Source organism: Choloepus didactylus, chromosome 1 (assembly GCF_015220235.1).
Source record: "Choloepus didactylus isolate mChoDid1 chromosome 1, mChoDid1.pri, whole genome shotgun sequence".
NCBI lineage: Eukaryota > Metazoa > Chordata > Mammalia > Pilosa > Megalonychidae > Choloepus > Choloepus didactylus.
Window position 1 is genome coordinate 146,054,518 of NC_051307.1, and position 144,179 is coordinate 146,198,696.

The 144,179-nt window shown below is 38.9% G+C and overlaps 2 protein-coding genes and 1 pseudogene across 2 annotated transcripts; all 3 read left to right on the forward strand.

Moving 5' to 3' along the window:
* Positions 1-8,050: 8,050 nt before the first annotated feature.
* On the forward strand, positions 8,051-10,285 carry LOC119527473 (annotated as a pseudogene).
* A 26,830-nt stretch (positions 10,286-37,115) lies between these two features.
* Positions 37,116-53,176, forward strand: TM4SF18 (transmembrane 4 L six family member 18). The gene is made up of 6 exons (XM_037827540.1): positions 37,116-37,363; positions 37,496-37,689; positions 40,434-40,523; positions 43,401-43,543; positions 51,923-52,103; positions 52,871-53,176. The coding sequence occupies exons 2-6, from the start codon at positions 37,513-37,515 to the stop codon at positions 52,883-52,885; spliced, it is 606 nt and encodes a 201-aa protein (XP_037683468.1). The 5' UTR covers positions 37,116-37,363; positions 37,496-37,512; the 3' UTR covers positions 52,886-53,176.
* A 34,053-nt stretch (positions 53,177-87,229) lies between these two features.
* LOC119527483 (ceruloplasmin-like) lies at positions 87,230-143,302 on the forward strand. The gene is made up of 19 exons (XM_037827552.1): positions 87,230-87,387; positions 88,248-88,477; positions 91,935-92,147; positions 110,540-110,710; positions 111,368-111,610; positions 114,008-114,173; positions 116,120-116,250; positions 116,622-116,762; positions 117,039-117,250; positions 119,804-119,954; positions 120,616-120,828; positions 122,967-123,174; positions 128,705-128,844; positions 130,443-130,571; positions 132,386-132,492; positions 133,446-133,647; positions 136,203-136,342; positions 141,214-141,376; positions 143,230-143,302. The coding sequence occupies exons 1-19, from the start codon at positions 87,230-87,232 to the stop codon at positions 143,247-143,249; spliced, it is 3,138 nt and encodes a 1,045-aa protein (XP_037683480.1). The 3' UTR covers positions 143,250-143,302.
* The last annotated feature ends 877 nt before the right edge of the window (positions 143,303-144,179 follow it).

Consider the following 144,179-nt stretch of genomic DNA (forward strand, 5'->3'; position numbering starts at 1 on the left):
ACAGGAGCCACCAATCCTAGACCGCCACGAGCCCTTGCTAGCCACTTCCCCTTCTCCTAGAGTATATATGCTCTGCCTCTTCAATAAAGTTTTGCAGCTTGATCAGAAACCTGTCTTGCTGTCATTCCTCGTGTCTCTTGTCCCATACCATTCCTCCCTCACAGGACTTGGAGCCTCCGTTGAACGTCCTGCGGGCCGGGACAACTGTGTAATTGCAAAAATCTTGCAACTGACACTCCCTTTACCCAGTGTATGAACAAATGAGTAAGAAAACAAGGACAAAAAATAAATAAATAGTAGTGGGGGATAAAGGGTATGGGATGTTTTGAGTGTTCTTTATAATTTTTATTCTTATTTTTATTTTTTTGGAGTAATGAAAATGTTCAAAAATTGATTGTGGTGATGAATGCACAACTACATGATGATACTGTGAACCACTGATTGCACTCTTTGGATTATTTATCTGGTATATGACTATATCTCAATAAAATTGCATTTGAAAAAAATAAGCCTGAGGTCCCCAAAGGCAAGAGGCCAAAGGAGATGGTTCTTTCTCAGGGAAGCATTTTTCTGAAATATAAAAGAACTTGATTCATTCTGTGAAACCAAAATGCAATAGGGGCAAAAGTAATAGAGAACTGAATTGTAATGCTAGCTTTTTAAAAAATCATTTCTGTTTTTCTTGACTTTTTGTTATGAAAATATGAGCATTTGGGAAAATTTTAAATGGAATTGATGTGTAGTGGTAGATGCTCCTGTCTTACACACACACACGCACACACACACAAATCATGCAGTATCTTTTAAAATTCCCAGTACCAATGCCACACCCTAAATCAATGAAATCAGACCCATACATCAATGAGCTTTTTAAACATCTCATGTATTCCCTAATTCCAACATGTAGCCCAGGCTAAGAACTATTGCCTTAGAAGGTGATCCTCTCATAGTGGTAGATCTCAGAACTGGATGCCAATTAGAATTACTTGGAGCATTTAAAAATATTACAGATGACCAAAGTTCTAATCCAATTTATCTGGAATGAGGTCTTAGCACTAGTATTTTTAAAAGGCCCTTCAGATGATTCTAATTTGCAACCAGAGTTCAGGATCACTGCTACATAACAAGAGTGGCAAATTCCTAGAACATACTCCAAATTCTCCACTCCTCCACCCATTCCCAGACCTCTTTTCCAATAAGCCCAACATGGCTTCTGAATCCTTCTCTAGTCATCCTGCCAGCAGACACCAGTAATTGATCACAGCTGCCAGCAGAATTCCATTTGCTACCTCTGCTTTACAGAGTTACTCCATCTCCAAATCAGAGGTGGTTTTGTTGGACCCACCCCCTCATCCCTGCTTCCACCCCCATGGCATGTTCATAGGAGAGTTCTCCAAGGCTGGGAGTCTGTGACAGCTGTTCAGGCTTTAGGACAATGCTGTACATTCATGCATGCCTATAATCTTCAGCTCCCAAGGACTTTGTGCAAACATTAACTCACTTGTTTGAAAATATATGGTGCTATGAGGATGAATGAGATAATGTTTATGAAACACTTTGTGTTTCCAAGATGAAAGATAGTATGTTATTTCTGTAAAAGGCATTTTCAGAGGCCACTGAAAATTCTCACTGGAGTCAACTGCCTTTTGGCTTTGCTGTGACTATTATTTAAAGTCAGGAGACAGGCCACACCACCGTCATTCAGAGAAGACACAGGGATGGGGGACAGATGGTCCCTAAGAACACAGCCTGGTAGAACCCCAGCCTTAAGGTTTTGTTACTTTAAGCAAGTTTCTTAATATCTATCAGCCTCTGCTTCTTCATATGTCCAGTGGGAATGATAATGCCTGGCAGAGATAATGTATGTGAGAATGCTGGCTTAGAGAAGATGCTCAATGTCAGCTATTCTTAGGAGGTGGGAATTGCCTTGGACTGATTTTAAAGGACATATGTAGTCCATTTGCCCTTCAGAAAGGGGAGATGTGGAGGTCAGTGTTGGATTTAGAATCCAGAAAATAGGCTTCCTTTGACTAACATGAGAATTGGGAGCACATATGCCTTTAAAATTTTTCCATAATGATCTATAATTAAGAACAAGATCCATGCTGAGTACAGGTTTGCCTTGGAAGTCATATTATATTGATCCACTCATTAAACCTCTCTATTCGAAACAAAACCTCTCTATGGACATACACTGAGTGGCTACTCCGTGCCAAGATGAATAATATGGGTGAAAAAGAAAGTTTTCTTTTCCCCAATGTGTAAGAAGCAATCCCTGCTATGCCATGCAGATCAGATACCATGTTTCTTCATTGTTAAGATGTATATGTTTTCACACTTTAACATCCCTGAAATTGGAATTCATCTTACAACTGAAAACATGTTATAGTTTAATTAGCAACATTTTTTTTTCTTAATGATTCATAGAATAAATGGGGTGTCCTGAAATTGCTGGCATCTTAGATTCCCTGAAATATGGAAATAACTACCCCTTAGGATTGTTTGAGGCTTAAATGGGGGTAACAATGGAAAATCACCTGTGTGTGTTATTTGCATAACAAATTACCCCAAACCTTAACAACTTAAAACAACAAACGTTTATTTTCTCCAAGTTTCTGCGAGTCAGGATTCTGAAAGCAGCTGAGCTCAGGGCCTGGCTGAGGGTCTCTCACGAGGCTGCAGTCAAGTTGTTAACTTGGGTTCCTGTCATCTGAGGCCAGACTCGGGGTAGGGGGAATCCACTTCCAAGATCACTCCCGTCAGCAGGAGTCAGTTCCTTGCCACGTGGACCTCTCCATAGAGCTGTTCACAAGGGGACAGCTGGCTTTCCCTAGTCTCTGGTGAGAGAGAGAGAGAGAGACAGAGTGAGCAAGCACACCAAGATGGGCACCGCAATCTTTTATACCTAATTTGGAATACCATCACTTCTATCTTATTCTATTGGCCTCACAGACCAACCATTGTACAAGATGGGATGAACTACACAGGAAACAAGGATCATTGGGGTTTACCTTGAGGACTAGCTACCATACCACCCAACACATCGAGTAATGAAAAGAAAGAAATTAATTTCTTTACCCTGTACTACTGCTTTCCTTTTTACCTCATATGAAAGTTATTGGAAGAAATCAAGTCTACCCTGAAACTCATCTGCCTCAGACTATGCAGCAGAATAGCTGGAATGAAAGCTAGAAAGAAGGGGGAAGGATATTGAAGGGAATATTTTGAATTTGACTGTTGGTATGGCTGACCCTGGATGAAGAGATTTCCATCTGGCTTGTGTGCAAGATGGAGAATCGCATGATTTTGCTGATCTTACTTTTGAAATAAATGATCCAAACATTGGAAGCCAGGTACTCTCAAGAACTCAGCCACCTTAGTGCTTCTGACCTTTGTAAAGAAGCAACTTAGCAAATGGGAGGTTTAAATCTAGCAGGAGTTCACAGGATCTCAGACCTAGTTTCTTTTGTTTGGGAACAAAAGGACTGGCTGAACAAACCATCATATTCCAGTATAGTAGGGGGAAAAAGCAGATGAATTTTTAAATTCTGAGGCCATCTAATCCTGCTTTCCAAAGCATTATTTGAAACAAGAAGCCTGATTATTCTGAAGATGAATTTAGGGCAGCCCTGGACCTAAGTCAGTGATTCTCAAAGTGTGCTCCTGGTCCAATAGTATCAGCTCCACTTGGGAACTTGTTTAAAATGCAAATTCTCAGTCCTCACCCCAGACCTACTGAATCAGGAACTCTGGGGGTGAGTCCAACCAACAATCTGTGTTTAAATGAACCCTCCCGGGGGTTCTGATGCACACTGAAGTCTGAGAACCACCAGCCCACTGTAAAATTCACTCCTTTGGAGTAAAGCATATACAAAAACAAACAAACAAAAAGCAACCCTATATTATAGTATAAGGACACAACTACGATAAAAGTCAGGATAGTAGTTACTCTTAGGGAAGAGGGAAGGGGATATGGGTTGTGTAGGAAAGCCCAAATTGCCATGGCCCCAGAGTTGGGATATTTTGACTCTTTAGGCACAGGCCATTGCCCATCCCAGTGAGTCACTGGTGGGGACCAGAGCAAGTCACCATGATTGGCAGATCCACCAAGGTCACATGGAATGTTAGAAGGTAGTTCTACAAAGGAAAGAAGACAGGGATTCCAGGTGGCCAAAAATAATATGCGATTGCTGTAAGCAGATGTTGTGGGAACCCCACATGAGGTTGTTTTGTCCCTTGGGTGAAAGAGGGACATTGCAAGTTGAGAGCAGAGAGAGAGCAGAATGAGCACTGCAGTTTGAACTCAGTGGCCCCTTGTTGTAAGGCATATATGTGCAGTGGCAGAAGGCAGAAAACTGGAAGAGATGCTGCCTTCACCACCCACCTTGATTCATTACCACCTCCCATCGAGTCTCTAGGTAACTCCTTGGCCCTCCCAGCCTGGAACTGTCTCCAGAGAGGGAGATACTGTATTCAGTTGCAGAAGAGCACTGGATTAGGAGTCAGGGCCCTCAGTCCCAGCTTTTCCCCTGATTTGGTCAAGTTCTCTCTTCTCCGTAAACATGGTGTTAGACCAGACAATATTTAAGCAGAATGTGGTGCAGATATGGGCAGGGCTGGGAGAGGAGAGAAATGGAAGGATAAAATACCCCCCCTGGGGTAGGAGGGATTTATTTACTATCACAATAATATTGTATTATAGATCTATAACCTTATTGCAAAATAAAAATGATAGCATTAAAATATATTTGGTATTATTTTATCTTAGCCATACAAGAGAAGTTTAACTTCTCTTGCATCTTTTCACTTCTTTAGTGAGAGAAGTGCAAGGTATTTTTCCTTATAGTTCAGGTTGAAACATAGCTTTGTGAAAAATAATTTAAATAAATAAATAACTTTGTGGACTCAGGCAGTCTGGGGGGGAGGGCAGAGGGGGGTGAGTTTTCCCCTAATAGGGCACATATCATTCAAACTGCAGAAGAGAGGTGGGTAAAGGGTAAGCAGCCCATATTGTTTAGGGAAAGGCGATATATAGAGACCTTTTATATTTTGGGATGGAGAGGAGTTGGACATAGTGCTGCTACTCCACCCTTTGGTGATCACTGGAAAGGATGGGGGTGTGTCCACAAAGATCCCAGCTCCAAGTGCGTCTAAACTGAAAGGCTGGGTTGAAGGGGCTGTACGTTGGAGCATCTGGCAAAGCGGAATGCTGAGGGGGGACACTGCCCTGCTTGAAGGACCCCTGAAGTCTCTGCAGCTACTAGCACTGGAGGGATCCTCATAGCACTGAAAGTGTTTTAGGGTGGACCAGTTGGTCTTCAACAGTGACACCGTGTGGCCGAGAGAAACAAAGACGGCACTGGATCAGGACTATCCTTGCCTACCTCTCCTTGGGCGGGAACAATTCCGGAGGGAGACGCTGGCCTTCTTGTCTAAAGTGGGTGGAGCGTTGACAATTTTGTGCAGGATTGGTGCTTGAGTTGTTGGAGCAGTTCATAGTGGTTAGACACATTCTAAAATAAATGTAAATTTACTTTATTTACATTTCTGAAAATTTCTGACTAAACTTTGGCAGGACAGTTAAATGAGGGTGCCTCATAGCTGACTTTGGAGGTTCACTGGAGCCTGAATACAAGCATTCTTTCATTTCCTTTTTCACGGCAGGGTGTGCTAATTTGTTTTCTGTAAAGGAGGAAGAGGGAAATGCGTGAAGATCCAATTTTTGAATTGCAAATAGGACTATGTTGGGTTCATTACATCCTTCTTTAAGGTATCTTTCAGCTCAAGTGCCCTTAATAACTTTAACTTATTAAAAATCTCCTGGACTGTGGGCTTCTGGTTGATGAAATGTTTCATTTTATTTCCAGCTGAACACCACAGTGTTGGTTTCTCAAAGCATTTATACACACATAGGAATATGACTGTAAATTAGGCCATGGGGCTCCAAGTGTCATTCATTCTAACAATAAGCAGCGTGTGAACCCCACTAAGTGTCAGCCCCTGTTCTGGGCATTGCAGATTTAGCAGTGAAAAGAACACAGCCTCTCCCCTTAAGGAGTCTGCTGAGCTGGAGAGAATGACAGGTCATTAAAAGAGCAAAAGAGGAGGAAGATCTGACCACCACTGATTTGGGGAAGTATAAAGGCATAGACAAATGTCAACAATCAAACAGTGAACCAGCCCATGAAATCAATAACTCCCATGGGAGGCAGTGCAGCTCAGAAGTTAAGTGTGTTGGGGTTTGGAGTCAAGACTACTTGGATTTGAATCCCAGTCCCACTGCTTAGCATCTGTGTGATCCTGATCAGTCACCTAGCCCAAACGCCTCAGCTCTGGCACATCTGAACTGGAGACAGTAACTACCCTAAAGGAGGTTTAAATTAAATAAAACTGGCAGAGTTCAATGCTGAGCAGGATTGCTTTATAAATTGAGCTTTACTGTAATAATGGAATGATTCAGTGATTTGTAGACCAATCATAGCATCAATGCATTTTCATTCTGTTCAAATCAAGAGTTGATTCATTTAATGAAGTGCTGCACATTTAGACCAGAAGAGATTTAGCATATTTCTCTACTTTCATGGGTCTTGACCTCAGCTGCACATAGAATCACCTGCGGAGTGTTTAAAACACTGATGCCCCCAAAGAGTCTGTGGCATTTGGCCTGGAGGGTGGTCTAGGCTTCAGGATTTTTATTTGTGAATTAATGTGCAGCCAGGTTGGGGACCCATTGGTCTAACTGAATAGGGAGACCGAGCAGCTCCATCCATGGACCACAGGCAACCAAGGGCAGATTTGATGACGACGTTGAGCTACATCTGAATGCCGAGCTACATGTTGTCCTAGAAACAACCAGTGGGAGAGAGAGTCACCTCTACCAATGGTGCTAAAAGTTGAATGAGGCTCCCCTAATTCTAACACACTGAGGCCATTTGTGTGACTTAGTCGGCAGCTGTGGGATGCCTGGGGCAGCTTGAGCTGGAATTAGAAAGGTGGATTCCAGGGGCAGCTCCACCACAGCCCAGCCAAGAAGCTAGGGTCAAGCCACTCCACCTCTTTGATCCTGTGTTTATGGAGATGAGCCTGTCTTTCCTGCAGAGTTGCTGTTAGGTCAATAATTTTATGGTCAGAAAACACTTTGCAAACCATAAGATACTATATGAATGGAATGAAGTACCTAGTGGAGGTTAGACATTGTGTTTTTGTAAACTGTAAAAACTGCTGCTGTTTTGTAAATTACAGTCTCTGCTGTACAGAGCTAACTTTTTTGACCGTAGCACTTTTTGTGATGATTGAGTCATAAATCCTATCACAGTTTATATAATAAATCTGTATACAAGTTTTCATGAACAATACTGCAATGCCTTCCATTTAAACACTGGTCTAGGGTATGGGTCTGCCAGGTAAAATGACTCCTTTGTTGTGAAAAATCATTACTGTAATGATTCTTTGATACACAAATGGGAAGCACAAAGCCCATCCAATTTTCTTGACAAAGACAGAAAACTAAATGTTCTAATTAGTAATCTAAAACTCAGTCTCTCCATTTTTTTGGTTTGCTTTGTTTTTTGGTTTCAGTGGAATTACACTCTTCCTGATTATGGTGACTTTTATAGAGCCATTTCTTTTCTAAGTGTGTTTTCGACTGTTTAGCATGTGTGCATCATTGGGTGCTCTTTCGGAGAGGTGTTTGTTAGAGCACTCGGACACAAATCTGAAGCTTACAGGTGGGCTGAACTTTTCATCTCATACTGCAGAAAAGGTTATATGAAGAAGGCAACCATCTAACAAAAGGGTGAAAGTATAGTGAGACACAACCTACGGCAGACTCCATTCAGGGTCACATTACCCAGTTTGAATCCCAGCCCCTATTTTACTTACTTTGTGGAAGTAATTTAACCTCTCAGTGCCTCAGTTTCCTCTTCCATCAAATGGAGTAATAATAGTACCTACTTCATTGGGTTGTTATGAGTATTAAATGTTAACATTTGAGGCTTTATAGCGAAGACCTTCGGCTGCGGCCCAGCAGCCTGTGCTGCCGGGGGGGTGGTGGTACCTAAGACCCTCGGTGTCGCCGCAGGGAGAAGCCCGCCCACAAAATGGCTTGGTTCCGGACTTCGTCACAGCGTCTAGAGAAATGTGGGTCCTCGGAGCCTCTTTAATGCTGGAGCTCGGGCCGCAGGCAGCCCCGTGGCGGTGGAGGAACAGATTCTCTGGATGGAGTCTTCCTGGGAAGCTTTGCTAACTTGCGGCAGCTGGACAATGTTCCTCATTAATATATGTCTGTCAGCATAATCATCACATCATTTCAGCGTGCTCTTGAGCCTAGTGGGCCTCTAGGCAAGATGTCCCTGCCCATCGGGATGTACCACCGGGCATTCAGCTATGATGATGCCCTTGAGGACCCCACGCCCATGACTCCTCCTCCATCAGACATGGGCAGCATCCCTTGGAAGCCAGTGATTCCAGAGCGCAAGTATCAGCATCTCGCCAAGAACAGAACCAGGAGAGCATTCAGCGTTTTGAGCAACAGGCAGGGCTGAGAGATGCTGGCTACACACCCCACAAGGGCCTTACCACCGAGGACACCAAGTACCTTCGAATGGCAGAAGCACTCCATAAACTAAAGCTACAGAGTGGAGAGATAATAAAAGAAGAGAAGCAGCCTGCATCAGCCCAGTCTACTCCAAGCAGCACCCCCCACTCTTCCCCTAAGCAGAAACCCAGAGGCTGGTTCACTTCTGGTTCTTCCACAGCTTTACCTGGCCCAAACCCTAGCATCATGGATTCTGGAAGTGGGGACAAGGACAGAAACTCATTAGAAAAATGGAGCCTCTTTGGACCCAGATCCCTCCAGAAGTCTGATTCAGGAGGCTTTGCCACCCAGGCCTACAGAGGAGCTCAGAAGCCCTCTCCAATGGAACTGATCGAAGTCCAGGCCACCCGCATGGCTGAGGACCAAGCAGTCTTCAGACCGCCCAAGATGGATGTGCCAGTGATGGAAGGGAAGAAACCATTGGCACGGCCCCATAATCTCAAACACCGTGACTTGAATGTGCTCACACCCACTGGGTTCTAGAGTGCTTTGAATTCCCGAGACTCCGGATAGAGGGTGTCTTGTCTCTTCCACCACCCTACCCCCCTTGCACCTTGGCTCTGACATAGGAAAAGTATATTTTAAAAAAATCTTTTAAACTGAGGCTAGAGACGTAATTGGCTTTTGAGAAACATTAGTGCAAAGCTTGTCTTTATTGTGTGGAAGAAGCCATTTTGTACTGCTTTAGTTTGAAGTTAGACTAATCTCAGCACTGATGTATTGGGGCCCTCATTACCTATTTTTGTATCATTTACCCTGAACAAGAACTTTAATTATTGCTTACTAGGTAAATAAGGTCTATAATATTCCAAAACCCAGGCTTCTTCATTCCTTTTCCACTAGCAACTTGAGCACTGACAAATCATGGAGTAGTGGTGTTCACTGACTAGTTTAAACAACCCTGGCCCTCTTGATGCTGTGCCGTACTGTGCTCTGGCTTTGGTGGTGAGAGGGACCTAAGATCTGTTAAAAAGCCAGACTCGGCAGGGACCCCTCTTCCTGTTGTTGAAACTGGACTCTCCTGGCTTTTTGGGAGACCTAATGGACCACTGCGTATTGCAGCCAGTGTTCTTCCTCTTGGGCCAGTACTGTTGGAGGATTTTTCTTTGATGTGTCATACAGCAAACACTAGGTCTTACATATCCTTTCTTGCACTTTAAAGTGAGATTAATTTAACCCCAATTTGGTTGAAAACTTCCTAAAGGAAAAAATTCATGTACTAAATGGATGTTTAAGCTTTTTTAAAGTCAAGAAGATGGTAACCACAGTTAGATTATAGTCTTGAGGTTTGTTTGAAACTATTGTCATCCTATTTTGATTTCTTCATTCAGCCCAGGACCTGAAACCATTTTTTCTGGGGCATGGAGGAAATTAAAATTTTCTGTACAAAAGCATTTTCCCCCAAAATGAGCCTCATACATTTATATACATACATACCTTATTGAGGAGAGGAAAGAGGGAAACTGCCTTTTTATTTCTTCCCACTGTTAAATGTTTAGTCATTGTCTTGAGCCCTGTCTCAAATACCTGCTGTTTTATGTGTTGGATATTACTTTGTCTACATAAGGCACTGACCTTTCCATAGAGAGATCCTGGAGTCTAGGATGATCAGATAAATTAATTTATTTGTGTCTTCTGTTAAGCTTGTTTCTTTTACTGGTTTTGACAATAAAAGTCCTTACTACTTTCGCAAAAAAAAAAAAAAAAGAAAAGTTAACATTTGTAAAATATTGAAAACAGTAGCTGGAACATGGTAAGCACCATATGTGTTAAATAAACTATACTTTTAAACACAGTGTTGATATAATCCATAATTTACTTTAAGATGTGAACATACAGACAGTGAGTATTAGTCGGAGTTCTCCAGAAAACAGAACCAAGATTTATTGTAGGATTTGGCTCCTACGACCATCAGGATTGGCAACTCCAAATTCCGTAGGACAGGCTGCAAATCGGAAACTCCAACAAAGGTGAAGCTGAATTCCCTAGGAGAAGCTGGTTGGCTGAAGCAGAGACAGAAATTCTTCTCTCTAACTTCTGAAATCCTTAGTTCTGGCTTTAAGACCACCAACTGATTGGATGAGGAGACTCTCCTCATTGCTGAGGGCACTCACCTTTGTTTATTGTAGATGTAATCAACTGGCTATAGATGCAAAGCCACCTGTACTAGTTAGGGTTCTCTAGGGAAACAGAATCAATGAGAGATACTATGAATATAAGATTTATAAAAGTGAATCGCGCAACTGTGGGTATGCACGAGTCCAAATTCTGTAGGGCAGCCAGCAAACTGGCAACTCCAGTGAAGATGTTTGATGAACTCAGGATTGAACTGGAAACTTTGACAAATTCCTCAGGAAATGAACTGGGATCTTTGACAAACATGTTTGATGAACCTCTCAGGAAATGAACTGGCAACTTCAACGAACTCCTCAGGAAACACTTTACTGGGCAGCCGAAGAAGAAGTGAAGGTCCTCTATCTGTCTTGCTTAAAAGTCTTCAGCTGATTGATTGGATTAAATCCAGCCAACTGCATTCTCTCATTGTGGAAGGCACGCCCTTTGCTGAGTCATCAGTCACAGCTGCAGCCAATTGACTGATGATTTAATAAACCAGCCTGTTGGTTTATTAACCAGTCATAAACGTCCTCACAGCAATGGTTAGGCCAGTGCTTGCTTGACCAGACAGCTGTGTACCATCACCTGGCCAAGTTGACACATGAACCTAACCATCACACCACCTATGAAATACCCTCACAGGAACAATCAGGCCAGAGCTTGCTTGACCAAACTGGACACATTAACCTAGTCAAGCTGACACAGGAAATTAACCATCACACTTTGGGAGTACAAATTAACTTTAATTTATACTTGGTGGTGAAAATCAACAGTGAAATACCCAATTTGAGTTCAAACTCTAGGGGTAGTTAGAGCAGAGCTTCAAATACCACTGTCTAAATCTGCAATGGAAGGGTTATCGATTATATAGCATGAGAGATATTAGAAACAATATTTCACTGGCAAATGGTTTGATCTGTGGCTAAATAGAAAAATTGCTGGGGCACCCTTTCCTGGGATGCAGTGAGCTTAGCAGCCTCACTGGGGCCCTTGCCTTACCACTTAACTATGGATCCTTTTCCTGATCCTATAAGAAGGTAACTGACCCTTCTGGCAGATTATTATTGCATTTACCTTGGAAGTGAAACTTTCGTCAAGTTGATTGAATTTTCAGGGCCTAAACGGATAGAGACCGGAGACTTCTTGAGTTTAAGGTAACAGGTTGTTTTTCCTGCTTTGTGCCTATCAGCTCTAGATCCCGGAGCTGCTTTCCCTATAACAGACTACTTCACACAATACAAGGTGGAGGGGTGCGATGAGAAGCTCTCACCCTAGAGGCTGCTGATACTTACCAAAAGCACCTGAAAGCTCTTCAGCTAGCTTCAGTCTGTTCACAGTAGCCAGCAGTTATATTTCTAGGTATTTAACAAACACTTCACAGGCACTGTTTCAAACCACTTCATGAAATGAACTTGTTTAATCTTCAGAATAATTCCCTGATGTGTGTACAATTATTATTTCTTTTTTTACAGATGAGGAAACTGAAGCATAGTAAAGTAACTTAAAGTGTAGGATGAGAATTTGAACTCAGAAGCTTGGTCCCAGATCCTTGGCATTTAGGCTCTTTTGCCCCTCTAAGCTACAGAAATAAGAACCCAGATGCACAAGAATGTTTACTGCAGCAGTGTTTTAATAACAAGACATTGGAAAGAATAAATAAATAAATAAATAGATGTCCATGCTATTAAATGTCCTTCAGTGATTAAAATGAATGAAAGAAGTATGTCATGTTCTGAAATGGGGTGTGCAAATGTTTGATTTATTGTTGAGAGGAAGCAGAAAAAAATCAAATCATGACAACAAAGGAAGCAACTTATAGAATAGGATTCTCTATACAGAATCATTTGCTTAAACATAAAAATACATTCATTCATTCAACAAACATTTATTAAGAATCTACTATGGTGCCAAGCACAGTTAGAATCAGACACTGGATATATATTTGTGAATACAACTGATGGGAAGCCTTCCCTAACAGGGCTGTAGGATGAGACCTGAAGGACAGACGAGATGGCATCTGCCAAACCAAGGGGGTGCTGGGAGGGTGTAGCGAGAGCTCCCGGCAGCAAGGACAGGGACTGGAGAAAGGTGTTAGAGTGATTGTCTGCAGAGACAAGGGAATTAGGGAGGGCTGCATGGACGCTTGCTCTTTTTTAAGAACAAGTAATCTTTTAAAGCTTGTATCGTAAATCTTTTCAAGCTTATATATTGCTTTTGCATTTTAAAATATCTGTAAATCATTTATAGCTCTTGAGGCTATCGTTTTATTAACTTGGCACTGCTTTCAGTTAGTGTGATGGGGAGCAGAGACTCCTGTCACATCCAAATATGATGTAAAAGGAATTCTCAGGAGCCCTATTTCATCCTCTGATACTTGCAGAATAGGAAAATTTTGAGGATTATATCATAGGAGCATTTAACTTATACAATCCTACTACATGCATCTATCAGAGAGGTGGGTAATAAAAGTTTAAACTCTATTCTAGTTATATATTTAGTATGAGATACATGTGAATCTGCTTACCTCTGCAGACTCCTTGGCTACCATAAACTCCTCCTGGTGTGAACTTCTTGCCTCACTGAGTATGATTCCAGAGACAAAAATACACATTGTGTATTCAGTATGAACCAACCACTCCCTCCCTCATGATGCTCCCCAAGTCCTGCTGGAATAGATTTGCTGATAGAGCTCTGCCTGCCAACAGTTCTTTACGGATGAGTTAGAAAATGTTCAGGAGTAATTCTGACTGTGCACAAATCTTTCCTTATGCCCTGACTTCAAAGCCTAGTCCCTAAGTAAGGTTTGACTTCACTGCATGTTAGAACTTGCCAAGAAATGGGCTCCTGAATGCGTTTCCTCAGCTCTGAGGACTACATTCTCTCAGGCTCTTGCTGTCACCTTTTCAGTGAAACTGTTATTCTCATGAAAGTTTGCCAGTTGCCTCCAAATTACCACAAACAGGGGATGATTTTCTGTGCATTTTCCACTTGACCTCCCAGAAGCACTGGACCTTGCTGAACCTTGACATTTTCTCCTTAGTTTTTTCTCATCTCTTTAAGTTTTCTGTCTTTTTCTTGGTTTCCTCCTCCTCTGCATACTACTTAGTGTTTCCCAGGATCTCCATCCTTTGCCGACTCTTTCCTTACACTCTTTTCCTGGGCAGAACACGCCTCTCCATTGATTCAGCTGCTCTCCATTTTCAAATGACTCTAAGACACAATCATTTCTACAGTCTCCAAACTCATTTTCCACTTCTGGTAACAGACAATTGAGTGTGCTACAGAACTCCAAATCAAACTCACCAACTTCTCCCAGATTTGCTTCCCCCTATATTCCCTTCTCCACCTATTGGCAAACAGCCTTCTATCCATCCAAGGCATCAAGAAAAGAACCCTAGACATTTTCCTCTATTTCAGTCTTCACATGCAACTAGTCGCCAATTCCCATTGACCCTGCATTCTTTATTTTAATTATAGTTTGAGAGGGAGGAGTAATACATGCACATGATTTACATTATATAACATGAATAGAAAGATAGATTAATGAACAAACTAGACATTCAGAAATAGATGCATGTATATATGGACATTTTGTAAATGATAAAGATGGTTGCTAGTGAAAGTATTTTATTTTAAAATATTTTAGATGTTCAAAAATGTCATGAGGACAACTGAATTACCATTTCCCAAAAGATAAAATTAGATCCCTATCTCAACCATATACCAGAATAAATTCTAAGTGATCAGCAATCTAAATGTAAGAAAGTAAGACACACAAGTATTATAAGAAACATGGTGAACACTTTGTAATTGGGTTTGGGGAAAATCTTTCAAAACTATAAATCAAGATCCCAAAGCAATAACAGAAATGTGATAAAAAATGACTACATAAAAATAAAGGATTTATATGCATGGCATGAAACATCACAAGCAAAGTCAAAAGACAAATGACAAACCAGTGGAAAATATTTGCAACATATATTGCAACATATATAGGACTAATTTCTTTAATTTGTAAAAAAGAATAAAACCTAAAAAACTTGATAATAAAATGGGCAAAATCATAAGCAGACAGTTCACAGAAAAAGACAAATAATAGGTCCTCAAACAAGTAAAAAGATGTTCTACTCTACCCATAAAAGAAAATAAAATTAAAGCTACACAGATTCTCCATGATTTTTCTATAGACCTACAACTTCTCAATTAAAAAAGAAGAAAAAGAAAAAACCACAATAAGATACCACTTCATACCCACCAGAACGGCTATTATTAAAAAAAAACAAGCAAACAGAAAGTAGTACTTACTTGAAGAAGTAAGTAACTTGAAGTAAGTTACTTGAAGAAGATGCAGAGAAATTGGAAACTTTATATATTGTTGATGGGACTGAAAAATGATGTAGCCATTGTGAAAATCAGTTCAGTGGTTCCTCAGAGAGTTGAAAATAGAATTACCATATGAGTAACTCTTAGTATGTACCCGTGATGTTTGAAGCTGTTATGTGCCCCAGGAAGGATCCCGTTCTTAAACCTAATCCATCCCTGTGGGTGTAAACCTATTGTGGGTGAAACATTTTGATTAGGTAATTTCAGCTGAGGCCTGTCCCAGGTGGGTCTTAATCCATTTACTGGAGCCCTTTTTTTTTTTTTTTTTTTTTTTTAATCATCATTTTATTGAGATATATTCACATACCACGCAGTCATACAAAACAAATTGTACTTTCGATTGTTTACAGTACCATTACATAGTTGTACATTCATCACCTAAATCAATCCCTGACACCTTCATTAGCACACACACAAAAATAACAAGAATAATAATTAGAGTGAAAAAGAGCAATTGAAGTAAAAAAGAACACTGGGTACCTTTGTCTGTTTGTTTGCTTCCCCTACTTTTCTACACATCCATCCATAAACTAGACAAAGTGGAGTTTGGTCCTTATGGCATTCCCAATCCCACTGTCACCCCTCATAAGCTACATTTTTATACAACTGTCTTCGAGATTCATGGGTTCTGGGTTGTAGTTTAATAGTTTCAGGTATCCACCACCAGCTACCCCAATTCTTTAGAACCTAAAAAAGGTTGTCTAAAGTGTGTGTAAGAGTGCCCACCAGAGTGATCTCTCGGCTCGTTTTGGAATCTCTCTGCCACTGAAGCTTATTTCATTTCCTTTCACATCCCCCTTTTGGTCAAGAAGATGTTCTCCATCCCACGATGCCGGGTCTACATTCCTCCCCGGGAGTCATATTCCACGTTGCCAGGGAGATTCACTTCCCTGGGTGTCTGATCCCACGTAGGGGGGAGGGCAGTGATTTCACCTTTCAAGTTGGCTTAGCCAGAGAGAGAGGGCCACATCTGAGCAACAAAGAGGCATTCAGGAGGAGACTCTTAGGCACAAATACAGGGAGGCCTAGCCTCTCCTTTGCAGCAACCGTCTTCCCAAGGGTAAAACTTATGGTAGAGGGCTCAACCCATCAAACCACCAGTCCCCTATGTCTGTGGTCATGTTAGCAACCATGGAGGTGGGGTAGGCGAATACCCCTGCATTCTCCACAGGCTCCTCAAGGGGGCACTACATCTTTTTTTTTTTTTTTTTTTCCTTGTTTGTCTTTTTTTTTTTTTTTTAACTTTCCCTTCTTTTTTAAATCAACTGTATGAAAAAAAAGTTAAAAAGCAAACAAACATACAATAAAAGAACATTTCAAAGAGACCATAACAAGGGAGTAAGAAAAAGACAACTAACCTAAGATAACTGCTTAACTTCCAACATGTTCCTACTTTACCCCAAGAAAGTTACATAATATAGCAACATTTCAGTGAACTTGTTCCTACTACATCCATCAGAAATTAACAGACCATAGTCATTTCTGGGCATCCCCAGAACGTTAAATAGCTTATCTGTTCTTCTTGGATTATTGTTCCCCCTTCCTTAATTGCTCTCTACTGCTAGTTCCCCTACATTCTACATTATAAACCATTTGTTTTACATTTTTCAAAGTTCACATTAGTGGTAGCATATAATATTTCTCTTTTTGTGCCTGGCTTATTTCGCTCAGCATTATGTCTTCAAGGTTCATCCATGTTGTCATATGTTTCACCAGATCGTTCCTTCTTACTGCCGCGTAGTATTCCATCGTGTGTATATACCACATTTTATTTATCCACTCATCTGTTGAAGGACATTTGGGTTGTTTCCATCTCTTGGCAATTGTGAATAATGCTGCTATGAACATTGCCGTGCAGATATCTGTTCGTGTCACTGCTTTCCGATCTTCCGGGTATATACCGAGAAGTGCAATCGCTGGATCGAATGGTAGCTCTATATCTAGTTTTCTAAGGAACTGCCAGACTGACTTCCAGAGTGGCTGAACCATTATACAGTCCCACCAACAATGAATAAGAGTTCCAATTTCTCCACATCCCCTCCAGCATTTGTAGTTTCCTGTTTGTTTAATGGCAGCCATTCTAACCGGTGTTAGATGGTATCTCATTGTGGTCTTAATTTGCATCTCTCTAATAGCTAGTGAAGCTGAACATTTTTTCATGTGTTTCTTGGCCATTTGTATTTCCTCTTCAGAGAACTGTCTTTTCATATCTTTTGCCCATTTTATAATTGGGCTGTCTGTACTATTGTCATTGAGTTGTAGGATTTCTTTGTATATGCAAGATATCAGTCTTTTGTCAGATACATGGTTTCCAAAAATTTTTTCCCATTGAGTTGGCTGCCTCTTTACCTTTTTGAGAAATTCCTTTGAGGTGCAGAAACTTCTAAGCTTGAGGAGTTCCCATTTATCTATTTTCTCTTTTGTTGCTTGTGCTTTGGGTGTAAAGTCTAGGAAGTGGCCTCCTAATACAAGGTATTGAAGATGTTTTCCTACATTATCTTCTAGGAGTTTTATGGTACTTTCTTTTATATTGAGATCTTTGGTCCATTTTGAGTTAATTTTTGTGTAGGGGGTGAGGTAGGGGTCCTCTTTCATTCTTTTGGATATGGATATCCAACTCTCCCAGCCCCATTTGTTGAAAAGACCATTATGGCTCAGTTCGGTGACTTTGAGGGCCTTATCAAAGATCAGTCGGCCATAGATCTGAGGGTCTATCTCTGAATTCTCAATTCGATTCCATTGATCTATATGTCTATCTTTGTGCCAGTACCATGCTGTTTTGGCAACTGTGGCTTTATAATAAGCTTCAAAGTCAGGGAGTGTAAGTCCTCCCACTTCGTTTTTCTTTTTTAGAGTGTCTTTAGCAATTCGAGGCATCTTCCCTTTCCAAATAAATTTGATAACTAGCTTTTCCAAGTCTGCAAAGTAGGTTGTTGGAATTTTGATTGGGATTGCATTGAATCTGTAGATGAGTTTGGGTAGAATTGACATCTTAATGACATTTAGCCTTCCTATCCATGAACATGGAATATTTTTCCATCTTTTAAGATCCCCTTCTATTTCTTTTAGTAGAGTTATGTAGTTTTCTTTGTATAGGTCTTTTACATCTTTGGTTAAGTTGATTCCTAGGTACTTGATTTTTTTAGTTGCTATTGAAAATGGTATCTTTTTCTTGAGTGTCTCTTCAGTTTGTTCATTTCTAGCATATAGAAACATTACTGACTTACGTGCATTAATCTTGTATCCCGCTACTTTGCTAAATTTGTTTATTAGCTCTAGTAGGTGTATCGTTGATTTCTCAGGGTTTTCTAGATATAAGATCATATCATCTGCAAACAATGACAGTTTTACTTCTTCTTTTCCAATTTGGATGCCTTTTATTTCTTTGTCTTGCCGGATTGCCCTGGCTAGCACTTCCAGCACAATGTTGAATAACAGTGGTGACAGCGGGCATCCTTGTCTTGTTCCTGATCTTAGAGGGAAGGCTTTCAGTCTCTCACCATTGAGTACTATGCTGGCTGTGGGTTTTTCATATATGCTCTGTATCATGTTGAGGAAGTTTCCTTCAATTCCTACCTTTTGAAGTGTTTTTATCAAAAAGGGATGTTGGATTTTGTCAAATGCTTTTTCAGCATCTATTGAGATGATCAATTGATTTTTCCCTTTCGAGTTTTTAATGTGTTGTAATACATTGATTGTTTTTCTGATGTTGAACCATCCTTGCATGCCTGGAATGAACCCCACTTGGTCATGGTGTATGATTTTTTTAATGTGTCTTTGGATTCGATTTGCAAGTATTTTGTTGAGGATTTTTGCATCTATATTCATTAGGGAGATTGGCCGGTAGTTTTCCTTTTTTGTAGCATCTTTGCCTGGTTTTGGTATTAGATTGATGTTAGCTTCATAAAATGAGTTAGGTAGTGTTCCATTTTTTTCAATGTTTTGAAAGAGTTTGAGTAAGATTGATGTCAGTTCTTTCTGGAAAGTTTGGTAGAATTCCCCTGTGAAGCCATCTGGCCCTGGGCATTTATTTGTGGGAAGATTTTTGATGACTGATTGGATCTCTTTGCTTGTGATGGGTTGGTTGAGGTCTTCTATTTCTTCTCTGGTCAGTCTAGGTTGTTCATATGTTTCCAGGAAATTGTCCATTTCTTCTACATTATCCAGTTTGTTGCCATACAGTTGTTCAGAATATCCTCTTATAATTTTTTTAATTTCTTCAGGATCTGCAGTTATGTCACCTTTTTCATTCATTATTTTGTTTATATGGGTCTTCTCTCTTTTTGATTTTGTCAGTCTAGCTAGGGGCTTGTCAATCTTGTTGATCTTCTCAAAGAACCAACTTTTGGTGATATTTATCCTCTCTATTGTTTTTTTGTTCTCTATGTCATTTATTTCTGCTTTAATCCTTGTTATTTCTTCTCTTGTACTTGGTTTAGGATTGGTTTGCTGTTCATTTTCTAGCTTCTTCAGTTGATCCATTAGTTCTTTGATTTTGGCTCTTTCTTCCTTTTTAATATATGCGTTTAGTGCTATAAATTTCCCCCTTAGCACTGCTTTTGCTGAATCCCATAGGTTTTGGTATGTTGTGTTCTCATTTTCATTCGTCTCTATATATTTAGCAATTTCTCTTGCTATTTCTTCTTTAACCCACTGATTGTTTAGGAGTGCGTTGTTTAACCTCCAGGTATTTGTGAATTTTCTAAGTCTCTGATGGTTATTGACTTCTAATTGTATTCCATTGTGGTCAGAGAATGTGCTTTGAATAATTTCAATCTTTTTAAATTTATTGAAGCTTGTTTTATGTCCCAGCATATGATCTATTCTGGAGAAAGTTCCGTGAGCACTAGAAAAGTATGTGTATCCTGGTGATTTGGGATGTAATGTCCTGTAGATGTCTGTTAAATCTAATTCATTTATCAGATTGTTTAGGTTTTCAATTTCCTTATTGGTCTTCCGTCTGGTTGATCTATCTATAGGAGAGAGTGATGTGTTGAAGTCTCCCACAATTATTGTGGAAACATCAATTGCTTCCTTTAGTTTTGCCAATGTTTCTCTCATGTATTTTGTGGCACCTTGATTGGGTGCATAGACATTTACGATTGTTATTTCTTCTTGCTGAATTGCCCCTTTTATTAGTATGTAGTGGCCTTCTTTGTCTCTCAAAACATCCCTGCATTTGAAGTCTATTTTATCTGAGATTAATATTGCTACACCTGCTTTCTTTTGGCTGTAGCTTGCATGAAATATTTTTTTCCATCCTTTCACTTTCAGTTTCTTTGTGTCCCTGTGTCTAAGATGAGTCACTTGTATGCAACATATTGATGGTTCATTTTTTTTGATCCATTCTGCGAATCTATATCTTTTAATTGGGGAGTTTAATCCATTTACATTCAACGTTAAAACCGTGAAGGCATTTCTTGAATCGGCCATCTTATCCTTTGGATTATGTTTGCCATATTTTTCCCTCTCTCTATTAATATCCTTTATTGTACCCATACCGAATCTCTTTAGTACTGAACCTTTCTCCAAGTCTCTCTGTCCTGTCTTTGTTTCTCTGTCTGTAAGGCTCCCTTTAGTATCTCCAGTAGGGCAGGTCTCTTGTTAGCAAATTCTCTCAGCATTTCTTTGTCTGTGAAAAATTTAAGCTCTCCCTCAAATTTGAAGGAGAGCTTTGCTGGATAAAGTATTCTTGGCTGGAAATTCCTCTCACTCAGAATTTTAAATATATCGTGCCACTGCCTTCTCGCCTCCATGGTGGCTGCTGAGTAGTCACTACTTAGTCTTATGCTGTTTCCTTTGTATGTGGTGAATTGCTTTTCTCTTGCTGCTTTCAGAACTTGCTCCTTCTCTTCTATGTTTGACAGTGTGATCAGTATATGTCTCGGAGTGGGTTTTTTTGGATTTATTCTATTTGGAGTTCGCTGAGCATTTATGATTTGTGTATTTATGTTGTTTAGAAGATTTGGGAAGTTTTCCCCAACAATTTCTTTGAATACTCTTCCTAGACCTTTACCCTTTTCTTCCCCTTCTGGGACACCAATGAGTCTTATATTCGGACGTTTCATATTATCTATCATATCCCTGAGGTCCATTTCGAGTTTTTCAATTTTTTTCCCCATTCTTTCTTTTATGCTTTCATTTTCCATTCTGTCATCTTCCAGGTCACTGATTCGTTGTTCAACTTCCTCTAGTCTTGTACTATGAGTGTCCAGAATCTTTTTAATTTGGTCAACAGTTTCTTTAATTTCCATAAGATCATCCATTTTTTTATTTAGTCTTGCAATGTCTTCTTTATGCTCTTCTAGGGTCTTCTTGATTTCCTTCATATCCCGTACTATGGTCTCATTGTTCATCTTTAGTTCTTTGAGTAGCTGCTCTAGGTGCTGTGTCTCTTCTGGTCTTTTGATTTGGGTGCTTGGGCTTGGGTTATCCATATCGTCTGGTTTTTTCATATGCTTTATAATTTTCTGTTGTTTTTGGCCTCGTGGCATTTGCTGAACTTGATAGGGTTCTTTTAGGGTTTGTAGACCAGTTGAAGTCCTTATCTCTAATTTATCAGATCTACAGCTTCGTGGAGTACACTTTCTCTAACTAACCAGCAGGTGGCGTCCACGAGCCACCTGTTCTCCACAAGCCAGATCTCCCCTGCTCAGCCTTTTTGGTGAGTGGGGGAGTGAGTCTTGTGGGGCCCAATTGGTGTACCAAGCTTGCGTGTGTAGTTGGTGTTGCCTGCCCTGTATGTGGGGCGTGTTTCTGGGCAGTCGGGGAGGGGGGGTGGCCCTAACAATCAAATCTCCCTGATGATCCTAGAGTTTTAAAGCTGCTGCAATAGTCTAATCCTTCAGTTCAGTCCTGCCACAGTTTGTCTCTGCCACTGACCCATAAGTCTTTGGTATTGGCGTATGGCTCCTGAGACTTGCAAGTGGGCCCCTCTTCCAGGCTGTGCACCCCGGGTCCTCTGCTGAGAGATGACTGTGCTATGTCACAGGTGAGTGCCGTCCCCCCAGGGCAGTTCTGGGCTGCTGGGCTGTGTTGGGAGGCTCCCAGTCTGCTCAAATGATGGCTGAATGGGGCTCTGTTAATTCACACTGCTCCCCCTTCCCAGCTCTGGGACATTCAGCTGAGGTTGCAGGGAAGGCTAATGTCCACGCCCAGTTTTGTGGTGTGTGCCTGTTATTTGAAGCACTTCCGTCACACTGGGTTGTCTGGGGCAGCTCTGGGCTATGGGGCTGGCGATGGGCAGGAGTGTTTCCTGTCCACCAGGATGGTGGCTGTGAGCGGACACCCCCCTTTTCTTGGGAAGTTGTGTTGTTTAGTGAATTTTCTCAGCCACTGGATTATTGCCTTTTGTCTCAGAGCTCTCTTAGTTCTGCTCTTGACTTGACGTGCCCAAATTTCAATTCTTTGAAGCTTTTTGTATTGAGCTTCTTAGAGTAATTGTTTTAGAAAAAGCAAAAAGGATTAAAAAAAAAAAAAACGGCCCTCCTCAGAGATCTAATGGGTTATTGAAATGCTAATAGACAAAGCAACCAGGGCCATTAAGGAAAGGTGCACAGGGCAGAGAGATCAGCTTTGCTTCGAGATTTGCATATGCGCCTCTAGGCCTGATCTCCGCCCTTCCCCTTTCTGTGTTCACCAGAACTCCAAAAATCCTCTGCTTTTATTTTGGAGTTTTTCGTGTTGTTTTTTTTCTATGCCTGTCTCCTCTCTGCTGGGCTGGCTGCTCTCAGAGTCTCTGGTGTCTGGTCTCAGTCTATCTATGGTTGGAGTTTGAATCAGTAGAATGAGTTTCCGATAAGAGCAGCCACTGCAATTCTCCCTTCTCCTTCCCGGAGCTGACAGCCCCTCCTCCCCTGGGACTGAGCCTGGCAGGGAGGGGCGCGGGTCCCCTGGCTTCAAAAACTTACAGATTTCGCTGATCTCAGCAGTTCCACGTTTTCATGAGTGTTGTATGAAGTATGCCCAAAGACAGATTGCTCTGTGGTGTCCAGTCCACGCAGTTCCTGGCTTTTTACCTACTTTCCTGGAGGAGTAACTAAAACATACAGCTCACCAGTCTGCCATCTTGCCCCGCCTCTTCTATCAACTTTTAACAGTCTGGAGCCCTTTATAAGAGAAGGAAAAGTAGAGAGAAAGAACCAAAGCTGAGAGAGAAGGACACACACAGAAGTTGAGAAAGGAAGCCATAGACAGAGAAGCCAGAAGCTGAAAGCAATGAAACCCAGGAGAGAAGGGAGAGACGAGCAGACCCACCATTTGCTTTGCCATGTGGAAGAGGTGCTGAGGATCATTGCAGACTGTCCATATAATCCAGGTATCGTCTTGATGATGCCTTGATTTGGACATTTTCACAGCATCAGAACTGTAAGCTTATGAATTAATAAATCACCATTGTAAAGGCTAATCCGTTTTTGGTATATAGCATTTCAGCAACTTTAGCAAACTAAAACAACAACCAAAATAATTGAAAGCAGGGACTCAAACAGATATTTGTTCGCCAATGTGTGCAGCAACACTATTCATGATAGCCAAAAGGTGGAAGGAACCCAAGTGTCCACCAACCAATGAACAGATAAACAAAATGTCTATGCATACAGTGGAATATTATTCAGCCATAAAAAAAAGAATGAAGTTCTGATAAATGTGACAACATGGATATTTTGGTCTGCTAAAGCTGCCAGAAGGCAATTTCCAGAAATGGACTGGCTTTTAACAATGGGGAGTCAGTAGCTTACAAGTTACAGTTGTAAGACAGTAAAAATGTCCAAATTAAGGATTCAAAAGCACGATACTTTCTCTGAAGAACGGCTGCTGGCAATCCGGACTCCTCCATCACATGCCGGCACATCATGATGTCTGCTGGTCCTTCTTCCCGGGTTTTGTTGCTTCAGCTTCTGGCTTCTCCATCTGGCTTTTTCTCTAAACTTGTCTGGGGATTTTTCCATGAGCTTCTCTGGATTTCATCTCTTAGCTTCTCTGTGGCTTTCATCCTCTTACAAAGGACTTTGGTAGGAGGATTAAGACCCATCCTGAATGAGGTGAGTCACATCTCAACTGAAATAATGTAACCAAAAATTCCCAGCCACAAGTAAGTTTGCACCCACAGGAATGGATTAAAAGAGCAAGGCCTTTTCTGGGTTACATAATAGCTTCAAGCTACCACAGTGGATGAATCCTGAAGATACCATTTTGAGTGAAATAAGCCAGGCACAAAAAGACAAATATTTTATGAGCATGCTTATAAGCAACACCTAGAATAAGCAAATTTCATAGAAACAGAGAGTAGATTGTAGGTTACCAGGGGCAGGAGAGGGGAGAGAAGGGGAAGAGGGAGTTACTGCTTAATTGGTGGAGTTTCTATATGTGGTGATGAAAAACTTGGGGTAATAGATATTGGTGATGGTATTATAAAAATGTGAATATAATTAATGCCACTTGTACACTTGCAAGTGGTTAAAATGGAAAATTTTGGGTTGTATATGCTACTACAATGAAAAGTTTTTAAAAAATAACACAGCATAACATTTCTTACCTCTCAGATGGGCAATAATTCAAATTCTTGACAGCACACTTTATTGACAAGGCTGTGGGGAAACAAGACCTGTGTTCTAATAAGGATAGGAATGCAAAATGACACAACCCCTGATGAAGAGAATTTGGCAATATCTAACAAAATTAAGTTTGTAATTACCTTTGATCCAGAGAAGCAATTTCTAGGAAAATACTTTGAAGCTAATCTCCACAAACAATATTGTCAGACCCCAGAAAAAAAGAGTCTAACATATAGAAGGAATGTCTGATCCAGGGGCCCTGCTGCTTATCTCATAAATACCAGGTGTGCCATAAACTAAGGGTTGAAGGCTGTTTTAGAAATCCCAGTCACAGTGGCACCTAGACTCCAGGGGGCAGCAAAGGGAAGATCAGATACGCCCATAAGATGAAGGACCACAACAAGCCAAAAGGCCTACTTCCTCCACACAGATAATGTAGTGCACATCAAAGAGTAGTGTGTTAGAACCCTAGTAACCAGTCAGCAGAAACTGATAAGCACTCACCCAGTCGAGGCACAGAACACATTCAGCAGGACCGTTCCCCTTCAACACCCAACGTGGGTTTTTCCTTTAAAAAATGCTGCTCTCAGAAAGAGGGCCGGAGGCATTTTTTCTTTCTTTTTTTTTCTGATGGCTCCCACCTGCTTTCTTCTGCTTTCTTTCTCTAATAAATCTTAAACTCTCTACTTAAACCATGACTCGCTGCGTTGCGTGAATTCCTGAACGACCTAACAAATATTATTTGTAATAGCATATTATTGGAAACAACGCAATCAGCCACTAATAAATCAAAATTCAATAAAGCTATATGACGGAGAACGAAGCAGCCATTAACACCTCCACCACAACCCCGCCAGCCAAAAGAAAAGAAAGAAAGGCCTTTATAAACTGTTATGGAAGTATTTCCAGGATATATTACTAAAGGAAAAAAAAAAAATGAAGTGCATATGCTATGCTACCTTTTTTGTAAAAAATAAAGGGAAATAAGAACATATATATACACACATATACATATATATTCTTATTTGCATATTTACATATTTTTGCAAAAAAAAAAACGCAAGAAACACAGGAAGAACGAAACAGAAACTAATGAAATACCTACTTATGCAGGTGAGTGGGAATAGAGTAGAAGTGGAGAGATGAAAGATGGGAGTAGCTGTTCTTTGAGTTTACCTTTTTATATTGTTCTGACTTTTGAACCAAATAAAAGTGATTCATATTTTTAAAAAAGTAAGCATAGTAAATTTTTTAAAAACAAACCCTAGAATTAATATAAAGAAAACAAGTGAATCTCTGTATCAAATTATTTTCAAGATTTCTTCACCGTCCCTTTTGACCTTAGAATATATCTCACTGAGGACATAAAGTCAGAGTAACATGTCCAAAAGTTACTTGAATAGCTCTGTTCTGTATTAAACGCAGTACCCAGATTGTATATCCTTAGTGTTCTTATATTCCAGAGACAAAAGGGGCTGCAAAACAATCTAAAAACTTTACTTCATAGGTTTATGATTAGTAGTAATATTGGTAATATAATTCTAAAGCTATTTTTTGTATATTATAGAATAAAGCAAAAAAGTAAAAAAATTAATGCTATCAGGAACCAAGGTGTTTTGGTGTAAAAGAAAAATCAGACATTTATGCAAAACAAATTTGAGGAAAAGCTAATAATGTTAAATTTAATTTGAAAAATCAATATTAATTCATTATATATACATCCTAGCTCTGTTCACTGCAAGAAACAATGTTATCACGTCAGTAATATGCACACTTATTCCTAGCACCAAATGCTGTTTTGTAAATATCATTTCCTACTAAATGGTAGCAGGGCTCAGTGGTTTGGGGTAGGGAAAACATGTGCACTTGAAACAGGTCATAAGTCCAGAAAGCATGAACGTGCTCAAAGAATAATGAGGGGCATGTCCAAAAGATACAGGAACCAGCCTGAAGGGTTCCCACTGGTCAAATTTGGAACACTTTGTGTTCCAAAACAAAAAACAATGTTCCAAAACAAGAAACAATGATGGCAATAGATCATCATACACTGAATTTGTAAGTCATAAGTCCACAGTAATATTCAAAATAAAAGGGAGATATAAAGAGGAAAGTTTTTCTTCACAGAAGAATGCCATAATAAATGTAAAAACCTAGAAAATTAGAATATCACAACTTTCAAATCCCTACTATGTCAATTGTTTCAGTAAATAATCATCAATTTATTATAAAATCATTGGGTAAAAGGGGTCAAGGAACAAGATATCCACAGGGATCCATATATTACTTATTAGTAACAGAGGAAAAAAACAGGTCTTTTCAACTGAGAGATCTTAGTGATCAAACTTAGCATCATCAATGATGGGACAACCTTACATTATGTGTCTGCTGAGGAGATGCAAAATAAAGTTGACAGCATTCTTGCCAAAAATGTTGAAACCGAATATAACCAAGTTTCTAGACCTAACTTCCTATTTATCAGAATTATAGAAACTGAAAGAACAAGTTAAATGACACCATAAGGAAGCAATCAGACAATTCCAGAATGTAAGACATTCTAAAACACAACTTGGATTCTTTAAAAAAAAAAAAAAAAAAGTCAATTTGTGAAAAAATAAAAGTTTAAGGAGACAGGTCTAGATCAAGGTAGACTAAAGAGATACAGCAACCAAATGCAATGATTAAAAAGGAAATCCTATACTTCACTTACTAGGGAAAAAATCATAAGGAAATATGAAAATGGACTGTATTTTCTATGTCATGAAACATGTTATTGTTTATTGTGCTTATTGTGATCACGTGATTATGTAAGAGTATGTCCTTGCTCTCTGAAGATGCCTACAACATTTTATCTGGTGACATCGAGGTTAAACTTTCAGATCGTTCAGAAAAAATAAGTGCATGAGAAATATAAAACAAAGGGGATAAAACATGAGCTACTGGTGAATCTGGTTGAAAGATAAATAGTGACTATTGTATTATTCCTTTAATTTTTCTGTATGTTTTACATTTTTCTAGAATGAGTAACATATTTTTTGGCATTAAAAAACAAACAAACAAACAAACAAACAAAAACAATGCTTTTTCTACTTAACTCCAGTCTGAAATGCATCAGTTATATCAGGAAGGATAAGCTAGGTCATGATTCAGTAAGAAGCTATGTCAAAATATTTAGGGCCTAGAAAAACAAAGATTTACTTTTTGCGCTGGCTGCATATCCAATACAATTCTCATACTACAATTATAGTGCTGTCTCCAGTGTTGCTGTTCTTTGTGCAAAAGGGGAAAGAAAGCTAAGGAAGATCACTCACAAATGTTGAAAGCATTTAGAACAATGGTTGGCATATTACTATCAGCCTTATCATTATTATTCTATAGTACGAAACATAATATAATGCATTAAAAAAATTCCTCAACGCCCCTCCCCCAAATCAAACAGTAAAAAGATTTACAGTGAAAAGTTTCTCTTTCACATCTGAGTCTCAACAATCAGTTTTTCTCCCCAGATACAATTATTACCAGCTGTGGTATTTATGAATATATTGCCTTTCAGCTCCAAATCTACCCATTTCCATGCCGGTGATACTAAAACATCTTTCTTTGCCGGATGACATGATGTTTAACTTTGAAGTAGAGGGCGCTGGAGGGACTCTGGAGGATAAAGGGAATCCCAGTCTGTCCTGGTTCTGGGAGGTTTTCTACTCTTCTTGGTCCTGTGCTGTTGGGCTGGTGTGTGGGAGACCCAATGCTGGAGCACACCCAAGCAAGTCCTGTGAGGTCCCCAGCTGACTTTCACCGTGGCCAGCTCAGAACTCCTGCAGGCAGCTTTTTGCCCAGCCAGCTTCCCATCAAGTGCAACAGCACTCCCTACAGGCAGCTTCCTGGTGAATTTTGACAGCATTTCCCAGCAAGTGGCTTCTTGCCCTCCGGCCTCAGCCGGCTAACACACCAGTGGGGGAATTTCCAGCTTGCCAGCCCCAGCCTGTGACTCCCAGCCTGTCAAGTGTAGACCAACTCTGACCTAGAGCAAACCTACAAAATTCTTCACCATTCAGAGGGCTGTACCCTCTCCAAGGAGGTTTGAATCCAGCCTTGAGAAGCACCCCCTTTCCGAGTCCATTCATTCTTGGATACTCTTTCTTAGCCCCACTCACTCTTTAGATTTCCTTACTCCCTCTTAGCAGTAAACTCTCTGTAAATAGTTAACCATTCTTTGTATTAAACCTTCCCTGTTTAAATTTCAGTGGAATTTCTATTCCCTGAATGGACCCTGACTGCTTGATACATCAGCTTCTTGTTATAGTGTTTCAGAGACACTCTGTGTCTATGCAAGCAAGGGTGCATGTGTATGTGTGTATGTATAACTCTTTTGTTATACAAATAGTAATATACTATGCACAGTGTCTTTTTTTTAGCTTGGCCATCATTCTATATCAAAACATATAGATTTATCTTGTTTTTAATAGTATTCTATTAAATAGATAAGCTATGATCCATCTAGCCAATTCTCTATAAATGAGGAGGTAGATTATTTCTAGTCTTTTCTCCCCACATATCCTACAGTAGAATCCTAATTTGATAGGTCCTTGTGCCCATGTGCAAGCATATCTAAAAATCCATTTCTATAAAAAATTCCACCTTTTAAAATTCCTTCCAAACCATGTAAAGGTCCACTGTCACCACCACAGTTAAGGTGTTCTTTATTTCATAATGAACATTTGGTATTGTCTATTAATTAGAATTATGAAACCATTTTGCACACATTTTAATAGTTTGAAGAACATGTAAAATCAGTGAAAAATGTTCCCCAAGGAAAACTGTCCTCAGGTGCTTTGAGAGAGGCATGCTCATGCATACATTTACACACAGACATTTTCTCAGTGTGTTCCCAGAGTATAAATTTCTTCTTGAGTATCTGTTCTGTGTTAAAGTTAATAACATTTTCTTGAGAATCCTACCAAATTGGCTTCTAAAATAACACAAAAATGACAAAAATATTAATATGTCTGTTCTATTGATCATCGAAACATCTTTTACTTCTTCCCCTATCTTCTATTCAATCAGTTCTCAAGTACTATTTATTCCTATTCCCCTTTTGTAAAGGCAGGTATATTGAGATATAATTTCTATTCAGTCAAATTCTTGCTTTTTAAGTATACAATTCTGATAAACATATACAGTTCTCTAACCACCACAACAATAAAAATACTCTATGAATTATTTCAGTCACCCCCCAAAGTTCTCTGTGCTACTTTGTTGTCAATACCATCCCCCATCCCAGCCCTTGGTAACACTTGATCTGATTTTTGTCCCAATAACTTGGTCTTTTTCAGAATGTCATACGTATGGAATCATACAAGGTGTTGTCTGGCTTTTTGCACTTAGCATAAGGCTTTTGAGATTTATCCATTTGTTGTTATGTATCAGTAGTTCATTTATTTTTATTGTTAATTTGTATTCCATTTATTAATGTGCAATTTATCTATTCGCCAGTCAATAGACATTTGAGTTGTTTCCACTTTGGGGTGATTATGAATCAAGCTGCTCTAAACATTCTCCTGCAGGTCTTTGTGTGGATATATGTTTTAATTTTTCTCAAGTAAATACCTAGCAGTGGGATTGCTGGATTGAATGTATGTGTATGTTTAACTTTGTAAGAAAACGCCAAGCTATTTTCCAGAGTGGTTGCACTATTTTGCATCCCCACCAGAAACAAATAAGAATTGCTGTTGTTCTGCATATTTGCCTGCATTTGGCCCTTTTTTATTTTTGATGGAATTAGTGCACTCTCCCAAACTCTAATCCATCATTTAAACTGCAGCCAGAATGAAGGTGGCTTTGTCTCCTTCAGGATGAAATCCAAACTCCTCAGCCTGACATCTACAAGACCCTTCAAGTTCTGAACTCTGCCTTCATCCAGGCTCCCAGCCACATCCTTTGCAACCCACACATGCAGGCAGACTCACCAACTCCAAGTTGCAGAATGGGCCACACTCTTTCCTAACTCAGTGCCTCTGTGTAGGCTAATGCAGTTGTTTAGGGGAGAGCATTTATTTACTACTTGGAATTCCCCAAGATAAAAAAAAACATCTTTTGAATTTTGGATAGTGTGGCCATTCAAGCAACTGAGAGTCTCAAGTTTTTCCAACTATTTTTTGTGAAAAGTTTAAAAAAATTCAGGAAAGTTGAAAATTGAGTACAATGAACATTCAATTCAAATGAGCAATTGTTAACATTTTGTCAGTTACTTCATTTATCTAACACCATATATCCATTCTTTTTTTCTTGTTTTTAAACCATTTCAAAATAAGGTGTATGCATTTCCTAAAATTAAAACAACCTCCCTTGTAACTATGCCATCATTGCACCTGAAACAAATTAACAACCGCCCCCAATATCATCTAATACTCTATATTCATACTTTTCAATTGTCTCCAAAATGTGATTCACAGTGGGTTTTTTTTTTTTTCAAATCGAGATCTAAACAAGCTTCATGCATTGCATTTATCTACCAATGAACACTGACTTTGAGTGAGTCTCAATTTGCCCAGCTGCTTCTTGACCTTGAAGACTCAGTTCTGTTCCCCACCCTTCCAGGAAATATCCCTTGAACCTCAAGCTCTAGTCAAGGTTTCTGTGCCTTTCTTTGCTCTTGATAAGCCTATGTTTAAATATATTTGAGACTGAACATTTCATATTGCAAACTTTGTTTAATGTTTCCTCAACTATACCCTGAGTATTTTGAGGGCAGGGAATGGATCTCCTTTGCCTCAGTAGTCTCCTTGCTAAGTAGGAGGTGCTAAATACATATATTTAAAGAACAAACAACTGAATACAATTCCTTGGTCCCTCAATGTGAAGAGCCTGAATAGATAAATGTGCTCTGGAGGGCTGGGAGCCAGGTGGGTGGGTCAAGTATAGGTGAAGGGTCTGAAGGACATTCCAAAGATAGAATACTGCTTAAGGAGCTTTGAATGGAAATTGTACACTCCTTCCCCTCTCTCAGTAGGCAAAATGCTAGGAGATGTTTACCATTCATTGGAGATAAACCTAGAGCCTAGCAGGATTTTCAACCTCAGCACTATAGACATTTTGGGCCAGATGAATCAAGAGAAATTTATAAGCACAAAATGAAGGACACTGCATCCAAATGACCCCCTCCATTTATACAGCTGTTCTACCGCTTATTTTCTAAAGTGTTTTTAAATTGGACTAAAACCAGCACTTTATGCCCACAGTGAATGGCGAAAATCACAATTCATCTACTTTGAACTCTCAGGATTAAATTTCTCCCTGAATATTAGCCTTTTCTGCTGTTAAACTTTTATCTTGATTGCAAACTTTTTGTTTTGATACACATCATTCAGATACCTCTGTATTTCACACCTCCCATCGCCTATAGTGTTAATTCCAGGATCAGACATTAACTCTGATTCCAGAGTGACTCAGACTGCAACCAACACTATTTTAGGTGGAGTGTTTCCTCTTGAGTCACCATGTCCCCCGGTTGCAGGCATCCTGCGGATTTCCTCAGCTCTGCTCTTGAGAACGGGAAGCCAAGGCCAGATGCAGCCAATAAACACAGCAGCCCAGTGACTCTTCCCGGAGAGCGGAGGACAGGCAAGAAAATCCTGATTTAGTAAGAATTCCTTGGCAAGAAAATTGGGAGTTTACTGGAGTCAAATGGCTTCAAGAATTTTATTTTTGAGCGCATATAAGTTTTCTTAGAAATGGAATTGAGTAAATTTTTTAGTTACTGGGAAAACTTCATTAGAGGCTTTCACTAATGGGATAAACAAAGACCAAGGAAATTGCTCAACTCCCCTTTTCTTAATTGTATCGAGTGTTCCAGCCAGTCATATCCTCACCATTTGCTTCTGTCACTCTTGCTGATCAGTATCCCAAATGACATTTGTGTTCTCAATCCCCCCTCCCACACCAAAGTCTCCCTAACTACTACTGTGACATGAAGCCATCATTAGAGACACCTCTTGGGGCTTGACGAAGACTGGGGAATACTAGCCGTGCATGTTTCCTTTCCCCGATCCATCTCCTTGGCAGACATCACTAATCTATCTAATTAATCTACCTAGCCTATATCCCTTTCTCACTGAAACCATTGTCTTCAAATTAGCACTGCAGGCAGCCACTACCCGGGAATCAGAATCTCCAAATTTGAAACGTATTTGCAATGAAGAAGAGGGGGGTAAAGCATAGAAATCTATTGAGCAAGGGTGACCATCATGGAATAGTCCAAAGAATATGAAAAGTTGGAGTGAAAAAGACTTGGGCTTAACTTCTTGCACCTGAGCAAGTTTTTAAAATTTTTCTTACAACTGTTTTTTTTCTTTTAAAACGTGAAAAATGGAATTAATAGTTCCTTCACCTTAGGGTTGTTGTGATAATTCATTTTTTGTTTGCTTTTAATGTATATGAAAGCTCTGGCACAGTGTCTAGCACATGGAAGATAATAAATGTCAATTTATCATGGTTATTCAGAGGGAGCAACAGACTGATTGGGAGTGACAGCACACCTCATTGACACTGAAAATTCCTGGAAGCCACAGCATTTTTACAAGGTGGAAAATGGTCAATGATTCCACTTTCCATATCAACAAAATGGCTTCTTAGTCTGTCCTCTCCAAAGTACAAAATACTGGCAATAAAAACTTTTATGAAATCTCATCTAGGTTAAACCCTCTTGAAACCTTGCAAATACGTCTGATAGAACAGAGCTGCCTCTAGGTTTCTTGGTAGCCAGTTACCCCCTTCATTGATTATCCCATTCTTCCCCTTTCTCATTTCTCACTCCTCACCTGATAGAACCTCCATGAGAAGGGGTTTCAAGATAAGGACTATTGAAAGACAAATGTTTTCATTTTTTTAAACGGCTATAGGGTAGAGAGTGAAAAGTTGACTATTGGCTAAGAGAATGTAAATTTGGGGGCTGAATAATGGAGCAGTTATCTCCCATCCTCAGTACACTCTCCTTCAGGGTTACTTTTCTCATCCTTTATCCCTCTCATAATTGTTGTTGGTTTTAATATTTATTGTAAATTATCATCCCAAGCCCCTGCCGTCTTGGTTATTTTTTTCCTCTAATCTTCTTGTCCTCCTTTACCTCCACCACTCATTCACATGGTCACTACCAATTCTTGAAACATCTCCATAATAACAAATTCCAACATCCCACAGCTTCCTCCCTGTGCTACCCAAAATCAATAATTCTTCAACCATAATGGGACATGCAATCCACAAATCTAATTCCATCTTACTGTTCCTAACACTCCCTCATGTCCTCACTTTCCTCCTTACTTGGCTTAAATTCCACAGTCCATCTTTATAATCACTCTCTTTCATGTATCCCTGATTCCTTTGCTCCTCTCTGTTTGCATGGTACTTGCCTGGCAAAGCCCACGATCCTGGTTGATTCCAGATTTCTTACTACTCTGTGCCCACACTAAAATGGCTGAACTTCACTAGGGAAAAACACATGACCATGCTGCCTAGTCTCACTGTAAATTCCTGCTCATAGATGCAAAGGGGCCCTCAGCATCTGCCAGCAAGCCTGTCACATTCCCCGGTCCATTCACCATCCCACTCTCTCAGGCAAGTGTTTCATATCATCTCCCCTCTCTCTAAACCTACAACAACCCCTCCCCGTCCTCATTTTCAGCTGATAACTTTCTTCCTGTTTTACTGAGAAAACAGAAACAATCCGAAGCTCCCAGTAACTACCTCCAGGCCCACATGCTCTGTCTTCCTTTCTGTTACTAGGACTGAATTGCCCATGTTCCATCTAAGTCTAACTCTTCCATCTGTGCACATGCTCCCATCCCTTCTCACTTACTACAGGATACTGCTCCAGCAATTCTCCCATTTCTCTTCTGCATTGTCAATCCCCACCTTCTCCTCAACAGAAAATTCCCATCAGTTTACAAGCATGATATAAATTTTCCCATTAATCTTTTTTCTCTTGACTCCCACTCTCCTTCTATCTACTGCTCCATTTCATTGCTCTCCTTTACAGTAAAACTCTCTAAAAGAGTTCTCTTTTCTCTATTTCCAATTCTTCTCTTCCCACTCTCTCATGAACCCATTCCAGTTGGACCCTCATCCCAATTCCACCACTAAAGCTCCTCTTAGTAAGGTCATCAGTGACTTTGACATTGCCAAATTCAATAACCAATTCTCTGTCTTCATATTACTTGCCCCATCTGCAGCAATCGACTAAGTTGAGCATCTCCATCCTATATCTCTTTCCTCAACTTCAAATTTGTACATACAATTGCCTAGTTAGCATGCCCCAAACTGACCACCTCACTACCCCTCCCAAACCTGCTCCCCCGCTGTCTTGCCCATTTCAGTTAATGACAACTCCAACCAAAACCATGTAGTCATTCTCAAGTCTTCTTTTTCTCACACACCTTCATCTGATCTGTCACCGAATCCTGTTGGTTCTTCCTCCAAGATATATCCAGAATCCAACCTCCTTTCACCACCTCTGTTGCTGCTCTCGTGGTCTGAGCCACCATCTCTTACCTGGATTATTTAAATGGATTCAGAGCTCATCTCCTTCCTCCGGCCCTTACCTTACAACCTAGTAACAATACAGCAGGCAGAGTGAGACATTTTTCTGCTCAAAACTAATCTCGGATGTCACTACTCTTCCCCTCCCTCCCTTGGCTCCTGCCATCGAGGCCCCATTGCTGCAGTTCTCTTCCTCAGGGCTTTCATACACATGCTGCCTTCCCTGCCTGGAATGCTTTTCTCCAAATTCCCTGCCTGGCTCGCACCCTCCACCTCCTTCAGGTCTTTGCTCAAATGTCACCTTCCCAGTAATGTCTTCCCTGATCAATCTGTTTGAGATTACACCCTCTCCCCTATTCTTTGGTACCCTCAGTTGCCCTGCCATGATTTTTTTAACCACACGTATCACCACCTCATATGCTATATGTTTTACTTATATATTTGTTCTTTTTCTCTCCTCATGTAGAATGTAAGCTCCACAAGGGCAGGGATTTTGAACTATCTTGTTCACTGAATCTCTCCATCTTTTAGAACAGTGCCTGGCATGTGGGAGGTACTCAATAAATCTTTGAACAAAAATTTTATTTATCCTCCCAATCATCCCAAGAGCTCTGGTAAATATGACTGAGGCTGCTTCTGCATCACTGGAAAAAATACCCAGTGCCCAGAATTTGTTGGTGCACTTTGACCAAAACACTGCAGGCATCCACCAGGGGGCACCATGAAACCTCTTTGGAGCCTATAATAATGTTAGACTGCTGGTTTCTAGGTTTGTTTTCTTTTAAAACAAAAGGACTCCAAATAGCTCTCTCTCTCATTTCTAAAGTATAATTGTAACATAATTTTAAAATTATTTAAATAAAAATAAATTTTATTCTTTTGAATTAAATGTATTTATGTTAAGCAGTGTTAACACTTTCTGCAGGACAATAATATCTTAAATATAAATACTTTGGGGGTCAAGATTTTAAGAATTCATGATGCAGAATTGGGCTTTGGGTGCAGAGGGGAGTAAATAAGCAGACTTGACTATTTCTGATCCCTGTATTATTTTGACAGTTATGTTCCTATAACTGCCCTTTTTATTATCAATGATGGTACCCATATGTTGCCAGCTCTCTCTATTTGCCCCTGACACTGTGCTTTGCACCACAATTTCATTTAATCCTCACACTACCCTTCCAAGGAAGGTACTATTTTTAATCCCCATTTCACAGTTTAAGAATTTGAGGCTTAAGCAAGTTAAGTCACTGTCCAGGGTCAAGCAGGGTTACATGGCTGCCAGTGGAGAGGGGTGGGAATGGAATTCAAACCAGGCTGGCCAACCTGGAGCTCTTAACCACTGAGTCTACATTGTCGTCCATGTGTTAGTTCCAAGACTCCTTCCAATTCCCCTTGCTCATGTCATCATAATTAGAGGCAATAATAATAATCAGGGCAATAATTTGGAAGGGAGAATTTTAAAATCCTTGTTTCCAACTCATTCCTCATAAAGTCTTAACCAATTATCCAGCTTCTCTTATCTTCTTTTCTTTAACAGTAAGATAGATATAAACTTACATTTGATATTTTGCAGGAAGGTAGTGAGGTTTCAGAAGATAGTAGAAGTGAATTCTTGGAAGGAAGATTCTTAAGGTCTTGTAACAATGAACTCACCAATTGTGAGGTCTTGTTTTTTCTCACCCAGCAGTCCCTTTCTTAGTCCTGTTGGTGCCCTCTGCAGTTTAAACAATGGTTGGTGAATCATAAGCACACAATAAACAATATTGAATGAAAGACGGATATGTAAAGAGGGTATAAAGTCAGGATATTTTAATAAACACACCATGTCCTGTGTATGCTCCCTTGATAGCTATCTCTTTAACTGTTCTGTCTGCTGTTGTTAGATGACATTTGCCAGACTCAATTTCACTTCGCCACTCCAACTTCCTTTTTAAAACAAACTCAGGGTTAAGTCTTTACAGCTCTAATCCAGAGAAAAATGACTTCTTTTAAAAAGTAGTGAAAAACACCGCATTCCTTTGGCACAGGATGAAGACCAGCTCAGCTCTTCAGCAGCTGATCATGGTCTATTGTTCTCCAAACAGTAAACCACTATTTTACACTGGAGATTGTCCGGCTGCAGATGTATGGGAGCCCCCGGCACCTCAGAACAGGAAGTGAAGGGCTCGGACCCAGAAAGTGGCAGGTAATCACAAAAAAAAAAAAAAAGAAAAGAAAAGAAAAAAGAAAGAAAGAAAGAAAAAAGAAAAGAAAAAAGGCAGTAGAAGGGAAAAAGGAAGAGGCTTTATGTAATTCTACGTTTTGAAATCTCCTGCAGGTTCTAAGCTGGGCAAAATGGGGTCTCGCAAGTGTGGAGGCTGCCTAAGTTGTCTGCTGATTCCACTTGCACTTTGGAGTATAATTGTTAATATATTACTGTATTTCCCAAATGGGCAAACATCCTATGCATCCAGCAATAAACTCACCAACTACGTATGGTATTTTGAAGGATTCTGTTTCTCAGGTGTCATGGTAAGTGTGACTTTGGAGACGGGATTGTTTAAGGGGGGATATTACTAGGAATTGTCTTGTTCTTAGCTAAAAGGGAGAGAGGGAGAGAAAGAGAGAGAGAGAAATAATGGAAAAAATCACTCCACTAATCCTGGGTTGGGATTTGGAGAATGGGTGAAGGGGTGCAGTGTCTGCTCGACCTTGCGGAGTAGTTTTGTCTTCGGTAAGCTGCACATTTGTGTTGCTTCAGCGATGCAGGAAATTAGCCCTAATGAAAGTTTGTCTACCATGAACACTGTGTATCAGTTTAAGCTATTTAATCTTCAGTGGCGTTGCTCTTTTCCAGAAGAGATTTTCCTATCCTTACTCAATTTCTCTAGGCTGGGGGAGAATTAGGATAGTGTGAGAAAGCAGACTTGGGTATTCAGACAAACTTGCATTCAGATCTAAGCTCTGTCATTTGTGCTGTGAGAACTTTAACCAGTTACTTGATATCTTTGAGCCTCAGTTTCTTCATTTGAAATATGTGAATATTGATATTCACTTTAGGGTAGGGTAATTGTGGGGATTAAATATGGTCAAAGCCTTACAAGCAATCCATAGCCAGGGGCAATTGAGATAATACATTCTCTTTGAAAGATGGCCCATATCATCAGTAAATGGTCCTACATTACATCCCTATTAATGGAGGGTGTTTTTGAAAACTAAATTGAATTATCCATGGTAAGAATCCCTGAATGTTTTCCTGAAGGCTTTGTGCTATTGAAAGATAGACAAGCTAATAGCAAATCATGTTGACAACGAAGAGGAAGACACTTTTCCTCATCATATTATTTCTAAAAACAATGTATTGTGCACTGTATGCTTACTAGATCACCAAGAATGTAGAAGAAAATTCAGTATAATCCGTCCCTACATCTTTGTGGGGGGTTGAGGGTGATGGAGTATTATTATACTATTTGAATGGCTATGTTGAAAAGTAGTTTTCATTTAGTTATTGTTTTTACAAATTAAATTAGCCAACCTTAAAATGCTAAAACCCAATGCTATTGAATTTGCTACATGGTGCTGTGTAAAGAAATGCAAAACTTTTGAAGAACAGTTTACTGAAGTATATCAAGATCCATGAAAATGCTTATTTCTTTTGACTAAGTAAGCCTAAATCTGAGAATTCATCCCAAGGAAATAATCCAAAACAAGGAGAAAGCTATACACTTGGATGATTGGGGCAGCATTATTTATAATAGGAATTAACTAGTAGAAGTATTTCCAGCAGAGAAGTGGCCAGCTCATTTACAGTATATTCACTTCATGCAGTGAAGAGAATTGTGATTATGAGTCTCTAACAACATAGAAAATGCATATCATTTAGTATTCAATGAAAAAAAGATGGAAATACAAAATCATGGGCAAATTATGTTGCAGCTATGTAAAAATATATGTCTGTGAAAAAATACTGGAAATAAATATGCAAAAACACAGGAGACTGCTGGGATTGCAAGTAATTTTCCTCCATTATTCTTGAGTCCTCTATATTGCAGTTATTTTTTAAAACAAGAAAGACAGTTTCTCTCTCAATACAGGTAATGCCAGGACAGCAGGACTCCAGGGTCTGGGCCTAATTATTTTACCAATATTGTAATGAAGCTGGTCACTGAACATCAGCCATATCTCCTCATTGTTTCACACAATATGTAATTGTAATAAATGAAAGAGTTGCAAGTCATAAATAAACTTAACCAGAATCTATTAAAATCTGTGATAATTAATCATATTGAAGGCAGGGGAATAGAGTACTCTTTTACTTGTATTCTGTGTAAAATTTAAAACCAGGAAAAGAATCTGTTCCCTTTTTTTATTATTAGCTAGGAATTCTTGAAAAAAAATTATTGTAATTGCATCAAATCATTTTAGGAGATGGAGAGGAATATGGATAGATAAATAAATGAAGGCTGGAGGAATTTAGAAATTGGAAAGATTGACTGCAAACAGTAAAATAACAGTGAACTCAGCTAAAGGATTCGGTACTGAACAGTGAGAGTAAAGAATAGACAGAATTTGCCATGAAGAATTCATGGTCCATACCTGTCCAAACTGAGACTTAAAATAGCAAACAAATCCATGTTCTTTCCAGAACTTGGACCTTTTGCCTAAGACACCAAGAAAGAGAAGTATTATGCACTGAATTCTCCAAGTTTCTTGCTTGCTACAGACAAAATGCACTGGAAAATCTGAACCTGAGATGTTTGAATGCATGGGGAATTTGAATTTGCTTTATTTGAAGTAAGAGATGTAGTTTCAAATAACTGCACCTCTCGCCTCCATTTCCAGAGGGCAGTAAATGGAGAGAGGCTGGCAAACTCTGGTCAGTGATTTCCCATTGTTTTCAATCGAATTAGTGAGAAATGCAGATTTTGCTGCCCAGGTTGGTTTTGCCATGTTCATACCATTTATTCCTCCTTAATCATTAGCTTTTGATGATTGATAAGCATGATAATACTTAAGATTGATCAATCACTTACTAGAAACCAAGTACTGTGCTCAAATTTTACATGCATGATCTCATAACAATCCAATGAGGTGAGTACTCAACACCATTTTAAAGGGGAGAACTCTCAGGCTCACACAGCTAAAAAGTGATAGATCTGGGATTCGAACCCAGGCCATGACTCTAGAGTCTATGTTTGGAAACACCATGCACTTGCTTTGAATGTGAATGTAAATTAGTGGTCCTTTTCTGTCATTTTATCTCTTCCCTCTTATAGATGCTTATAGTAGCAACAGTTCTTCTGGTACTGGAGAATGACAACAACTATAAATGTTGCCAGAGTGAAAACTGCAGCAAAAAATACATGGTAAGAACAATGTTTTTTTTAAGGATAGTTGTGTGGGCTCCAGCTTTCTGCCTTCTCCCTCATAAAAACACTAAAGTATCAACAATATCTTCCCCTCAGTGATTCCATCAGTTCAGAACTCAAAGGTAGTCTTCCATTTTGCTTACTGTCTTTCCTTCACCTTTGTTCTGCTAATGCTCTTTCAAATTTTAGTACTTCAAAACACAGGAAATTAGGAAATAATGCTACCTTTTCCTAACTGGATTTTTGTGAGTAGGTTTTTTCCCTTATTGACTTTATTGAGGACTTATATGCATATAATAAATGGCATCCTTTAAAAGTGTACAATTTCATGATTTCTGATGGTTAAATACACCCATGAAACTACAGTCCCTATCACCCCCAAAAATTAACCTGTGATCCACTTTTTGTCAATATAGATTAGTTTGTATTTTATATAAATAGAATTATATAGTATTTATCTTTTGTATCTGGCTTCTTTCACTCAGCCTAATGATTTCTAGATTCATCCATGTTGGTGCGTTTATGTAATGTACATTTTAAAAATTGGAACTTAAAAAAATTAAAATAGAATTGGGGAGAATAATATACCCAAACTACCTAAGCCTGTGCTCCACGGGCAGGCGGTGGGCTCCTGTATTTCTACCATCAACCTTCTCCCCCTCCTCCTTCTCCTCAGCGTCATGGGTTTTCACATTTGCATAAAACTTTATAGTTCTCTCACATTTACCCTGAGAATTAGGCCATCATTTCCCCGATTTTACAGATGAGGCACTTTGTGGCTCAGTGAAATTAATTAATTACAGATGAGGAGCTTTTGCCGAGGTCTGGTAGGCATTCTTTACTCCAGAGTTTCCACGCCTCAGCTGCACACTGCAGTCACTTGGGGAGCTTAAAAAAGTACTGATGCCTGGATCCCACCCCTAGAATCTCTGATTTAGTTAGTCTGAGGTGAAACCTGGCAAGTTCAAAGTGAGCCTGGAACAGCTTGTTCCAGAAAACAAGGAAATTGTTAAAAGAATGATGGGTGCCTTTGAAAGGGCTTAGGAGCTGACTTAAATGGATGTTCCCACAGGCCAAGTTTGGGACTGAATGGACATCTAAAAGAATAGTAATGATGTGAATGAGGTATTAGAAAACACATGCATCCACAATGATATAGAAAGAAAAAGGCAAAGGACAGAGAAATAGGAAATGTAAGTTCTTCTGTGTAGAAAAATGATAACTTAGAAATGCAGAAGGAATGACAGAATTAAAACAGCAGCATCTTGCAACCCCCAATGTCATATAATTGATAATCAGTGGATATGAGAATCATCAATGGATGCTAAATCCATCAGTTGAAATGTTATTAGGGAATAGAATATGACAGTCTTACGGTATCACTTAACAGAACATTTACTAATTGCAAAGTGGAAAAAGTGGCTTTACAGTGGAGAAATCTGGCAGACCACACCACAACCAAGAGATCTAACTTAGCACTACCAATAGCAGGACAACCTGATGTTATATATAGTGTTCTTGCCAAAATGTTTATCCTGAACCCAATGTGAAGGAACAATCAGAGAAACCCAGAATATGGGGCATTCTCCAAGATACCTGGCAAAGATTTTCCTGAAAAATTCAGTATCATGAAAAACAAAAAAGGCAAGGGAGCTATTCTAGATTAAAGAAGATAAAAGAGATAAAACCTTGTGCATAAACCTTGAAGAATCCTGTATAAAAAAAAAATTTAAATAAAACCAGCTGTAAAATACATTTGAGGGCCAATTAAGGAAACTTAAATATAGACTAAATAATAGACAATAATAAAATATGGAATTATTGTTAAATTTATATGGTATGAAAATGGAATTGTGGTTTTATAGAATACCTTCATTCTTAGGAGATGTGTGCTGATATATTTAGAGATGAGGTTTCATAATGCCTGCAACTTACTTTCAAATATGTGTGCGCATGTATGTCTGGAGAGAGAAAAAAAGCGTGGCAAAATATTAACAGTAGGTGAGTCTAGGTAAAGGATACATAGGATTCATTGTAGTATACTGTCAACCATTGTATAGACTTGAAATTTTTTGTAATAAAAGACTGTAGGGGTAAGAGCCCCTTGCCCTGAAAGTTGAAGTCTAGCCATCTGCAGCTGACGACCAGAGCCTTCTCCAACCTCAATCTAAGTTGCTGCACTCCCCTCCCCTTATAAGCTCCCCACGGGCTAGAATATATCCTATCAACTCTGTATCCTAACACTGTGTCAGTCTTGTCTTCGTAAGCTTCTCTCCTCTGTTCTTCTGTATAAACCCCCTATTAGATCAGATCAACTCTGCTTACATCATCTGCCTCTGAACATTGATCATTCTCTTTACTTAAATGGAAACATCCTCCTCTCCATCAATCTCATGCTCATTTGAATACGAATATAAATATGTAGGCTAACATCTCACTTTTTCCTTACGTGACTGTATGTTAAGAAATCTAAATATTACCTTTCCAAGAGAAAAGCAAGGTTCATGGGTCATAATTCTTAGAAAACCCACCCTACCTAGAAAATCACAAGTCTTCAATAAAGAGTTAAAGATTGACCAATTATATCCCTTCTTTGTTTGTATGTAATGATGATATCAAAATTCCAGAAAAAGGGAAGAAATTTAGTAAATTACCTTGTTTTCGCTACATGATGACAAACAAAGAGTCATTTCAAAACTTATTTTTGAATTCAGATGTGTTTGGATTAAACTTTTCCATTTTTATCTGGACATTTGGTATTATATAGACCATAGCAAGCTTGTGGGAGTAGAAGAATATACCAATCTGATAATTTATCCACCATAGCCCCTAGTCTTATTGGATGGCACTAACCTTCTTCTGTGTTTAATTTAGACTTTGCTGTCGATTATCTTTTCTGCCCTTGGAATTGCTTTCTCTGGATACTGCCTGGTCATAACTGCTTTGGGACTTGTCCAAGGCCCGTACTGCCGCACCCTCAATGGCTGGGAGTATGCCTTTGAAGGCACTGAAGGACGGTAAGGAATAATTCCCCAAACCAAAGAGGTCAGAAAGTCAGAAACGACTGGCCTAACTCTTATACCCATTTCCCTGATCAATTTGGGATTCAATGTGACTACTTTAGTGCAGAATTTTCCATTAATTTACTAATATCCAGACAGTCTTGTTCCTGAACAGATCTTTCTTTAGTTGTTTTTTTTTTTTTTTTTCCAGGATTTAATGCCATGTCCTATATTTTGAGCGTATAATGGAGATCTCCAAATGAAAGGAGTGTTTCTCCCATACTTCTGAACAGGGCTTGTTGGTTCCTGTGATCTGGCAATTGCTGAAGCCTGGGACCTGAGAGGTTCTAGCAACTCAGTGTTGTTTTGTGGCCAGGCTGGACATCTGGCCTATTACAGATGTGAGGGACTCGGCTGGGAAACAATCACAGTGCCCGTGGATGGTGACACTGCGGACTGGACCTGTAGAGGCGAGACGGACAGAACAAGTCAGGCAAGCAGCGAAGTGCAGCCTGCCATCCAGGGGCATGACTAGGTGTGGGAGTTTGTGAAAGAAGCCAGGAGAGTTTATCTAGCATGTTAGCTGGTAGTTTGGCAGGTGTCAAGAGAGCCAATCCTGGACCACAGAATACCTCATGCTAGTCTTGTGCTGGCAGCCCTGTAGAAGGTCCAGACAGATGCTCAGGAAGAGCCTGTTGATTCTCTCTCTGTCTTGTCCTGTGCTCAGTATTCTAATGGAATGAAAGGAGTGTCTCTTTGTACCATTCACTAGGAAAGTTATTACATTTTCTTCTTGAATCCCCGGGGGTGGCTCTATCATTTGGTGCCCATGCCCGTTTGAGGTCTGACATACTCTCCTAGACCTGCAGAGCTGCTTCTGTGATTGTACAGATCAATAATCTCAGGCCTTCTTGAGCACAAGGAGGAGATGCCACCCTCCTGTGGGATTCTCTGGGGCACAGGAAAGAAGACTATGATGTTGTAAGTTCCACTGGATGCAAAACGCATGAAGCTTTTGTACAATCAGTCCCTGAAGTTTCTCACACCACCAAACCAATGAAGCCTCTGCTTTCAGTGGATGAATCTCAGGCTGCCCACAGGCCTCTCCATTAGTCCTTCAGTTACCCTTGATGTTTGATTCCACATTTATAAAAATATTTGGAGGTGAAACATTGTTTTGAGATCATGAGTGTAGGGAAGCTAAGTCTCTGGTCTCCTGGAGAAGTTTCCAAGGCTTGGCAAATTCAGAGTGGAGCAGGTGTTTAATGTTGAAGTTGAGCATGTCAGTTATTCTTTTGTGCATTTATTCAGCAAAGATTTGTTTAGCACCTATTTGTCCAGGTCTTGGACTGGGTGCTAGAGACTCAAAGATAAATTACATAGGTGCCTGCTTCTAGGAACTCACACAGACCTTGCAGAACATTTGCTCTGATGGAAACCTTAGGGTGGGCTTTGCCCTTGGAGGGCCGGTCTTAGAAGCTTATAGATGTGAGTCCAATCTCCCATCTCCTACTTATAAGCTATGTGATTGTAGACAAGTATCTGGATATCTCTGAATCTCGTAACTTGGGGATAATAATCATGTCTACCTCATGGAATTGAGAATTAAATGTGAGTGATGCATAAATGAGATTAAACTCTCAAAACATGTCAGATGTTATTATTAACATCGTTACCCTGCACTCATCTTTCTGCCACATGATGTTCTCCATCTGGCAGGTGGCCAGCAGATCCAGACCCTCATGTTGTGATTGGTGTGGACACTGAATCAGTTATTCACTCAACACTTGATGATCTTTGTAATATGATAGAACACTACCTGAGGTCTTAGACCTTGCCATTCAGAGACCATTGTAATACACCCATGCTCTCAGAACAGAGTCCAGTGAGGAAACATATAGATAGATAGATAGATAGATAAGATAAATAGCTATATAGCTATAACTAAGGTGAAGACATAGACATAGACAGAATTACAAAATAATAATGCAATAAATGTTGCAATGGAGCTGTGTGTGGAGGCAGGGAGGAAGTGCACAACAAGGCAAGCTCCCCTATTCCTACCAGGCCCTGCTAGTGCAATTATGACTCTCCATGGTTTACAAGATGAATAAATGGTATCATGGGGAGAAAAATAGAAACCCTGCAAGTCATCTTGTTTTAAGGTACTGAATGATCTGTCTAGACCAAGTACTAAGAACAGTCTAGAGTAGGGGTCTGGGGGAATTAGCTTCCCTGGTGGCTGAGACTGAGTTAGGGACATGAGGGGGGACAAGATGGACCTAGGGAAATGGTAACAGGAAATCACATCTGTATGGTGCTTTACAGGTTCCAAAGCATTTTTACATTCCTCTTGCTGAATATTTACAATAAGGGTTAGATATTTTAACCCCAGTGTCCAGAGAGGCGAAGTCCCTTGCCCAAGATCTTCCAGACCCAAGAGTTCTGACTCCATATTCAGTGCTTGTAACCACTTGGGGCCTGAGTGCCACTGGGAGCATTAAGAAATTCTCAGAGTGCCTCAGAGAGTCCTGGTGCATGGGGAGAAGGAAAGAAAGAAAGAAAGGGAAAGAGAGCTAAAGGAAGGGTGTAAGAAAGAAATGAAGGAGGGAGAAAGAAAAAGAAAGATGAGAGGGAGGTCACGGTGGTGACCAACGCCATAATGCAAAGTTCACCCCTTTTCCACACAGGCACGAATGCCCAGAGCCACTTGGAGTTACTCAGTTGGCCTGTTGCTGATTTGAGGAAAACTACCTGGCTCTTGACTTGAGACACTTAGATAAAACTCTGTTCTGTAAATAGGTTTGATTGCTTTCGCTTGGGGGATTTTTTTGTTTTGAGACCAGTTCTCCATTTCAATTTAGTTTAACAAAGAGAGCTTTGCCTTTAGGAAAAGTACTTATGGTCACCTTAGAGCTGGAAGTGAGCAAAAGTCAGTCGGGTTGATTCAGCATGGTTTAAAGGCAGTCCTGGGATTTTTTTTTAAATTTAATTTTATTGAGATTGTTTACATGCCATACAATTATCCAAAGATCCAAAGTACACAATCAATTGCCCACAGTGCCATCATACAGCTGTGCATCCATCACCACAATTTTTCTTTTGAATTTTTAGAACACTTTCATTACTCCAGAAAAGAAATAAAGACAAAAAAGAAAACTCAATTCCTCCCCTACCCCTAACCACCCCTCTCCATTATTGGCTCATAGTATTGGTATAGTACATTAGTTACTGTTGATGAAAGAACGTTAAAATACTATTAACTGTAGGACATAGTTTGCAATAGGTATATTTTTTCCCTATATACCCTGCTATTATTAACTTATAATTATAGTGTCATACATTTGTTCTGGTTCATGAAAGAGATTTCTAATATTTGTACAGTTAATCACAGACATTGTCCACCACAAGATGCACTGTTTTATACATTGCCATCTTTTAGCCTCCAACTTTCCTTCTGGTGTCCTACGTGACTCTGAGCGTCCCCTTTCCACCATATTCACACACCATTCTGCACTGTTAGTTATTCTCACAATAATGTGCTACCGTCACCTCTGTCCACTTCCAAACCCTTAGGTTCAACCTAGTTGAACATTCTGCTCATGATAAGCAACTGCTCCCCATTCTTTAGCCGTGTTCTACATCCTAGTAACTTATATTTCATGTCATATTATAATTAGTTCATATCAGTGAGACCATACAATATTTGTCCTTATGTGCCTGACTTATTTCACTCAATATAGTGCCCTCAAGGTTTCTTCATCGACTCTTTTTTTTTTTAAGATGGTTTTGTTCACCCACCATACTTTCCATCCTAAGTAAACAATCGATGGTTCCTTATATAGTTACATATTGATGTATTCACCACCATCGCCACTATCTATATAAGGACATCTCTATTTCCCCCACAAAGAAGGAGGAACAGTCAAAGAAGGTAGAGAGACAAAAGAAAAAGAAAGAAAGAAAGAAAGAAAGAAAGAAAGAAAGAAAGAAAGAAAGAAAGAAAGAAAAGCATGACAGCTAAAAAGCAACGAAAGGAAAGAGAATTAAACTAAAGTAGAATAAGAGTCAGACAACATCACCAATGTCAAGAGTCCCACACCCCTCCCTTATGTCCCCCTCTTATAGGCATTTAGCTTTGGTATGTTGCCTTTGTTACACTAAAGGAAGTATAATACAAAGTTTCTGTTAATTATAGTCTCTAGTTTGCATTGATCGTATTTTTCCCCAATATCACCCTATTTTTAACACCTTGCAAGGTTGACATCCATTTGTTTTCCCTCATGAAAAAATATATTTTTACATTTTATCACAATTGTTGAGCACTCTAGGTTTCATTGAGTTATAAAGACCCAGTCTTTATCTTTCTTCTTTCCTTCATGTGTCCCACATGCTCCTAACCTTCCTCTTTCAACCACAGTCATCTTTGTTCAATGTACTTACATTGCTGTGCTACCATGACCCAATTTGTGTTCCAAACCTCTCACTCCTGTCTTTTCCTATCAGTCAGTAGTGCTCCTTTTAGTATTTCCTGTAGAGCAGGTATCTTGTTCACAAACTCTGTCATTGTCTGTTTGTCAGACACTATTTTAAACTTGCACTCATATAGGAAGGACAGTTTTTCAGGATATAGGATTCTTTATTGGCAGTTTTTCTCTTTCAGTATCTTAAATATATCACACCACTTACTTCTTGCCTCCATGGTTTCTACTGAGAAATCCGCACCTAGTCTTATCAAGCTTCCTTTGTGATGGATCGCTTTCCTCTTGCTGCTTTCAGGATTCTCTCTTTGTCTTTGATGTTTGATCATCTGATTATTAAGTGTCTTGGCACAGATCTATTCAGATCTATTCTGTTTGGGGTATGCTGTGCTTCTTGGATCTGTAATTTTATGTCTTTCATAAGAGATGGGAAATTTTCATTGATTATTTCCTCTATTATTGCTTCTGCCTCTTTTCCCTTCTCTTCTCCTTCTGGGACACACCCATGACACGTACATTCCTGCATTTCATTTTGTCTTTAAGTTCCCGGAGATGTTGCTCATATTTTTCCATTCTTTTCCCTATCTGTTCTTTTGTGTGTAGGCTTTCAGGTGCCTTGTTCTCCAGTTCCTGAGTGTTTTCTTCTGCCTCTTGAGATCTGCTGTTGTATGTCTCCATTGTGTTTTTCATCTCTTGTGTTGTGCCTTTCATTTCCATAGATTCTGCCAGTTGTTTTTTCAAACTTTCAATTTCTACATTATGTTCACCCAGTGTTTTCTTTATAGCCTTTGTCTCTTTTGTTATATCTTCCCTGAACTCTTGATTTGGTTTTTATCTCATTTAGCATATTTCTTTGAAAATCTTTAATAGATTGTTTCATTAAAGTGAAACATTATTGCAACTGTATCTTGATTGAGGTGTAAGTTTGTTCCTTTGACTGGGCCACATCTTCGTTTTCCCTAGTATAGATTGTAGTTTTCTGTTGTCTAGGCATCTGGTTTCCTTGGCTACCCCAGTCAAATTTTCCCCGACCAGAACGGGTTCAGGTCTCAGAATGGGGTTATATTCAGGGTGTATACTAGAGGAATGACAGACTTTCCTGTGAGGTTTCCAGTCGCTGTGCTTTTCCTAACCTGCCCAGCAAGTGGCATCTGTCAGCCTATCACTCCTGACTGGTGTATGGAGGTGTGGCCCATGGCTGTTTTCCCCCAGGCTCTGGGATCTGGGTCTGAAGGGAAAGCTGGGCCCCACCTCCTTAATCTTAGAGAAGATACACCCCCTTGGGAGTTTTCATCTGCATTTGAATTGTTGTCTCTCTGGCTCTGTTATCTCCTCCCCTGTCTGAGTCAGAGTGCTGGGAACTGAAAATGGCTGTCTCTTCTGAGCCCCTCAGGTTGAGTGAGAGAAAAAGGGACAGAAAGCCCCCTTTTGGAGCCAGTACATGGCCCCCCAGATTCCCTTGTCAGCCAGAGGTAACATCTGGTCTTCTGGGCTCCCCCTCCCAGGTCAGATGAGTCTTCTGGTTTTTTAGGGTCAGTCATCACTAAAAGCCTCTGTCTGCTTGTCAGGGGTTTGTAGCTTGTATTCAGCAGTCCACATTTGTTAATTAAAACCCCAAATGGAACTCAGCTGAGCTGTATTTGCTACTCTGCTCAGAGAGTGCTGCTAGTTTCTAGCACAGCGATGTTCTGCAGCTCAGACTGCCATGGGAGAGGGGCTCTCAGTGCGGTTCTGCAGCTTTTACTTACAGATTTTATGCTGCGGTCTCAGGCATTCCTCCCAATCCAGGTTGGTGTGTGATGTGTGGACAGTCACAGTTGTCTCCCAGCAGTTATTCCAAATTATTTACTAGTTGTTCCTGTTTGTTTATTAGTTGATCCAGGGGACTAACTAAGTTCCTCTCCTCTCTATACTGCCATCTTGCCCCTCCTCAGTCCTGGGATGTTTTAATGCTGGCTCCCCACCCCTCACTATCTTGTGCTAAACTAAGTTGATCAAGCCTTGTGGTCTGCTGGGTTCCCACCTCCTTGTTTAAGTCTTAACAAATCTGCAGAACAGCAACGTTCTAAAGCAGAGGTTCTCAAAATGTGGATCCCAGACCAGTAGCATTGGCATCATCTGAGGGCTTATTAGAAAATTCTCAAGCATCATGCAGACCTTCTGAATCAAACCTCTGGGAGGGGTCCAGCAATCCACAAGCCCTCCAGGTGATGCCAAGGCATATTCAATCAACTGATGAATGGACAAATAAAATGTGGTCTACTTTTAATGTGGAATATTACTCAGACTTAAAAACGAATGAGGTTCTGATACAGGCAACAACATGGATGCACCTTGAAGCAGCATGTTGTGTAAAATAAGCCAGACATTAAAGGACAAATATTGTATGGTCTTACTGATATAAAATCATTAGAATAAGTGAATTCATAGAGTCAGAAATACAACTTACCGGGGGTTGGGGAGGGGTTAGGGAATGGGGAGTTAATGCTTAAATTGTGCAAAGTTTCTTTTGGGGTTTGCTCTAGTTTGCTAATGCTGTCAGAAAGCAAAACACCAGAAATGGACTGGCTTTTATAAAAGGGGGTTTATTTGGTTACAAAGTTACAGTCTTAAGGTCATAAAGTGTCCATCAAAAAAGGGTACCTTCACTGGAGGATGACCAATGGTGTTTGGAAAACTTCTGTTAGCTGGGAAGGCACCTGGCAGGCATCTACTCCAACGTTCTGGTTTCAAAATGGCTTTCTCCGAGGATGTTCCTCTCTAGGCTGCAGTTCCTCAAAAATGTTACTCTTAGTTGCTCTTGGGGTGTTTGTCTTCTCTTAGCTTCTCTGGAGCAAGAGTCTGCTTTCAATGGCCATCTTCAAACTGTGTCTCATCTGCAGCTACTCTCTCAGCTTCTGTGCATTCTTCAAAGTGTCCCTCTTGGCTGTAGCAAGCTCGCTCCTTCTGTCTGATCTTATATAGTTCTCCAGTAAACCAATCAAGGCCCATGCTGAATGGGCGGGGCCATGCCTCCATGGAAATTATCCTATTAGAGTTATCACCCACAGTTGGGTAGGCGCATTTCCATGGAAACAACCTAATCCAAACGTTCCAACTTAATCCCCACAAATATGTCTGCCTCCACAAGATTGTGTCAAAGAACATGGCTTTTTCTAGGGGACATAATATACACAAACTGATACAGGGTCGATTGTAAAGTTTTGGTAATGGATAGTGGTAATGTTGGCCCAATATTTTAAACATAACAAACACCACTGAACAGTATATTTTGATGTAGTTAAAAGGAAGGGGGGAATGCTCAACTATATGATGATAATGTGAACAATTGATTGTACACTTTGGATGATTTTATGGTATGTGAATATATCTCAGTAAAATTGCATTAAAGAGGGGGAATTTCAGGCTGTATATATGTTCCTAGAATAAAAATAATAATACTAAAAAGGTTGAGAACCACTGTTCTAAAAGGATTTGTGGCAGAGTCTAGGAATTTCAAACCAAATTTCTCTTTATTTTGCGGCATATTTGACTTTAAGTCCAGTGAAAACTCATCCCTGTCTCTGACAGTATAGGCCAACTTCTGGACCCCTAGGGAATGGGGTATTTTTACCTCTCTTGGAATTGATTTATGCTGCCTTATCTTGCGGTTGAACTCTTCAATTTGTGTTTTGACTCCTAATCAAATTGGAATTGCCTCTAGAACAGGCTCCATATTTATAATAAACTATCTAGCTCAGTGTTATGTATACAATTGGTTCAGTATATTTACCTGAATGATTAATATATTAATTCACATTTAATGTTACTATAAATGTTTCTTTCACAAACACAAAAATACTCATTATCTTCCTTGGATAAGTATGTGGACTTGGCCATGAGTCTTACTGACCTTTTCACTCCTCTCTGACAGTTTCCTTACAGATTCCAGCACATGGATTCAGTGCCTTGAACCTGAACATGTAGTAGAATGGAACATCATTTTATTTTCTATCCTCATAACTCTCAGTGGGCTTCAAGTGATCGTCTGCCTCATCAGAGTAGTCATGCAATTATCCAGAATCCTTTGTGGAACCTATTCAGTAATCATCCAGGTAACAGATCCTCACTGGCACCTCTACCTCCTCCCTTTTACCCCTACTTCCCAGGATTCAATGAATCTTCTTGAGTGTTTTCTTGGAAGTCTAGAATTCCATCATTTTTTCCCCATCCCTACTGCCCTCATCTTTACTCAAGTTCTAATATCTCAATTTTTTTTTCTGATTTCCCAATGTGTCTATTGACTTGGGTGTATGGACTGAATCAACTGAATAATTTTAAAATCTACAATAGCTGTTGTATTGTGAAAATAGCACAAATGCTTCAAATGAGCAACATTTCAATGTTGGGTAGAAATAACTCAAGGGACAAATATGCCTTACCATTTCTTGAAAATTACCCTGTTCATAAGATGATCAAAGGCTCAGAAGTTTATCCCATTGAAATGATTTCTCTTTTGAATACTGCTACATTCAAGTCACAATCCTTCTTTATACTGAATGCATTAGCAAGTGGTATTGAAGAAGAGGAGAAATGTGTCTTTATTCTGCTGAAACTACATCTACTTCATCTGCTAAAATACTAATGTTAATTTAGTTATGGTTGAAACTGCTAAGTCTACTGAGCAAGTCCAGCCTACAGAGAAATCATGAGTTAGATCTTGTTTAACATTATAATCATTCCTAGAAGTTTCAAATAGATATTTTTCCTTTTTATCGTGTTTTGAATATGAATTCTAAATTTAAGCTGCTACCTGGATTATGGATCATTAATCAAGCCAAATTTACAACTTTACTCACTTTGTTTTTCTTTTCTTCTATAGCCTGGAATCATTTGAATATAAGGATAAGAACATTTTCTGTTATCAAGACTTGGCCATTTGTCTAAGCCCCAATATATAGACTTTTGGGCAATATTCAAATATTATTTCCCCATTTGGTGTTTATCATCAAATGTACAATCCTCACCAGAGTCATTTATGCCACTCTTCCATTTAGAAATCTTTTTTTCTAAGCAATATATGTCAGGATCTTCAGAAATGTTTACGTCTTTTTATCAAACAAATCCATTTCCAACTATGTATACTATGGAAATAACTGTAAATGCTAAATAAAACTTTATGCTAATACATTTTTGAAATATTGTTCAATATTCCAGAAAACTAGAAATACCCTAAAGGTCTAACTTTAGGGGAGGAATTAAATAAAGGATGGTATGTTAGATGAAACATTATACAGTCATTAAAATGGTGTTTATAAAGAGTATGAGTAACGCTATATGAAAAAGCAGGTTACAAATTTATGTATACAGTATAAGCATAACTATCTAAAATTTAAAAAAATCAAATATTCAAAATTTAGTATAAAAAATACTGAAGGAAATACACCAAAATATCAACTGTGGTTGATTTGGATCTTAGATGACCCTTCTTCCTACTTCTTCTTATTTTCCAAGCTTTTCTTTCTTGAGTATGACCTATTAGTAAAATACTTTTTAAAAACTCATATTTTTACTATTAAAAATTATACCATTTTTCAAACTTTAAAAAGCACATGCCTTTTCCACATGTTTCCCAACCTTGAGTATCTGTTAACATCATGGGGGTGATACGTCCATCACTCTCAGTGAGAGAAGTAGTGATTTGGTAAGCTGAAAGAATTTTGTTTAACTTTATAAAATATCTAATTAAACTCTTGGCCTCACTTTCTCCCTCCTGGTGGTGAGTGTGGTGGGCTAGAAAAGGTAGCCTTGAAATAAATGAGCAACCAGGGCACATGTTCAATGGGCTAGAGAAGGTGACCATTGACCAGCTGATATCTGTGTCATGAAAAGTGATATCTACTCATATTTATTTTTTTCAAACACATACACAGAGCATTTACAAACTTTCTACCTACACACTATGGCCTCTTTGAAGAAAGGGGCCATGTCTTACAGTTTCCCATTATCCACAGAGCCCAGCACACGGTGGGCTCACTAGGTACTCGATGATGAATGTTTGTGGCAGCCCTTCTGCCTTCCTGGAGGCTCTGCCAAGCACCTGTCTCCGTTACAGTTCGTCCAGGCCTCAACACCTCTGCCACTTCCCCGTTGCACTCCTCTGTGGACACTGGCAACGATGTTCTGCCAACACCTACTCTGTGGCAGAGCTGAACAGTGGTATGTGGGGATTGGGGGCGGTGGGAGATGCCTCTCTGCCGGGTGCCCGTTGTGCCACGACCCCTCTAAGGGAAGCCGCCTGTCTACAGCCTTTGCTGAAGCAAATGTTGAAAGTGAGCCGTGGTGTGTACCACATGACACCCCCACCTGGACCCAGCTGCCTGGACTGGGATGGGACCCAGAGCCAGGAGAAGCCTCTGTTCATGCTAATGGCCTCTGACTTGGCCTGAAGTGAAATACTATCCAAACAAGAGTGGCAGTTATTCTTGATTGGGAATTTGAACCGGGAAGCAAAGAAGGAAGCAAGCTGGGCATTACTGGCAGAAAAATAATCAAAGGACCAGGAAGGAAGTCAACACATGGAGAATACTTGATCACATTAATGGTGAAGACACATGAACTAAAACTGATCAGTTTTAGTCCACCATGAAAATAGGGCCTAGACTGCCAGTGACTTCTGTTCGTAGATTCCTGGGTAGTTTCTCTTCTTTATTACTGGTATATTGTTTCAATAACCCCCACTACTAAATCAGTGCAGCTCTGTTCATTACAACCAAAATAACCCAAAGCAGAAATACTTTGTTCCCAGAGTTTTATGGAACTTAGTTTAATTTTTTTTTTTTTAAACTCTCACTTAAAACTACTTCATTTTCCAATGGACTTAAATATCAGTTCTATGGATTAGGGGCCAGGAGACAAACCCAAGCTACAAATGCCATGTCATATTCAGAGTGGCCCCTCTCCTCCAGCAACCCAAGGATTTCTTACTGTGTCAAGCTCATAAGTTCATCACATCCAGTACTGTCTTTTCTTAGTTCTCCAATAGACTCCTCAGTTCTCTTGCAAAATGATTTCTGGCAGGGCAACACCACAGATTGTCAGACACATTCAGAACATCTAAAACTTGTTTTTAAGTTCAATATGGTTCCATACATTGAGTGGACCATGAATAAATGAGTCCACCAAAGAACTGGAAAACATTGTCTAACAACAAAGGAGCAGCCAAATGCAGTGTGATACATCTATTAGTAAAATTTAAATATTAGTAACAGCCAACAAAAATTCCATTTTTGAAAAGTATATGCTAATGATGTAATTTTAAGTAAAATAGTTGGATACAAATCCACATGTGCAGTTTGAGTGCAACTTTTGTAAATAAACATATAATTATATGTGTCTAAGCATAAGCTTTCGGATACATAGAAAAAAGACTGGAAAAATAACTAAATATTAATAGTTAATAATTATCACCTAATGATGGAATTATGAGTTCTATTTCTTTTCTTTACCTTTAGTATATTTTCAAAATTGCCTTTTAAAATCTATTACTTTATTAACTAGAAAAAATGTCATTAAAAATACAGATGCCCTCTAATTCTTTCTGCAAAATCCATTCAAGGAGTTTAAAATAGGAAAGAATTAGTCTAGAGACTGAGTATTGGCAGCTAATACTAATTGAGAATGATCGCTACCTTAGCTTTTCTGTTCCTAGCTTTTTTATATCCCTTGCTTCTATTTTATTATTCTTCACCTAATGTCTTAAATTGAATGCCTAGTCCATTAATTTTCAACTTTTCTTCCTTTCTTAAAATAAACATTTTAAGACTATGCATTTTTCTTTAAATATCACTTCAACTCCATGTCACAAGCTTTGAAATGTTGCATTTTCCTTAGTTCAGTTGTAAGATTTCTAGTTTTCTTTATGATTTATGTTCTTTTCCATGAGTACTGTTTTTAAGTTCCCAAATATATGAGTTATTTCTTGTTTTTGTTTTGATACTGATTTCTAACTTCATTGTACTGTGGTCATAGAATGCGGTCTATATGATTTTTATTCTTTGAAAGTGGTCAAAGATTGTTCTATGGTAAATTTGGTAAATTTTCTTATGTTTAAAAGAATATTTTTCTCCAACTATTGGGGTGCAGCATTCTATATGTTTCTACCAGATCAAGTTGTTAATTTCATTGTTCAGATTTTCCATAACTTTGTTTGTTTGCTTGAACTAGGGTTGTTGTGAGGATTAAATGAGTGTGTACATGTGTGTGACTATAAATATATATATATACTAATTTGTACATTTTAATTGACATATATCTCAGAAAACAGTACTTGTCACATAGGATATGATTTATAAGTGGCCCATAGCACAGGCCACTTTACAGATGCTCTCTGGAGTCAGATTGCCTTAGTTAAAATCTGGGCTCTCCCTTATTAGCTGTGTCACTTTGGTCCAAGTTTACTTAGCCTCTCTGTGCCTCAGTTTTCAAACGTGGAGATCAAGTGAGTTAACAAGTATAAAGCTTTTAGATCTGAGGTTATTAAATCAGAACCCAGGTGCAATTGAAGCACATCTGAGATAGCTGAGATCTGGAAATACCACAGGCGTAACAGAAGGTGTAAGGTATGGGAGAAGGTTGGTAGCCACCAATAGGAGGACAACTTGATTCACAGCTTAGGGTCAGATGTTTGGGGAGAGAAAAAAACGTGAGGTAGGAGGTAGGCATTGCTGGGCTAGTCGAAGTACATGGGGGGCCAGCACTTCTTTTTGCCACGTTTGGAGTTTGTAACATACTAGCCGACATGCACAGTTCCCTAAAGCCCCAGACCCTGGCCTGTACACTCCCACCATTGCCACACTGAAAAGCTATAAGGAATATAGGTAATTCAAGGTCACCATTATGAAAACCACAACTACTCCTATTCAGAAAGATTCCTGCCAGTCCTGCCTCTTGCTTTGTTAGATGAACCCAGGAATTAGGGAGAAGTTTATAGTCCTGGAAGAATTGGGATATCTGGCAAAAAATAAAAAATAAAACTAATGCAAGGAGTAAAGCTCAAGTATGTGTACTTGGTCAGTGTATTTGCTTCCTGGGGCTTCCATTAACAAAGTTCCACAAACTGATGCTCTTAAAACAGCAGGAATCTATTCTATTACAGTCCTGGAGTCTAGAAGTCTGAAATCAACGTACCAGCCATTCCTCCCTCTGAAGGTTCTAGGAAAGATTCCTTCCTTACCTCTTCTAACATCTGGTGTTTGCTGACAATCCTTGTGTTCCTTTTATTGTTTATGCATCACTCGAATTCTGCCTCTGTCCTCACATGGCCAGCTTCCCTGTGTGCTTGTGTGCTTATGTCTCTATGCCCAAATTTCCCTTTTCTTATAAGGATAACAATCATATTGGATTTACAGCCCATCCCAATCCAGTATGAACTCATCTTAACTTGATAATATCTGCTAAGATTCTATTTCCAAATAAAGTCACCTTCACAAGTTCCAGGTGGACATGAATATGCAGGGACATGATTCATCCCAGTGCAGGCATAGAGGGCATAATACACAAATCTGGAATCTTTGTGCTTGAAAAGATTACTGGGGATAAGGGACCTGGTTACCAAACACACACACACACACACACACACACACCCCTAATTTCACCCCTGCCTGACATCACACAATTTATAGTAAAAGGGTTTTTTCAAGACATAAACCCACAAGTACTGGGGGAGATTAGGAGAGGAAGCCACAACAATAAAAAATTGGAAGCTGCAAAACAGATGGATAAGAGGTAACTGATGAAACCAACTCAAGAAACATGAAAAAGTGATGTTTCAACATGGTGATATAAGCAGCTACTGAAAACTTCTCCCCAGAGATTCAACAAAAAAAGAGACAATTCTGAATTGTTTAAAACTCTGGAGGAGGATATAGCCTGGAAAAGGATCCTGCAAATGCCAAATAGAAGAAAGAGAAGAATATCAGGTAGGAATCTTCCGTCCCAGACCAGCCAGTCCTCTCCCCTCCCTCTCACTAGGGCTCAGTGTGAGAAAGGCACAGAATCAGCACCCCTCCCCCAGGGACACAGACAATAAAATCTCTCACAGTAGTGAGACATATCCCCACAATTTGAAGACCCAGGGGACAGGGGAGGAATATTTCAAGGCCCGGATGAGTGAGGGACAAAGAGACTGAGAAAATATGGACAGAAACTGTTTATAGCCCTGGGTCTGTAAACACTTCCCCCACCCTTGAGGGAAGCAGCAGCCAGTAGCCATTTCCTCACCTGGTGGACAGCTGGAATACTGGGTCAGCTGAGGGAGTACTTTGCCACAGGTGGAGATTTGGGCCAGCAAAGTGAAGGCATAGGATCCACAGTTTCCACTCACCTGTGTAGACATGGCCTGTGCTCAGAGGCAAAGCAGCTTCTGAGTGCAATTAAGTTACCAAACAGCACCATCTTCTGGATAGTCTGGAAGATGCAAGGGAACTGAAAAACTTTTTTTAAAAGACACCCCAGACCCTTTCTTAGGACCACAGGAGCTGGTCTACATGCTCTGTATGGAAACCTGGCCCAGTTTTAGCTGAGAAATACAGAAGACCCAACTGCTAAAGCAGGGCTCTAAAACAAACCCAGGTCTTGCTGGCCATCAGAAAGCAGAGCACCACTGGAAGCCTATAGATTTTTATTACCACACACTGAACTTGCTGGGGTTCCCAGTGCCTACCTCTCATCCCTGTGTCACAGTGGGCACCTGATTTTGGGGGGAAGACTGGGGATCAGAGCCAATCTGACAACTGGCCAGCAAGAGAAACAAAGAAAAGATAAAGATCAAAGACAACCTACAAGAAAACCGTAGGCAAATGGAAGAGAACAACCTCCAGAATAAACTAATCAAGAAAATCATATACCTAGACAGCAAAAAAAATTGTGAGCCACACCAGAAACATAAAGATATGGCCCAGTCAAAGGAACAAACTAACACCTCAAATGAGATTCAGGAGTTTAAACAACTAATTAAAGATGTTCAAACAAATCTTCTAAATCAAAGCAATGAGTTGAAAGAAATGTGACTAAAGAGATGAAGGATATAAGGAAGACACTGGGTTGACCATAAGGAAGAATTCCTAAACTTGAAAAAACAAATGGCAGAACTTATGGGAATGAAAGGCACAATAGAGAGATGAAAAACACAATGGAGACATACAATAGCAGACTTGGAGAGGCAGAAGAAAGGATCAGTGAACTAGATGACAGGACATCTGAAATCCTACACACAAAAGAACATATAGGGAAAAGAATGGAAACATACAAACAGGGGCTCAGGGAACTGAATGACAACACGAAGTGCATGAATATATGTGTTATAAGTGTCCCAGAGAAGAAGAGAAGGGAAAAGGGACAGAAAGAATAATGGAGGAAATAATCACAGAAAATTTCCCAACTCTTATGAAAAACATAAAATTACAGGTCCAAGAAGTGCAGTGTATCCTAAGCAGAATTGATCCAAATAGACCGGCTCCAAGACACTTACTAATCAGATTTTCAAATGTCAAAGACAAAGAATTCTGAAAACAGCAAGAGAAAAGTGGTCCATCACATACAAGGGAAGCTCAGTAAGACCAAGTGCAGCTCTCTCAGCAGAAACAATGGAGGCGAGAAGGCAGTGGTATGATATATTCAAGATACTGAAAGAGAAAAACTGCCAACCAAAAATCCTGTATCTGGCAAAACTGTCCTTCAAAAATGAGGGAGAGTATAAAATATTTACAGAAAACCTGACACTGAGAGAGTTTGTGAACAGGAGACCTCCTCTACAATAAATACTAAAGGGAGTGCTACAGACAGAGAAACAAAGAAAGGACAGAGAGACTTGGAGAAAGGTTCAGTACTAAAGAGATTCGGTATGGGTACAATAAAGGATATTAATAGACAGAGGGGAAAAATATGACAAACATAAACCAAAGGATAAGATGGCTGATTCAAGAAATGCCTTCACGGTTATAACGTTGAATGTAAATGGATTAAACTCCCCAATTAAAAGATATAGATTCGCAGAATGGATCAAAACAAATGAACCATCAATATGTTGCATACAAGAGACTCATCTTAGACACAGGGACACAAAGAAACTGAAAGTGAAAGGATGGAAAAAAAATATTTCATGCAAGCTACAGCCAAAAGAAAGCAGGTGTAGCAATATTAATCTCAGATAAAATAGACTTCAAATGCAGGGATGTTTTGAGAGACAAAGAAGGCCACTACATACTAATAAAAGGGGCAATTCAGCAAGAAGAAATAACAATCGTAAATGTCTATGCACCCAATCAAGGTGCCACAAAATACATGAGAGAAACACTGGCAAAACTAAAGGAAGCAATTGATGCTTCCACAATAATTGTGGGAGACTTCAACACATCACTCTCTCCTATAGATAGATCAACCAGACAGAAGACCAATAAGGAAATTGAAAACCTAAACAATCTGATAAATGAATTAGATTTAACAGACATATACAGGACATTACATCCCAAATCACCAGGATACACATACTTTTCTAGTGCTCATGGAACTTTCTCCAGAATAGATCATATGCTGGGACATAAAACAAGCCTCAATAAATTTAAAAAGATTGAAATTATTCAAAGCACATTCTCTGACCACAATGGAATACAATTAGAAGTCAATAACCATCAGAGACTTAGAAAATTCACAAATACCTGGAGGTTAAACAACACACTCCTAAACAATCAGTGGGTTAAAGAAGAAATAGCAAGAGAAATTGCTAAATATATAGAGACGAATGAAAATGAGAACACAACATACCAAAACCTATGGGATGCAGCAAAAGCAGTGCTAAGGGGGAAATTTATAGCACTAAACGCATATATTAAAAAGGAAGAAAGAGCCAAAATCAAAGAACTAATGGATTAACTGAAGAAGCTAGAAGATGAACAGCAAACCAATCCTAAACCAAGTACAAGAAAAGAAATAACAAGGATTAAAGCAGAAATAAATGACATAGAGAACAAAAAAACAATAGAGAGGATAAATATCACCAAAAGTTGGTTCTTTGAGAAGATCAACAAGATTGACAAGCCCCTAGCTAGACTGACAAAATCAAAAAGAGAGAAGACCCATATAAACAAAATAATGAATGAAAAAGGTGACATAACTGCAGATCCTGAAGAAATTAAAAAAATTATAACAGGATACTATGAACAACTGTATGGCAACAAACTGGATAATGTAGAGGAAATGGACAATTTCCTGGAAACATATGAACAACCTAGACTGACCAGAGAAGAAATAGAAGACCTCAACCAACCCATCACAAGCAAAGAGATCCAATCAGTCATCAAAAATCTTCCCACAAATAAATGCCCAGGGCCAGATGGCTTCACAGGGGAATTCTACCAAACTTTCCAGAAAGAACTGACACCAATCTTACTCAAACTCTTTCAAAACATTGAAGAAAATGGAACACTACCTAACTCATTCTATGAAGCTAACATCAATCTAATACCAAAACCAGGCAAAGATGCTACAAAAAGGAAAACTACTGGCCAATCTCCCTAATGAATATAGATGCAAAAATCCTCAACAAAATACTTGCAAATCGAATCCAAAGACACATTAAAAAAATCATACACCATGACCAAGTGGGGTTTATTCCAGGCATGCAAGGATGGTTCAACATAAGAAAATCAATCAATGTATTACAACACATTAACAAGTCAAAAGGGAAAAATCAATTGATCATTTCAATAGATGCTGAAAAAGCATTTGACAAAATCCAACATCCGTTTTTGATAAAAACACTTCAAAAGGTAGGAATTGAAGGAAACTTCCTCAACATGATAAAGAGCATATATGAAAAACCCACAGCCAGCATAGTACTCAATGGTGAGAGACTGAAAGCCTTCCCTCTAAGATCAGGAACAAGACAAGGATGCCCGCTGTCACCACTGTTATTCAACATTGTGCTGGAAGTGCTAGCCGGGGCAATGCGGCAAGACAAAGAAATAAAAGGCATCCAAATTGGAAAAGAAGAAGTAAAACTGTCATTGTTTGCAGATGATATGATCTTATATCTAGAAAACCCTGAGAAATCGACGATACAGCTACTAGACCTAATAAACAAATTTAGCAAAGTAGCGGGATACAAGGTTAATGCACATAAGTCAGTAATGTTTCTATATGCTAGAAATGAACAAACTGAAGAGACACTCAAGAAAAAGATACCATTTTCAATAGCAACTAAAAAAATCAAGTACCTAGGAATAAACTTAACCAAAGATGTAAAAGACCTATACAAAGAAAACTACATAACTCTACTAAAAGAAATAGAAGGGGACCTTAAAAGATGGAAAAATATTCCATGTTCATGGATGGGAAGACTAAATGTCATTAAGATGTCAATTCTACCCAAACTCATCTACAGATTCAATGTAATCCCAATCAAAATTCCAACAACCTACTTTGCAGACTTGGAAAAGCTAGTTATCAAATTTATTTGGAAAGGGAAGATGCCTCGAATTGCTAAAGATACTCTAAAAAAGAAAAACGAAGTGGGAGGACTTACACTCCCTGACTTTGAAGCTGATTATAAAGCCACAGTTGCCAAAACAGCATGGTACTGGCACAAAGATAGACATATAGATCAATGGAATCGAATTGAGAATTCAAAGATAGACCCTCAGATCTATGGCCGACTGATCTTTGATAAGGCCCCCAAAGTCACTGAACTGAGTCATAATGGTCTTTTCAACAAATGGGGCTGGGAGAGTTGGATATCCATATCCAAAAGAATGAAAGAGGACCCCTACCTCACCCCCTACACAAAAATTAACTCAAAATGGACCAAAGATCTCAATATAAAAGAAAGTACCATAAAACTCCTAGAAGATAATGTAGGAAAACATCTTCAAGACCTTGTATTAGGCGGCCACTTCCTAGACTTTACACCCAAAGCACAAGCAACAAAAGAGAAAATAGATAAATGGGAACTCCTCAAGCTTAGAAGTTTCTGCACCTCAAAGGAATTTCTCAAAAAGGTAAAGAGGCAGCCAACTCAAAGGGAAAAAATTTTTGGAAACCATGTATCTGACAAAAGACTGATATCTTGCATATATAAAGAAATCCTACAACTCAATGACAATAGTACAGACAGCCCAATTATAAAATGGGCAAAAGATATGAAGACAGTTCTCTGAAGAGGAAATACAAATGGCCAAGAAACACATGAAAAAATGTTCAGCTTCACTAGCTATTAGAGAGATGCAAATTAAGACCACAATGAGATACCATCTAACACCGGTTAGAATGGCTGCCATTAAACAAACAGGAAACTACAAATGCTGGAGGGGATGTGGAGAAATTGGAACTCTTATTCACTGTTGGTGGGACTGTATAATGGTTCAGCCACTCTGGAAGTCAGTCTGGAAGTTCCTTAGAAAACTAGATATAGAGTTACCATTCGATCCAGCGATTGCAGTTCTCGGTATATACCCGGAAGATCGGAAGGCAGTGACACGAACAGATATGTGCACGCCAATGTTCATAGCAGCATTATTCACAATTGCCAAGAGATGGAAACAACCCAAATGTCCTTCAACAGATGAGTGGATAAATAAAATGTGGTATATACACACGATGGAATACTACGCGGCAGTAAGAAGGAACGATCTCGTGAAACATATGACAACATGGATGAACCTTGAAGACATAATGCTGAGCGAAATAAGCCAGGCACAAAAAGAGAAATATTATATGCTACCACTAATGTGAACTTTGAAAAATGTAAAACAAATGGCTTATAATTTAGAATGTAGGGGAACTAGCAATAGAGAGCAATTAAGGAAGGGGGAACAATAATCCAAGAAGAACAGATAAGCTATTTAACGTTCTGGGGATGCCCAGGAATGACTATGGTCTGTTAATTTCTGATGGATATAGTAGGAGCAAGTTCACAGAAATGTTGCTATATTAGGTAACTTTCTTGGGTAAAGTAGGAACATGTTGGAAGTTAAGCAGTTATCTTAGGTTAGTTGTCTTTTTCTTACTCCCTTGTTATGGTCTCTTTGAAATGTTCTTTTATTGTATGTTTGTTTTCTTTTTAACTTTTTTTTCATACAGTTGATTTAAAAAAGAAGGGAAAGTTAAAAAAAAAAAAAGAAAAAAGAAAAACAAGGAAAAAAAAAAAAAAGATGTAGTGCCCCCTTGAGGAGCCTGTGGAGAATGCAGGGGTATTCGCCTACCCCACCTCCATGGTTGCTAACATGACCACAGACATAGGGGACTGGTGGTTTGATGGGTTGAGCCCTCTACCACAGGTTTTACCCTTGGGAAGACGGTTGCTGCAAAGGAGAGGCTAGGCCTCCCCATGGTTGTGCCTAAGAGCCTCCTCCCGAATGCCTCTTTGTTGCTCAGATGTGGCCCTGTCTCTCTAGCTAAGCCAACTTGAAAGGTGAAATCACTGCCCTCCCCCCTACGTGGGATCAGACACCCAGGGGAGTGAATCTCCCTGGCAACGTGGAATATGACTCCCGGGGAGGAATGTAGACCTGGCATCGTGGGACGGAGAACATCTTCTTGACCAAAAGGGGGATGTGAAAGGAAATGAAATAAGCTTCAGTGGCAGAGAGATTCCAAAAGGAGCCGAGAGGTCACTCTGGTGGGCACTCTTATGCACACTTTAGACAACCCTTTTTAGGTTCTAAAGAATTGGGGTAGCTGGTGGTGGACAGAAAGTTAAGAGAAAATAAGAGAACATCTGAAACAATATGAGAATGGTATTTAAAAAGGTATATTCATAGAATCAAAAAGGTCATATTGGAAGAGCCTTGGGGGGAATTTTAGCTCAAGGAGAGGCTCAATAGAAAATCCCAGGAACTGGCATTAATGTTGAGGCCTTGAGGTCTTGATCACATTCTCCAAAATTTGTAAGCAAGCCTCTGTGTAACCCAGATTTGGTCCTGCAGGTTTTCCATCTGCCCTCAGATGTTTGAGCATCCCTAGGAACTCTGATTGTGGTAGAGTTCACAACTTGTCATTCTAGGCATCGGGGTTAATAGCTTTGAATGATTCTAAAGATATTTGGAAGAGCTTATTTGTATCTATAACCAAAAAATGGGAGCCTGAGATCCTTAGAGAACAACTCAATACAGTTTCTGGTTTCCCCCTCCTCCCTTTTGTGTTCAATGGGACTCTGGTTCTCCACTTCCAGAACCACTATATCTAACACAGGGATATGACAGAAGACATCCAATGATATCTGGGGTTCCTTTGGGCTTCTCTGACTGGGACTCAGTTCTCTTCTGCAGACCAAGAACAGAACCCTGCTGAATAGGCATTATTGAGCTCTTTGCCTCAGAGCCTCCAGATGAAGCTATTCCTGAAGGATCTGGAGAAGGGGACCCTGGAAATGAGGGGAGCACAGGAAGTGATCAGGACTTGGTAGCTTCCACACCAGGGGCAGGATAGAGTATATACTGACTTAGACTTTCAGCTCTAGGGAATCTACCAGTCTACTGTGGTAGGAATCTCTAGTAAGTACAGCTGTTGCCTGCAATGGAAAAGTTTTTCATCAGCTCCTCTGAACTGGAAAATGGGGTTTCTAGGAGTCTCTTGGTGTTCTTGGAGATGATAGGGAACATCTCTTTGCTCTGCCTCAGAGCTCTGGGCCACCTCTTCACCTACTCTGCCAAAGAGGCAGTGATACCCATTCCAAGAAGCAGGGACAGGGAGATTGAAGGGAAATACCTGCAAGAATTGGGGAGTTCTCTGAAGTCTTAAGTCAGTCTCTGTAATACCAGAAAAACTAAAGAATGAGTTTCTCTGGACCTGAAGGTCTAAGAGGATAACCGTGGGAAGACTGAGGCAGACCTAGAGTTCAGAGTTCCAAGCTAGGGTAATCTTCATTGATTATAAGTTTTGGAGCTCAGGGATCAAAAATAGGATTCAATCCCTTAAGAATTGTGAATGAAAAATGTGAAAGCCATCAAGTGCAAGTGTGTTTGGGGAATAAGATATTCAATCTCAAAGCATCATGTCTGAAACTATTTATTAATTAAAAAGGTGAAAAGATACCTTCAGAATAGAGAGATCTGGCAGACACCAACTTCTCCAAGTGATTGTCAGTGCCTCTCCTCTTGGCCTACCCTGCAGGGCTTCTACCCGAGGATATTCTTAGGTTGTAGGAGCATGCTAGGACTGTGCACAGAGCCATTCAGAGATGCCTGGGAGTTAACATCCCAGAGCGACCTTCAGCCAATAAAATTTGGTGGATAAATTCCATAACTTCCTTGTCCCTTGTAGGATAATTCTGAGGTTGGTAATATATAGTATCTCAGAGAGTCCCCAACTAGGCTGAGCCCAAATTGCCTTACTGCAGTAATCCACTCATGTATTGGCTTTTTTTTTTTTTTTTTTTTTTTAATCTTCTGTCTCACTTTCCTACTCCCTCATAGTGCTTTCTGGGAATCCCTTCCAAATAATCATTGTCTCATGGCCTGCTTTTGGGCAACCCCAACCAGGACACTTACCATCACCAATAAAGGGCCACACTGACATCGTGAGTCTCCCGATGTGAGGCATGGGGAGGACACAACACCTCCTATGTAGCGTTCTTGTCAAAAAATGTTTTGCCTGAATCCAATAATAAAAAAACAATCAGCTGCTCACACTCCCTTTATCCAAGTGTGTGGACAGATGAGTGGAAAAATGGGGACAAAAATTAGATGAAGAATAAGGTGGGGTGGAAGGGGTGGAAAGAGTTAGGGGTTCTTTTTTGCTTTTATTTTTATTTTGCAGTAAGGAAAAGACTCAAACATTGATTCTGGTGATGAACGCACAACTGTATGATGGTGCTGTGAATAACTGATTGTACACTGTGGATGACTGTAGGGTGTGTGAATAGATCTCAATTAAACTATATTAAAAAAAGTAAATGAACAATGGGGGGAGGAGGGGAATGGGATGTTTTGGATGTTTGTTTTTATTTTAATTTTTATTTTACTTTTGGAGTAATGAAAATGTTCAAAGTTTGATTGTGGTGATGAAAGCACAACTATATTACGATACTGTGAACAACTGATTGTACATTTTGAATCATTATATGTTGTGTGATTATAACTCAATAAAACTGCATTTAAAAAAAAAAAAAAAAAAAAAAAAACAATCAGACTGATCCAGATTGTGGAACATTCTACAAAACAGCTGGTCTGTGCTCTTCAAAAAATACAAATATAATTTTAAAAAGTCAAGAAACAGTTCTAGAATAAAGGAGACCAAGAATAATGACAACCAAGTGGAATTGGAATGTGTATCCCTTGATTGGATCCTGGATCAGAAGAGAGAACAAGCTATAAAGGGCATTTGATTATAGACTGTGTATTAGACAAGATTTTTGTATCAATGTTAAATTTCTTGGTGTGGTAATGGTATTGCCGTTACATATGAGAACATCATTATTCTTAGGTGATGTGTGCTGAAGTATTAGGAGTGACACAACTGACTTTCAAAATATTCAGAGAAAAATTAAATATATTTAGAGACGTAAAACAAATGTGGCAAAAAGTTAATTATCGGTGAATCCAGATAAAGGGGTCACAAGTGTTCATTCATCGTATTAATTATTTTAACTTTTTTGTATTTTGAAAATTTCAAAATAAAAAGGGGAGAAAAGAGTCTTTAAACAAAAATGAATGAAATCAAAGGACTTGAAAATGTGGCTATTAAAATTGCTTTTCTGAAAGTACAGAACAGCTCTTATTATGGTGTGACATGTTTTAAGCACCATGGTATTGAAAGGAAGACCATGTTTTTCAAATGAATCACCCATAATAATGAAGAGATTCTATTAACCTCCGAAAGTCTTCCTGTATCCATTGTATTGATATATTTGTTAACCTCGTGTTGTAAACAGAATGCCAATTAAATGCAAATAATGCAAGATTTTAATGTCATTGAAAGGGATGAATAACTACCCACATGCAAAGTTTTGTAAAATAAGTATTTGACAGAGTTAGAATAGGAAGCATTCAAAGAAAATAAAACCAAGAAAGATGATGACAGCTTATGTGTGCCAGAAGAATGATTTGAGAAGCACAGATTAAAGTGCCTCTTAATATTTAGGCAAAATCATCCTATTTGCAAAGGTGATGCAAAAATCACAAGTGAAATGAGGGACTTCATATTGTGCTCTCCTAAAGTTATATCACCAAAAATTATGACATTCAAATGCAAACAACACTTGCTTCATTCCTTGTTCATTCTAAGATTTAGCAAAGACTTACAGGCTTAAATATTAAATATTAGATTGAGCCATATGAATTGTCATTTTTATAAAGCAAAAATGAATGTAGAGTTTAACCTAATGTAAGATTTTAAAAAGCTTATTTTCTGAATGAGTCTCATTAATCAAATATTTTAGTTTTGTTTTCAGTTTCAAATGGATTTCACTCTAAGTCACTATTGCCCAGGAGCAATAATCTTTGGCTATTTTATCTACATTTGGGGTTAAGATGACATTTGAAGGGAAGAGGCCGTATCTGCCAACCTATGCAACATTGCTTCCATAGGAGAAAAATCATTCTGAGGTTCAAATGATGAATTATACATTAATTTTGCAATCAATTTATTTTATTTTTTAGCTGACAGTGTTAACAGACCAAGGCGGTGGATTCTTTTGCCCAATGCACTCAAATGACTAATTTCTGAGATTCTGGGGTTTCAAAGAGAGAAAAAGTTTTATTGCTAGGCACAAAGCAGGAGAACAGATGGCCTATCTGTCCAAAATCTGTCCCCCAGAATTGCAGTAATTCTGATAGTTTTGTAGCATCAAAAGATGGACAGGTTTTAGGATAATGAGTACAATGGCTCCAGATGATGTTATTAGAAGTGATCTAATTACTGAGCATGTGCAGATTGATTACATGCTTAGTCACAGAATGTATGTAAGAAAATGGCAGACTTGTAGCTTAAAGTCTAAGCTATTGTGCATCTTAGACAGGCCCATTTTGGTTATACCCAGCTTCAGTTATCAAGATAACTTTGGACTTGGGATGGGTTAGTTCTGGGCTGACCCAAGACCCTTCATTAATAAACATTAGGGGCTGTCCTCAGTGACCATTAAGACTTTAAAGTAAAAAACTGGATAAATGAGTACAAGTGAAGGTTAGTCACAAGGTTTTTACAATCACAAGGGCACAAGATAAAGGCTTTACAATCATTATCAGAGATCAAGACAGCTGGATTACAGTTCAGGTTTCAGGTTGTTCTAGTTTGTTAATGCTGCAGAATGCAAAACACCAGAGATGGATAGGCCTTCATAAAACGGGGGTTTATTTCACTACACAGTTACAGTCTTAAGGCCACAAAGCGTCCAAGGTAACACACCAGCAATCGGGTACCTTCACCGGAGGATGGCCAATGGCGTCCGGAAAACCTCTGCTAGCTAGGAAGGCAGCTGGCGTCTGCTCCAAAGCTCCGGCCTCAAAACGGCTTTCTCCCAGGATGTTCCTCTCTAGCAAGCTTGCTCCTCTTCAAAACATCACTCCCAGCTGCACTCAGTTCCCTCCCTGAGTCAGCTCATTTATATAGCTCCACCGATCAAGGCCCACCCCGAATGGGCGGGGCCATGCCTCCATGGGAACATCTCATCAAAATTATCACCCACAGCTGGGTGGGGCACATTCCAAGCAAATCTCTGCCCCACAAGACCACAAAGATAATGGCATTTGGGGGACACAATACATTCAAACCGGCACACAGGTGTTTCCCTCTGTCTACTCTAATATACCAGAAAGTAAAGAGGAATATCTATACAATGATTCAGTAATCATCACCAGTCCTTAAATCCTAACTTCTCGGTTACAACAGCATCCTAAAGGGTTGTGTGTGCCATCTTAGGGAAGATGGCAGAATAGGATATGCCAAGTTCACTCCCCACCCTCCATCATGGAACAACTAGAGAAAAGGCAGAAAACAACTGGGACACATTTCCAGGGTACAAATGACCAGAGAGGGACTTCCACATTACATAGGAAGGATGTAAATGAAAAAGCAGAGAAGCTATGACTAAGAGGATGGGGTGAGTATATTCAATCATGACCAGAGTGGTGCCAAAGGAGCAGTGCCCTCTCTCACTCCCAGCTCTGCAGCAACTGGGAGCTCCTCCCTCTCAGCTCCATACCTGGGAGCTCCTGCATGGGAGCCTGGGAGCCAGCAGACTTGTTTTGCCCACACACAGAGACCTTGCTGTGGTGCCCAGTGCCTACCCCCACCCCTGAGGCAGACCGCTGTGTGCACCTGGTTTTGGGGGAAGACTGGGGAGCTCTCCCCTAAGGGGGAGGGAGGATGCAGAGTAGAGCCAATCTGATATTTGGCCAGTGAAAGAGACACTCTGGGTCCTGCTGTCTGTATCCTTTCTCCACAGAGGCCTGGAGCACTCATGGTGTGGATAGGCAGAGAGGTGGGATGAGGGAGTGAGCCACACTGCAGTGCCAGGCATTCCTGGGCTAGTGACAGGCAGGGGAACTTGAAACTTTCAGTCCCACACAGCCCAAGGTCATTCCACAAAGAAGCTTGGGAATCACCAGACCCTTCGTGCACCCAAGTGGATTCTCCATGGAGGTACAGAGTGACCATCCCCCATTCCTGGAGTTGGCAGTTTTCAGAGTGCATGGAGACCTGAGGCCTTGACTGGAGTTTCAACTGGTCTGGATCCTGTCCAGCCAGCTACTGCAGTTGGGAAGAGGCAGGCTTGAGGGGAAGAGGTGGCCCAAGCGTGCCATCTGCTGGGAAAGCAGGGAAAGTGCACTCTGGCAAACTGGGTTCTGCCCAGCGTTTAACAGATCTTCAAATAGAGTTGCACCTCCTGCATGAGGCTCCAGCCTTGGGTTGGCTGGGAGTTACTGACAAACCAAGTGCCAAAGGAGACTTTCAACACAAACCCAAGCAACTACAAAATCTTAGATGAGTGAGGGAAATCACCTTTCAAAATAACCTTATCAAGATAATCAAATGCCTAGAAATCAACAAAAAATCAAGCAAGATGATATAGCCAAGCCAAATGACCAAATTAAAAAGCCAGAGGAGACAGAATTGGAACAACTAATCAAAGATGTTTGCACAAATCTCCTAAATAACTTCACTGGGTTGGCTAAAGACATAAAGGATATCAAGAAGACAATAGAAGAGTGTAAAGAAGAAATTGAAAGATTAAAGAGAAAAATAGAAGATTTTACAAAAATGAAAGATACTGTAGATTAAATTAAAAATATTCTGGAGACACACAACAGCAGATTTGTGTTAATTTGTTAAAAAGAGACCTGCCTATAATACTATAGGGAGCTCTACCGTCTGAAGAGAAAAGAGAGGAGAGAGAGGCCTGGAGGAGGGCACAGAATTGAAATGTATTAGTAAGGGTAGCTTAAAGGATAAAAAGAGAAAGTGGAGAAAACTAGATTTGACAAAAACAAAAGGATAGGGTGGTAGATTCAAGAACGGTCTCTACAGTAATAAATTTACAGTGTCAATGGATTAAACTCCCTAATTAAAAGATACAGATTGATAGAATGGATTTAAAAATCTGATCCATCTATATGCTGTTTATGAGAAACTCACCTTAGACCCAAGGATACAAGTAGATTGAAAGTAAAAGGACGGGAAAAAATATTCTCCGCAAACTATAACCAAAAGAAAGAAGGAGTCGCTATAGTAGTATTAGACAAGATTGACTTTAAATGCAAAGATTTCATAAGAATATAAAATTATCAAACTCCTAGAAGAAAATGTAGGGAAGCATCTTCAGGACCTTGTGTTAGGGAATATTTTCTTAGATGTTGCACCCAAAGCACAAGCAACGAAAGAAGAAATAGATAAATGAGACCTCATCAAAATTAAAAACTTTTCACCTCAAAGTACTTTATCATGAAAGCAAAACAACAATGTACACAATGGGAGAAAATATTTGCAAGCCTCATGTCTGATAAAGGTTTAATATTCAGAATATTTAAAGAAATCCTTCAATTTAACAACAGAAAGACAAGCAACTCAATTTAAAAATGGGCAAAAGATTTAAATAGACACTCACCAAAGAAGATATACAAATGGCCAAAGAGCACACGAAAAATGCTCAACATCACTAGCCATCAGGAAAATGCAAATCAAAATCACAGTGAGATTGAGATGCCATTTTATACCCATTAGAATGGCTTCTATTAAAAAATGGAAAATAACAAGTGTTGGAGATGATGCAGAGAAATAGGAATGCTCATTCATTGTTGGCAGCAATGTAAAATGGGGCAGCCTCTCTGTAAGACAGTTTTGCAGTTCTCCAAAAGGAAATCCCACTACTAGGTATATACCCAAAAGAATTGAAAGCATGGACTCCAACAGGTATTTCCACACTGATGTTCATAGCAGCATTATTCACAATTGCTCAAAGATGGAAGCAACCCAAGCGTCTATCAACTGATGAATGGATAAATAAAATATGATATATAACACAATGGAATATTATTCAGCTATAAAAAGTAATGAAGCCCTGATACATGCAGCAACATGGACACGCCTTGATGACATCACATTGAGTGAAATAAGCCAGACACAAAAGGACAGATATTGTATGATCTCAGTGATTTGAAATAACTGGAATAAGGAAACTCATAGAGTGAGAATCTAGAATATAGGTTACCAAGGGAGAGGGTGGGCATAGGGAATGGGAAGATAAGGCTTATGCTATACAGGATTCCTACTTGGAATGATGGAAATATTTTGGTAATGGATGGTGGTGATGGTAGCACATTGTAAATGTAATTAAAAAACACTGAAATATGTATCTGCATGTGATTAAAAGGGGAAATGTTAGATTGATTTATGGAAACAGGATAAAAATGTTAAAAAAAAAATCCATGGTACTACACTATGCAAACAGTGAGCCCTAAGTTAAACCATGTACTTTAATTAATAGTACAATTATAAAAAAGTACTATCATCAATTGTAACAAACGTTCCACACCAATGCAAGGTGTTGGTGGTGGGGTAGTGTTCCAGTTTGCCAATGCTGCCATTATGCAAAATACCAGAAATGGATTGGTTTCTATAAAGTGGGTTTATTTGGTTACAAAGATATAGTCTGAAGGCCATGAAAATGTCCAAATTAAGGCATAACAAGAGTATACTTTCACTAAAGAAAAGCCAATGGCATCCAGAAAACCTGTTAACTGGGAAGGCACATGGCTGGCATCTGCCGATCCCAGGTTATGTTCCAGCTCCTCTCTCACCTCCTGTACATTCTTCAAAATGTTGCTCTTGGGGCGTTTTGTCCTCTCTTAGCTTCTCTGGAGCAAACTCTTGGCTAGTATAAGTCTGTTTTCAATGGCCATCTCCAAAACGTCTCTCTCAGTTGCTCTGCAAAATGTCATTCACAGCTGCTCTGAGGACCCTCTGTTTGTGAGTTCTTTTCTAGGATTCCAATGATTAAATCAAGACCCCCTGAATTGGCAGGGTCCATATCTCCATGGAAATAATTTAATCAAATGTTTCACCCATAGTTGATTGAGTCACATCTCCATGGAAATACTTAATCCAAAGATTCCAACCTAATCAACACTAATTCATCTGTCCCCACAAGAATGCATTAAGGAACATGGCATTTTGGGGGACGTAATATATCCAAACTGGCACAGGTGGTATATGGGAATCCTGTATTTTATGCATGAGTGTTCTGTAAACCCACAACTTCTCTAGTAGTAAAACAACAATAATCTGGCACAAAAACTTTCAGTAAAGAGGAAAAGCCCTGAGGCATAGAAAGTGTAATCCACTTTCCCAGCACAGCACCTTGGTGGAGAACCCCCAAATTCCTGGGGGTTCAAATTCTGGTTCTGCCTATAACCAGTTGTGTGACTAGGGCAGGGGACTTCCTTGCCTTCTGTTCTATTTGTCCCACTCTTGAGGTGGTAATTATTTAATGAATTAAACTTTGAGAGAGTAACATTTGAGTTAAGACTTGAAGGAAGTGAGGAGGGGAGCCATGAGGATATTTGAGGACAGAGATGAGAGAAAAGAGGTAATGAGAGGTGATATCATTAAAGAGCTTTGGAAGCCATAAAAAGGACTACAGGTTTCCTCTGCATGAAATAGGGAGTTATTGAAAGGCTTTGAACAGAGGAGATAAAAATTTACATTTTACATTTTTTAAATGGTTACTCTGGCTGCTGTGTTAAGAATAGACTGAAAGATGGAAAGGGTAGAAGCAGGAAAATTATTTAGGTATTTCAGTGCTCTAGAGAGGCAAAATAGTCACTTGAATCAAGGAAGTATCAGTAAGGTTGTAAGAAATGACTGGATTTGGAATGTATTATAACAGGTGACAGATTGGATGTGAGGTGTGAAAAAGAAAGAACTTAAGGATGTCACCAATATTTTATCTTTGGGTTACTGGAAGACTGGAGTTGCTGTTAGCTGAATGAAGAAGCTGTCAGTGGAGTGGTCTCTTAGTTTACCAGCTGCTAATACAAATCCCATGCAATGGATTAGCTTAAACCATAGGAATTTATTGGCTCACCATTTTGAGGCTAGAAGAAGTCCAAAATTAAGGTGTCAGCATTGATTTCTCCCTGAGGTCTGCTGCATTCTGGGGCTGGCTACTAGCAATCTACAGTCCTTGGCTTTTCCATCATGTGGCAATGTATATGGCAATGTCTTCTTTCTCCTCTGGGTTCTGTTGACTTCCAACTTCTTCCTTGTGGCTTGCTCTCTCTATGTCTGAATTTCACTCTGCTTATAAAAGTCTCCAGTTCTCTGGACTAATGCTCAACCTGGTTCAGTTGGGCCACACCTTAACTGAAGTAACATCTTCAAGAGATACTATTCACAATGGGTCCACATCCCCCAGAATGCAGACCAAAACCAAGACAATATCTGAAATGGGGTATACAATTCAATCCACTACAAGGGTTGGGTGAGCAAGATCAAGAGTTCAGTTTTGTAATTCTTATCCTCATTCCCTCTGTAGGTAAGGTGTTTCCCACACTCTGGCTCCTTCCAAGATTTTCTTTGTCTTTGGCTTCAGCAGTTTGAATATGTTTTGCAGGCATCTTAGGTATAGTTTTTTAAATTTATTCTGCTTGATGTTGTCTGAGTTTTCTGTATCTGTAGTTTGGTATATTCTATTAATTTTGGAAAATTCCCAGCTATTATTGTATGCAACATATTGATGGTTCATTCTTTTTGATCCATTCTGCCAATCTATATCTTTTGATTGGAAAGTTTAATCCATTTACATTCAATGTTATTACTGTGAAGGCACTTCTTGAATCAGCCATCTTACCCTTTGGTTTATGTTTGTCATATATATTTTTTCCCTCTCTCTTTTAATGTCCTTTAACATACCCATACTGAATCTCTTTAGTACTGAACCTTTCTCCATATCTTTCTCTCCTTTCTTTGTTTCTCTGTCACTAGGGCTCCGTATAGTATCTCAAGTAGGGCAGGTCTCTTGTTAGCAAATTCTCTCAGCATTGTTTGTCTGCAAAAAATTTAAGCTCTCCCTCATATTTGAAGGAGAGCTTTGCTGGATAAAGAATTCTTGGTTGGCAATTCTTCTCTCTCAGAATTTTAAATATGTCATGCCACTGCCTTCTCACCTCCATGGTGGCTGCTGAGTTGTCACTACTTAGTCTTATGCTGTTTCCTTTGTATGTGGTGAATTGCTTTTCTGTTGCTGCTTTCAGAACTTGCTCCTTCTCCATATTTGACAGTGTGCTCAGAATATGTCTCAGAGTGGGTTTATTTGGATTTATTCTATTTGGAGTTTGCTGAGATTTATGATTTGTGTATTTATGGTGTTTAGAAGATTTGGGAAGCTTTCCCAACAATTTCTTTGAATACTCTTCCTAGACCTTTACCCTTCTCTTCCCCTTCTGGAACATCAATGAGTCTTATATTTGGATGTTTTATATTATCTTTCATATCCCTGAGGTCCATTTCAATTTTTTTTATTTTTTTCCCCATTATTTCTTTTGCTCTTTCATTTTCCATTCTGTCATCCTTCAGGTCACTGATTTGCTGTTCAGCTTCCTCTAGTCTTGTACTATGAGTAACCAGAATCTTTTTAATTTGGTCAACAGTTTCTTTTATTTCCATAAGATTGTCTATTTTTTTATTTACTCTTGCAATTTCTTCTTTATGCTCTTCTAGGGTCTTCTTCATGTCCTTTATATCCTGTGTCATACTCTCATTGTTTGCCTTTAGTTCTTTGATTAATTGCTCCAAGTACTGTGTCTCCTCTGATTTTTGATTTGGGTATTTGGGTTTGGGTTATCCATATTGTCTAGTTTTTTCATATGCTTTAAAATTTTCTGTTGTTTTTGGCCTCTTGGCATTTGCTTTACTTGATAGGGTTCTTTTAGGATATGTAGACTGATTCAAACCCTTATCTCTAATTTGTCAGATCTACAACTTCGTGGAGTACACTTTAACTAACCAGCAGGTGGCATCCATGAGCCACCTATTCCCCTCAAGCCAGTTCTCCCCCACTTTGTCTTTGTAGCGAGTGGGGGGTGTGAGTCTTTTGGGATCCAATTGGTGCACCAAGCTTGCATGTGTAGTTGGTATTGCCTGCCCTGCATATGGGGCTTGTGTCTGAGTGGTTAGGGAGGGAGGGCTGTTTTAATAGTCAAATCTCTCAGGTGTTCCTGGAGATTAAAAGCTGTTGCAATAGTCTAATCCTTCAGTTCAGTCTTGCCACAGTTTGTCTCTGCCACGGACCCACAAGTCCTTGGTATTGGTGTATGGTCACTGGGACTTGTGAATGGGTCCCTTTCTCAAGCTGTGCACTCCTAGGTCCTCTGCTGAGGACTGACTGTGCTACATCACAGGTGAATGCCATCCCCCAAGGGAGGTTCTGGGCTGGCTGTGTAGGGGCATTCCCAGTCTGCTGAAAGGATGGCTGAATGGGGCATGTTAATTCTCCCCTTTCCATGCAGCTCTGCCTTCCCAGCTCCAGGACAATTAGCTGAGGGTACGGGAAAGGCTATTGCCCATGCCCAATATTGTGGTGTGTGTGTGTGTTGTTGGAAACACTTTCTGTCACATTGGGTTGTTTGGGGCAGCTCTGGGCTGTGGCACTGGCACCAGGCAGGAGCGTTCCCAGCCCATCATGAAGATGGCTATAAGGGGACGCTCCCCTTTTCTTGGGAAGTTGTGGTGTTTAGCTAATTTTCTCAGCCACTGGACTTATTGCCTGTGTCTCAGAGCTCTCTTAGCTCTGCTCTTATCTGGGCCCAAATTGCAAGTCTTTGAGGCTTTCTGTAATGACCTTCTTAGAGTAATTGTTTTAGAAAAAGAGAAAAAGATTTAAAAAAAAAAAAAAAGGAGGGCCCTCCTTGCTGATCTAATGGGCTATTGAAATGCTAAGAGACAAGGAGCTTAGGGTCATTAAGGAACAATCAAGAAAGCAGAGAAACCGGCTCTTCAGACAGGGACACTCGCCCTTTGGATTTGCATATGAGCCTGACTCTGCCTGAGCCCTGCCCTTCCCCATTCTATGTTCACCAGAACTCCAAAAAGCCTCTGCTTTTATTTTTGGGTTTTCCTTGCTGTTTTTGCTAGCCCTGTCTCCTCTCTGCTGGGCTGTCTGCTCCCAGATTCTCCAGTGTCTGGTCTCAGTCTACCTGTGTTTGGAGTTTTGATCAGTAGCCTAAGTTTTCAGTCAGGTCTGCAAATGCAGTTCTCCTTCCTTGTTCCCAGCACCAATGGCCCCCCTCCCATGGGACTGAGCCTGGCAGGGAGGGGCATGGGTCCCCTGGCCAGGAGAACTTACAGATTTCACTGATCTCAGCTGTTCCACAAGTTTTATGAGTGTTGTATGAAGTATGCCCAAAGTCAAATTGCTCTCCAGTGTCTGGTCGATGAGTTCCTGGCTTTCTACCTATTGCCCTGGAGAAGTAACTAAAACCTACACCTCACCACTCTGCCATCTTGCCCTGCCCTCCCCAGCTATTATTATTTCAAATACAATTGGCTCCATCTCTCTTTTTTTTCTTTCTAGTGCTTCAATTGTGTGCATGTTACATCTTTTGAAATTGTCCCACAGTTTTTGGATGTTCAGTCCTGGGTTTTGTTTTTCTTTTCTTATTTTTTCTCTTTGCATTTCAATTTGAGGTGTTTTATTGAACTATCTCAAGTTCACTGATTCTTTCCTTGGCCATGTCCAATCTGCTGATGAGTGTATCAAAGACATTCTTCATTTATGTTACAGAGTTTTTGATTTTTAGCATTTCCTTCTGATTATTTCTTAGAATTTCCATCTCTCCCCTTACATTACCAACCCATTCTTATATGTTGTCTCCCTTTTCCATTAGAATCTTTAGCATATTAGTTGTGCTGGTTTGAATGTACTGTGTCCCCCAAATGCCATTGTCTTTGTAGTTTTGTGGGGCAGACGTTTTGGTGATGGTTAGATTTGCTTGGAATGTGACCCACCCAGCTGTGGGTAATGATTCTGATGAGATGTTCCCATGGAGGCGTGGCCCCGGCCGGCCATTCAGGGTGGGCCTTGATCGGTGGAGCTATATAAATGAGCTGACTCGGGGGGAGAAAACTGAGTGCAGCTGGGAGTGATGTTTTGAAGAGGAGCAAGCTTGCTAGAGAGGAACGTCCTGGGAGAAAGCCATTTTGAAACCAGAACTTTGGAGCAGATGCCAGCCACATGCCTTCCCAGCTAACAGAGGTTTTCCGGACGCCATTGGCCATCCTCTAGTGAAGGTATCTGATTACTGATGTGTTACCTTGGACGCTTTGTGGCCTTAAGACTGTAACTGTGTAGTGAAATAAACCCCCGTTTTATAAAAGCCTATCCCTCTCTGGTGTTTTGCATTCTGCAGCATTAGCAAACTAGAACAGATTTTGGTACCAGGAGTGGGGTGCTTTTGCTGCTGAGTTTGCAAATACCAAACATGTTGGAACGGCTTTTCAAATGGATAAGGGAAAGATTCTGGAAGAGTTGTGAGGAGCTTGATAGAAAAGGCCAAAACTGCTTTAAAGAGACTGTTGGTGGAAATATGGACTCTAAAGATACTTCTGATGAGGCCTTGAACAGAAATGATGAATATGTTGTTGTAAACTGAAGAAAGGCGATCCTTGTTTTAAAGTGGCACAGAATTTGGCAAAATTGAGTCCTGGTGTCAGATGGAAGGAAGAATTTGAAAGTGACAACCTGGAGTACTTAGCTGAGGAGATCTCCAGACTTAGCCAAGGAGATCTCCAGACTATACTTAGCTGAGGAGATCTCCAGACCTGGCTTCTCCTTGCAGCTTATAGTAAAATGCGAGCGGAGAGAGATAAACTTAGAACTGAACTTTTGGGTTCAAAGAAACCAGGAATTGAGGTAAATGATCTTTAGGGTAAGGATTTATGTTAAGCTTGCTTAAAAGTTGGGTAATGTTTAACATTTGCTGTAGCAATACATGCCAGAGGATTCAAATTCCTCTAGCATCCTTATTTTTGTCTCCCCTTTTGACTTTGGGTACCCCTAAGTTCTCCTCCTCAGAGAGTCTACGTTTTGCTGTTCATTCACTGTTATACTGGAGCCCTGTTGTTGTAGTGGTAAGGTGTGGGGGAGGGTGAGCATTCTATAATCATTCAATTAAATCCCAGTTCTTTAGCTGGCTTGTGTCTCTGGCCTGTGATATTCACAAGTGTTTCTTCTTGTATATATACACCCTCTCCCTCCACATTATTCCTTAAGTGAAACAGGAAGTCTAGAGGGGGCTAGAGTGTACCATGGCTCTGGGACAAAGCTCTGATAAAATCTTTCTCCCTGAGGAATAGGCCTTTGTTATGGAAAAGGTTCTGGCCTATCTCACAAAGTTCATGGACTTGCAGCATTGGCAAACTGCAAGTCAGTGCAGAAATGCAGAATTTCGGGCCCCATCCCAGACCTACATAATCAGAATCTGCATTTTAAAAGATACCCAGATGATTCACCTGCACAAAACCATTTTAGAAATGATGTATTGAACAACAAAGTGTAGATATTGAGTCAAGTATTTTATATGCTGGGTCTCGAGTTGGGCAGAGAGGTCCAGGCTGCAGACAAATTCAGAGTTATTGTAACATTGATAGTATTTTTTTTTTTAATTCAGTTTTATTGAAATATATTTACAAACCATACAGTCATCCATGGTATACAATCAACTGTTCACAGTATGATCATATAGTTATGCGTTCATCACCACAATCTATTTCTGAACATTTTCCTTACATCAGAAAGAATCAGAATAAGAATAAAAAATAAAAGTGAAAAGAGAATACCCAAACCATCCCCCCATCCCACCCTATCTGTCATTTAGTTTTTACTCCCATTTTTCTACTGATTTTTTTTCAATTTTTTAACTTTGTTTATCAAAAAATTAAAAACAAACAGGCAAACAACAACCAAAAAAACCCCACAACATTTCAAACAAAGCAATGGATTAAGGAAAACAAATAACCTAAAATAATTACTTTGCTTCCAATATGTTCCTACCATACCCCAAGAAAATTAATAAACCATGTCCAAACAGAGGAGTAAGAAAAACAAATAATCTAAAATAACTACATTGCTTCCAACATGTTCCTACCATACCCCAAGAAAATTAACAACCCCTAAGAAAACAAAGGAATAAGAGAAAAAAAAACCTAAAATAACTCTATTGCTTCCAACATGATCTTACTATATCCAAGGAAGTTTACAAACCATAATCATTCCTGAGCATTCCCATAACATTCAGATTACCCTCCATAGTTTATCTGTTATTAGATTAACATTGATAATATTTTAAGCCACAAAACAGATTTCCTAATTCATGTCATAGACTTTTTCCAAGGGAAATTCGTGTCAATACTTTCCAACTAAATCACTAAGAACACACCTGTAGTTGAACAAGTTGTGTTTATTTCTCATTATAATATTAGGAAGGACTTATTGTAGAATTGGGGATTGTGTGAGGTGAACTGTGAGAGTGTTTGAGGATGCAGTGCTTTGCTCTAGATTGGATGCTGTCAGAAAGCAGGGGTAATTCCCTCATTGGGCATTTTAGTTTCCTAGGCTGCTCAAGCAAATACCATGAAATGGACAGGTTAAACAACGGGAATTTATTAGCTTATGGTTTTGAGGCTCAAAGAAAGTCCAAATCAAAAGATCAGCAAGGCAATGCTTTATTATTGAAGACTGGTGTTCTGGGGCTGGCTGCCTGCGATCCTTGGGTCTTAGTTTGTCACATGGCAAGGGACATGGTGGCATTTCCAGGTCTCTCCCTTCTCTTCCAGATTCTGTTGCTGTCCAGCTTCTGGCTGCTTCCTTTGTGGCCTTCTCTCCATCTGTCTGAATTTCACTCCGCTTATAAATGACTCTAGTTACATGATTGAGGCCCATCCTAATAGGGCTGGGCCACACCTTAACTAAAGTAACCTCATCAAAAGTTCCTCCTTACAGTGGGTTCACACTCACAGGAATGGATTACATTTAAGAACATGGTTTTTTTTTTGGGGGGGGGGTGCAGGGGAACATACAGTTTCAAACCACCACAGAGTGTATCTTAATGAATCTTTTTTATGGGGCAGGAAGAACAAAGCAAAGCTAAAGTTATAATTGGTAAAGAAGCAGCAGTCACATTATTCAGGATAGGGGAATATCTGATGATTTTTGAGGTTTTTCATCTGCATTCGGACATAATTATGGAGAGGCTTTATTTTTGTCTCAATCTATCATGGTCACAAAGTGGCCTTGCCTGATGTTGATGTTTTGTGAAATTATTTATGTCCAACAGAACATCAAGACCCAGCTGTGAGGGCCAGGCCAGCTCCTAGCTGCAGTAGTCAATAATACTGGACCAGCTCCTAGATGTCAGGGGCTTCTTTTCCCCTTCTCGTCAGTCCCCAATATCTTCCCTCTATTCCCTTCTGTGTCTTGTTTTGCAGACATCCAGTTTCTTATGGAGTCTACCCCCTACTGTGAAAGCTCACCTTATCCTGTGAAGGACAAGAGGCTCCCAGCACAATTACATCTATCTGCCCCCCACTACTAGCAGCTTTACTTCTTTAAACTCTTCCAATCTGCTTGATGGTCTTCCTCAGAGTAGTCCTAGATTGCAAGGCAAGGAGTTTAGTAGAAAGAGCACCCACCAGGATTTAAGGACCAGGTTTAAATTCCAGCAAAAACACCTAGTTGCTTCAGGCGCTTAGTTTAGAGGTTTCCACATCTATAGAAAGTGACTAGAGAAGAGCTGGCTTTCAATAAATGGTGGTCATTGGTAGAAGTGATAAAAAGAATATAAATGCCTGTAAAAGTTGTCAATATCTTCCCTCATCTTGCCTCTCCGTTATTTATATCCCATTGGTCTGTCTTGTTGGAAGGTAGAATTAAAAACATATTTTGAGCAAAATACAGCATTTGTTGATAATATGTAAGTATATACAGTTAAGCTGATTAATAAGGTATCATGAAGGAATGTTTGACTAGGAATCCAGTGACTTATATTAGACTCCAAGTACCATAACTTGGCAAATATGCTTCCTAGAGTAAGTTACTTGACCTTCTAAGCTTTGGATTCTTCACCTATAAAATAGGCCTACGTTGTGAGGGTTATATAAGGTAGTAATATATATATTTTTTTAATCATCATTTTATTGAGATATATTCACATACCACGCAGTCATACAAAACAAATTGTACTTTCGATTGTTTACAGTACCATTACATAGTTGTACATTCATCACCTAAATCAAGCCCTGACACCTTCATTAGCACACACACAAAAATAACAAGAATAATAATTAGAGTGAAAAAGAGCAATTGAAGTAAAAAAGAACACTGGGTACCTTTGTCTGTTTGTTTCCTTCCCCTACTTTTCTACACATCCATCCATAAACTAGACAAAGTGGAGTTTGGTCCTTATGGCTTTCCCAATCCCATTGTCACCCCTCATAAGCTACATTTTTATACAACTGTCTTCGAGATTCATGGGTTCTGGGTTGTAGTTTCATAGTTTCAGGTATCCACCACCAGCTACCCCAATTCTTTAGAACCTAAAAAGGGTTGTCTAAAGTGTGCATAAGAGTGCCCACCAGAGTGATCTCTCGGCTCGTTTAGGAATCTCTAGTAATATATTTTTATAAGGTATTTTATATATTATGAAGCAGTTTATAAACATGAGATGCTATTATCATTAGGTCATTATACACATTTTTATGTGCTCTATTAATTTTTTAAACTTTTTTTCTGTCCTGGCATGGAAATTAATCAAAAGTTTCCTCCATGGTGTTTGAGCTCAAAACACTCATGCCAAATTCAACAAATCTTAGCTAAGGAAGTTGTCTTATGCTCTTGGGCTCCAAACCAAGGAAGAAGACAAATAATAACCAACTTCAAATACTGCTGTGTCAAAAAAACTGAGGGCTACTCAGGAAAGGAAGGACAGGATTACAAAAGTTATTTCCTGCAGGGGTATTCGCCTACCCCACCTCCATGGTTGCTAACATGACCACAGACATAGGGGACTGGTGGTTTGATGGGTTGAGCCCTCTACCATAAGTTTTACCCTTGGGAAGACGGTTGCTGCAAAGGAGAGGCTAGGCCTCCCTGTATTTGTGCCTAAGAGTCTCCTCCTGAATGCCTCTTTGTTGCTCAGATGTGGCCCTCTCTCTCTGGCTAAGCCAACTTGAAAGGTGAAATCACTGCCCTCCCCCCTACGTGGGATCAGACACCCAGGGGAGTGAATCTCCCTGGCAACGTGGAATATGACTCCCGGGGAGGAATGTAGACCCGGCGTCGTGGGACGGAGAACATCTTCTTGACCAAAAGGGGGATGTGAAAGGAAATGAAATAAGCTTCAGTGGCAGAGAGATTCCAAAAGGAGCCGAGAGGTCACTCTGGTGGGCACTCTTACGCACACTTTAGACAACCCTTTTTAGGTTCTAAAGAATTGGGGTAGCTGGTGGTGGATACCTGAAACTATCAAACTACAACCCAGAACCCATGAATCTCGGAGACAGATGTATAAAAATGTAGCTTATGGAGGGGTGACAATGGGATTGGGAAAGCCATAAGGACCACACTCCACTTTGTCTAGTTTATGGATGGATGTGTAGAAAAGTAGGGGAAGGAAACAAACAGACAAAGGTACCCAGTGTTCTTTTTTACTTCAATTGCTCTTTTTCACTCTAATTATTATTCTTGTTATTTTTGTGTGTGTGCTAATGAAGGTGTCAGGGATTGATTTAGGTGATGAATGTACAACTATGTAATGGTACTGTAAACAATCGAAAGTATGATTTGTTTTGTATGACTGCGTGGTATGTGAATATATCTCAATAAAATGATGATTAAAAATAAAAAGTTATTTCCATCTTGGTAAGCCATAAAATTTAATCTAATATGACCTAAGTAAAAACACTTGTGGAGAAAGAGAGAAAAAGAGAGAGAGAGAGAGATATTCCAGTCCAGTTGTTGAGATGATTAAAAATAGGGGAATATTTACCAGGGCCATTGCGTTGTCTAAGGGAAGGTGCTAACTTCCTCTGAATGTGCCCACTGAATGCACTGAATGTGTCAAGCTAGAGGCTGGGTCCTCACAAGAGCCCTGAATGTTAATCATCATTACCCTTATGTTACAGATAAGGGGACTTGGGTTCAGAATGATTATGCAACTTGTCCCAAATTACGCAGCTAATAAATGGTGGAGCCAGGACTGGAGGTAGATCTGTTTGATAGGAGTACAGTAAACACACTATACTCCTCCTTCATTTGCATTTGTTGAGACATCTATTGAGGAAAATAATGTTAGCTGAAAGGGCCCTCTGTCATCCACAGTCCACAGTAAAATTAATGTTCCTATGAGGATGAAGAAAGAAGTCATCGAATTTATTGATGAAAAAGCATTTGAAAGTCTATTTAGAGTCCCATCCCCAGCTTGGAAAGTGGGTCCTTTCTATAGCAACTGGTCCATGCCAGAGTAACAGGGAAGGCTATACAGTTCTTCTACATAGACACCTAATTCTGTTGGCCTCCAGCTTCCAACTATCCCAATCCAATTTTGTTGCCTCCTTAAGGCCAGAGAGCCTGTCTCTAATCCCTCTCATGCGAGATCCATTTCTGATCTCTTTCTTCTCTCCAACTCTTTCAGCTCTGTCTCAAAGGGCTTGGGATGTAAATCCCTTCCTCTTCCTGTTGGTTCAGCCGCTGGTGTTTTCCCCACACACCATGGCTTTTTCAGTTCTAGTTTCTCTGAATCCCTTCCAACATCTGTGGGTGACATTAAAATTTGCCAAAGCAGTGGGATGCTTATCCAACTTCCTCTTAAAACTCACCAAAGGATTCATAAATGTGACTAGCCTTGTGATATGACAGCCTGGAAGTTTTGACCAGTGTAGAATTTAGCAATTGTTTCTTGTGAAGAAGAATTATTGTTTCATTATTTTTTAATGAAAAAAACTGCACCCTGTTGATTTTTAAAAATCAAATAATATACAAATGCATTCTCCTTGTAAAAGAATTTAAAAAAACATAATAATCCTCTCTGCTTCTCCTCAGAGTTGCTTTTAGTTTATGTTCCAGTTTTGACATTTTTGTACATGTTTATAAATATTCATATATGTTCATAGGAAATATATACATTGATTTCCTGTGGTTTTAAAAGTTAAATTGTATTGCTTCCTTTATAGGAAAGGTTATGCTGCAATTATAATGAGAGAAGCAAACCTCTAGATACTAATATGGAAAAGTGTCTAAGATATACAGTTGAGTGAATGAAAGCAAGCTGCAGAATAATACATGACATATGACTGTGCTACCTTAACTTTTCAACTTTGGGTTTCTAAACAAACCAGAGGCCCAGTCTAATTCTTAATAGGCCCTGTGGCTTTCAAATTATAAAGTCTCAAACAAAACCTAATAGTAATGGATAAACCAATATAAGACAATACACAGGTCAGAACAATGGCAAATAAAAATTCCAGTTCATTCTTTTAGATACTGTAACCTTGTGGAAGTCACTCTATATTATTTGTTCAGAAAAAAATTAACACATTTCTTTATATCGCCTGGAGATGTAAAGAAGAAAAAGAAGTGATCCCTGGCCTATAGGAATTGCAATCTAATAAGGCAGAGAAAATACCACTTGAAAATGTAAGCAACAATGCAAAGCAATGTGTGGTTAATTATTAGACTGTGGGACAGCTGGGGACTTCAGAAAAAGGGAGATGTCTGTTGGCTGCAATGGTCCGGGAAGGCTTCAATGATGAGGCTTGAAGAATGGGAAATCCTGGATAAGCCAAATTAAGGGAAATGGGGAGAGAAGGCATAGCAGCCTGAGGAATGGGTGTGAATAAGATCAGATGAATCCAGAAAATGAGCTATAAGGGGGAAAAAGGAGGTAAATAACATTTGTTAAATGTTGACTATGTGCCAGGCTCCTCACATGGTCCTCAAGTTTCTCTATGACATACACTACTGCATTTAATTTTCACATCTTCCTAAATGGGTAAGCAATGTTGCTATCATTTTATATATGAAGAATTATGCTTAGTTGTTAAGTGACAGAGTTAAGCTTCAAACCTAAGCTGTCTGACTCCAGTGCTTGTGCATTCTCCCCACCCTACACCATGTCCCTAAGGAGACAACTTTGGAAAGATCTGTTAGTTAATTAGGGAGACAGATTTGCAATATCAGGTTGGGGACTAGATTATGGATAGTCTAAAATGTCAAGGAATTTGAGAATAATTTACACTATTAAATGATAAGGAATTTAAATATTCATCTAGGGGAATAAGGTAATAAAGCAACATTTAAAGAAGTCAAGCTGGGAATGGTATGTAGGATAGACTAGAACAGTGAGAAAATGGAGGCTGAGAGTAGACAGGAGACTAGTTCTATAACCCCAGGGATAGAAGATAGTCATCAGGGAATGATGAATTATCCCAGTAGGCCATTTACTCAGTAATTCAAACAAAAAAAAACTGGCAGTATACACTTGATCAATATCCAGTATCCCTATGGGTTGTGTAACATTTCACCTGACTTAACAAAAACTGAAAGCATTTGGAATGGAAATGACACATATGTAGATAAAAATCAACAATGAGTTCTCATGTAGGGATGATTTATGCAAATAGGCACAAATAAAGGAAGAAAGCCTGGACTATAACAGGAAGGCAAGCCAGACTTAGCTAACTTCTCCAGGCTCAGGATTTGAAAATGAAGACCCTTTTCCCACTGGCTCTCTTTTTGATGTTTTTTAGTTCTCCAGGTTGGGCAAAAATTAGAAAATACTACTTAGCTATTGAAGAACACTATTGGAACTTTGTTCCTACTGGTAAAAATATGCTTAATGGAAAGCTTATTTCAGAAGATCAGTAAGTAATAACTTTGTACTCAAAAGCAAAAGTTGCTAATTTTTACTTGTTAATAAAATGTTAAAGAATTTCCCACAATCTACTCTTGGGACACCTTTGTTATTAGAACCACTCTTTGGTTTGGTTGGTTTTTTATTATAAGTGTGGGTATGGAACAGATAACAATATAAATCTGAAATTTTTGCTACTCTTGCGCTTATGATGTTATTTCAGAGATAATCTCTAATTCTGGGTTTACCATTGATTTTGTTAGTGTGGGGCTTGAGGTGTAAAACATTGATTTTCCTTCAGAAACAGGTGTACAGTAGAGATTGTAAAACTGCAGCTGCTTTCTTAATTTTTCTTTTCAGACAATTTTGAGGGGGGTCTAGAGTTTATAAGTGAGGTTCTTATTTATCATGGTTGTTGGCCAAACTGCCTCGAATCCCATTAAAAAATCAAGAAATCTATTTAAATGTGTAAGTACTCCAATGCCATAGGAATTGACTTAATATTTGAGGGCTAAAGTATACTCAAAGTGAGATTAGAAATGCACATATGGTTCAGTACAAAGAATTTGACATGTCTTTTAAACGAAAATGCCAAGCATAGTGTTTGCTATGTTTGCATTTGATCTCTTCATCAGAAACTCCAACATTCTCCTCATCAACATCACCATTTTCTACTCCCTTTATATTTTCTCCAGTGTCTGGGTTTCATTTATCAAAATTAGTAAGAAGTAAAGTTCCTTGCTTCTAGTTTCAGTTGATTTAGCATGTTTTTCTGTCCAGCTGAAATTTGATAAAGTTCTCTTTTTTTGTCTTTGTTTTTTGTTGTTGTTGTTTATTGTTTTTTGTTTCTCATTTTTCGTTTTTTTACAGAGGTTTTCAGTCACAAAATCGGATAGGAACTGTTTATAAAAAGGCTTTATATTTTCAGTATACTGATAATACATTTCAAACAATGATTAAAAAGCCATCATGGTTGGGAAATTTAGGCCCAGTACTGAAGGCAGAGACTGGAGATTATATTCATGTACATGTGAAAAATAATGCTTCAAGAATGTTCACTTTCCATCCTCATGGACTCACTTACACTAAAGAAAATGAGGGTAAGCTGGGCCCCCTTTCCTTACCTTTCTGATCTTTTGCTTATGGACAGCATCAACATGAATCCTAAGGAAAAACGAGGTAATCACGAACCTCATCATTATGAATGAACATCATCATGAATTAGGGGTGGTTTGGGATAAATTCAGACTCTTATTTAAGATGTTTTTAATGTTTATCACCAAGATGGTCCTTTTCAATTTCTCATCTTGCGTGAACACCCTTGTGCAATTCTTGAGAAAGAAAACACAATTTCCCTCATGAACAAAAGTATTTTATTTTATTTGTTAAAGGAGATACTCCTAAGCTAAATGTTAGGTTGGCAGAAGTCAGTACTGTCTGTTCCCACCCCATTTCCATTTTCAAAGAGACTGATGAGGATCAGTCTCTTTGAAAACATCAGTTTCGAAAAAGAAATAACGACTTTCCAAACAGTATCTTCTCTCCTAGATATCTTCACTCACAGCTGCCAGATGATGTCAGAAAAGGGAAGGGAAGAAAAAGCCAACAAATAAGGTTTTGTGAAATTCCAGTAGACAATAAGGAAATATAGGAAAAGAGAGTTTGGGCTTGACTGTGGCTGGAACATAGAGATATTTTCCTAGTGTTTGAAATATATTTTCATAAAGGTCTGAAATGAATCTTTAGAAAATTAGATCTTTAGCCCAACTTCATAAGAGTACTGCCTTTAGGGTGGGTGCCTTCCAACAAAGACCTTACTTTCACTCTACGGAAAAATAGGATGACGGAAATAGTTCCTTCCATTCATCTTTCATAACTCTCTTTCCATGTCACATGACCATCTTGCAATGATTACTGCACCTTAAAATATTACAATTATAGACATAGAATGGGATAAATATTAACAAGAGTTGTTTTTTGATTAACAATTAAGAGTTGGACGGAAGTTTGAATATCTCTCAGAGCAGCAAGAGGAGGAAGCCAGAAAGAGTCCCTGGATTACTCCTCTGGATTGAGACAGACTCAGAGGAAACTGTGCCAGCTCCAGATGAGCAGCTGGTCAGGAAGAGACCACAGGAGTCAGTCAGTCACAAATCAGCAAATTCTTTTGTGTTCAAGGTGGAGCAGGAAGATCCCAAAAAATGAGTAGAGGACAAAAGGCTGGCCATATTTCAAAATCTTTAATTGAATTAAAGAGTTTTATCCAAGGTTACCAGGATCCCAACCTCAAGGTGTGGGGGTCTAAAACCAAATTTCAACCAAAGAGGAAGAGGGACAGGAGAGCAAGTCCCCAAATTCAGAACCTAGGTAATAGCTCAGGGTGCTGTAAGCTATGCAGAGGACCTCCTGAGGACTTGATCGGGCTAATGCCTCTTAATGTCCTGGGTCCTGAGTCTGACTGGCAATGAAGAAGATATGGAGGGCAACTCAGGAGTCCAGCAGTCACCTCTGTATCCCATATGTAGGCACTTAGTAGGTGCCCCATAAATATTCATTGAATGAATCAATAAAGATGGTGATGGGCTATAAATATTCTGCCTGCCTCATACCAAGCCAGCACCCTGGCAGAGTCTGACTCCATTTGGGAAAGGACTTTTTCAAACTTGCCCAGAAGTGCTCTGGGTTCCCCAAGCTGAGAGAGAAGAACTACACCTACCCAGAGGACAGGATTGTTGTAATTCCCACAGAGGTTCCCTGTAGCGTGGCAGGAATTCTGGAAGCAATCAAAAATAATTTCAATATGAACAAATGGCCTCTTCCTATGAGCACTCTGTAATTCTGGTCACAGCCCCAAGCTGACCGAGGAAGGACTTTCCTCTCTCAGAATTTTGTTTCTGCTGCTCCCTATGACTCTGCTTAGCGTGCAAAAAATTATAAAGACTGCATTATGTGGATCTGTAGTTTATAAATTTGTGAGGTGAAAAAGAAAACTATGAAAATGCTATGTCCCAAGGGAACTTTCTGGGGTGATGGTAATGTTCTGTATCTCGATAGGAGTTTGGGTTTGTCGCAGCCCATGAGGGCCATGCCAGTCCAGAGGCCAAAGAAGACAACGAGCATTTTCTGATACATGAACTTTTATTCAGGGCTTACTTACAGGGCAAGAAGTTGTGGAGAGATCGTGACGGCTCTCTCAGGCCGGGCAGGCATCACATTTGCAGGGAAGACAACCAAGCGACGCAAAGAGGACAGAAAGCCTTTTATAAGGGTTTAAGACAAAGGCCTTCCTAAGGGTGGGGGGAGCATAGATGCATGAACAGGTCACTCTGACCTGAGAGGTGGTATAGGAAGGACTAGAATAACACTTGAACAATTACATTTTGCTCTTTTTGTGAGACTAAGAGCCTCTCACTTCCTGCCTGCTTCCCATAAAGTTACGTTTTAAGGCCAATTTACCTTTTTTCTCTTTACTGGCTTAGAAAGACAATAGGTTAGAAAGACACGCAGACTGCTGTGCACCAAAGATCGGCAGGCCTGTTTTGCTCAGGCCACTGGTTACCACAGGGTTACAAAGGTATATACATTTGTCAAAACTCATGGAATGGTCTACTTGAGATTTGTGCATTCTATTGTATATAAATGTTACCTCAAAGGAAATATTTAATCAGAATCAAATAAACTCTAGTTAATTTTATATTTAAGGGGAAATGTATTTATGTGTACAGTTATGTTAAAATGCATCAAAAATAATATAGATTTATGAATGGATAAGGGGATGGAATGATGGATAATGGGATATGGTGATGTGATAAAGCATGTTTGGTAAAATATTAAGTATAGAATCTAGGTGAAGGATATATGGATATTCACTGTAAAATTTTTTCAGCTTTTCTGTGTTTGATAATTCTCATAATAAAATGTTGGGAGGAGGAAGCTATGTTCCATTTTGGCAAATTGGATTATTGTCCCTACTTTTCACTCCCTGTTAGTACTTAAATTATACATCCATACCCTTTGCCATGTAACTTTGCAAAAACTCCCAGTAAAGTAGATGGAGTAGATTCCTTGTCCCATGGACAGAAGTCTTGGTCATGTGACTTTCTTTGGTCCATGGGACAATAGTGACGTGAAATACACAGAGCCTTTAAATGCACTTGCCTGGTTTTGCTTAATATTTTGTGCCTCTTTCATTGCCATGAGAAGAACATGACCCCTGTAGCTGCTGATACCAGAATAAAGAGCACATCTGAACCTGAAGCAAAACTGCCCAAATCAACCCTCAGAGCCATGAGTGAAAAATAAATGCTTGTGTAAGACACTGGGGGAAAATATATATACTGCTTGCCTCATACCTGTTTAGTCTAGAAACTGTGGCTAAGCTGGACCGTCAAGTGAAAGCCAACCAAGGAGGATTGAGGGAGACAGGAGGCAAGGGAGAGGAGGGGAGAATGGCACACTTTTTTCTGAAAATACAAATTAACATATATTCATGGCTCAATGTAAAAAGCGTAAGTCACATTCTAGATAGTGTTGAACAAGGCAGACTATGTTTTCTAGGTGCGCTCTATCCTGATAATACTACGGGCCTGCAAAAGAAAGATGACCATCTGCAGCCAGGAGAACAGTATATTTACAAGTGGTATGTGCAAGAAAATCAGGGGCCTGGCCCCGATGACAGTAACTGTGTGACAAGGATTTACCACTCCCACATAGACACTCTAAAAGATGTGGCTTCGGGACTCATTGGAATTATTCTGACGTGTAAAAGAGGTAACATTTTTAAAATCTCAAGCCGTAGCAAGAGTTTACTTGAATGTGTGGGCTCTCCCCAGTTCCCCTAGGGAAATTTTGCTGTCAAATGATCTCCCTTTTCCAGTCAAACCTGGGAAGTTATCATCGTGGAACTCTGAGCACTAGATGGAGATATGTAGTCTAACCCCTCAGTTCAGGACCAATAATGCAGGTTGGCCATTATGTGGTAGTCAGAAACCCTAACTTCACCGAACTGCAGCCACCTAAATTTACACCGAACTACCGCCGTCTTTCTCCCTCCTGCAAAGAAGAAGTGTTGAATTTCAGCAGAGTAAGAGAAAATAGGAAAATAAGAGGCCCTCTGTGTGCCTCTTGAATGTCGTGTTCCTTAGAGTTCTGCCTGTGGAATTGCAAGATTTTATTTTTCTGTTTTTAGGTGAATCAGAATCACATTTATTTTATTGCAAAAATAAGTTTTGTGAGGAGGAAGTTTTACTGATATGTTTCTAATTTGCAAGGGAATATACAGTTTTTATATTCTAATTAGTTTCATTACAACAAGATCAATGAGGTCACAGCATTAGATTAATTATGAAGTTAGTCAACAAAGGTAGCTCTCTATGACAAGCTTACAACTTAAAGTTTATTACTTTAAGTGAACAAGCGGTTCTCTACAATAAATGTTTTAACAAGTAGTTTCCTGTAACAACTCACAATCTCAAGGTTACAGATTATAAAATTACTATTTAAACCAACATTTAAAGAACTCTTTGTCCTTCATAAACTTGCAACGAATTCATTTGCATGATGACAAGAGGCAGAATAAATATATATTTAACTTAAGCATTATGCTATCTAGTATAAACATTTCCAAATTTTTTCTCATCTTTTTTTTTTTTATTAGAGAAGTTGTGGATTTACAGAACAATCATGCATAAAATACTGGATTCCCATATAACACCTTGTATTGGTGTGATCGATTTGTCATAATTGATGGAAGCACATTTTTATAATTATACTATTAACTATAGTCCTTGCTTTGCATTAGGTTTCAATGTTTCTGTTGTGCAGTTCCATGGATTTCTTTTTATAATTTTTATTCTACTAAAATATATACAACCTAAAATTTCCCCTTTTAACTATATTCAAATATATAATTAATTCAGTGCTGTTAATTACAGTCACAATGTTGTGCTACCCTCACCACCATCCATTACCAAAACTTTTCCATTATCCCAAATAGAAACTCTGTACATTTTAAGCCTTAACTCTGCATTCCCTACCCTGACCCTAGCCCCTGGTTAACCTATATTCTATATTCTAACTCTATGAGTTTGCTTATTCTAATTATTTCATACCATCGAGGTCATACAATATTTTTCCTTTACTGTCTGGCTTATTTCACTCAACATGATGTCACAAAGGTCCATCCATGTCATCACATATATCAGTAATTCATTCCTTTTTATGGCTGAATAATATTCTATTGTGTGTACATACAACACTTTATTTATCCATTCATTGGTTGATGGACACTTGCATTACTTCCATCTTTTGACAACTGTGAATAATGCTGCTGTGAGCATCAGCGTGCAAATATCTATTGGAGGCCCTGCTTTCAATTCTTTTTGGGTATATACCTAGAACTGGGATTGTCAGGTCATATGGTAATACTAAAGTTTCTGAGGAACTCCCAAACTGTCTTTCACAGCAACTGCATCATTGTACATTGCCACCAGCAATTAATAATGTTTCTCTTTCTCCATATCCTCTCCAACACTTATTTTTCTTTTTTTTAACAGTAGCCATTTTACCACTGTGTGAAATGTTTTTCGTTGTGTTTTTAATGCCTTTTTTATTGTGAACTTTAACATATATACATAACAGTGATAACTTTCAACGTATGATTAAACAAGCAGTTAGAGAACAGATTTCAAAGAATGTTATGGGTCACAGTTCCACAACTGCAGCTCTTTCCATTATTGTAAAATATAACATACATACAGAAAGGTGTTAACTTTCAATGTACAGCTCAACAAGCAGTTACATAAGCAATTTCAAAAATTGTTATGTGTTACAGTTCCACAGTTTCAGTTCTTTCCTTGTTATGCAATATAGGGTATATAAAGAAAGGTGAAGACTTTCAAAGCATAATTTAACAAATAGCTGTAGAGCAAATTTCAAAGGATGTTATAAGTTACAGTCCCACCATGTCATCTACCCCCTTCCAGCTATTCCAACACCCAATATCTAAATATATATGTATTTATATAAAGATTCAGTATTCATAGACCTCTGTTAAATTATCTTGTTTGTTACTACCCCTTCCTCTGACTTAATTTCTTTCTACATCTTTATGGGTATCTAGGCAGTGAGCATCCTAATTTGTTCTTATTGAAAGGGGACTCTTATGCAAGCTCCAGCTAGACATCCCAAATGGCCACAGTATGTCATGCATTTACCAAAAGTAGTCCCCAAATACCTAAGTCCCTACCTGAGATTCTATAAAAGATTCACTCACTAAGTTTTATCTCTCAGAAACTTAAATCCACCAGAATGTTTCTAAGCCACACAAGTCCTAAATCCCAGAGGCAACAGCCTCTTTAAGAACAATAATCAGATTACTGTGTTTTGATTTGCGTTTTCCTTATGGATAATAATGGTGACCATCTTTAAATGTATGTGGGTTTTCTTTTTTGTTGCGGTGGTGGTTGTGGTGGTTTCTTTGTTTTGTGGTCATTTTTATGTCTTCTGTAGAGAAATGTCCATTTAAGTCTTTTGCCATTTTTGATCTGGATTTTTTGTCTTTTTGTTGTTGAGTTGTAGGATTTTTAAAATAAATTCTGGCTGTGAAGCCTTTATCAAATATGTGGTTTCCAAATATTTCTCCCATTCTATAGGTTGTCTTTTTACTTTCATGATGAAGTCCTTTGATGCACAATTTTTTTTAAGTTTTGATAAAGTCCATTGATCTATTTTTTTCTTTCGCTGCTCATGTTCTTTGTGTAAAGTCTAAGAAATCAGTGCCTAACACAAAGTATGAAAAAGCTTCTGTACATTTTCTTCTAGGAGTTTGATAGTCCTGTTTCTTATTTTTATGTCTTTGATGCATTTTGAGTTAATTTTTGTATGTGGTGTGAGTTAGGGGGTCCATCTTCCTTCTTTTGCATATGGATACCAGTTTCCTCAACACCATTTGTTGAAGAGATTATTCTTTCCTACTTGAGTGAATGGGGTACCTGTGGTCTATTTGTGATCTCTCAATTGTATTCCATTGTTCTATAAGTCTGTTCTTGTTCCAGTATCATGCTGTTTTGACCACTGTAGCTTTACAGTAAGTTTTAAAATTGGGAACTTGATTCTTCCAACTTTGTTCTTCTTTTTAAAGATGATTTTGGCTATTCAGGGCCCCTTACGTTTCCATAAAAATTTGATGATTGGCTTTCCCATTTCTGCAAAGAAGGCTGTTAGGGTATTGATTGGGATTGCACTGAAGATGTGTATCGCTTCGGGTAGAATTGACATACTGACAATATTTAGACTTCCAATCTGTATGCATGGTATGTCCTTCCTTTTATTTAGGTCTTCTTTGATTTCTTTTGGTAATGTTTTGTTTCTTGACATCCTTGGTTAACCTTATTCCTAGATACGTGATTCTTTTAGTTGCTATTATAAATGGATTTTCTTCTTAATTTCCTCTTCAGATTATTCATTACTAGCATATAAAAACACTACTGATTTTTGCACATTGAACGTGTACCTTGCCACTTTGTCGAATTTGTTTATTAGCTCTAGTGACTTTGCTGTAGATTTGGGGGGGATTTTCTATATATGGGATCATGTCATCTGCAAATAGTGAAAGTTTTACTTCTTCCTTTCCAATCTGAATGCTTTTTATTGCCTAATTGCTCTAGCAAGTACTTCTAATACAATATTGAATAATTTGGTGACAGTGGGTATCCTTGTCTTGTCCCTGATTGCAGAGGGAGAGCTTTTAGTCTTTCACCATTGAGTATGAGGTTAGCTGTGGATTTTTCCTATATGCTCTTTATCATGTTGAAGAAGTCTCCTTTTATTCCTAGTTGTCTAAGTATCTTTATCAAGATGAGATGATGGATTTTTTGTCAAATACCTTTTCTGCATCGTTTGAGATGATCATATTGGAGTTTCCTCCCCTTCATTCTGTTAATACGTGTATTACATCAATTGATTTTCATACATTGAACTATCCTTGTATGCCTGGGATAAATCCCTCTTGATCATTGTGCATAATTCCTTTAATGTGCTATTGGATTTGGTTTGCTAGTATTTTGTTGAGAATTTTTATGCTTATATACATAAGGGATATTGGTCTGTAATTTTCTTTTCTTGTGGTAACTTTATCTGACTCTAGTATTAGAGTGATGCTGGCCTCACAGAATGAGTTAGGCATTGTTCCCTCCTCTTCAACATTTTGGAAGAGTTTGAGCAGTACTGGGGTTAATTCTTCTTGGAATTTTTGGCAAAATTTACCAGAGAAGCCATCTGGTTCTGAGCTTTTCTTTGTTAGGAGATTTTTGATTAATAATTCAATCTCTTTAGTTGTTAATTGTCTTTTGAGATCTTCCATTTCTTCGAGTCAGTTTAGTTACTGTGTGCTTCTAGGAATTTTTCCATCTCATCTAGGTTATCTAGATTTGTTTGCATACAGTTGCTCATAGTATCTTCATATAATACTTCTTATTTCTGCGGGTTGAGTAATACTGTCCCCCCTTCCAATTCTGATTTTAGTGATTTTGATCATCTCTACTTTTTTCTTTGACAGTCTCACTAAGCGTTTGTTGATATTACTGATCTTTTCAAACAATCAACTTTTGGTTTTGTTGATTCTCTCTATTGTGTTTTTTTTTTTTTAATTCTCTCTTTCATTTGTCTATGATCTTTGTTATTTCCTTCCTTCTGTTTGTTTTGAGTTTAGTTTGTTCTTTTTTTAGATCCTTCAGCTGTGAGATTCTTCTTTTTTAATGTGCGCATTTAGGGCTATAAATTTCCCCCTCAGCACTGCCTTTGCTGCATCTCATATGTTTTGGTATGCTGTGCTTTCATTTTCATTTGCATCAAGATGCTTTCTAATTTTCCTTCTGATTTCTTTTTGACCCACTGTTTGTTTAAGGGTAATTTGTTTAATTTCAACCCATCTGTGAGTTTTCCAGTTCTCCTTCTATTGTTGATTATCAGTTTCGTTCTTCATTCCATTATGGTCAGAGAAAACATATTGTATGATTTCAAAATCTTTAAATTTATTGAGACTTTTATTGAGACCTAACCTGTGGTCTACCCTGAAGAATGATCCACGCATGTAAGAGAAGAATGTGTATTCTACAGAATACACGTTATATACATAACTATGTCTGTTAGGTCTAGTTGATTTTTAGTGCTACAGTATTATTCAACTCTTCTATTTTCTTATTGATTTTCTGTCTAGATGTTCTATGTTCTATCCACTAATAAAAGTTGTGTATTGAAGTCTCCTACTATTAATGTAGAACCATCTGTTTCTCCCTTCAAAGCTGCCAATGTTTGTTTGATTTATTTTGGGGGTCTGCCATTAGATTCGTATATATTTATAATTTTTATGTTTTCTTGCTGAATTGACCCCTTTAGCACTATATAGTGATAATAGTGACCTTCTTTTCCCTCACAACTGTTTTTGACTTAAAGACTACTTTATCTGATATTAGTATAGCAATCCCAGCTGTCTTTGGTTACTATTTGCATGATGTATTTTTCCCCATCCTTTCACTTTCCAAGTATCCATGTCTTTGAATTTAAGGAGAGGTTCTTATAAGCAGTTTATCATTGGGTCATGCATTTTTATCCACTATGCCAATGTCTTCCTTTTGATTGGAGAGTTTAATCCATTTACTTGTAAAGTAACTACTGATAATAAAGGATTTTCTTCTACCATTTTATTACATGGTCTTTGTAAGTCTCATACTTTTTCGTCTTTCAAATCTTCCATTAATGCTTACTTTCATATTTATATGATTTTTTTTTCATATTTATTTGATATATTTATCATTTTGGGTTCCTTGTATTTCTTTCTGTATGTATTTTTTATTTATTTTCTTTGTGGTTACCATGGAGCTAAACTTTAACATCCTAAATCTATAGCAATCACATTTGAATTGATACCAACTGAACTTCACTAGCATACACCTACCCTGTTCCTTTACTCCTCTGTCCCCCATCTTTTTGTTTTACTAGTTACAAATCATATCTTTTATGTCGTATTTCCCAAAGCATAGATTTGTCATTACTATTTATGTATCTTCATTTTGAACCTGTAAGAAGTAAAAAGTGGAGTTACATACCAAAAAAATACAATACAATTGTACCGACATTTATAGTTACCTATTTCATTACCTTTACAAGAGCTCTTTCATTTCTTTCAGTTGCTTCAAACCATTGTCTATTGTCCTTTCCTTAGAGTCTGAAGTAGAACAGGTCTAGTGGTGACCAACGCCCTCAACTTCTGTTTATTTGGGTGTCTTAATCTCACCCTCATTTTTGAAAGACAGCCCCACTGGATATAAAATTCTTGGATGGAAATTGTTTTCTGACAGCACTTTAGGTATTTCATCCCACTGCCTTCTTGCCTTCATGGTTTGGGTTGCCAAATCGGAACTTAATCTTATTGGGATGCCCTTGTGTATAACACATTACTTTTCTCTTGCACCTTTCATAACTCTCTCCTTATCCTTTGCATTTGGCAATTTGACTGATGTATCTGAGCATATTTCTCTTCAAATTTGGCCTGTTTGGTGTTCATTGAGCTTCTTGGATGTGCATAATCATGTCTTTTGCTATGTTTGAGAAGTTTTCTGTCATTATACCTTGCAATATTCCTTCTGTCCATTTAGCTATTGCTTCTCCTTCTGAGATTTCCATAATGCATATATTGATAGGTCTCATGGTATCCCACAGGTCTTTGGACTATTTTTGCTTTTACTAGCTCTTTTCTCTTTCTGCTTCTCAGCATGATTCATATCAATTATCTTGTCTTTGAATTCACTGATCCTCTCTTGAGTCAGCTCCAGTTTCTGTTGAAACCTTCTAGGGAATTTTTCATTCCAGTTATTATGGTTTTCAATTCCAGTAATTCTGTTTGGTTCCTTTTTAAAATTTCTATCTTTTCATTGAGATTCTCATATTGTTCATTCATTGTTTTCCTCATATCCTTTAGGTTTTTTTGCTTTTCCTTCATCTCCTTGAGTATATTGAAGGTCATTTTCTTAACATCTTTGTCCAGTATATCCACAATCTGACCTTCCTCATTGAATTTAAGAAAAGGCCCTTAAAAGCAGTTTATCATTGGATTTTTTTTTAATCATTTTATTGAGATATAGTCACATACCACGCAGTCATACAAAACAAATCGCACTTTCAATTGTTCACAGTACCATTACATAGTTGTACATTCATCACCTAAATCAATCCCTGACACCTTCCTTAGCACGCACACAAAAATAACAAGAATAATAATTAGAGTGAAAACGAGCAATTGAAGTAAAAAAGAACACTGGGTATCTTTGTCTGTTTGTTTCCTTCCCCTGTTTTTCTACTCATCCATCCATAAACTAGACAAAGTGGAGTGTGGTCCTTATGGCTTTCCCAATCCCATTGTCACCCCTCATAAGCTACATTTTTATACAATTGTCTTCGAGATTCATGGGTTCTGGGTTGTAGTTTGATAGTTTCAGGTATCCACCACCAGCTACCCCAATTCTTTAGAACCTAAAAAGGGTTGTCTAAATTGTGCGTAAGAGTGCCCACCAGAGTGACCTCTCGGCTCCTTTTGGAATCTCTCTGCCACTGAAGCTTATTTCATTTCCTTTCACATCCCCCTTTTGGTCAAGAAGATGTTCTCCGTCCCACGATGCCGGGTCTACATTCCTCCCCGGGAGTCATATTCCACGTTGCCAGGGAGATTCACTCCCCTGGGTGTCTGATCCCACGTAGAGGGGAGGGCAGTGATTTCACCTTTCAAGTTGGCTTAGCCAGAGAGAGAGGGCCACATCTGAGCAACAAAGAGGCATTCAGGAGGAGACTCTTAGGCACAACCATAGGGAGGCCTAGCCTCTCTTTGCAGCAACCGCCTTCCCAAGGGTAAAACCTAAGGTAGAGGGATCAACCCATCAAACCACCAGTCCCCTATGTCTGTGGTTATGTTAGCAACCATTGAGGTGGGGTAGGCTAATACCCCTGCATTCTCCACAGGCTCCTGAAGGGGGCATTACATCTTTTTTTCCTTGTTTTTCTTTTTTTTTTTTAACTTTCCCTTCCTTTGTAAATCAACTGTATGAAAAAAAGGTTAAAAAGAAAACAAATATACAATAAAAGAACATTTCAAAGAGACCATAACAAGGGAGTAAGAAAAAGACAACTAACCTAAGATAACTGCTTAACTTCCAACATGTTCCTACTTTACCCCAAGAAAGTTACATAATATAGCAACATTTCTGTGAACTTGTTCCTACTATATCCATCAGAAATTAACAGACCATAGTCATTCCTGGGCATCCCCAGAACGTTAAATAGCTTATCTGTTCTCCTTGGATTATTGTTCCGCCTTCCTTAATTACTCTCTACTGCTAGTTCCCCTACATTCTACATTATAAACCATTTGTTTTACATTTTTCAAAGTTCACATTAGTGGTAGCATATAATATTTCTCTTTTTGTGCCTGGCTTATTTCGCTCAGCATTATGTCTTCAAGGTTCATCCATGTTGTCATATGTTTCACGAGATCGTTCCTTCTTACTGCCGCGTAGTATTCCATCGTATGTATATACCACATTTTATTTATCCACTCATCTGTTGAAGGACATTTGGGTTGTTTCCATCTCTTGGCAATTGTGAATAATGCTGCTATGAACATTGGCGTGCAGATATCTGTTCGTGTCAGGCTTTCCGATCTTCCGGGTATATACCGAGAAGTGCAATCGCTGGATCGAATGGTAGCTCTATATCTAGTTTTCTAAGGAACTGCCAGACTGACTTCCAGAGTGGCTGAACCATTATACAGTCCCACCAACAATGAATAAGAGTTCCAATTTCTCCACATCCCCTCCAGCATTTGTAGTTTCCTGTTTGTTTAATGGCAGCCATTCTAATCAGTGTTAGATGGTATCTCATTGTGGTCTTAATTTGCATCTCTCTAATAGCTAGTGAAGCTGAACATTTTTTCATGTGTTTCTTGGCCATTTTTATTTCCTCTTCAGAGAACTGTCTTTTCATATCTTTTGCCCATTTTATAATTGCGCTGTCTGTACTATTGTCATTGAGTTGTAGGATTTCTTTGTATATGCAAGATATCAGTCTTTTGTCAGATACATGGTTTCCAAAAATTTTTTCCCATTGAGTTGGCTGCCTCTTTACCTTTTTGAGAAATTCCTTTGAGGTGCAGAAACTTCTAAGCTTGAGGAGTTCCCATGTATCTATTTTCTCTTTTGTTGCTTGTGCTTTGGGTGTAAAGTCTAGGAAGTGGCCGCCTAATACAAGGTCTTGAAGATGTTTTCCTACATTATCTTCTAGGAGTTTTATGGTACTTTCTTTTATATTGAGATCTTTCGTCCATTTGAGTTAATTTTTGTGTAGGGGGTAAGGTAGGGGTCTTCTTTCATTCTTTTGGATATGGATATCCAACTCTCCCAGCCCCATTTGTTGAAAAGACCATTATGACTCAGTTCAGTGACTTTGGGGGCCTTATCAAAGATCAGTCGGCCATAGATCTGGGGGTCTATCTCTGAATTCTCAATTCGATTCCATTGATCTATATGTCTATCTTTGTGCCAGTACCATGCTGTTTTGGCAACTGTGGCTTTATAATAAGCTACAAAGTCAGGGAGTGTAAGTCCTCCCACTTCGTTTTTCTTTTTTAGAGTGTCTTTAGCAATTCGAGGCATCTTCCCTTTCCAAATAAATTTGATAACTAGCTTTTCCAACTCTGCAAAGTAGGTTGTTGGAATTTTGATTGGGATTGCATTGAATCTGTAGATGAGTTTGGGTAGAATTGACATCTTAATGACATTTAGCCATCCTATCCATGAACATGGAATATTTTTCCATCTTTTAAGGTCCCCTTCTATTTCTTTTAGTAGAGTTATGTAGTTTTCTTTGTCTAGGTCTTTTATATCTTTGGTTAAGTTTATTCCTAGGTACTTGATTTTTTTAGTTGCTATTGAAAATGGTATCTTTTTCTTGAGTGCCTCTTCAGTTTGTTTATTTCTTGCATATAGAAACATTACTGACTTATGTGCATTAATCTTGTATCCCGCTACTTTGCTAAATTTGTTTATTAGCTCTAGTAGCTGTATCGTCGATTTCTCAGGGTTTTCTAGATATAAGATCATATCATCTGCAAACAATGACAGTTTTACTTCTTCTTTTCCAATTTGGATGCCTTTTATTTCTTTGTCTTGCCAGATTGCCCTGGCTAGCACTTCCAGCACAATGTTGAATAACAGTGGTGACAGCGGGCATCCTTGTCTTGTTCCTGATCTTAGAGGGAAGGCTTTCAGTCTCTCACCATTGAGTACTATGCTGGCTGTGGGTTTTTCACATATGCTCTTTATCATGTTGAGGAAGTTTCCTTCAATTCCTACATTTTGAAGTGTTTTTATCAAAAAGGGATGTTGGATTTTGTCAAATGCTTTTTCAGCATCTATTGAGATGATCAATTGATTTTTCCCTTTTGACTTGTTAATGTGTTGTAATACATTGATTGATTTTCTTATGTTGAACCATCCTTGCATGCCTGGAATGAACCCCACTTGGTCATGGTGTATGATTTTTTTAATGTGTCTTTGGATTCGATTTGCAAGTATTTTGTTGAGGATTTTTGCATCTATATTCATTAGGGAGATTGGCCAGTAGTTTTCCTTTTTTGTAGCATCTTTGCCTGGTTTTGGTATTAGATTGATGTTAGCTTCATAAAATGAGTTAGGTAGTGTTCCATTTTCTTCAATGTTTTGAAAGAGTTTGAGTAAGATTGGTGTCAGTTCTTTCTGGAAAGTTTGGTAGAATTCCCCTGTGAAGCCATCTGGCCATGGGCATTTATTTGTGGGAAGATTTTTGATGACTGATTGGATCTCTTTGCTTGTGATGGGTTGGTTGAGGTCTTCTATTTCTTCTCCGGTCAGTCTAGGTTGTTCATATGTTTCCAGGAAATTATCCATTTCCTCTACATTATCCAGTTTGTTGCCATACAGTTGTTCATAGTATCCTCTTATAATTTTTTTTAATTTCTTCAGGATCTGCAGTTATGTCACCTTTTTCATTATTTTGTTTATATGGGTCTTCTCTCTTTTTGATTTTGTCAGCCTAGCTAGGGGCTTGTCAATCTTGTTGATCTTTCAAAGAACCAACTTTTGGTGATATTTATCCTCTCTATTGTTTTTTTGTTGTCTATGTCATTTATTTCTGCTTTAATCCTTGTTATTTCTTTTCTTGTACTTGGTTTAGGATTGGTTTCCTGTTCATTTTCTAGCTTCTTCAGTTGATCCATTAGTTCTTTGATTTTGGCTCTTTCTTCCTTTTTAATATATGCGTTTAGTGCTATAAATTTCCCCCTTAGCACTGCTTTTGCTGCATCCCATAGGTTTTGGTATGTTGTGTTCTCATTTTCATTCGTCTCTATATATTTAGCAATTTCTCTTGCTATTTCTTCTTTAACCCACTGATTGTTTAGGAGTGTGTTGTTTAACCTCCAGGTATTTGTGAATTTTCTAAGTCTCTGATGGTTATTGACTTCTAATTGTATTCCAATGTGGTCAGAGAATGTGCTTTGAATAATTTCAATCTTTTTAAATTTATTGAGGCTTGTTTTATGTCCCAGCATATGATCTATTCTGGAGAAAGTTCCGTGAGCACTAGAAAAGCATGTGTATCCTGTTGATTTGGGGTGTAATGTCCTGTATATGTCTATTAAATCTAATTCATTTATCAGATTGTTTAGGTTTTCAATTTCCTTATTGGTCTTCTGTCTGGTTGATCTATCTATAGGAGAGAGTGATGTGGTGAAGTCTCCCACAATTATTGTGGAAACATCAATTGCTTCCTTTAGTTTTGCCAGTGTTTCTCTCATGTATTTTGTGGCACCTTGATTGGGTGCATAGACATTTACGATTGTTATTTCTTCTTGTTGAATTGCCCCTTTTATTAGTATGTAGTGGCCTTCTTTGTCTCTCAAAACATCCCTGCATTTAAAGTCTATTTTATCTGAGATTAATATTGCTACACCTGCTTTCTTTTGGCTGTAGCTTGCATGAAATATTTTTTTCCATCCTTTCACTTTCAGTTTCTTTGTGTCCCTGTGTCTAAGATGAGTCTCTTGTATGCAACATATTGATGGTTCATTTTTTTTTGATCCATTCTGCGAATCTATATCTTTTAATTGGGGAGTTTAATCCATTTACATTCAACGTTATAACCGTGAAGGCATTTCTTGAATCAGCCATCTTATCCTTTGGTTTATGTTTGTCATATTTTTCCCCTCTCTCTATTAATATCCTTAATTGTACCCATACCGAATCTCTTTAGTACTGAACCTTTCTCCAAGTCTCTCTGTCCTTTCTTTGTTTCTCTGTCTGTAGGGCTCCCTTTAGTATCTCCAGTAGGGCAGGTCTCTTGTTAGCAAATTCTCTCAGCATTTGTTTGTCTGTGAAAAATTTAAGCTCTCCCTCAAATTTGAAGGAGAGCTTTGCTGGATAAAGTATTCTTGGCTGGAAATTTTTCTCACTCACAATTTTAAATATATCGTGCCACTGCCTTCTCGCCTCCATGGTGGCTGCTGAGTAGTCACTACTTAGTCTTATGCTGTTTCCTTTGTATGTGGTGAATTGTTTTCCTCTTGCTGCTTTCAGAACTTGCTCCTTCTCTTCTGTGTTTGACAGTGTGATCAGAATATGTCTCGGAGTGGGTTTATTTGGATTTATTCTATTTGGAGTTCGCTGAGCATTTATGATTTGTGTATTTATGTTGTTTAGAAGATTTGGGAAGTTTTCCCCAACAATTTCTTTGAATACTCTTCCTAGACCTTTACCCTTTTCTTCCCCTTCTGGAACACCAATGAGTCTTATATTCGGACGTTTCATATTATCTATCATATCCCTGAGGTCCGTTTCGATTTTTTCAATTTTTTTCCCCATTCTTTCTTTTATGCTTTCATTTTCCATTCTGTCATCTTCCAGGTCACTGATTCGTTGTTCAACTTCCTCTAGTCTTGTACTATGAGTGTCCAGAATCTTTTTAATTTGGTCAACAGTTTCTTTAATTTCCATAAGATCATCCATTTTTTTATTTAGTCTTGCAATGTCTTCTTTATGCTCTTCTAGGGTATTCTTGATCTCCTTTGTATCCCGTACTATGGTCTCATTGTTCATCTTTAGTTCTTTGAGTAGCTGCTCCAGGTGCTGTGTCTCTTCTGATCTTTTGATTTGGGTGCTTGGGCTTGGGTTATCCATATCGTATGGTTTTTTCATATGCTTTAGAATTTTCTGTTGTTTTTAGCTTCTTGGCATTTGCTGAACTTGATAGGGTTCTTTTAGGATTTGTAGACCAATTGAAGTCCTTGTCTCTAATTTATCAGATCTACAGCTTCGTGGAGTACACTTTCTCTAACTAACCAGCAGGTGGCGTCCACGAGCCACCTGTTCTCCACAAGCCAGTTCTCCCCTGTTTAGCCTTTTTGGTGAGTGGGGGAGTGAGTGTTGTGGGGTCCAATTGGTGTACTAAGCTTGCGTGTGTAATTGATGTTGCCTGCCCTGTATATGGGGCGTGTTTCTGGGCAGTCAGGGAGGGGGGGTGGCTCTAACAATCAAATCTCCCTGGTGATCCTAGAGTTTTAAAGCTGCTGCAATAGTCTAATCCTTCAGTTCAGTCCTGCCACAGTTTGTCTCTGCCACTGACCCACAAGTCCTTGTTATTGGCGTATGGCTCCTGAGACTTGCAAGTGGGCCCTTCTTCCAGGCTGTGCACCCCGGGTCCTCTGTTGAGTGATGACTGTGCTATGTCACAGGAGAGTGCCATTCCCCCAGGGCAGTTCTGGGCTGCTGGGCTGTGTAGGGAGGCTCCCAGTCTGCTGAAATGATGGCTGAATGGGGCTTTGTTAATTCACACTACTCCACCTTCCCAACTCTGGGACAATCAGCTGAGGTTGCAGGGAAGGCTAATGTCCACACCCAGTTTTGTGGTGTGTGCCTGTTATTTGAAGTGCTTCCATCCCACTGGGTTGTCTGGAGCAGGTCTGGGCTATGGGGCTGGCGACAGGCAGGAGTGCTTCCTGTCCACCATGATGATGACTGTTAGCAGACACCCTCCTTTTCTTGGGAAGTTGTGGTGTTTAGTGAATTTTCTCAGCCACTGGATTATTGCCTTTTGTCTCAGAGCTCTCTTACTTCTGCTCTTGTCTTGACTTGCCCAAATTGCAAGTCTTTGAAGCTTTCTGTATTGGGCTTCTTAGAGTAATTGTTTTAGAAAAAGAAAAAAGGATTAAAAAAAAAAATGCCCTCCTCAGAGATCTAATGGGTTATTGAAATGCTAAGAGACAAAGCAATTAGGGCCATTAAGGAAAGGTCCACAGGGCAGAGAGATCAGCTTTTCTTCGGGATTTGCATATGAGCCTGAGGGCCTGAGCTCTGCCCTTCCCCTTTCTATGTTCACCAGAAGTCCAAAAATCCTCCGCTTTTATTTTGGAGTTTTTCGTGTTGTTTTTTTCTATGCCTGTCTCCTCTCTGCTGGGCTGGCTGCTCTCAGATTCTTTGGTGTCTGGTCACAGTCTATCTATGGTTGGAGTTTGGATCAGTAGAATGAGTTTCTGATAAGGGCTGCCACTGCAGTTCTCCCTTCTCCTTCCTGGAGCTGACAGCCCCTCCTCCCACGGGACTGAGCCTGGCAGGGAGGGGTGCGGGTCCCCAGGCCACAAAAACTTATAGATTTCACTGATCTCAGCAGTTCCACGCTTTCATGAGTGTTGTATGAAGTATGCCCAAAGTCAGACTGCTCCGTGGTGTCCAGTCCACGCAGTTCCTGGCTTTCTACCTACTTTCCTGGAGGAGTAACTAAAACATCTATCATTGGATTTTAACTTCTTCCTTTGGATGGGCCATCATTTTCTGTTTCTTTATCTTGTAACCTTTTTTTGCACTATACACTTTAAAATTTTTAAATGTTACCTACAGAATTCAGTCCCTGAGATGTCTGTTTCTTGAATTTATTTCTAGCTGGTGTTATGACAGAAATTTCCTTGAGTGCTAGGAGCTAACAAAACTAAACAAGCAAATGAAAAAAGAAACACCTTTCACAGTCTTTGAAAATTGGTTTTGCATTAGCCCATGCTTTCTTTTACAGCTCAGTTCTCCTATCAAGGTCAGCTGGAGGTGAATGCAAAGTGCAGGGTCCTCCCTGTCTTTTCTGAGCCTGCATCTTGTCTGACATTGTGCTTCCTAGTGGCCTTAGGAATTCCCCTGTTTACAGGAATTTGAATGGCCCCTCTACTCCCTATCATACAGACTTTCTCCCTCTCTGGGGTGCTCTACTATAGACTTTAAGGAGGTAAACCTTTGCCCCAGGCTGTTTGACTTAATTATTTTGTTACACTGCTTTAGTTGTCCCAAGCCTCTTTTGCCTGGAGGACAAATTCTGGGGAGGGAATGGGGCAAGCAAGCCTGAGAGAAGTTTCCTAAGTGTTTCCCAGACAGAAAAAGGCCAGGAACCCACAATGGAAGCACTGACCAGCTCCACACTGTGCTGGGAAAGAGGTGAGTGTGGGGCCAATAAGGGAATCAGGAGCACATCCTGTGACTTTTGAAGCTGCATTTTCTTGATTGGGCACTTGCCCAATTAATGCAGACCTTTACTTGTTTCCTATAGTTTTGAGGATGGGTACTGTCATTAAGACTCCTCTGCCATTTTTGCCCAAGGCAGGTTGGAACAGTGGGTGCCCTCAGAGCAGAGCCCCCAGCAATAGTGATCTGATGTAGCTGACCTAAAGAGATTGGACTGCACACCCCAGGATCTTAGGGAACTAGGTCTTTATAATCCCATTCTAGCACCCACAAGCTGCACCAGGAGCTGGGGTTGATGGACTCCACTGTTGTTTGCAGTAAGGATGGCAAATGGAAGATGTGGCACAGAGAGTGAAATTCATGGATATTTACCACAATTTACCAGCCTCTTCCTTCCACTCTTCCCTGGAGGCTGCACAGTGTTCTACTAGACTCTGGAGTTTCAAAATAGGTGATTCAGACAGTTCCTGCCAGTTCAATTGTTTTTCTGGTGGAGGGACTTATTCCTGGAGTTTCCTAATCCATCATCTTCCCACAATCATCTCTGGGCATTCTTGACACTCCCTTCTCCCTCATACTCCATGAAACACATGTAATCATCAAGTCCTACCATTTCTACCTCCTAAACATTGTTAAATCTGCTCACTTCTCTCCAGCTCCACTGACCCTAACCTAGTTCAGGTCACTGACATCCTTTGCCTAGATACTTGCAAAATCCTCTTAAACTGCTTTTCCAGCTTCTAGCATTTCCCTTCAATTCACCTCTACCTGGCCATCAAAGGAACAGTTCTGAAAGACCAAGCTGATCCCGCTACTCTTTTGCTTTAAATCCTTCAATGGCTGCACATCACTCTTAGGATAAAATCCAAACTCCTTTCTCTTACTTGCTGCCTGGAATCTTCTCTCCTGACACACTCCAGCAAACTCTCACTCATCCTTTAGATATCAGCTTAGGTGTCACTACCTTCAAGTAACTTTTCCGTGCCCAAGATTCTATCAGATGGCTCCCTAATGCCTTGTTCTTCCCTATTGTAGAACTTCACATACTATATTGTATTACTTATTTACTGATGTTGTCCATCCTAGCTTATAAACTCTGCAAGTATAGAAATCTGTCTTGTACACTTTTATGAACCACATACTTGCCATAGCACCTGGCACATTACAAATTCTCAATAATATTTTATGAATGTGTGCATAAATGAATTAATGACTTGACATGAGCTACAATTGGGCTTGATTTGAGCAAGCACAAAGTTCAAGATTTTGTACATAAAACAATCTCATATGATAATAGTTATCAGATCCTGTGAGAAACAAGCAATATTCCTAAAAAGGAATAAATGCTCACCAGATTGTGGAGAAGAAAAGAATTTATTCACGGTCTTGCAAGAACGGGCGCCCAACCAAATGTGGGCAGAACAATAGACCCAGCACTATTTATTCCCTACACCTAACTGCAAGTCCCTCCACTGTTTCTCCATTGGCTGAATACTTCAGAGGTTACATTCTATTCAATAAGCCTAACTAGCCGAGGCAAATTTGAAACATGCAGCCCACCCAAATTGGAAACATTTGAAATACGTTTCCCACACAAATTTGCAACATTGGGAACCCTTAGAACAAATCCCCACCCTTGACTATAATGGTTATGCCCAAGCCTCTTTAGAGCCAGTCTGGGCTAGTTTGGTAACAAGTTATGAGGCTATTTTGGGAAACTTTATTCCGAGTCTCCACCTTGCAAGGGTAGTAGATAGTGGGTGGATAAGCAGGGGGACTGACTGTGGATTACAGTTTGTCTTTTTAACCTTCTGCTAATTCCTTAACTGCCCCACCCTGCAAGGCACACCTGTCCTGTGTGAAAGCTGAACTTAATCTCATTGTCACAGTTACGGCCACTCTGGGTTTGAAATAAAATGGAATGAATTCTTATATATAAAGAGCTTCTTTTGTAACTCCACAACTCAAACACTTACCTTTTTTTGTATGCTCTAACAATGAGCAAACATTGTGGATCATTTTTCAAATAAAAATAATTGTATCAGGGATGGTTGGAGCTATATACCCCAGAAATACATGTTCTTAAACTTAATCTATTCCTGTGGGTGTTATCCCATTGTAATTAGGACCTTTTGATGAGGGTGGTTCAGTTAAGGTGTGGCTCAATTCAATCAGGATGAGCCTTAATCCCATTACTGGAGTCCTTTATAAACAGAATTAAATTCAGACAGAGAGAGAGAAAGCCATGGGAAGCAAGAAGCTGAAGGTCAGTGGAATCTGGAAGAGAAGGGAGAGACCGGGAGAGGCTGCCATGTGCACTGCCATGTGACAGAGGAGCCCAGGCCCAGACATCACCAACAGCCAGCCCCAGAATTTTCTTTGGGAAGAAAGCATGGCCTTCATGATGCCTTGATTTGAACTTTTTCCTAGCCTCCAAACCATGAGCCACTAAATTCCCATTGTTTAAGCCAACCCCTTGCATGGTATTTGCTTGAGCAACCAAGGAAACTAAAACAATATCTATAAAAATAGCCATGATTATTATCTGTATGAAAAATAAGAAATGTGTTCTTTTTGTTTCAGGGACATTGGATGGAAACAATGAAAAAAATATTGACAAGACTTTTATTCTGTTGTTGTCTATAACTGATGAAAATGCAAGCTGGTATATCGATGACAATATTAAAAGATTTACTGATCCTGGCAAAGTTAACAAAAGTGATGATGGCTTTATGAAGAGCAATCAAATACATTGTAAGATTAAAAAGAAATATCTCATTCATAATAACCTATAATTCTACTTTCTAGCATTCTATTTGGTAATTTCCTTTTGTTCAAGTTTGTTTAAATGTGAGTTTAAATGTTTTGATTTTTCACTCAGGGTATACTAGTTGATATGCAAGGCATTTAGTAAATTCTATTGGTTTCCAAAGTTTCTTAATCTGTTAAACTAGATACAAAAATTTGTTTCCTAAAGTCTGATATTTGATCAAAAGAAGATGGTACAAGCACATTTAAGGGAATAAATGTTCTTGGAATAATATAGACTTAACAGCTCAGATAATTTATAAAAATATGTTTTTAACCAACACAGAATTTTTCAGAAAATATGCTTTCAGGTTCTGTCACCTTTATCTTCATTTTTTCTATCCTCATCTTCTATTCTTTTCCCCATTTCACTGCTTCCAACTTTTAGCTTACTTTTTCTCCTCCTCTTGACTTTAAACATTTCAATCCTACTTCTAATTACAATGTTTACGACCATTTTAGTGCAATACAAATCAAATACTGCCTTCAATTATGAATGAAAACAATTTTGACGTTGCAAGGTTAATATAATGAAAAAATACATCGAATTTATACCACATAGCACTGATCTCCTCTGGTGGTTTTTTATGTATTTGTTTTCAGCTATAAATGGGTATATGTATGGAAATCTGCCCAATCTCACTATGTGTGCAGGAGACAGAGTCCACTGGCATTTTGTTGGCATGGGTGGTGTATTGGACGTACACCCCATATATCTCCATGGACAAACTCTGATCTCTCGGAATCACAGAAAAGACACCATCACTCTCCTACCAGCCTCACTGGAAGATGCCATCATGGTAGCCAAAGGCCCAGGGGAGTGGATGCTGGGCTGCCAGATTTATGGTAGGGATTCACTGCTTTTGCATGGTGCAGGCTTGGAGAAATTCCAAGGTCACAATCTATTGCAAATGTTTCATTTTACAACCAATGAAATGGATATCCAGGGAGGTAAAATAATTGCCTTTTGGAAACAGTCAGTGACAAAGATAGAACTGGAACCCAAGTCTCTTACACTCTATACTTAAAATAATAAACCCTTTAGGTATATAGGGGCTTTTTGTTGTTTTGTTTTTACAAAACAAAAAATTATATTAATTAGCCTGTCAGGCAGAGTGAGTATTATTACAGTTTTTTAAAATTGAGGAACAAGCTCCAAGATGTTAAAACATTTGCCCAAACCCCTCTAAGAAAAAGAGATAGGAATTACGCAGGACTACATAATTGTAAAACAGTACTCAGAAAACTCCCGTTTTAGCTTATTTTCCTCTTCATTCACATTCTGCATTTAATGAAAGGTTGGTCAGTTATGCAGTTATCAATTGTTTCTATTCTTAAATATGAGGAAACTCTAGATATGGTCATATAAAGGTCATGATTATTAACATGTCTTATTTCTCAATCAGAAAATGTAATTGTTATTACAACTGAAGAAATTAATTTTTTGAACAAAATTGAGCTTATTTCTCTCGTTGAAAGCTTTTTTTACTAAGTCCCACGCTTTGCTTAGCATCATGCTTCAATTCAGTTTAACAGCTAAAATCAGTCTACCAGCTAAACAACAAGTACTTATCAGGGTTTACTATGTGCTTTGTACCTATCAGGGCAGTGGGAGAGAGAAGGACCATTCAATGGCTATTGGAACTCAAGGATTGAAATTAATGACAAAAAGGTTATCATTTAGAAAGGAGTATCATTTTTCGGTTAAAACGTACCCTCAGTCCCACTCCTCTTACTTCAGTCAGAGAAGGTGCCCTCAAGCAAGGTCTTCCCATCTCATCTTCACAGACTCGCAAGCTATGGGATCCGTCAGCTGAGTCGCTTATAAAACTTTCTCAATTTTGTCTAGGGCTGACTTTTCTGTTTCTTATCAGTCTGTGTTCTCCTAAAGTTTTGTGTTTCTTCTTTTAATTTTTACTTGCTTCCAGTCTTAAAAAAAAATAGTTTAGTTATTATAAGAATATACAAATAGACTTTTGCTGGAAAGGAAGGAAGTGAGGGAGAAAAGGAAGAAAAGAAGGAGGGAGGGTGCAAGTGAGGGAGAGAGGGAGGAAGGAAGGAAGAATGTTGGGGTGAGGGGATAGGTAGCTCCGGCAGACAAATGAGTTCGGCAGTTCAATGTTGTTGGCTGAAGCCGGCTCATACTGGCTCAAGACTGTTAAATGAATCAACTGTTAAACTGTTGATAACTTCATATTGGCCTCAGTGGAAATACTTACACCACAAAAAAAAAAAAAAGGCAAATGCTATAAATCAGGTTTTTTGTTTGTTTGTTTGTTTGTTTCAAGAACCAGTTTAAGAGCATAACACTAATCCAACCCCACCCTACCTCTCTCCCAGTTCCCTCCTCAAAGAGTAACCACTATAATCAATTTGGTGTGCACTTGCAAACATTTTATTATGCATTTTCACACAAACAGATGAACATAAGAGAAATAAAAATACATGGCTTAGTGTCTAGTGTTTGGCTTTTATATAAGTAGATCACACTATATACAATATTCTGCTGCTTGATTTCTTCACTCATCAACATGTCTTGAAATCATTTTCATGACATTTCCTATATATCTAATTCATTCTCTTTTATTTTTGCATAGTTTCCATATTTTGGATGCACTCATTTATTTAACAACTACTGGTAGACAGTTAAATTGCTTCCAATTTTTTTTGTTTATAAACCATGAACACCTTTTTATGTCTCTCTTTCTATGGATGTGCAAATATTTCTCCTGACTACCAACCAAGAAGGGAAGTTGCATAATTGAAGAGCTTTTCATTTTAACAAATACTTCCAAATTGCCTTCTAAAAACATTATACCAGTTTACACCCCCACCAACAATGTTCATGCCATTTCTTCCTCCCTCCCAACTAGTTAATCTGATAAACCAAGATACTCATTAGTGACTTGGGAGTTTCATACCCATGAGGAAAGATGTTTTGGGCCAAATAGATTCTCAGCTTCTTTTCTTTATGGAGGTGCTTTCTTCATCTAGAAGTTGGACCAATGAGTCTAGTAACACATGTCCCTTTAACGTTCATCTTTGCATCCTGGTTTTTTTTTTCCCAAATGTTTTATATATTTTAGGTGTTTGCACAGATTTCATAAACAAAGTACCTCAAGTTTCTCAAAGAAAGCAGATGTTTCAATAATCTTGACTAAAATTAAAAAAAAATATATGGGCTTAGGAAATCTTTTTTATCATTTTTAATAACATTTTCTACACGGGCTTACTGTTTTTCAGAGGCTATGCAGGCCTTTTTCAATGTAACAAATTGCCAAAAACCTTCAACATATGTTTCTGGGACACATGTTGTATATTACTATATTGCTGCTGAAGAAATTCTATGGAACTATGGCCCTTCTGGTATAGATTTCTTCACTGGAAAAAATCTAACAGCACCTGGAAGGTTTGAAATTCACTGTTTGAAATATTTATGGTTAAATGATAAAGATAATTGAATTTTTTAATAATGCTGATTCTTTCTTAAAGAATGTAAAGCATCTTATAATAATAAAATAAACACTGATGAAATAATACTTTTATAATAAGACCATAAAAGAAAAAAATAACAATGGTAAAATAAAGTTAGGAAAATAATTGTATCCAGTTATCTAGGTTAAGGATCATTTGCCAAAGCAAATGAAAATATACTATTCATTTCCCCTAGCTTTATTTTTTTTTTTTTGACCTGGACTGTGTCCTCATATAGTCAGAAAGCCCTGAGCAGCTTACATGGATGCAGAGAAGCCCCCAAAGTAGGGGAAGCTCCAGCTCACCCCTGTCTGGTCTGGGGACAGAGAAGGTCCTCGAGTTATGCCAGGGCCCTTTGCTTCCCACAGAGGACTCCAAGGAGGAATGCTTCCTCCACAATGATCTTTTTTTTTTTTTTTTAAGCAATGGGGTTTCTTCAGGCAGAGGCAGGGCTGTCTTTATGAACATGCCCATCTCTTCAGCCCCTGCCCCCAAACCAAATGCACTAGCTTAACCTCCCTGCCTTTGTACCTGCTATTCCTTCTCCCTAGAAAGGGTCACAAACCCCCAACCCCCACCCCTCTGGCCTCAACTCAGACATCATCTCCTCTGTCCTAGCACCAAATTTTAAAATGGATTCATTTAATACTTATAAGACATTTAACAACATAGTGAACAATAGTATCAATAATGATTTTACAAAACTTCAAAAACATTCTTCATGTGTGACATACTCCCTTGCTAAGATCTGAAGGCATAATTAAATCACTTTCTATGCCACCTTTAAATCATATTATCTAAATATTGTTTATTCAGTGGCATTTAAGAATATATTAGCAACTGTTACTTTAATGACTACAAACTAAGACCAAAATACATTACTGTGGCATCAGCATTTAAATATGGACAAAAAGTACATAATGACCCTGAATTTCTGGTAATTCTCTGCTATATATGCACTTACCAATTTGAAGGTTGCTGGAGTTTAACCCTCTGGTCTATTGAATGAAAGTTATATGTCATAAATGACCAAGTTCTAAAACCATCAAAAAACAATAATGCTTTCCATGGTATTTGATTTTTCTCTAATTCATTCACAGAAAATTTGAGAAAGCCAGTAATATTATGTCCAGTGAATATTTTCTTCTCTTACATTTTAAGCTCATCAATAAACTATTCACTCTGGGTAATGAAAATTTTAGATTAATTGGGAGATGGATATCTGGGCTTAGAGCAAAAGTTAGTTTCAAGGTTAGGTCTTACTCTCATTTTATATTGACCAATATAAAAAGAACTCAATAGATTCTTTCAGCTTGCATGATTCTCCTGGCTATGAAATTCCATGATGTCTTAGCACAGCAAGTCTTTACTTAAATTGCTAGGGAATACTTTTACTAAGTGGGCCTCAGATATATTTCTATCATGTAATAATAAAAATAATAATAAGAAAAGAATGGCTCTTTTAATATTATAGCATCTCTGCACATAGTTGTTTTTAAACAAATGTTTGCTGCCTGCCTAAAAAACAAATTAGATATGTCTTTCTAATTTTTTTCCAAAAGAAAATTTGTAGATAAATGATTATGTAGACAGCAGATATAAATACATACAGATACACATAGGCATGCATAGGCCAAAGACTGGAAGGATAGGGATGAAAATGTTAACAATAAATATCTATAGATGGTGGGATTATAGAGAAATCAATTTTCTTTGTTGTATTTTTCCTTACTTTCCAAATTTTCTGTAATGAATGTGCATTTCTTTTATAATTAGAAATGAATTATAAGCATATTATAGTAGATATGCATAGATTCTTGCTTTCTTTTCACATCGTCATGAAACGTAAATGTTCTTAATGTATTTACTTCCTCTGCACAGTGAATCTCAGCCATATTTTGAACAAAGCAGCACCAGAATTGGAGGAACTTACAAAAAACTAGTTTACCGTGAATACACAGATGCTTCCTTCCAAATACAGAAGGCAAGAGAAGAACACCTAGGAGTCCTTGGTAAAATTCTCAGCATAGCTTGCTAGGTTATAAATACCATTTATACATATTCTATGCAATCAAAACAGTTTTCACCAGCTCACAGTTTTAGAGATTTCTATCCATAATCTTACAATCTTATGGAAATAATGCTTCTGATTCTCCCAATGATTTTAACTACATTCTTTGGTCCCTATAAACCCAATGAGATAAATATATTCATGTGATCTAAAATGATTTTTCTAAGACCCTGAATCATCTAGACCTCTTGCAGTAGGATGTATTTCAAATTCATGGCATCATCACTTTAATTTGTTCATAGGAGAGCCTTGCCCAATTGACAATTATATTCATGAAAACTGAGGACAGATACTAACTCTGTTGGTTTCTAGGGCCTGTCATGAAGGCAGAGGTGGGACAAACCATGAAGGTCACTTTCTATAACAATGCTTCCCTGCCGCTCAGCATTCAGCCTCATGGGTTGCAATACAACAAGAGCAATGAGGGTTCGTTCTACAAAACATGGGGTGTAGGTAAGTAGAGCTCAAGGTGGGCCCAAGCAAGCTATACTGCAATATAGAATGAGCAAGAAAATAAAATTCCTTCTAAAATTGCTATACAGCCCACTTTTCACCTCTTTACAATTCTGTGTACTCATTGTGGCAGAGTTATTCCTTCAGGCCTCCATTCGATTAGTACTCAAGGTGCAACAAGGTAAGCTAGAAATAGCCTTGTTCTTAGAGGTCTGAGTCTGACCAAGGGCACTCACAGTCCTAGGTTCTCTGTTATACATGTTTCTTTCTTGCTAGGTACTCCTGCACCATCCTCACATGTTGGTCCTGGTAACATATTTGTCTACACATGGGAAGTTCCAGAAGATGTGGGTCCCACCTCCACAGATCCCAATTGCTTGACCTGGTTTTACTACTCCTCAGTGAATAAGGAAAAAGACACCAACAGTGGCCTTGTAGGGCCTCTCCTGGTGTGCAGAAGTGGAGGTCTTGGAGAGGATGGCAAACAGGTGAGCCATGGGGCCTGTGTCCAGGTATGCCTTGGTGAGGGGCTGCTTGAAACAGAACTGCACAGGAGCAGCAATGCCCCAGGGCCACAGGAATCAGCAGTTTCAACTCCGGTATGCTGATGCCTCCTGAATCTATTCTGTCTTGAACTACAGTGAACTTTATCTCCCGCTGCCAAATGAACTCCCACATGGGCCTGTTGCCCGCACACCTCAAATTCTACTATTTTAACCTTTAAATCTCTCTCTGAATAGCCACTAACCATCCCCCACTGTCACAGCCTGAGGGAGCTTTACCAGTCAAAAGACCAAAGAGAATGCCCAGCATTTGCTGAAACATGAACTTTATTTGGGGCTTACTCACAGGGAGGCAGAATTCAAATGGCTTTTCTCTCGCCGGGCAGGTACTGCTTTAGCAAGGAAAATTGGCCACACAATTCAGAGAACAGCAAGCCCTTTTATAAGGGTTTTAGACAAAGACATTCCTAACAGTGGGGGGAGCATAGATGCAGGAACAGGTCACTCTGACCTGAGGGGTGGTGCAGGAAGGACTAGAATAACACTTGAACAATTACATTTTGTTCTTTTCGTGAGACTAAGAGTCTCTCACTTTCTGCCTGCTTTCCATAAAGTTACATTTGAAGGTCAATTTACCCTTTTTCTCCTTACTGGCTTACAAAGACAATAGGTTAAACATTTAGCTGCCTAGGTCACGCAGACTGCTGTGCACCAAAGATCTGCAGGCCTGTTTTGCTCAGGCCACTGGTTACCACACCCACCTTCCAAATCAGCCTCTTTTCCACTATTCTGTCTCTTAGTTAATGGCCTCACCAAGCCTGAGACTTCCTTCTACAATTCCTTTCTCACCTCCAGCTTGTAATCACCAAGTCTCCTCATTTTAAGTGCCTCATTTTAAGTGCCTTCTGAGTTGGTTTAACTTCCTAACTCCTCTCCTAATTCTCATCCCACTTCAAAGCCACTCCCCACCCCTCTCTGACAAACATGGGTCTAGCACTTCCCAGACAGAATCACCCCCACAGGAGGCCAAACAATTTGCTGGCTAAGAGATGAACATATTGGAACCTGCCGATCCTTTCAGATTCACCATGCCCCCCCCCAGTGCACCCCACTTTCACCATCCTACAAAATTAGTTTGTTAGTCGTTGAGGGAGGAAGGCTGTTTTCTACTCTTTGATTTTGCACCTCTTCTCTCTTTCAAGAAGGTCTTTCCTCACTGTTTTACCTGCCAAAAAGGAGACATTTTGAAGAGTCAGTCTGAAGGTCCCTTCCTTTGGAAAATGTTCCCTAACAAAAATGAGCTGGTTACCATAGTCCCTTGTGCATGTTTCTTTCAGACCATCTGTCCGTGCAATTACTTTTACTGGTCTGTCTCTCCCATTAGACTGCAAGCTTCCTGAGAGCATACTCAAGGTTTTAATGTTTTTTGTAATAACCATAGTCCCTCTCAATAATACTTGATGAATGAGTTACCCTTCTTCCTCATTCAAAGGGAACTAATATCCAAGAGCTTTTTTGTACTCATATTGAAAATTCACATATAATAAAGCCATATGCATACCCCAATATAAATAAATGTATAATTAACTTTATATTTTATTTACAACAGTGAATATATATTTATATTCATGTATATAATAAAAGTCAAGTAAAATAATCTAATTCTTATAGTACATTTAATTTTTTCTATTTTGTCCAACATATAAATATGTATATATATATATTTAATTTCTTCATGAAACCTAAAAATGCAGGCTTTCTATAATTGAAAACACTTTGTTTAACCTACTTTCCAGAGAGCATCTCGTAGAATTCTATGTAAAAAGCCACTATAAACATCTATGGTCACATTGTTTCACTTTTGGAGTTCAAATGTAGAGGTTTCTAGCCTAAGAGCTTTATATGAAAAAAACCATTGAGACTTCTCCCAACTTCTTAGTTCTGTGAAAAATTCATTCACTTGGATTCATTGTGTCTAGTTGTGAACCTACGGAATAGGTTCTGGCAAAGTTCAGTGGGCGCTTAAGACCTAAAAACAAAATAGTAACAATTTATCAGGGAACTTACAAACTAGGAAGCTAGTCCTGGGTGGCCAAAGGAAGTTCAGAGTAGCTCTCTGCTTCACTCGGAGGGTCACAGAGGCTTTTCAGGTAAGAACAAGGAAGACACAGAACCAAGCTGGGGTTTGCAAGATCATAAACATGTTTTGTAGAAGTTGCTGATATGTAGCAGGAGTGGTTCTAGTACAGATAGCATCATCCTTAGGAATATGCACATGCACTGTAAGATGCATCAACGGGGGTGGGGAACAGGTTGCTTTATCTAGGAATGTATGGCTTCTCTGGTTTATAGCCTCACACAGTGCTGTATATTTAAAAGTCCACAAACCATAAGGTCAATTAATCAGGTTTTCCACATGTATACAAATCCCTTTATATGGGAAATCTTGTGTGCAGATGCAGATCAACAATTTGACTAGATTTTGAGTGTGGATCTTTTGTATTTTGGGTCTATTCTTTTCTCTATTCTCATCCACAGAAAGGAATAGACAAAGAATTTTACCTGCTTGCTACAATATTTGATGAAAATAAAAGTAATCTCTTGGATGAAAATATCAGAATATTTACCACAGACCCTGAAAACGTGATTAAAAACAGCACAGAATTCCAGAACTCGAACTTGATGCACTGTAAGAAAAATTTTAATTTGCAAAATAAATGTAATAAGGGATTATTTAATTTCATTCTGCCTAAAGAATTATACATTGGTTAAGAAAGATTTACATTTCTTCCCCCAAAGGCTTGCTAATACTTTTCATGTTTCCTTCAAATGTACTTTTCCAATAAAAATATTGTCTACCAGGTGATTGCTTTGAATTCAATATACCAAATATTTCTCAATGCCTTCTCGGTGCAATACTTTGTTTTAGCTATTGCTAAATGTAAGACATAAAAGTGATATAATTCTCTGTTGCCAAATTTGTTGGAGTGGGTGGAGTAGGACATTTGTTGGTGATTGCTTAGTTGCTTTTTGAAGAAGGTACCGTGTGGTGACTGAATGACACAGGGCATGTAACTGCCTCTCTGGCCGTGGTTCTTCAAATTTAAAAGGAAGGGGTAGAATCAGATGATCTAATGAAAATGCCATCTAGCTCTATCATTCTCTAATTCGATAATGTCCTTGCAGTCCCCAATGGAGTGATTCAATAACAACAGAGATGAGGAGAGTTGTAAATCTATACCTTCCTACAAGAGCAAACTGTTTTATGATTAGTGCTTTGTGCTGTGTTTCAAAAGATGTCAAGAGCCAGCCATTTAAATAACTTTTTCTTTGTTACAAATGTCTTGCAGCCTTAAATGGATACATGTACGGAAATCTGCCCGGACTGGATATGTGCTTAGGAGACAATGTTTCATGGCATGTTTTGAGTGCAGGAACAGAGAAAGATATACACGGGATATATTTTTCAGGAAATACCTTCATTGCCTTAGGGGCAAGGATGGACACTATAGCTCTGTTTCCACACATCTCTAAGACGCTTTATATGATACCTGATTCCACAGGTAAGCAATGCATCTTCTCTTTCAGCTTGAAACACATTCAAGCCTGCACTGAATATTCTGTTTGTACAGAAAAGAAAACAAAAATGATACAAACAATGTTAGAAAATCCACCATTGTCCTGCTCCATTTAATTTATGTAAGCATTAGCATATCATTTTCTGGTACACATAAATCGCCTCAGCTTCTTCCAGTTCTGTCTTTTGGGGCCTCCAGGCTCTAACTCAGACCCTTTAAAAACACTGAAGAAGTTTTGAAGCATTTTAACTTGTTTTTACTCTATTATGTTCTGCATTTCTTGTTGTTGTTTTTTCCATTTATTTCTCAAGCCTCCGTCCTGTTTCTATCTTAACCTGTTCACTTCTGCCTTCTTGTCTCTACTGGGCTTCCTTACTAGCTTTGCTCACTAGATAACTATTTTAACTTCAGTAAGGTTTATCTTTGTCTGAAAAATGGGAAAAAAAAGCACCCCAATTGTTGTGTGGATCAAAGAGAGCCCAACCCCCTCTGAACCTAATTCCTTTATTTGTAAAATAGGAATTGTAATGATTTATAATCCACATAATGGAATTAATGGAATAGACAAAGATCAAATGAGATAGAGTAGAGTAAAGTGCCTGGTATGTGTTAGAATCTCGATAAAACTTTAGTTCCTGCTTTTATCCTGCAGATCCACCTCACCCCCACACATACACACACAGATCCATCCATCTTGGTTAAATTCACTGGCAAAAACTATATGCTGGCTACATAATAGACCATGAGGTTCCAAATAGTCCTTTGACTGAATTATCTATATTTCAAAATATATAGGTGAATCCCTGCCTCTTCCCACTTCTTCCTCTCCTGTCCCTTGCAGATGTTTTCCTGGACTTAAAAATTGCCTTTCTGTCATTCCCTTTCCTCTCTGCCATAGCAAACATGTCATGATGACTACTATGTGTCAAACCCTGTGCTCGTGCCCATACAGGGATTAGTTCTTTCTAAACAAATTCTCTTTCCTAAACCCTCTGAGTCTGAACATTTTGCCTCCTTGTCAGTCTTCTCGAATTTTATCTTCCACAAAAAGTAACAGCAACAGAAGAAAAATGTACAGAGTTAAAGGAGAGGATTAGTGCTAAGAAAGGAAATGTTAAGAAGCAGCACCAGAATGTGATGGGCAGAAAATTATCAAAGTAAAACAAAGAAAATCAGAAATCAGATGGAATTTACTGGTCCAAACCAGGCTGGCATTTTTCCTGTTGTTGACCCTGGTTTTGGTTCTTAACTTACAAATCTGATTCCCTTCAACTTCCTTCCACTACCTGCACTGCCACCACCCTGACCCAAGCTACCACTAGCTCTCATCAATTATTTATACAGCCTCTTAGCAGGCCTTCTTCCTTCCACCCTTGCCCCTTCTGATCTATTCTTGGCACAGCTGCCAGAGTGTCCTTATGTCAAAACCCCACAATGCTCCCACTTCACTCTGTACAAGCTACACTCTACCCAGTGGCCCACAAGGGCTTGCGTTACCTGGCCCTCCATGACCCACCCATCCTGTCTCCTACTACCCTTGCCCCAGCTCACTCCACTTCAGACACACAGACCTTCTTAGATGTTCTTCAAACACACCCAGCAGCCTCCTGGAGGGGCCTTTGTTCCACCTGTTTTTTCTACCCAGATTGCTTTCCCCTCACATAGCCACAACTTACCTCTCTCCAGCCTTTGGCCAAATGTCACTGTCCCAACAGGGCCTACCCTGATCACGCTATAAAACCATTGCTCCTTTCTCCCTCAAGGGCCCCTCCCCACCCAGAATGCTAACTCCCCCTTACCCTGTTCTTTCACCCATAGCAGTTACCACCTTCCAACATACTATAAAAGTTACTTAGAATGTATATTGCCAATCTTCGCACCATCCCCCAGTACAAGTGATGAAAGCAAGAATTTTTTGGCAATTTTGTTCACTGATGTTTCCCAAGTGCCTAGAAATATGCCTGGTATATAGAAGATGCCCAATAAATATTTGTTGAATTAATGAGAAAATGAATGAATGATCTTGCTGTATTTCTCCTTGGCATTTATATCTCATGGATGATTTCACAGAGGAAAGAAATTAAATGAGAAGTTTTAAGCATTCCTTTCTTATTCATCTTTAGGAATATTTAATGTGGTTTGCATGACAACAGAACACTACATAGGAGGCATGAAACATAAATACCGAGTGAAGCAGTGTCCCAACTCAACCCTTGATCAAATCACCTACGAAGAGGAAAAAACATTCTACATTGCAGCTGAGGAAATCATATGGGATTTTTGTCCTAGCAGGAAGTGGGAGAGAGAACTGCACCATTTACAAAGAGAAAAGTACGGTGATAACTGTAGTCTCCAATGATTCTTTCTGTGGTACTCCACTCTTTCCTTTCAGTCACGATTGTGTTTGTGTGTGTGTGTTTGTGTATGTCTGTGTTGTGTGGTATGTATGTTTAGAATTCATCCAATTATAAATTACCTCAAAACTTGAGTGCTTGGGGTGTGTGTGTGTGTGTGTGTGTGTGTGTGTGTATGTGTGGTATGTGTGTGTGCTGGTTTGAAACTATATGTACCCCCAGAAAAGCATGTTCTTAAAGCTAATTCATTCCTGTGGTTATGAACCTATTGTAAGTAGGACCTTTTGAGGAGGTTACTTTAGTTAAGGGGTGGCCCAGGATGGGTCTTAATTCTCTTACTGGAGTCATTTATAAGAGAATGAAATTCAGACAAAGAGAGAGAAAGTCACAAAAGCAAGAAGCTGAAAGCAACAAAACCCAGAAGAGAAGGGAGAGACCAGCAGATGCTGCCACATGCTTTGCCGTGTGGCAGAGAAGTCAAGGATCACTGGCAGCCTGTCTTTGGGGAGAAAGCATCACTTTGATGAGGCCTAGATTTGCACATTTTTCTCAACCTCAAACCTGTAAACTAATAAATTCCCATTGTTTAGCAAACCCATTTCATAGGTAGCTGCATTCAGCAGCCTAGGAAACTAAAAGTGTGCATGTGTATGCTGGGTATGTGTGCACAATATGTGTGTGGCATGGGGTATGTTTGTGTGTGTGTTCAGGATACATTCAACTATGAATAACTAGAAATTTGGGTGTGTGTGAGATTTATTCCATGATAAATGACTTCATAACTTTTTAAATGTCTACATAACTTACTTCTTTCTGTGATTTGTTTCTTCCTGCCTGTCTTTTTACTTCTTCTTCCTTCCTTCCTGCATGTGTGTTACCACCCATTCTCACCACCCAGTTTCTCACTTTGAGGGATAAAAAATGTAACTACACCCATGTTTAGCATTTGGAATCAGTTATATCTTTCCTTTGTCTTAATTTGTCTCTGTATTCTTCTGGGAACCTCAAATTGTAGACACTGATTTTTCCTCCTTTTATAAAATTTGATTTATTTCTCTGCTTTTCACTCTTGCTACTAATTCACTTATAAAAAAACAGTATTTCATCCTGAGAAAATGGTTTAAAATACAGAGAAAATATCCAGCAGTCTTGCCAGAATCAATATATTAAAAAAGAAAGAATTACAGACTTCCAGTAAACCAAGAAGCAGGTGTAAGATGCTCCAAGTTTCTGTTCCCCCACAGAATCTTTGAATGAATAGCAAAAACTGGCAAAGCCATCTTCCTCAGACCTCTGGAAAATAGTTAAAAGGTTGCAGTAACTGGGCAACCACCAAATCAAGGAGACACAATTGAAAGTGGTAGGAAAGTGCATGGCTCCCTAGCTGGCTCTTCCCCAGCCCCTCCCTTCTGTGCTGTGGAGTTTGCCTGCTATCTCTCTGTGGGCCCCTGGCCCTGTTGTGGAGGGAGCACTAAATATTGTTAAGATGTCAGCTTTACCCAAAGCAGTTTACAGATGCAACACAATACCAACCAAAATTCCAACAGCTTTCTTTGCAGAAATGGAGAAGCTAGTCATTAAATTTATAAGGAGGGGTAAGGAACCCTAAATAACCAATACCATTTTGAAAAGAAGATCAAAGTTGGAGGACTCATACTTCTCAATTTTAAAACTTAAAACAAAGCTACAATAATCAAAACAGCATGGCAGGAGAACTTATGATGGTGGCTAGGAGAGACAGGGCGAAAAAACACCTCCATGAAAAGTACTAGATAGGGGCCAGAAGGTGACCCAGAACACCAGTTTCAGTGACGCACCAGCTGGACAAGGTCTGCTAAATCCATGGGGACCGTGCACTTGGTGAAACCGGAAGTCTGAATTCTGAAACAAGTGAGTGAGCCTGTTGAATGTCCGGCAGCCATGCTGCGGTGTGGGGAAGCCATGAGTTGGTGTTTGGAGGCGGACTAGTTCTTTTTTAAAAAAACCCAAAAGTGGCGGCAGATACGGCAGCAAGAACCACACAGTGAAGTGTGGCAGGAAAGTGCTGTGCAAACACCTCAATATCTGGTGTGGAAGATAGCCTTTCATGCACCCACTGCTAATTGTCTCAGAGTGGGGAAGGCAGACGTGAGCCAAAAGGGGAAAAAAAACATGCCCCTTGCAGCCATCTTCCCAGAGGGCTGGGAATGCTCCTGCCTGGCACCGGGGCCTCAGCCCAGAGCCATGCCAAGAAACCCAGTGTGATCGGGGGTGTTTCTGGCAACACCGCGCACATGCCACAGTATCGGGAGTGGACAATAGCCTTTCATGCACCCACAGCTAATTGTCCCGGAGCTGGGAAGGCGGAGCTATGCGAAAAGGGGGAAATTAACATGCCCCATTAAGCTATCTTTACAGCAGGCTGGGAACTCACCTACAAGACCCGGCGGCCCAGGGCTTCCCTTGAGGGACGGCGTGCACTTGTGACATAGCACAGCCTTTCCTCAGCAAAGGCCCTAGAAGGGCACAACTGGGAAGAGGAACCTGCCTGGAAATCCCAGGGACCCTACACCAATACCAAGGACTTGTGGGTCAGTGGCAGAGACTATCTGTGGTGAGACTGAAATGAAGGTTTAGACTCTTGCAACAGCCTTAAATCTCCAGGAACACCTGGGAGGTTTGATTATTAAAGCTGCCCTACCTCCCTAACCACTCAGACACATGCCCCACATTCAGAGCAGACATCACCAACAACACATCCAAACTTGGTGCACCAATTGGACCCCACAAGAATCAGACCCCCACAACCACAAAGACAAACTGGGGAGAACTGACTTGAGGGGAATAGGTGACTCGTGGATGCTGTCTGCCAGTTAGTTAGAGAAAGTGTACACCACCAAGCAGTAGATCTGACAAATTAGAGATTAGTGTCTGAATAATCCTTCATATCCTTAAAGAACTCTATCAAGTAAAGCAAATGCCAAGAGGCCAAAAACAACAGAAAATTTTAAAGCATATGAAAAAACCAGACGATATGGATAACCCAAACCCAAACACACAAATCAAAAGATCAGAGGAGATGCAGTACTTGGAGCAATTAATCAAAGAACTAAAGACACACAACGAGATCATGGCACAGGATATAAAGGACATGAAGAAGAGCATTGCACAGGATATAAAGGACATGAAGAAGACCCTAGAGGAGCATAAAGAAGAAATTGCAAGAGTAAATAAAAAATAGATGATCTTATGGAAATAAAAGAAACTGTTGACCAAATTAAAAAGATTCTGGATACTCATAGTATAAGACTAGAGGAAGCTGAACAATGAATCAGCAACCTTGAGAGACACAGAACAGAAAATGAAAGAACAAAAGAAAGAATGGGGAAAAAATTGAAAAAATCAAAATGGATCTCAGGGATATGATAGATAGAATAAAACGTCTAAATATAAGACTCATTGGTGTCCCAGAAGGGGAAGAGAAGGGTAAAGGTCTAGAAAGAGTATTCAAAGAAATTGTTGGGGAAAACTTCCCAAACCTTCTACACCATATAAATACACAAAGCATAAATGCCCAGAGAACTCCAAATAGAATAAATCCAAATAAACCACTCCAAGACACATTCTGATCAGACTCTCAAATACTGAAGAGAAGGAGCAAGTTCTGAAAGCAGCAAGAGAAAAGCAATTCACCTAATACAAAGGAAACAACATAAGACTAAGTAGTGACTACTCAGCGGCCACCATGGAGGTGAGAAGGCAGTGGCATGAAATATTTAAAATTCTGAGAGAGAAAAATTTCCAACCAAGAATACTTTATCCAGCAAAACTCTCCTTCAAATTGGAGGGAGAGCTTAAATTTTTCACAGACAAACAAATGCTGAGAGATTTTGCTAATAAAAGACTGGCCCCAATTCAGATACTAAAGGGAACCCTACTGACAGAGAAACAAAGAAAGGAGAGAGAGAGATAGAGAAATTTAACAGACATATAGAGAACATTACATCCCAAATCACCAGGATACACATTCTTCTCTAGTGATCACGGAACTTTCTCCAGAATAGACCATAGGCTGGGACATAGAACAAGCCTCAATAAATTAAAAAGTTGAAACTATTCAAAGCACATTCTCTGACCACAATGGAATACAAATAGAACTCAATAATCATCAGAGACTCAGAAAATTCACAAACACCTGGAGGTTAAAAATGAGGGGGAGATGAAAACATTCCCAGATAATCAGAAGCCGAGGGACTTCATCACCAGTAGATCAGTCCTATAAGAAATGCTAAAGGGAATTGCATAGACTGAAAGGAAGGGACACTAAACAATTGACTGAAACCACATGAAGAAATAAAGATTTCCAGTAAAGATCACATGGTAAATATAAATACCAATACTACTGTATTTTGTATTTGTAACTCCACTATTTACTTCCTACAGGATCTAAAATACATCAAGTGTAATGACAAATCAGTGGTTTTGGACTCAATGTACAACATGTAATTTTTGGCAAGAACTAGATAAAGGTGGGGTAATGGAGGAGTATAGGAACATAGTTTATGTGTCCTATTGAAGTTAAGTTGCTATGAAAGAAAACAAGAGTGTTATAGACTTAAGATGTTAAATTTAAGCCCCACAGTAAACACAAAGAAAGTATCAGAGAATATGATCATAGAGATGAAAAGTAGAGTATGGGTTACGAGAAGTGGGGGAGGGGGCAATGGGGAGTTAATAAGCAATAAGTGTCAGGTTTCTGTTTGGAGTGAAGGGAAATTTCTAGTAATGGATGGTGGGAAGGTGATGGCATTGCAACATTGTGAATATGATTAATCCCACTAAATGGAATGCTTGGGAGGGGTGGGAATGGGAAGATTTATGCTGTATATATGTTTCCCAACTGGCAAAAGATGGAAGCAACCCAAGTTGCCATCAACAGGTCAATGAGTAAACAAAATGTGGTTTACATATATGATCAAATATTATTCAGCTGTAATAAGGAATGAAGTCCTGATGCATGCTGCAACATTGATGAACCTTGAAGACCTCATACCAGGTGAAATAAGCCAGATTCAGAAGGATGAAGATTGCATGAGTCCACTTACATGAAATAATTAGAATGTTCAAATTAATAGAGGCAGAAACTGGAATACAGATTGCCAAAGGCAGCTTCAGGGTAGGAAGTGGAAGCTAATGCTTAGTTGGTACAGAGTTTCAGTTTGGAGTGATGGAAAATTTGTGGTAACGGTTGAGCAACATTGTGAGTATAATTGACTATTTTGTATCTGATACATAAAATGAGGAATTTTAGGTTCTATATAGGTTAACAGGATAAAAATAACTTTTTAAAAAACCATAGAAATGTAAAAAAGAGAGAGAGAAAATATTATTTCACAAGGTAAAACAGCCTCTAGGTATTATTAAGTTGCATTATTTCAGTAAGAATTTCTTCCATAAGAGTACTTTGTCCAATTTAATGGTCAAATTAACTAAAGTTGTGAGTTTGTTTTGGTTTTATTTTCTTACAGCAAAACAGTCATATTTGTGGATAGAATTAAGACATATCTTGGATCCAAATACAAGAAAATTGTATATCGTCAATATGATGATGCCACATTTACAAATAAAACAAAAAGAAATGAGGAAGACAAACATCTGGATATACTAGGTATTGAACTGGGTACTTGGATTGGCTGGACTATAAGATGGGGTTTAGGGTTTTCTTCTTGTCCTCAGCCACTAGAGATTGTTGTAGACTGAGGGTATTGTCAATCTCCACCTTGACAGTGGGGAGTACATATAATTCTACCCCTGGTTTGTTTGTTGATAGGTGTTTTTTACTGGGAAAAGAAATATAATTCAAGTATTATTTCATGGAAAAGATAAGAGACCATAGAAATATTACCTGGCTTCTTGCCTTCAGAATCTAGAATTCTAGATCTGGAATGGACGTTAGAAATGCGTCTAAGGGTGATTTCAATGAAATTAAAACAAAGCCCCAGGAACCCTAATATGGTGGGGAATGGGAGCCTCTTTGTTTAAATTTGTGTCTTCTCTCACCTTCTATCCAAGAGTGAAAAAATTTAAAACCCTTTCCTCCACCTTTGGCTGAACAGTTAGGAAATCTACAAGTCACCCACATATGACGTTTCCATAAACCATACAGCATGTCTGTCTATATGCCCACATCTTGCTTAAGCCCTGATATTTATATGCATATCAGAGGCCATTTTCTGTTCTGAGACCCTCATCAGATGGACTGATGTGCTGATGGAGAGGAATTTTTACTCTTCTTGGCTATCATGGGTCCCCTAGGTTGGTCCCTTTGTGACTCCTGGAAGGAGAGCTGGGCTATCCAGTTTTGACTGCATTTCCATGGGCTCTAACTGTACTAACTGCAGGATGCTTGTTTTCTCTAGGATTCTGGCCAATTGTACCAACATAGATAACACAACATGACACTCTAGATTCTAATATTATTTATGCAAAAAGGAAAATGCTTTATGGAATAGGGAAAATAAGCAAAGGGTTTGGGTAGGTGGGCTTGCCATGAGGGAGAAAGTGGTCTTCGCTAGCTAGCATCTACTCTCTGCCAAACATCTTCAGGGTTCTGATTTCAGTAACTATAGCACAAGTTTGAGGAGGGTGCTTACTGCTTAACACATTTTAAAACCATCTTGGTTTCAGAATTTTTAGAACCACCAATTCAGTCTGCTTCCAAATAGAGCATTTAAAACAAATTTTATACCTGTAGTATAAAATGTAGTATAAAATGGCCTGGGATGGAAGGGACACAGAGTTAAATGAAGGAGTCTTCAGGCTGTGGGAGAGAAAATCACTATTGGTCAATAAACAGGCCTTGCAGCAACTCACAGTCCTCCCCTAGGGTGAAGGAGTAGAGAAGGAGTAGAGAATGAAACACTTAAATGATGAGAGTGGTCAAGAGGGAAAATAAGTGATTCTGTTTCTAAATTTGCCAGCTTATGTTTGCCTGGGCATTAACTGATGCTCATCAAAGCAAGTTTTCTACAGATGAAGCTTATAAAAAATAGAGATTATTTAAAATTTTCCAGGTAAAAATTGTTAAAAATTGTTTCATAAGTCAGTAATGATCCACTTATTAAATGTCTTTATGTTTCATTTGGCTACACGTTAAGTAAAAGGATAAGAATAAATCATGGTAAATACTTGAGAAGACAGATGACTCTATTTGTAATTTAAAATAGATAACAATTATCTGCTTATTTTCCTTTTTATGCTCCCTAGGTCCATTAATACTTGCCAACCCTGGTGAAAAAATCCGAATTGTCTTTAAAAATGAAGGCTCACGGCCATATTCTATTCATGCTCATGGAGTTAAAACAAACTCTTCTACTGTTGTTCCAACACAACCAGGTAACTGCTTTTAGAAAAAAAGAAGTCGCAAAGCCTTGCTGCAGGACTATGGTGCAAATGTTCTTTCTTAAATACAGTACAGTTCCAGATGAGAGAGAACAGTGGACTAGTAAGAAGGGCCAGAAGAGAGCTTGGAAGAGGAGTTACTTTTGAAGTTAAAGTGACTTCTAGAATGGAGAACCATGGACAAAACTGTGAAATGAACAGTTTCACCTCCTCATTGCTTACAATTTCTCCTCCATGGTTGCCCTCACTCCCATCTCCACACACGTCCACCTGCCAAGTATACTTGTGCTGTGTTCAATCTCTCTTAAGTGCTAACAACATAGGAGTCGGGTACAAAGGTCAGTGTGTGAGGGAGGGGGCAAGGAGGAGAGTTGAACTGCTAAGGAGAAGTGATGAACCTCATGTATCAACACTTCTTTGGCATCACCATGATATAGCTCAAAAGAAAATTAATATTTTTTAAATAAAAAATGCCCAGAAAGCAAACTCTGAAAAGATTCTCATGCGGGAGATTTATATGGCAGTGCTCTTGGGATCAAGAGAAAGAAGTAGGATTGGACAGAGGGAGAAGAGATGCAGAGATGCAGCCTCAATAGAAGTCTCAGCCAACCCTAGGAGAAGTTCTGAAGATAGGGTGACCCTCAGCATCCTGAATTGAGGGGAGAGAGCTGGGTCTTCATACCCCTGCACCAGTTATTGCATGAAGGCTTGGGCAAGGTGGCTCTCTTTAGCCAAGGCAGTCTCAAAAAAAAAAAAAAAAGACAGCTGGAGGAGCATAAATTCCTTCATTCTTGAATGGTTCGGGGTACGATATCAGAATGCCCACTATAGTTAACCTCCAAAACAAGTAGTTTGGGGAAAGCATCAAGAGTCAAATTCAAGAAGGGAAGATTTATGGGGCAGAAGGACTGAAAATAAACTTTGATGGTGGGTAAAATATTCCCTTTTGTTTTTTTAAAATAATTTTATGGTGGTATCAACATGAAGCTCTTGTCAATGAAGTCTGCAGCCCAGTCTGCTTAGTCAGGAAAGGAGCACATTACATGCATTCTACAATCACTTCTGAGTATCTACTGTGTGCCGGGCACTGTTTGGGGTGCCGCAAGGAGAGGGCTAGTACTAAATAAAATGTTAAAGGCTTGGAAGGCTGGAGATGGGGTGGTGTGGAGGAGGAAGACCATGTCATGAGTGCTTTGGAAAATTACTTTAAGCCTCCAGAAGTGAAAGGTGTGGGATTATACAGGGATTGGGGGTACAAAATAACCTTCCTGCAAGACTACAGGATTCAGGTTCATGGTGATAGTGCAAACAATTCTGGGGGTGGCGGATGGGGTGACGTGTGATCTATAGATTGGAAGGAGTAGAGATGAGATTCAAAACAACCCAGTCACATTTCAAAAGCAGGATAAAGACTTCTTAAATGAATAAATTAGATATTTAATGATTGACTTTGTTTAATGACAGAATCATCATAAGGTTCTGATCCAGTAACCCTGGGAACACAGTAGCCGGCATTGATTATATTGACCTCTCCCCGTGACCCTGGCAATATTACACTAAGGACTTCAGATGCACCATTTCATCTGATCCCTAAATCCCCAAGTTATATGCATGAGGAAACTGAACCTCAGAAAATATAAATACATTGACTAAGACCACAAAGCTAGGAGCAGTAGAGGCAGAAGTGGAAGCTAGAACTATGCTGCCTAGTATATTTATAGCCTTAGTGTTTGCTCAGTATCTGGTTCTCCATAAAGAGGTCTCATTTCAAAGACTCTATTTAAATATATTGTATTTGTATATTTTAGGAGAAATCCAAACATACATCTGGCAGATCCCTGAGAGGGCTGGTCCTACCTCAGAGGACTTTGAGTGCATTCCTTGGTTTTATTATTCAACTGTGGACTTGGTTAAGGTAAACTTGAAATCACATCACAGATGTAATCCTGTCTCTTCCCAGAAATTATAATGGAAGGAAGAAGGGGCTTACCTTTACCAAAAAAAAAAAAAAAAAAAAAAAAAAAATCTTGGTTCTACGTAAATTTTCTCAGCTCAGCTTCTAATCCTATACAGTTTTACATTTTTTCAAAAGTAAAATAAATTATTACATTATGATTACTTAGATTTATGATATTATATATAGTGTCACTATAAATTAGAAAATACATGTAATTATCTAATAACATCTCATTCCTTGTTCCATTGAATGGGATTTGGGTTACAGCAAACAATTATGGAGTTTAAAATTCTATGAGAAACGAGAAATGAATGTATATTATGTTGTATATATTTTTATAATTCTCAACTCTGGAGTCCAAATTTATATGCTTTCCAAAAAAAGGAGTTCCCTCATTTGAACTTACTTATCTTGGCCCACTCTATTCCTGGAACAGGAAGCTACACAGAGATTCAACACAAAATCAAAATGAGTATAAACAAACCAAGGCTCCTTACTGAAAGTTGCGTGGGTGGGGGGTAGAGACATAACAGCGGAAAGGAGCTGAGTTCTTCAGATCTCTCTGCCAACCAACTCCAATGCCAGAGAATTCTAATTAAAATCAAAGTTTCTGTTTTTAAATTAAAATTTCAAAAATAGAGCTAAATCCACTGAAGAATATGTCTAAAATCTGCTTTCAGGAGTTTGTTGTTCTCTTTAGACCTCAATTCTAATGAGAGATATTGCAGTGTTTTTTCAGTCAAGGGTTTAGCACAGCTCGCACTTTGCTACTTACTCTCACACTCAGAATTCCAATAATTGAAAACTCGGTCTCTGACCTTGCTAAAATAAAACTCACTCACAATTCTTTGATTGCTTGGGAGACATGTTTAGTTGCGAGCACAGTTAATCCTTTCCTTTTGCCTCTTCAGGATCTGAACAGCGGACTGGTAGGCCCTCTGATCGTATGTCGCAACAACACCAATTCCACCATAGTTCATCGTGTTATCCTCTTCATGATTTTTGATGAGAACAGATCCTGGTTCTTTGATGAAAATATCAATACCTATTCTCCTGACCCAAGCAACATCAACAGGGAAGACGGGGAGTTTATACTCAGCAACCAAATGCACGGTAACGTCCACAAACACAACTGTAGCCCCGTCAGGTTGCTCCCCACAAATGGAACAGATGAAGGTGCACATTTGTGTGGCTTGTCACGGTGTATAGAATTCCAGGGTTGTGGTCTAGATCACCTAGACCAGAGGTCAGCAAACTTTTTCAGTGAAGGGCCAGAGAGTAAAGATTTTAGGCTTGATGACAACATGGTCTCTGATAGAGGCCACACTCCGCTCTACCATTTAGCACAAAAGCAGCCATAGATAACATGCAAACAAAAGAACATGGAAGTGAGCCAAGAAAACTTCATTTATGGACACTGAAATTCATGTTTCCTATAATTTTCATGTGTCACGAAATAGCATTCTTCTTTTGATATTTTTTTTAACCATTCAAAAATTTAAAACTGTTCCTAGTCATGGGTCATAAGAAAATAGGCCATGGGCTGGATTTGGCCCATAGGCTGTGGACAGTGACTAGAACAGTATGGGAAATTCTAAAACCTTCTGGAACTCTGCAGGCATGTAAAACCAATATCAGCTGTCATTTCTGGAAGGCCTCACCATATATTTTTCTAAATATTTTACCTGGATGAATACAGGGAGAGGTGGAGCTGGGAGCAAACCAGAGAGCACAACATGGTCCTACCCACCCTTCCCCACCACTATTACCGAAGGCCTTCATAGGCATGCTTTTTAAAGCCTTCTGCTCATCAAACAAAATTCTTTTCTAAGTTGATTGTGACTAGGCACATCCAGTTTGCAACTTCCCACCATCTAGAATCACAGTAATAACCCAGTTATTCAAAATAAAAAGCACATAAACAATCTCATTTAATCACAGTCATACCCAAACTTCTCATCCTAATCCTTCCAGCTGAGGTGGCTCAGAAACATGACTGGATAAGGGGTCTTTAACCAAGGCAAAGCCAAGTACAGCAATTTTCAACCTTTTATTTTTTTAAGAAATGTATGTAAATTTAAAATTAACTCAAGGACTAAATTGATTCTACCGATAGTCTTTTAATGAGCATCATAGAGGACACAGAGTATTGTCCCAGGCCCTAAGGAGATCCAAAGGCCTATAAGATGGGTATCTACCATCAACGTGTCCACAGTTTGGTGGCCAGCAGACTTGTATGTTGCTACAATATGATGCAGACTGGGTAGGGTGCTATAACAGAGACACAAACGGAATGCTGTATGTTAAAGTCTTAGTTGGAAGATCGAGAAAGGCTTTGTGTGGGGAAGGAGCCATCTGAGCTGAGTATTTAAGGAGGCCTGGGAATCCGTCCTTGTAGGAAAAGAGGGGAATGACATTCCAGGAAAATGGAAGAACTTGGCTAAGTCAGATAGCACCAGGGAAGAAAAGGCCAACAGAGTTGTAAACCACCCTGAATAACCTGTTAAGAATTTAGACTTGCTCTAATAAAGGATTTCACCAATTTAGTACTATTCATATTTTGGATTAGATGACTCTTTGTTGTGGGGAACTGGGCTATGCATCCCTGACCTCTACTGGCTAGATGGTAGTAGCAACCTCCTCCCCATTTGTGACAACCAAAAATGTCTCCAGGTATTGCCAGATGGCACAAAATCACCCCTGGGGGCACAAAATCACCCCTGGTTGAGAACCACTTTGCTAAAAGGACCACAGATAACTGAGCTAGGGACTGACAGGAACCGCTGTGTATTTTAGGAACAACTCTGGCAGTCATCTAGGCACTTGCTACTCAAAGTGTGGTCCATGGAAGTGAGGCATCAGCATCACTAGGAGCTTGTTAGAAATGCTTACGTACTTATATCAGAATCTGCATTTGACTGAGACTCCCAGGCCATGCACAGTAAAGTTTGAGAAGCACTGGTCTAGAGCAGTGTCTCCTACCTTTTTCTATTATACCCTCTATCAGCTGAAAGTATTAAGAGCACACACCTCTGTAGATATATAGTTATAAATCATATACTTGCAGCACTGTATTAATGCATTTAAGAGATCCACACAAAATACAAAAATGAAAATCTGACTATATATAATTTTAATATTTTCTTCCTATTACCCTTGGGGAGTATGTACACCGTTGGAGACCACACTTGTATAGGATTAGAGAGGAAGGGGAGACAAGACAACAAGTCTGGAACTCAGGTAAATGTCATTCCAGCTATACAAGTGACAGATCGCAAAAGTCTGACATAGAGCAGGTAAATGGGAATATGTTCTCCTAATATTCTAAGCCTCTGGTGGCAATATAATATGTATACATTTTAAATATGTTGACATGTTTTAATATTCATGCCACTAAGTTAAATTAATATTTCTCTTAGTTGTGAAATATTCAACTCCAACCAGATTACGTTAAAGCAAAGTCAGTGACTCATTTCCTCAGGCAAGAAAAACTCTAGAATTATGCAGAACCATGAATGGATGGTTTGGTCATATTTAACAACTTCTTCAGGCTTCCTTATTGCTCTAAAAACATCCATGATACTTTCTATAAGATGGTCAATAAAAAATACCCACAATATTTCTAATCTTTTTTAAATATAACAAACAACAAACTCTGTCCTCTGCAGCAATTAATGGAAGACTGTTTGGAAATAACCAAGGTCTGGAGCTGTACGCTGGAGATGAGGTGAATTGGTATCTGATTAGCATAGGGAGTGAAATTGACCTGCACTTGATACATTTTCACGGACACAGCGTGGAATACAAGGTAAGAGTCTCAGTAACTCAGTTTAATTACTGTGATGCCTTGTAAAACAGTTACTGGGGTAAAATAGCAGAAAACATGACCAGAAAGGAAGTCACCAAACCAGAACTAAGGTTTGATACATGCATCTATAATATATCATGCATAAGTAAATAATTACACACACAGCTGTTTATATCCTATGGACACTGGGCAAATGTTTGTGAATGAATGAAGTGCATTTCTCATTCTAATCTAATGCTGTTCAATATGTAAATAAGACTGTTATAATCATGTTTAGATTCACTCTTTCCCAACTTTTGAAAAAAATTTTAAACCCTCAAAAATGTAAAAGAAAAATATCCTGAATACCATTATACATTTTGCTACATTTTCTCTCTATTTTTTTCTGAATCAATTGAAAGTTAATTGCAAACATCGTGACCCTTCGCCCCTAAATACTAAAGCATGTGTATCCTAAAATTAAGGACATTCTCCAGCCCAAACACAGTAACATTAGCACATCTGAAAAATCAACAATATAACACAGTGCATTCAAATATCTCCAATTGCTCCCAAATACTCTTTAACTTTTATATATAGTTATAAAATTGTATATCTATTTATAAAATCCAGGATCTAATCAAGGTTCATACAATACATTTGGTTGTCATTATCATATCTTTCCTAAAATCAGAAGAACACTTCTGCCTTTTTTTTCTCCACAACCTCCGCCTTGTTCTTTCATGACATTTTTTGAAGAATTCAGACCAGCTGGGGTATTTGGGGTTTTGTTTTTTTTTTTTTTTTTTTTTTTTACCTTTTTTTTAATTGAAATATATTCACATACCATACAATCATCCAAAGCATACATTCACAGTATCATCATATAGTTGTGTACCATCACCACAATCAATTTTTGAAAATTTTCATTATTGCAAAAAATAAAAATGAGAATAAAAATAAAAGCAAAAAGAACACCCAAAATGTCCCATACTCCTCCTCCCCCATATTATTCATTTACTTTTTGTCCCCATTTTTCTACTTATTTGTCCATACACTGGGTAAAGTGAGTGGGAGCCATAAGGTTTTCACAATCACGTGGTCACACCATATAAGCTATATAGTTATATGCTCACCTTCAAGAATCAAAGATACTGGATTGCAGTTCAACAGTTTCAGGTATTTCCTTCTAGCTATTCTAATAAACTAAAAACTAAAAAGGGATATCTGTACAATGCATAAGAGTTACCCCCAGAATGACCTCTCAACTCCATTTGAAATCTCTCAGCCACTGAAACTTTATTTTGTTTCATTTCTCTTCCCCCTTTTGGTCTAGAAGTTTTTCTCAATCACGTGAGGCAGGGTCCAGGCTCATCCCCAGGAGTCATGCCCCACATTGCCAGGGAGATTTACATCCCTGGGAGTCATTCCACGTAGGTCAGTGAGTTTACCAGCTAAGTGGGCTTAGGGAGAGAGGCCACATCTGAGCAACAAAAGAGGTTCTCTGGGGGTGACTCTTAGGCACAATGATAAGCAAGTTTAGCCTCTCCTTCACAGTAACAAGCTTCATAAGGACACGCCCCAAGATTGAGTTCTCAGCCTACTAAGTTCAGACCAGCTGTTTTATAAAATGTTTCATATTCTGTATTGGTCTGTTTCCTGATTTGATCCATGTCAAACATCTTTGAGGATAACACTACATAGATGATGTTATGTACTTCCCATGCATCACATCGAGTGAGAGGCACAGAATGCCAATAGGTTGTAACACTGATGAGGCTGAGTTTGATAACTTGGTTAAGGTGATGTGCATCCTTTCTCCCTGTTATAAGAGTGTCTTCTTCCTCTTGTAATTAATAAGTAATCTCTGAAGTGATTTTTTTTTAACAAATTTTGTTCTCCAACAATTTTTCACCTAGTAGTTTTAAAAAGCATCCACTAATGATTCTTGCCAGAGCCAATTTTCATAATGAGGTTTACAAAGTGGTGATTTTTTAATTCTATTATTCCCTCAACATTCATTGTAAAATAGAAATTTGGGACTAGGTGTCAATTGGCTTCATGGTAACTTTTCATAATTACTTTCATCTTTTTCTATTTTATGTATTTTTAGTCAGTCTCTTTATGTCTCCTGTCTGAATTGCTTCTCCTCACCCCACTGGTGATACTTCCTTACAAATATATCATGTATATTTTACTGACCACTTTAACTGGCTATTTCTCTAATGTATTACAAGTATCTAAAATTTTATTCTTCCCCTTTCAGTCTCCAAGTTAGTATCACTTATTTACTTAAAAAGTATTTTCTTTATTTCCTCATCTTAATCTGTTATATAAATGCATGATTTCAGACCAGTCATATTCTATGCATTTGGCACTTCAGTTACTTAATCCAATCACTTGGCATTAGTATAGTCCATCTTTTCCGCACTGAAAAAAATTTCACATAAAACTTTCCTGAATTCTAGATGTATTATGCCCATGGCTTCTGTCATGCATAAAGGCATATTGTAGAAATAAATTAAATGAGTGTGCATGTCTTGGTTTGCTCAAAGCATTTTTGGTGTGCTGCTTTCTTTCCCATCCTTTAATGAACAAATTTGTTTCCCTTAAACTTTTTTATTTTTGCTTTAAAAATTATTTTTATTATTCAAAATTTTATTTAAGAAAATAGACAGAATAATGAATGCTTCCATTAGCATCATTCAGCTCCAACAGTCATAACCTCTCTACACTTCCATTTATGTCTACTCCCTTCCCATGTTTTTGAAGCAAAAACCTAGATATTAAGATTGTTATTAAGTTAATAACTATTTATATTAAAAACATTAAAAATTGGAACAAAAAGAGAACCTTAAAATCTGGTTTTAGAGATCTACATTATATTTGACATTATTGACTATAATAGATAATTTCAGTTCAGCAAGTACCTCTAATATGCCTAGAACCATGCCAAAAGGAAATCCAAGGTTTATCTTTCAGAAGTTATATTTACATAAATGATTGTATTACAAGATACGAAATTATGTGGAGTTTATGGTAACGTTTCTTCAGTGATAATTATAGCTGACCTCTATTAAGTACTTCTCATGTGCCAAACCTTATGCTTAGTACTTTGCATTGGATTTCTCATGGAATCCTCACAACTTCCCTGTGAGATAGGCCCTCTATCATCACTATTTTGCAGAGAAATGAAATGAAGGATTAGCAAGATGAGGAACTTCCCTACAATTATACCAGAAAGAAGTTGTAGAAAAAGGATTTGAATCCCAGCTCCCACTCCAGAGCCCACACTCTTAACCACTTCACAAAACTGTCTCCCTTGAGAATGATCCCTTTTATACCACAGAAGCTAATAACACCAACTCCCAACTCTAGCCACTGGCTCTAAACCCATTGCAGAACTCCTGGGGATGGTGGAGTGGGCCCACTGGGGATACTAACCTGGTCCTGGGACAAGCCAGCCAGTCACAGCCCATTCCCTGAGGCTATGGCCTCCCTTGGAGTCAGGGCTCCAGGTACATATTGCACATTTACTGGTGCTTTGGGCACTACTGATCCATCGTTAAAGGTTTTTCATGTAGTTCTCTACAGTTTCTGACAACTTGGAAATATATTCTATGCATGTCATATCATTTTCCCCTTTAATGAAAAATTAATCTTCCTAATAACAGTGGTTCGAGTTGCCACTCTACATCCAGTGGGAAACCTGGTATCAACCTCCTTCCTCTATACCCTCCAATATTTCAAGTCTTAAGGGCCTAAATTTCTTCTAGTCACCCACAACTCTGACTTCCTGCTTCTGCTCATCTCCCTTGCCTCTCACCTCCTGAAACTGGTATCTTTTCATATCTCTGTGCAGTTCCAAAAATGGAACTCATCCCATTTCCTTCAACTCACCTAAGCAGCCACAAAATCAAGGCCAGTGTAAATTGTAGGCTTTCAGCGAAAGTCAAGATAAATGAGGGCTTTTTCTGCAATACTGCACAATACTAACAATTAGCATTTCATTTAGATGCCCCTGTTCTTAATTATCCCTCCAATTCGCCTATCGCTGAGAACTTCCGGCTTTCTCCCCTTTTACCCTCACCCTCAGGACTTATTTCTCCAGAGCCTCCCTCTGGAGACTCTCCTGACATCTTTTGTCTCCTCAAAGTATTCTGGACCCTTTCTTGAGCTACAATCCCAGTCCCCACTTCCTTTGAACACCTTTCATTTTATTATGAGAGCAATTCATCTCTCTCCTACTCTCCTCCAAATACATCTGTGCCAGTCCCTGGGGGTTCATCTTTCAAGCTCCAGGTAGGCTACAGAGGTCATTTCCTAATCATCAGGCTCTCTATTAGGGGAGAAATTAAGCATGAGATGCCCCAGAAGGCAGATGTGGTGCAGTCACCAGCACATCTAAATAGTAGTTTTTCCATCTCCTGCTCCCTCAACTGGAAATTTCCTGATATAACTGCATCTTGGGAAATGACCATCTTCCTACCATCAACATCCCAGTTAGAAATGTTTCAGTTAGAACCTTTAGGATTTTTGTAACTGGAAGTTCTCTGAAATCAAGAGCACCCCTGAATTCAAGGTTGTGCTATGTATGAGTTACTGGCAAGGTCTCTCACACCTATCACAGGTACCTTTTTAGAGTGAAATGTTTTCCTTGTGGCCTGTTTATGGAGAAAACTCTGGGATGTTCTTGTACCTCCTACTTCTCCAAGCCCTCAATTATACTCAAAGGAGAAAAAAAAATAGCGGTAAGGATTGGCTATCCCTGGTATCTTTATAGTTGTCATCTAACAAAGTATATTAGAATTGGGGAATTACACAAATGGTCAGATGTTACAATGGCTGACATCTTTTATAAGCCATTAATGGTGTTTCATCTCCTTGTTGAGGATTCGGGATTATATCGCTCTGATGATTATCCTCTTCCCCCTGGAGTCTATCAAACTGTAAAGATGTTCCCAAGAGATGTTGGAATCTGGTTATTTCATTGCCATGTTAGTGTTCACATTGGCGCTGGAATGGAGAGCACTTACACAGTACTTCCAAGAAAAGGTAAGAGCTTTTAGCTGAATGAATCAGAAGTGATGGTATTTAAATAAATACACTGTTATTTAAGACTGTCTGGTCCACTGAGCATTTACATGATGCAACACACCACTCATTCATTCAAAGACAATTTTGAGATGATCGAGATATTATGGTTTTATTTTCTTGACTAAACTTAGGTAGCTATTCCCTAACTGATAAAAGATAGACTAGGGTTAAATGAATTTTCCAGATTCATATAATATCTGTCTAAGGAATTTGAACAGACAATTCACAGAACATGAAACACAAGTAGATGGCTTTGGAACCTACACAAATATCCAACCTCAAGAATAGGATACCTTTTGGGGCAAGGAAGTTATAAATTTGGCAAAGATACCTTTTTTTAAAAAATGCAATTTTATTGAGATATAGTTACATACCATATAATCTGTCCAAAGTATACGATCAGTGGCTCACAGTATCATCATATAGTTGTGCATTCTTCACCACAATCAATTTTAGAACATTTTCATTACTCCAAAATAAAGAAAAAAATAAAAATAAAAATAAAATAGAACACCTTAAACATCCCATACCGTTTACCACCATCCCCATTATTTATGTATTTTTTTCTTTATTTTATTACTCATCTGCCCATACACTAGATAAAGGAAGTGTCAGTCACAGAAGATACTTTTTTTGAATGATAGAATCAATAAAAGTTGTGGTGAGATAAGCACATGGATGCACTTTGGTAAAAATATGAACTGGTTCCACAGTTCTTAGAAGAACCTAAATAAGGAGCCTAATATTTTGGCTTAGTAGTTCTACCTGACAATGACCTCAGAAAATTATCAACAATGCAGAAAAAGATTTATAACAACATTATTTCATGCTGGCGAAAAACTAAAAACAAACTAAATGATCTAATACAAATTTTGCTACAATAATAATCCAGAATAGTCTCCGACCTTAAAATCATGTCTTCCAGGTTTTCTAATGGGAACATGTTTATAATACAATATGGAGTGATAAAAAATAAGTAGTCTACAAAATAGTGTATGGGATAGTATCCACATTTTATGTATATATAAAGACTGAACATAAATTTACTAAAATGTTAATAGCGCTTCTCTCTGGGTGATGAAATTATGAGTTTTATTTTCTTCTTATAATTTTCTGTTTCTTCCAAGGTTTATATAAAGTTCAAATTACTTTTAAAATCAGGAAAACTGTTAAAAATACATATGATACACTATTTTAAATGTGTTGCGTGCCTGCCAAGTAATGAGGATATTTTCTCTGGGGCTGCTTGTGGACTGAGGAGCAGGGGGCAGGAGGAGCAATGTGGAGGGTTCCTCAGAATCCTCCCTGAATATAAGGTCTACACTTCACAAAACCAAAAACTTTTTAACCCAGAATATGATTTTTACCTATGATGTCATGTTAATATAATGGTATTTATTACTAATACAATTGTAATACATATTACTCTGGTTTCTATAATCATTCATGTACAGTCTTACTAAAAGAGACTGATGTGCTATCCAGGAAGAAAATCCCCCATTTACAATATCGCTTCTTTGGGAAGCCAGATTTTGCATTCCAAATGACATAAAGCCAAACTTGGTTGGGTATACAGGTCATTTGATCACATGGGAAGGTGACAACAATTTTATTAACTTGCTGTCAATTTCGTAAGTAAACTTTTTGTGGCAAAAGCATGGTAATCATTTTAAGAATGTTCTTAAGACTTAGATAAAGTTTATATGTTTATCTTTAAATATATGTAACCATTTGAATTTAATGTTCTAATTTAGAACTGAATGTATTGTATGATATCAAGTTATTTTTTTTTGAAACTTTCTTTGCTATAGCCAACGTAACCATGACATGAATATTGACAAGCCCACAAGCAGAGCTAAAGCTGCTGAAGAAGAAAAACTCCAAGGAAAAAGGAGTCAAGGAGGGGCTAGCTAAAGAATTTCATGACATTGTGCCAGAAACACAAGTTTTAAATAAAAGTTTTCTGGGTAAATTTTGTGTGTGAGCTGCTTCTTATTTCTATAAACTGTGACACTGTAATGGTATAACAAGCCTTTTAACAAATGGCAGTAGGGGTAGGCAAGAGGGGCAGAGAGCAAATGCAAACTGAAATCTAGCTCAACTGGAAATTAGAGTACACAATCCAAGACTTTACCCTCAACTGCAATATTTACAAATATTTAAAAATTAAATTAAATAGTCTTTCAAATGCAAATTCATTTATTATACTATGCCTTAGGCATGGAAGACTGCTGGCTACAGAATGTAGTTTTCCAAAATCAAAAATAATGATCCATTCCTTGCCTGTTATCTGACAATATTAACAGATGGGATATGTCTGCCATAAGTACCAGAAAACTCAGCTAAAAGGGGATTAGTAATCTGTTCATCTCATACAACAAGAACATTTGAAGGTAGGTGGCTTCTAGGGTTGGTTCAGCACCTTGATGATGTGAGAACCAGTATCTCTAATTTCCTTGGCCTTTCTCTCATGACTGTTGTCTCATGGTTGTGAGATGGCTGCTGAAGTTCCAGATATTATATCCACATTGAAGACAAAGAAGAAAGAAAAGGGAAGCACCAACCACATCTTCCCCCTTTTTTTCAGGAAAGCACAAGTCTTCTCAGTAGCCCACAGCCAACTTATGTCTATGACTCATTGGACTAAACAAAACCATGTTGTCTGGCTATTCCTATCTGTAATGGGAGTCTGGGAAAGAGATTTTCCAGCCTCTATAACGGAACTAACAAGGGAGAAAGGACTAGAAATATGTCTTATTTA

Excerpts from the sequence above, each read along its gene's own strand:
- TM4SF18 (XM_037827540.1), top strand. The coding sequence starts at position 37,513 with ATGGGGTCTCGCAAGTGTGGAGGCTGCCTAAGTTGTCTGCTGATTCCA. Across the intron at positions 37,690-40,433 it reads TCTGTTTCTCAGGTGTCATG|ATGCTTATAGTAGCAACAGT; the intron begins GTAAGTGTGACT and ends TCCCTCTTATAG. Across the intron at positions 40,524-43,400 it reads ACTGCAGCAAAAAATACATG|ACTTTGCTGTCGATTATCTT; the intron begins GTAAGAACAATG and ends TGTTTAATTTAG.
- LOC119527483 (XM_037827552.1), top strand. The coding sequence starts at position 87,230 with ATGAAGACCCTTTTCCCACTGGCTCTCTTTTTGATGTTTTTTAGTTCT. Across the intron at positions 132,493-133,445 it reads CAACTGTGGACTTGGTTAAG|GATCTGAACAGCGGACTGGT; the intron begins GTAAACTTGAAA and ends TTGCCTCTTCAG. Across the intron at positions 136,343-141,213 it reads GACACAGCGTGGAATACAAG|GATTCGGGATTATATCGCTC; the intron begins GTAAGAGTCTCA and ends CTCCTTGTTGAG.